The sequence below is a fragment of the Scardinius erythrophthalmus genome (assembly GCF_964197995.2).
Source record: "Scardinius erythrophthalmus genome assembly, chromosome: 17".
Classification (NCBI taxonomy): domain Eukaryota; kingdom Metazoa; phylum Chordata; class Actinopteri; order Cypriniformes; family Leuciscidae; genus Scardinius; species Scardinius erythrophthalmus.
This window is the reverse complement of record NC_138237.1, coordinates 33,177,207-33,321,385: the sequence shown is the minus strand read 5'-3', so window position 1 is coordinate 33,321,385 and position 144,179 is coordinate 33,177,207. Positions and strand designations below refer to the sequence as shown.

Here is a 144,179-nt window from a genome sequence, read left to right as displayed (position 1 = left end):
TGAGCCTGGGTTCTCCCAAGGTTTTTTTTTCTCCATTGGGTCACCTGATGGAGTTTTAGGATACCATTAGGTCACTTGATGGAGTTTTTCGGTTCCTTGCCACTGTTGCCTTTGGCTTGCTCAGTTGGGGATATTTTGGGGATATTAATTTGATTGTATCAATCAATAAATTCCACTAGAAACAAACCTTGTTGTATTATTTTAATTTAATACTGTGATTTGATACCGTCTGTATTGTTAAAAGCGCTATACAAATATACTTGACTTGACAGTCAAATATGCTTCAGTTGTCCTTGATGTCCTCATGTCACTTGTTAAAACCACACTTGCAGAGTCTATGGAGTGTTTCAGTGTTGTTTTGACTTGCTCATATAGCTTTGGAATTTCACTTGACATAGGATTTCCTACCCGGGATATTGTATCAGCGATCAACCACCTTCATGAAATGACAGAAACCTGCATTCTCAACCATTGAAACTGGTTGCAAGTCAGTAACAATCATCTTGGTTAGGCTCAATGTGATGTCTTGGGCTCTTTGGGAATAATCTTAAAAGGATAAATGTTTCCAATGACTAAAGGGAAGGTGAATATATGTAGGATTTCTGAAGGATTATGTGACTGAAGACTGGAGTATTGGCTGCTCAGTGCTGAGAATTCAGATTTGCATCACAGGAATAAATTACATTTTAAAATATATTTAAAATAAAAATAGTAATTTTAAATTGTAATAATATTTCACAATATTACTGTTTACTGTATTTATGATCAAATAGATGCAACAATTATGAACATAACTATTCTTTCAAAAAAAAAAAAAAAAAAAGTAATATTACAGACCATTAGTATGTGTATATATATATATATATATATATATATATTATTAACGTGGGTTGCCCGAAGGCTAATGTATGTATCATGAAGTGGCAGAATACAGACAGGTTAGCCTGGGTTTCCCCATGCTGCCTTGCTCGCAGCGCGATTTTATTCACGCTGCTAGGCAGTCTGGAAACCATGGACCAGATTTTCCCCTGAAAAAGGGAACCAATCACAGAACGGGAAGGGAGCAACAAGACAATGACGACACCGAAGCAGTTTGTTTATATCTATGGATCCAACATGGCATCAGACTCGATGTTACCTTCTACCCTCATGTTTATCTTGCACAAACAGTAATATTCGCTAAACGCCATCGTGTACAAATAAATCTTTGACCCATCGTCTTTTTCCTCGTCGAATTTCTGTCGCTCTACATACGTCATCTGGTAAAATCGAAGCGATTGGCTATGAGCTACGTACAGGCGCATTTGATAGACATTCGTAGCGCCCAATAAACGGCTCTGGGCATTTGTAAACCACGCCTCAAATACGAGAAAATGAACATGTAGTTCCCAGACCAAGTCTCAAATGAGACTTGGTCTGACGTTAGCCAGGCTACAGACAGGTAGTATATACACAAAGGTTTATTAAAGAGCACAGGATCGACAATGACAGGTAAATAGCTGAATTGCAGATAGGTTGATTACTGATGGTAAATGGAAGTCTGACTGAGTCTCTTATCTGAACACAGGAATGAATAATGAACCGGAGAGACAGAGTGAAGACCAGACAGGATGATCAACCAGGTGAGACGAGGAACCGGAGAGACTGGAAGGGGATCAGACAATGAACAGGTAGACAAGCTGGTTCGGTTCGGTTCACAGGTAGAGAGTCGGGTAAGTCAGTGTGGTATCGACAAAACCAGACAGCGAACTAATGGAAGTGCTGAACATAAGTAGTGCTTGAGATCATGGGTGCAGAGTGCAAACAGGTGGTGAAGGCAGGTGCAGACAATCAGAACTCAGGGGATTGTGAACGAGTGGGCGGAGTGAGGATGTCTGGTGCTGACAAGGGTGTATCCGTGACAGTTTGTGTGTGTGTGTGAGTGTGTGTGTGAGTGTGTGTGTGTGTGTATATATATATATATATATATACACAGTCATGCTCAGAATTAATCATACCCCTGGTAAATATGATCAAAAATGGCTGTAAAAAATAAATCTGCATCGTTTATTCTTTTGATCTTTCATTCAAAAAATTGGCAAAAATCTAACCTTTCATTGAAGTAAAAGAATTGAAAGTGGGGGGGGGAAATCACAGTATATATATAAAAAAAAAAAAAAAAATATATATATATATATATATATATATATATATATATATATATATATATATATATATATATATATAGTACTGGCCAAAAGTTTTAGATCGGTAAGATTTTTTATGTTTTTAAAAGAAGTCACTTCTGCTCACCAAGGCTGCATTTATTTGATAAAAAACAATAAAAAAAAACAGCATTATTGTGAGATATTATGACAATTTAAAATGACTGTTTTCTATTTTAATATATTTTAAAATGTAATTTATTCCTCAGATGAAAGCTGAATTTTCAACATCATTACTCCAGTCTTCAGTGTCACATGATTATTCAGAAATCATTCTAATATGCTGATTTTATGCTCAGAAACATTCATTATTATTTTCAATGTTGAAAACAGTTGTCATTTTTTTTTTTATTCTTTGATGAATAGAAAGTTCAAAAGAGCAGCATTTATTTAAAATAGAATATTTTCTAACATTCTAAATGTCTTTACTGTAACTTTTGATCAGTTTAACTCATCCTTGATTAATAAAAGTATTGATTTATTTTATTTCTTTCCCCCCAAAATAAAATTAAAATTCTTACTGACCCCAAACTTTTGAAGGGTAGTGTTTAATGTTACAAAAGCTTTCCATTTCAGATAAATGCTGTTCTTTTGAACTTTCTATTCATCATAGCATCATGAAATTAAAATTTAAAAAACTGTTTTCAACATTGATAATAATGTTTCTTGAGCATCAAATCATCATATTAGAATGATTTCTGAAGGATCATGTGACACTGAAGACTGGAGTAATAATGCTGAAAATTCAGCTTCGATCACAGGAATAAATTACACTTAACAATATATTCACATAGAAAACTATGGGGCACCGTTTGTAAAGCGGCTCACGCTGAAAATAACAGCAACATTTTGTCACATTTAGCTTCAAACAATGTTTAAAAAACTGGTATGAATTTTTGACGCATTTTTAGCACATTTACAACAATATTTGTCAACTTAGAGATATTTTAAATAGTTAAATCTAAATATTAAATGTTACACCTAAATGTGTCATGATTCTGCCTTCTAGTCCTTGATTTTCCCTGGTCTTGAGGCAGGATCATGACAGACCCATGTTTTATGTTCACACACATGGCCTTTAGCTAGGCCATGTGCTTGTGTTGTCTCGTTTCTAACCCTGCCTCCTTGTTTTCCTCGTTTCGTAATTATCACCGTATTAGGTTCACCTGTTGTGTTATCATTAGTTCCTCTATTTAATCCCCTCTTGTTCTCCGTCCTGTGTCGGTTCATTGTCTAACACTGTTGATCATTATGTGTCTATCTTTATGGTACACTTCTGTGAGTACTTTGTCTAGAATCCAGTTTAATGTATTGTGAGTTTTGTTTTTGTTATTAGTTCCTGTCTAGTCAAGTTCAAGTCAAGTCTTTATTTATCATCTAGTCTTAGTCTTGCTTATTGCCTCTAGTCTTGTTTTGCCCCCTCGTGGGTTTTGTTTTCTCTGTTTTGTCTTCAATAAATTGTGTGTTGAGCATTCAGTCTGCTTTTGGGTTCGTCTATCTTCATCCTCATGACAAAATGCTAAATCTAAATGTGGAATCTAAATGTTTTGGGTGGAATCTAAATGTGGAATCTAAATGTTTTGGGTGAAACTAAATATTTAACTAATATGCAAATTCTAAATGCCGGTAACCGGAAGTGCCAAAATAAAAGCTCAAGGAAGTCAGTGTGCTTATAGCATGGTTTATAGTGTCAAATAACGAATAAAACCACCTCATCCGAGGAAATGGACTCTTGGACATGGATTATCGTGATAATAACTACCTAAAATAATAAACACGTTTGGAGAAACTGTATTTGAAGAGTAGGCTAGTGTCACTTTTATGAAAAGTGCGGGATTTATGACCTGTAGTCATAATATAATATAATAACATAATAGTCACGGGGTGGCTCACTTTGACTGAATGTCATGTCATCACTCAGTCATCACTCTGTCATCACTCTCATCACGAAACTCTACAGTTTCTCCAAACGTGTTTATTATTTTATGTAGTTATCACAATAATCCATGTCCAAGAGTCCATTTCCTCAGATGAGATGGCTTTTATTTGTTATTTGACACTATAAACCATGCTATAAACACACACTGACCTCCTCGAGCTTTTATTTTGGCACTTCCAGTTACCGGCATTTTGAATTTGCATATTAGTTAAATATTTAGTTTCACCCGAAACATTTAGATTCAACATTTAGATTTAGATTTAGATTTAACATTTAGATTTAGATTTAGATTTAGATTAACATTTAGATTTAACATTTAGATTTAACATTTAGATTTAGATTTAATATTTAGATTTAACATTTAGATTTAGATTTAAAGGTCCCGTTCTATGCCCCTTTTCACAAGATGTAAAATAAGTCTCTGATGTCCCCAGAGTGTGTATGTGAAGTTTGAGCTCAAAATACCCAACAGATCATTTTTTACAGCATGTTTAAATTGACATTTTTTGGGGCTCAGAAAAACGAGCCGTTTCAGTGTGTCCCCTTTAAATGCAAATGAGGTGCTGCTGGACGACACAGGGGGCGGAGCTTCATGAGCTCGTGCTCAGTCTGTCAGGAAAAATTCATCTCACGGAATGATGATAATATCAGAAACTCTCAGTAACGGCGTTCATTTCGAGTCGGACAATAATGCCTACAGAGACAGAGTGCTGTATAGAGATGAAACAGGTATGGTTTAGTAGTTTAATTACGGTTATTATAACGTATTTGTCATCTGCTTGTAGGCTATGTATCCATTATTTATTAATAACCTACAAGTCTGCTGTCTGAATGATGATCAAACATGTACTGATGAGTTTAATAAAGTTTATTGTACATCACACAAAAGATGAAGCGTCAGATTTACTTCAGAAAATCACCGTAAGAGCTGAGTAAACACAGTAGGCTAAGTTATAAGAAGTGCGCAAGTAGCCAGTAGAGTTGAGGGAGCATTCCTGTGGGCGGAGGTTAGTCAAGAAACGGTTCTGGTGATGTCACTAATGCAGGATGTAGAGGGGTGTAGTCCAATCGAGCCGTTTTTTGTAGTCAACTTCTGTTAAATAAAATATCTCGCTTGGCATTGAACTTTGAGCTTTATAATTTTACAGATATTATTTATACTCTAACAGCAACATTACACACTAACTAAAGTTTGAAACATGGAATCGCATGCAACGGGACCTTTAACATTTAGATTTAAGATTTAGATATAGATTTAGATTTAGATTTAACATTTAGATTTAACATTTAACATTTAGGTGTAACATTTAATATTTAGATTTAACTATTTAAAATATCTTTAAGTTGACAAATATTGTTGTAAATGTGGCGCCCCATAGAAAACAGCTGTTTTAAATTGTAATAATATTTCACAATATGACTGTTTTTTTTTTTTGTATTTTTAATCAAATAAATGCAGCCTTGGTGAGCAGAAGAGACTTCTTTTAAAAACATTAAAAATCTAAAACTTTTGACCGGTAGTGTATATATATAATGTTAGAAGGATATACATAGCCTATAATTATATATATATATATGTTTTTACCCTAATGTAGCCTAACGAAAGAGAGAGAAGGAGATACAGGACAGAGGTAATAACTAATGACTGTGCACTTTGTAGTACCTGGATAGGGTCTGCCGCCCTGAAAACTCTCCTGCAACGTCTTTTGTTGGACAAAGGGTGAAGCAGGAGACTGGGCACTGTGGGCAGCTTGTTTTTGTTCAGCCTCTTTATAAGTTTCAGGGTGTGTTGTTTTTAAATGTTTAAAGAGGTTGCTTGTGTTGCTGCTGTGTGAAACTTGTCACAAATATTGCATCTTGAAAAGTAGCATCACACCACGCTACGCTTTCTTTCTGCCATAGTGCCATTCTGTTTATGCGGAAGTGTGCAACTGTGCGATGCGTGTTGTGCACATGACGTGTACGTGTGGGCAGGGCATGTCGCTCGCTTCTCTCACGGGCCAGCTAAATATGTCAGGGAGGGGTGTTTTCTATTTAACACAAACATTAAACAGAAGTACCGAAATACTTTTTAACAGAAATTATTAATATAATAATAATTTAATTTAATAATAAAATATAATACCTCTTTTTGTAGAGGTATCGATACCAGTTAAGTAGCTTGTGAGTATCGATATACCGATACTACAGCATCGATGTGCCCATCCCTAGAAAGAGTTAATAAAACATCATATTTTGCTGTTTACCATGTTTATGCTACTGTTGATAAGTAACCACTTCATCTGCAGCATGTGGCGTTTTACTTCTTAAGTGGAGGAGATAAGCAGCGCGCACGGTGAGGAAAGGGTCCTCACCTTGTAGGGTTTTTCCAGCAACTTTTCCAGCACTTTTCCAGAACAGATAGATTCAGAATTACAGATAGGGTGAAATCAAAATGAACAGAAGGTCTGATGAGAACGAACACAGAATGAAGTTAAAAAAAACACACTTATTTCTGATCCCAGTGTAAGAAACATTAGTACAGCTCTTACCCATGTAATAAAGGAATTGAAATGACAACTTAAAACCCAATTTTAAAGTTTAAATCCCACACAGGATTCAAACCCACGACCGGAATGGTTCAGGATTCATGATACGTGGTTTAGCAACTTGCACCACTCAGAGGACGCAAATTACAAAGCTGAAGAGGAGAGTCTTCAGTGTAAGAATGAGCACACAAAATCATGTTAACGAGATTACCATGCTAAGCTAGCTAAATGCTAATGTAGCTTATGGTTATCCTGATAGCTGAAGAGCCACATTAGAAAGAATGGCATCTGGTTAGCATGCTAACCAATTATTATGCTAAGTTAACTAGCATAAGGCAAAAAACACAGGTTAAGTCAACTTTGGAGACGAATATCTCGGGAACGGTAGCGAATATAAAAAATCCATTCAGTAATTTCTGTGCGGCTTGGTCCAAAGATCATCTGATCAAATTTCGGACAAAATCGAGCAAGATTTGAAGGAGGAGTAGCGAAAAAACTGTTTTTCATTTGTTTCAATATGGCGGACAGTGACATTGGTGGAAAATGACAAATGAGATGTCGTCGGAATCCGCATAAGCCAAAGAACATAATGACGTAAAGAAATCAAAATTTTAACAATGTTTTCAAGAGTTATAAGCGTTTTCACAAAAGACCTAGGTGGCGCTGTGCTCAATCTTCTCATGGACCTTCAGGACATTGTGTCGATGATCCATACTAAATTTTGTGCTGATATGTCAAGTAGTTTAAAAGATATTGCAATTTATGACAAAATTCAAAATGGCGGACACATGGTTCATCCGATCTCGGATAATTCGGTATCCACGGATTCGGCATGACACAAGGAATCCTTAGATACCACATTTATGATTTTCTGACAAACTGTTCAAAAGTTATTGGCCAAAATAGCAATCTTTCATATCTCATTAACCGTAAGTGGCGCTGTTCCCAAATTTGGCATGGAACCTCAGGTCATGCTTCCGATGAAGCGTACCAATTTTCGTTTCGATTGATCAAACTTTGGCCGAGATACAGCCACTTAGCCAATTTTGGGTGGACCTCGTTAACTTTCCGACATCATATTTTTTTCCAGTATAACAAAAAATTCTGTTCAGTCATTTCTATGCGGCTCAGTCCGAAGATCATTTGAGCACGTTTGGACAAAATTGGACCAATTTTGAAGGAGGAGTAGTGAAAAAACTGAACACTGTACTTTTCAAAATGGCCACTACTGTCATGGGCGGAGTCTTAATTGACTATATTGGTTTTGATCAGCATGATGAGAGGAATCAGGTGTACTAAGTTTCATGTCTCTAGATCAAAGGGTTCAAAAGTTATAACCATTTCAATGTTGAATTTTTGAACTGGTGGTGGCGCTATAGAGTTGGTCCTAGAGACACCAAATTTGGTCCAATTACTATTCATGGCCATCTCTACAACTGCGCCAAATTTCATCATTTTTCTATGTACGGTTCATAGGGCTGCCATAGACTTCCAGAGGAGGAATAATAATAAAAAGAAAACTAACAGATACAATAGGGGCTATCCCCTTTGGGGCTTGGCCCCTAATAAGAGGGATGTAGCATCAAAAGATCATTGCTTCATTTTGATCATGCTTCTGGCATGTACTTGTCACCGGTGCAGGCCGGGGCGGACTCGGATGACCAGCCGCCCCTGACTCCAGACACCACCGTGAGGAGCCGACACCACAGGCACGCAACAGACGGACAAAGGAGGAGGCAAGTAATTGAGTTCAAAAGTAAGAATCTTTATTGAATAGTAATCAACTTGAGGAAAGAATGAGCAACTCCTGTCTTCTCGGGCTATTGGACCGGAGTAGCCGCTGGAATGATTCTCCACTGTCTTCGGGTCACAATGGAGCGATAGTGGCTAGGGAGGCTTACTCCACGGCGTTGCTGCACATCTGCAGGACTCAAACAGTAAGTAACAGGTAATGTATGCTTCTCAGTATCAGATACGTCGTCGGGCACAATGGTAGGACAGTGACTCTAAAAGCTTACTTCACAGCGTTGCTGGACATCTGCAGGACACAGACGGTAAGTATAAGGTAATGTATTCTTCTCAGTATCAGATACGTCGTCGGGCACAATGGTGGGACAGTGACTCTAAAAGCTTACTTCACAGCGTTGCTGCACATCTGCAGGACTCAGACGGTAGGTAACAGGTAAGATTTCTTCTCTTAACAGCAGCTTCTCTTATCAGGACGTGAGAGGGGAATTGTGGCTTTAAAACTCACTTCACAGCGTTGCTGCACATCTGCAGGACTCAGACGGTAGGTGACAGGTAAGGTTTCTTCTCTTAACAGCAGCTTCTCTTATCAGGACGTGAGAGGGGAATTGTGACTTTAAAACTCACTTCACAGCGTTGCTGCACATCTGCAGGACTCAGACGGTAGGTAACAGGTAAGGTTTCTTCTCTTAACAACAGATTCTCTTATCAGGACGTGAGAGGGGAATTGTGGCTTTAAAACTCACTTCACAGCGTTGCTGCACATCTGCAGGACTCAGACGGTAGGTAACAGGTAAGATTTCTTCTCTTAACAGCAGCTTCTCTTATCAGGACGTGAGAGGGGAATTGTGGCTTTAAAACTCACTTCACAGCGTTGCTGCACATCTGCAGGACTCAGACGGTAGGTAACAGGTAAGGTTTCTTCTCTTAACCGGAGATTCTCTCATCAGAACATGAAGGGGAAATCGTGACTTTAAAACTCACTTCACAGCGTTGCTGCAGTCTTCAGGATTCTTCCCTCAGCATCAAACACTTTCATCAGACATTAGCGAGAGACTCAATAGGCAGCTTTACCAGCGATGTTGTACATCTTCAGAGCTCCATCAGTAAGTATAACGGTTTAGACTTTTCCACAGCCATACGGTTCTTCACGAGACTTGTAATTTCAGAGAGAGAGAGGGTTTAACAGGAGCCTTCAATAAGGGATTACTTCACAACAATACTCAGTGGAAGAGAGGATAATACAAAGCATTACTTCACCAGTTCAGTTGTATCGTTCTGGAATTTGGATGGGGACAAGTAGATCATTTCACAAGAATAAAAGCAGGCGTTGGGAGACTCTTCTCAGCATAGCACACAGCACTCGTGTTCACTACAAATCCACAGCATTAATTCAGCGTGCATCGGGTAAGGCAAACAACTGCAAATCACTCACACAGTAGGGCTGATCAGAGACCTCGCTTCATCCATGCATTTCAACGGGAATATTCAACTCTCAATTCCTCTCCAGCATATCTGAAACAGATATCCTCCTCAATAGTAAATCTCACATTCACAGTCTTCTCTTCAAGCTTTACATTTGGCTCAACGATGTAATTAATTCACTTATCTTTCTCTCTTCCTCTTCCAGCGCAGATCCAAGCAGCAGTTCAATCCAGTAGTATTCCACAAGCAGTTCTAAACGACAGACTCCAATGGCAGTTCTTCTTCTTACACAAATTTCCAGGATCACAGCATCAAATGTAAGCACTCAAACAGGAGATCTTCTACCCCAAAACACAACGACAGAGACCCAGCCAAACAACTGATCAACTGAACCCCGATTGACTTTTACCAGTTCCAACCTTCACCTCAACTCGACTCTGAATGGCTCTTTTATCCTCCTCTTGTGAAGTGGAAAGCCTGTGCAAACACCGCTCCTCTCTCCTTCACACCTGTCGTGCATCGGCGGTAATTAGTTTGGACAATATCTCCGCTACACCCGGAACCGGAGTGAGGCGTTACACCAAAATAATTCCCCTCGGGGAACATGGAAAGAAAACAAAGGTTCCGCTTTTCCCAGCATTTTGTCACCCGTGACATACTGCTCTGTTGTTTTGACATGCTGCTCAATTTAAATGGTAGAAACGGTAAAATGGTGCAATTATGTCCTGGAACTGGACATCAGTGCAATGTATTCTCACATTTGGGTTTATTAACATGTAAAATCGGATACATGCAAAGAATGTGGAAAAACAAAGACACCGGAACGACAATATCAAATTTTATTAGACATCACATCTACAAAGGTTAGTCACTTTAACTCACAGAGCCATGTGGTGTAGCTGCATGGCTCCTTTGGATTGCCAGCCTGTTAAAAAATGAACAAAAAAAAATTCTAACCTTTAAACCTAGCACTACATTTATCTTTTTGTAGTATATGCAGCTTTTATCTCTCTTAATGTGCGTCTATGAGAGAGATAGAAAGAGATGTTACCCCATTTAATACTTAGAGCATATATTTTAACGTTTCACAATCAGTATGCATAGTTTTCCATTTTAAAAATATATCTAAATTACAACATATGCTCTCAATGTCAGATGCAAAAAAGTTATTTTAGTGACCTCAAGGCTAGATTATTGTAATGCTCTACTGGGTGGTTACCCTGCAGGGTAACACTTTATAATAACGTTCAGTTGTAAGTCAATTATAAGTGGTTAGTTAATGATGCACTAATCATTTACAAAACATTCATAAATGATTAGCAAGTGATATACTAACATTTTATGTATGTTTTGTAAATTGTGTTTGTAACAACAATGAGAAGAAACCAACCACAGACTCATTTTTTTCCAGAAAATTAATTCAAACTCTCTACTTCCTGCCGAACAAAACAGAAGATTTGTTTAGAACGTCAAATGATCCTCATCACTCTGACTATTTAAAAGAGCCTCCCCCCGAAATAGCTGGTCAATACTAAGCTTTGTGCCAAAACGCTGACTGTTTAAGATAAAGACAGTGTCCGCACATTCCAGAGTCAAATCACCAAGGCCAGAGCCATAAGTCACCCATCCCGGTGCCAGAGAGTCTGCAAAAGACCCTTCTAATGACCAAACTAACGGAAAAGCTTGTCAATGTGAGGGGGGTGTTAAAAGACAGATTGGTTCAGAAATTGCACCACAACATTCCTGAACCCCTCCTCCTTAAGACCTCTGAACAAAACAAACAGAGTTCTGTCTCTTCTAAACCAGAAAACTGAGATTTTTCCTACAGTATACATAAAACTCATTCAAGAACAATTTTCAATGGACTCATGATCAAACAGTCATGCAACTACCTAATCCTGTGTTGTTTCCACCACTTATATGCATATTTTAATAAGATAATATGTTTTGATCCCATATAATTCATGTAAGTGTTATAACTAGGTGTGAATGAAAGTGTGTACTGTTTCATATCAATGCTGTCTTACGAACACAACTAGCAAGATGACTGGAATTAAATCTGTGTAAAATGTTTCATATTCTGATAATTAGAAATGCCTAAACTGTTACATCTGGTTTTTAAAATAGAGAACCCCCAGGGAATACATGATTTATTACTTTGAAAACAAAGCCAGTGTCTAATTGGTCCGCTCTCTTTAGGAGGGGGGGACAAACTTTGAGTTTAAAACCTTGGATTCTCTGTTCGCTCGCTCTCTAAGTTGCTCTCTAAGTTCGTTCAAAATGTTCTGATACAGAAGAGCTCTCAACGAGTGCAGAACAAAGACGGAGACGGCAGACGATGGTTTTAGTAACCATGTAACGTTAACAGACGAGCAGATCAACCCAAATTAAGATCAGATGGGTTAGATTCAATTCCAGTCATCTAGCTCCTTTCCGTATATTATTTTCTTTCTTTCTTTTGTGTTATTCTTCTTTTCCGATTGAAAGTCTTGGTTTTAAGTTAAGTTTTGCTGCAAAGTTTCGTCCCACGATTCACGGCTGCAACGCACGCTTTCAACTTCAAAGACGCATCAACCATCCGTGACCGCCAGCCACCACGTGACTGGTTCTCGCCCCATCTATCCAGGCACGAGGAGACCATAACCAACGAACGAACCCTGACGCTGACCAAAGGAATTCCCAAAAGGAACGCAAAAGCAAAGACGCAAGTAGACTACCTCCAGACTAAAATCTTAACTGGTGTTTTGATAAATGTAATAACCTGTCTAAGAAACGATAGAAGGGTTAAATTAATGATTGATGGTTCGTTGAGGTCATGTCTTACAAGTGCATATAGAAATTCGGAATTTCCTTCCTCTTACCCTGAAACTCATTCTTTCCAAACTCATTCTTCTTTTTGTATTTCTTTCTTTATTTCTGTCTGTAACTCGTATGAATGTGTGTGTGGGTGTGTGTGTGTTAGATATTAGCTTGATGTGTTAGTATTAATCAATAAAGTATTGTTTGTATTTAAACAAAGAGATTACTTGTGTTATCTGCTTACAAATTTATTGTCTTGAACTTCGATCAAAAGTTACCTATGCTATTACCCTATTTCTTAATTCACTGTTAGGGGGTTATTCTTTCTTGGCCAGGAAGATATTATATTTCCTAGAGTTAATAATTGTTTATGCCTTCTGTTCATTGGATGAACTGATAAATGATCATATTATTGATTCTGTTACAGTAAATTCTGAAAATAATTAAATTATTAATTATTGATCATAATTCGTTATGAATAATAATTAATGATATTTATACGGGCGTATAAACGCTACATGTTACAAGTCATTTACAATTGATTAGTTAATGATTAACTAATCATTTACAAAACATGACTAATCATTCATAAATGATTAATTGGTGATATGTTCATTATTTTATGTATGTTTTATAGATTCAGTTATAAGTCATTTACAATTGATTAGTTCATGATTAACTAATCATTTACAAAATATGACTATGTGTTTCATAAATGTTTAATAAATTATGTTACTTTTTTTGTATGTTTTGCTCACATCAGGTGCACAGTGGTTAGACTCCATATGTTTCAGAGAAGACAGCTGTCTATACCCTCACCAGTCAGCACTTACACTGCAGTACACACTACCGTGTTCAACACCTGTTCTAGATGTGTAAACGCATGAATAAATCATTTACAACACTTTCTGCGTCCCCTAATCTAAAGTGTAAACTATTCATCACTTGTAAATGTCTTACACTTAATTTGTAGATTACCACTTCAAGAATCAAAAAGGCATAAGATCTACAAATGTTATCTCTGAATGTATATGTAACACAATTACAAGTGATGAATAGTTTACACTTTAGATTAGGGGATGCAGAATGTGTTAGAAATAATTTACAACACTTTCTGCATCCCCTAATCTAAAGTGTAAACTATTCATCAGTTGTAAATATGTTACACTTACCTGTTACAAATGATCTATACGTGTATTCAAGGCATTTACAACACTTTATGCACCCTCTAATTGCTACATACATACATACAAAAAAAAAGACATTATTTATTAAACATTTATGAAATGCATATTCATGTTTTGTATATGATTAGCTAATCATTTACTAATCAATTGTAAATGACTTATAACTGAATCTACAAAACATACATACAATAATTAACATATCACTTATTAATCATTTATGAACGCATAGTCATGTTTCGTAAATAATTAGTTAATCATTTACTAATCACTAGTAAATGACTTGTAACTGAATTTACAAAACATACATAAAATGTTAGTATGTCACTTTCTACTCATTTATGAATGTTCTGTAAATGATTAGTTCATCATTAACTAACCACTTATAAATGACTTATAACTGAACGTTATTATAAAGTGTTACCTACACATAAAACACTATTATATTTCTATAAATTCAAATCCTTTAAAGTATTGTTAGGCTGCATAAAGTAGGTCAAACGGAACCGGGAATACTTTCCACAACATCCAATGTATTTGTAACATCGTAAGAACATCCGGTCCATATCCAGATCAGATGGTGGACCTGCACCTAGACACAACCAAAACACAGCCCTGAATGTCAGCAGAGACCATGTCAACTAGACAATCCCCTGATCGACACCACAGCTATCAGCACAGATCCTCAGCAAAGACCACAAGAACCAGACAAGTCCTCTGTTCAGACCCCATTGGCTAGCTTCATCTCCATACTGGCGTGATGAATCCGATCTTCAAGCAGAAAGAACTAGATCAAATATATTTTGAAAGACACCATTCCACAATCTGACTTCTGACTTGATGCAGCCTAGAATTTTTGCCAGAGGAGATCTGGTCCCCTGACTGAGCCTGGTTTCTCAGAAGTTTTTTTTTTTTTTTTTCTCCATTCTGTCAAGTGCCACTGTCGCTTCTGGCTTGCTTAGGCCATGTCCACACTAATACGTTTTCGTTTGAAAACGTATATTTTTCTCTCCGTTTTGGCCTTCCGTCCACACTGAGACAGCGTTTTTATTAATGAAAACAAAGCTTTTTGAAAACGCTTTTCAAAGTGGATACATTTGAAAACGCCGTTTTCACGTTGTAGTGTGGACTGTGAAACCGGTGGTGTTTAAAAACGATGACATAAATTTAGTCATGTGACGCATATTGTACCAACAGATATTCATGTTTATACCAGTATTGTGCCTGTTATGTGCTATTCACTTTCACACTGTTGCTAAACATATTCTACATTGCACACTCTTCATATCACAGTCCTGCAAAGATGACAGAATTTACTCACATTTGCTGTCCTGCGCCAATACATGAGAGCAGTTTTAGCGTTTTGGACCAAACATGGTGACTGCGTGCGACCTGGTGAATGGAGATATTTTACTAAATAAAATGATCCTGTCAGAAGAATTGCGCGATAACTTCATTATTTATTTTTTCCTTCTGAATCATATCAGTGATCTTTTGTGGGGTTTTACGCATGCACAGTAAGGTGAATTTAGCAAAAACGCTAGTGTGGACGGAGAGCGTTTATAAACAAAAACGCCGTTTTCAAATGTATCCGGATTAATGTAGACGTAACCTTAGTTGGGGACACCTATTCAACAATATTACTGATCTGACTGTACTGACGCTGCTGTGTGAGAACTGAACTGAGTTGAACTATGATGACATCATTGTTTTCTACAGTACTGCTTTATAACCGAATTTAACTAAATGTAATAATTAATGATCTTTACAATGGAACTGAATCAACACTGAACTGACTTAAGGTGAACAATGATACTTTTTTTTAGAGCTGCTTTACAGCCAAATTGAACTATGTTTGCATAATTGAATCATTAATTTCCCGTTGATCACTGTAAATCTGCTTTGAAACAATTTGTATTGAATAAAGCGCTATAAAATAAAGGTGACTTAAAGGGATATTTCACAGCTGGAAAGATGAATGTGTATTTAAATTGGGTCATGTATGTAGTAGAAATGTTAAATTATTTTAGAAGTTGGTGCCTTCTAGACTGAGAAAAGCCAGAAAATGTATTTTTGGCTCATGTGGATAAAAGACAACAACTCCCAGAATGCACTTGCTTCGCTGCCCTACGAGGCCACTCCCAAGCCACGCCTACCGGTTACAGAGGGCAGTATCGCAATAAATGATACAACTAGGCTACTAGTTGACTCGAAACTGAAAAGCCGTTTTATCGTGAGATCCCCTATGGACGGGTTGAAAACATGCGGAACGAGCTCCTCCTACTGGTTGTAGTCTCTAGCCTCTGGCCAAAAAAGCCTCTGATGACGCAAAATGACGATTTTTGCGTCATCTGAGTTTTTTTTTTCCAGACACACAATACAGAAATCTCTCGTCTCAGGGGGACATGAGGGAGGGAAGCACAGTCATTCGAAAATACTACTGGGTTTCTACTGATACAAAGCTTAATGCTAATCGCTGAAGTATCCCTTTGACAAATTTTGAATGTTGGCATTAAAATTCCTTGTTCGAAAGTTTCGGTTTTAAAAGCCTTGAAGTTTAAGGGTTTATAGGCCTTATATATAGAAGATAATACTTCTGACCCCACAACGAATATGTGCAACAGGACATGATGCCACTCTAGGCTATCTGGCTTTTCGATTTAATAGCTGGGTTTTCTTTTCAAGAAAAATCAAAAAATCTTTTCAAGCTTCGCAAAAAAGAAAAACAAACAAATCCAAATTAGGTGCGTTTCCATCAGGTTGTTCGAGCGGATGATGGGGTTATTGGTAAAATAGTAACCAAAAGTAAATAAAACACCATCACGATTAGTCACATGGGTTTAATGTTCGCTACGTCAGAATTTATTTGGCAAATGCGTTTCCATCTCCCATTATTCTCATTAACTCTTTTTCGCACAAGTCAAAACCCAACTCAAGCGAGTGTAAAAAAACTTTTGGGAATTAAGTGACAAGGTTTCTATCACTCGTTTCTGATGTGGTATTTTAAAATGTGCATAATAACAGGGTGATGGAAACATAGCTAATGATTAATAACAAATAACAATAGATTCAACAAAATACAATATACTACACTTTCCTGCAACAGAGGGGTATTTATCCATTGGGAATGTCTATGTATTTTTTAAGTCTCAAGAATAAGTTCGTGAACCCTTTGAAAATGTCGGGATTTATGCATTGTTTACTCACAAATCTGATCTGATCTTAATTTAAGACAATTATAGACAAACACAATATGACTAAACTGATAACAAACAAACTATTGTACTTTTCAATTTTTTATTTTTTTTTTATTGTATACACTGAGTAAACCTTCACAATGTGGGGTGTAGAAATTAAGTGAACCTCTGTGTTATGACATATCCAAATCTAATTGGTGTCAAGAAGATGAGATTGGAAGTGTGGGTTGCACAGGTGCACAGAAAGCCTGGTTAATGACAAATCTGTTCTTCTCAAGAAAGATTGGTTAGTGTGAACCATGATTGAACCTTTACTTATTTGCACTCCAGCCTCTAAGCATCAGTGTGTGTTAAATGTATTAATGAATCATGTGTTTAATGCAAGAGCAGTTTACAAATGCAAATGAAAAAATTCCTCTTGGGAGCCTGAGAACAGTACAGGAGACTCCCAGTTAATATTAGCTGATATATCTTGTATCACATCTCATACATTAAACTAAAGCAGTGCCAGGTAGACTTTGGTCTCCCTTGTTGAAGCTCTTGATTTGGAAGATTGAGCAGATTTTTTTTTTTTCCTTCCTTCCTTCCTTCCTTTTTTTTTTTTTTTTTTTTTTTACATAATTGACAATGAAACACACACACACAAACTTTGCTTGGTGGTCATCAGTGGTTTTCATGCTGCTGTCAGTATTAACTAAATAATTAGTGGTTCTTGATAAAGCTAGCATTATTGCTTGGTCGGCTTATTGATATACATTTTACTGAAATACTTTTGGAAAGATTGAAATATTCTCTACACAAGTGACTGATTTATTTTTTCTATGCATTTAACCTGAACGTGTTTTGTATTTATTACATAATTTATAAGTTATTTGAGTAAATAAAGACACATCTTTGGCTTTTGGAGAAAGGAATAGCAGAGATATATGATCTGGGAGTCTGATCATTATAATAATGTGTTGTTTTCTGGTGATGCCAGCCATTGCCATCTCTGCTGTGAATATTATAGGAGATAGAGCAACATGCTCACAAGTTACGAAACAAGCACAAGAATGAACTGGGTTAACGTGTCATGACATGCCCTTTGTCTACCCCCCAAAAGCACTCAGAGCACTGCAGCATGCTTTATTTAATAAATCCCTCTAAAACACCCCTTAGATATTTTTCTAAAAATGTTCTCACATCACACACAATAAATGCCTCTGCTGATGGCATCATTCCTCATGAAATCAAGTTTTGACTTGTATGGTTTAATCCATAGATATGGATATATCATAGATATAATCCAGCTTTGAGGCAGTCTCTATGCTAGTGTCAATTTTAGCCTAAAACAAATGAGCAGATCATTAATGTTTTTTTTTTTTTCTCAAATCATTGTTCAAAAGCAAAGCCATTCAAACTGCCCAAGCCAAACTTCCTGTTTAAACAGGAAATAAATCAACACAGGGAAGAATATTTGTTTTTTTTTTTTTTTTTGGGGGGGGGGGCGCATCCATTTGAGCATTCTGAGTTTTTTACAGTAGGCGGTCTTAAAACAAATGTGTTAAGAAAAATAAAAAAATGAGTTGCAGTATGACTGTTCTTGCCAATAGAGGGTGGTGTTGATTAAAAAAACACATTCAACCATCTGTAGCCAGAGCTGCAGGGAGTTGGAGCCAAGTGATGACAAAGACGTGTGTGCCTCAGTCAACAAAATGGCTCACATTTCCTGTTCTCCAGAGAAACCAGGCTAGACATTAGCTGTGATTATATTCCAGCCATATTCACTCTCCTTATGCTGTGCCATAGCGTGTCACAAACACGAGTGACATGCCAAAGCAATGTGTAAAGCAAAAATATTAAAATCAGTGTTTTATTGATGATTTGTGCCAGTGTTCCTGTTGAAACTGTGCTACACATCTAATGAATCCCTTTTCTGCTCCTTTGTCAAATAAAAGCAAAGGAGTCTGTATGCCTGCATGCAATCCACAAGGAAATGCATGTTTGTTTGAATCATACAATGAAATTACCATGGAATTACTATAAATCATTAGTCTCCTTTAGTGCAATCATGTTTCACATGAAGCGATTGGCAGACATTTTTGGAGGATCATTTGTGAATTGGAAATAAAAATGAACAAATAAGTATGTGTGGAGAGAAGTGGAGGTAGATAGAAAGAGAAAAATAGATTCACTTGTGCATCAGTGGTCATTTGAAATAGATAAAAGAGCACCAAGTCTTAATATTTTATCAGACGCATTCCTCATCTATTCATCCCTGACTACAGTGTGTGTGAGAGTGCACGGACGTGTGTGTGTGTGTGCGCGTGTGTGTGTGTGTGTGTGTGTGTGTGCGTGTGCATTTATGCATGCGTGTAATGTGTGCATTGGAGATATGTGGGACAACCTCAAAGGCACATAATTTTAGTCATACTGCCCAAAGTAAATCTTCATCCTCTCTTTTACATTTTGAGCAGACACCATTACTTGAATTCAAAATGGTAAAGGCACAACATTATGTTAACATATATTATATGTTAGCAAAAGCTGTGAACATCGAGTGAAATATCAGTACTTGTGCTAACAACACCATATGCTTTTCCATGAATTGTCTGTCATCACAACACTAGTTCTTGATGGATAGTGGATTTTCCAATGCCACAATACAGATACTGTATTTGGAGAACAGATGGCCAGTGGCTGATAAAGCATGTGTATGCAGAATGAAGTAACAATACACAAAACCAAATGAGATGCAGAAAATCTCAAAATTGTATGAAACAGAACATGTTTATTAGTCATTTACACAACCCACTGATCATCCGAAAATGTTTCTTCTTTTCCATCAAAAAATCCAAACATACTTAAAAAAATAATTAAAGGTAGGGTAAGCAATTTATGAGAGGCTGCAAGCTAGGTTTGAAAGCATAAGATCCCACCCTCCGTCTCCAAAGCCACGCCTCCTCCAAAACACATGAACGCACACAGCAGAGTCTGCAAAGCATCACGAGACAGCGTTAATTTATGTCTCAAAGCACATAACATTACAATAATAATGAACATAAAATACTCACAGAGCACTGACATGTATCACCTGACTTCAGCAGATTCATTTTGGTGTTGATAATGTTGCCACTGAAACACATAAATCTGAGTCTGAGGATATGAACAGCTCCGAGTAGAACGCCACCGGTTGACATCTCGTAATTATGGTTACAACATGGCGTGAACGCAGCATAAGCTCGTTGTTTTGTTTCAGGAGGAACTGTAAAAGGCGGTTGCTGTTTCTTTGCGGCACTCAGTGACTGTCTGTCTAAAACTCTGCATAGCCTTACAGAACGCGCATGACGTGTGATGTCTGCGTGAGCAGGGTGAGCAGGGGTATGCAAATACATATGTTAACAGGCAGGTAGGACATCGTATCGTATTCGGACCAAATGCAATGATTGGACGAACATTTTTTTTTGGTCCTGAGACTTCATCAAAATATATTTTGTTAAAACCTTCAATGAAGACCATGTTTTTAATGAATTATAGCCCCATTTATACTTATTTATAAGTAAGTATTACTATTCTATAAATATATTTACAAAGACTCATTAAGACCTAGGGCCCTATTTTAACAATCTAAGCGCATGGTCTAAAGTGCATGGTGCGAGTTCAATTAGGGCGTGTCTGAATCCACTTTTGCTAGCTTAACGACGGGAAAAATAGTCGGTGCGCCAGGCGCATGGTCTAAAGGGGTTGCCCTATTCTCTTTATGAGTAATTGGTTTGTTTTGGGATTTACATGCGGTAAACCAATCAGAGTCTCATCTCCCATTCCCTTTAAATGCCAGTTGCGCTCGAGCCATGGCAGATTCGCTATTTACATGACGGAATTTGATAGTGGAAAGACCGAAGCCGCCTCCAGAGCGCAAACGGAACTGCTCATGTGCGAGGTAAAAAGGCGCAAGTAGACCATCTACGGGACAAGCCGGATTCCACCATATCTTTATATACACAACAATAATCTTTTACATTGTAATCCTTTTTATTTGAAATATTTGGCATGTTTGTGTGCTGCTGTGCGTCCCTGTGTGTTTAATAAGCAGAATGTACGCACGTTGTGGACCCGCCTATAGGCGCACATTACTAAATAAATAAAAAAAATATTGCGCCATTGACTTTATACCAGGTTTCAGTTGGTCAATTTCTGTTGCCTCAAAATAGCAACACGCCAACAATGCACCAGAACATACCTCGTTTTCAAACCAGCGCCATGGACTATTTTTGCTATTTAAACAACGTGGCGCAGGACGTGAAAATGATAACTGCGTCGGACTGAAACTAGCAAAAAAACCTTGCGTTGCGCTTGGCGCTGCATTGCGCCGGGTGTAAGATAGGGCCCCTATACTGCATTATAAGAACAGTTATAGTTACAGTTATATCATTTTTATAATTCCTTATAAGTCATGCATTTGCTTTTTCAGTGTGCATGCTCATAATCAGTTATACACTGAATATATTTGATTTGTGATCATTTATAAATCAGAGACACTTGTTTACCGTACCAATTAGTGAAATGTTTGAAAATGTTTGCATTAGGTCATGAATAGTAATTTAGATTTGTTAAAATCTATATCTCAGCCATTTACTGTACATGGTATTGGTCATAGCAGTTTGGAATCATACAAAAAAATATTGTTGCAGTGTTTTTTTTTTTATTAATTTTTTTATTTAATTACATGAATTATTGTTCATTAGTTACATTTACAAGTAAACAACTTAAAATATATAATGAGAACATCTTCATGATTTCTTAACATTTGCTTTAGGAAAATTGCATCCTATGTTTTGACTTTACTTAAAGCCTACCTTTAAGAAACATTTTTACAGTCTTTTTTTGCAATGTTGCAGTGTTTATTATAAATGATTTATCCGTGCACATCTTTTTTTTTTTTTTAAATACATGTGCACTCAAAATCAAAATTAACAATTCAATGTTAACCTCCTTAAAACGGCATTTGTTCTCTTTATGACATATGTCTTGATGGAGGGTGGGACTAAATATCCTCAATAACTGACTGTAAACTGGCATTCAGATCTGCATTTAGGTAGCAACGCCCAACTTCCTTCGATCCAGTCAATTCCTGAGGCCGAAATCCAGTCCCGCCCTACATTCATTCCAGAAGCCATTTCACTCGGAAATACGCCACAATACGACAGAAAAGACCATCACAACCTCCGTTTCATGCCGACTTCAACATATGTATTCAGAGAATATCTTTAAATAAACCCATGCTTATTAGGAAAACATGCATGTGGCAATATTTCTGCAAAATGTTGTTTCCTGCATGTTTTGCGTCACTTTCAAAGTGAAATGAGGTTTTACATGGCCATCTGTCATGATTCTTGTGTTCCACTTGTTTTGTGTGTTCTTTTGTCATTTCCTGTCTTGTGCTAAGTCTTGTAGTCCTATTTGTACTTGTAGTCCTACATCTTGTAGTCCTATCCTATATTTTTCATGTTGATTAGTCTCCCCAGGTGTATCTTGTTTCCTCATTTCCTAGTTAAGCTTGTTTGCCCCTGTGTATTTATAGCCCTTGTGTTTCAGTTGTTACTTTGTCAGTTGTTGTACGTGTAATGGTTGCCCCCAAGAATATTTTGAGGGGGGGCAGTAGGTCCTGCGATGGGACCATGGAGGCCGCGCCGCCATGGTCTCCTGAACTGCCGGCTCCACCGTGGCCGCCCGAAGGGTGTTCTCCACCGTGGCCACTCGAAGGGTCTTCTCCGCCAGGGCCACTTGAGGGGTCTTCTCCGCCTGAAGGGTCGTCTCCGCCCTGGTCACCTGCACTGCCTGCTCCGCCCTGGTCGCCTGCACTGCCTGCTCCGCCCTGGTCGCCTGCACTGCCTGCTCCGCACTGGTCGCCTGCACTGCCTGCTCCGCCCTGGTCGCCTGCACTGCCTGCTCCGCCCTGGTCGCCTGCACTGCCTGCTCCGCCCTGGTCGCCTGCACTGCCTGCTCCGCCCTGGTCGCCTGCACTGCCTGCTCCGCCCTGGCCTCCCGTCTTGCCGCAGTCTCCAGGTCCTCTTCCATTCCATGGACCTGGCCCTCCATCCCTCCCCCGTTCCACCTCTGCTCCACCACCCACCTTGACCTTTATTTTTTTTTGTGGAGTGTCTGGAATCCACTCCTTAAAGTGGAGGCTCTGTCATGATTCTTGTGTTCCACTTGTTTTGTGTGTTCTTTTGTCATTTTCTGTCTTGTGCTAAGTCTTGTAGTCCTATGTAGTTTTTCATGTTGATTAGTCTCCCCAGGTGTATCTTGTTTCCTCATTTCCTAGTTAAGCTTGTTTGCCCCTGTGTATTTATAGCCCTTGTGTTTCAGTTGTTACTTTGTCAGTTGTTGTACGTGTAATGGTTGCCTCTGTGATTTCCCCTGGTTTTGTTCCTTTGATCTTTGAGTTCTGTGTTCCCTGTTTCTTGTTACTTTATTAAATAACCCTGCGTTTAGATCCTTGTCTTCGCCTGCCTTTCTCAGCAATGTTACACCAGCAATAACTTCTAAAGAAAAAACTGCATTCTGATTCATAATATTTATAAGTTTACCAGAGTAATGGAAGATAGGAACAGTTTGGGGAAAATGTGTTTTAAAACTATCACAATCTTTGCAATTCCGTTTCATGTTTGGAATAGTACATTCATTTTAAAGAAAACACCATTTGATAATTGTTTATTTATCAAGCATCCATCTATATTAATGCTACCAATAAAAACAAATAAATTAAAATTAAACAGTATTTCTACTTATTTTGACATACCAAACCTGACAGACCTCTACTTTTCAAGATGGAGAAAACTGTCCACAATTCACAGAAACCAGCAGTAGAGCAAATATGGCATCTTCCACCTCTTTTTACTGTTTTCATCTGATTTTTTACCCCTCACCGGAGCAGCCATCAGTTTCTGGCCCATGTTAATGCACCTTCTCAATATTTGATGTTTTTTTATGGAGTGCTGACAATAGAACAAGGAAATGGCCAGCACATTTCGCTGATCTAGAGTTCAGTGCTCTGCTTCCATCTTCCCAACAGATCTCTGTACTTCCAGCCCCATAAGTGCCTCTCCTCCGCTGGGAACATTTTCAAAGTTTACTAAGGCAAGATGGAGCACAAAAAACAACAACTCTGTATTTCCCTCAAGGTTCTATACAGTATCTTTCTTTTTCCCTGTCTTGCACCCCCTCCCTCCCTTTAATGCATCACTGGTTAACTACGTGGACATGAAAAGTAGATAGCTACATTTAAGGAACAAAGTCTTGAGAAAGAGGTAGTTATATACATCTTAGTTTCTATACAGAGAATACAGTGTTCTTTAGGGATAGCCTTGTGCTTTGCACATCGGTCATGTATACCAATACACAAGAATACACACATAAGAGTACACAAGATAGGGAGAAACCATGTTCTGCTCAGGGGCAGAATTGCAAATGTTTAATTCAATTTAATTTAATTTAATTGTTTCATTTTATTTTACCAGGAAGTCCCACTGAGATAAAAAATAAATAAATAAATAAATAAAATAGACTCTTTTACAAGAGAGACCTGGCCAAGTGTGGGATTCTCTGCATGTACAGAATTCAGTGTCTGTGAGGTGAAATCGTACTGACATGGATAACGTTTAAGAGATTCTCTAGTAATGTCTAATGGCCCTGTCCATGAATAACCTATAAAATAGTGCTTCAAACAGCCCTTGAAAGGAGGTGCTTAACCTTGATGAGCTTTTGTATTGTTTTAATTTGTTTTAAATTAAGACCCTGTTACCAAAAATTGGATTCAAAAACACTTTTAAACAACTATTTTGTTTTGTTCTAGATATACATATAATTTGTGTAAAAGAATGATGGAATGGAATGGAATGTCTCAGTTACATATGTAACCCTCGTTCCCTGAGTGGGAACGGAGACGTTACGTCAGTGACGATGAATGGGGTTTCGCTAAGAAAGCCTCTCACCTTTGAGTATACGAAACGAGCCAGTGGCAAGAAAATGCCATGGGTCTGCGGAATTTGCATAGTGTAAGTCCGCCCCACGTCGTGGGTATATAAGGAAGTACGCTGGTAACATGCAGATATGTTTCATTGCTGAGGAGCTGAGACTGAACTCTGGCGTTCCAGCGGTACAGCGGAAGTGGCAGGGAGACGTAACTACGAGTTACGTCAGTGACGACGAATGGGGTTCCCAGTCTAATCACGCCACCTCGGCTGTCTTCCAGTGCCCTGAGCTCCCTGTCGTGAGACTGGCACGGACGAAGGACTCCTACTTAACACAGGAATACAAAGGTACACTGGGAAGCATATCTCAGTGGAAATATGCAATCAGTGCCAGCCCGAAGGGGGGGACTTGGAATACACATATGACCCGGAGGGGCTGTATGGAGTATCACTGGGGTGTCCAGCCGCAGGTGGAATATTTCAACCCTAGGGGTGGCAAGGTGGCTTGCCAAGGGAAAGAAACATGCTCAGAGAGGCTTACAGTGGAAATACACATGTGGGAGTCGCCCAGAGGGGGAGAACCATGCACATGGAGGCACCTAGCCAAGTGCGAAAGCTGTCGGTGGCATAACTCTGGTGTTGACGTCAACAATGCTGGAGGAACTCAGGGCCTGCGGGAGGCTCACCTGAGGAGAATATCGCACGTATCCCGTCCGTGGAGAGGAATGGCGAGCAAGCGAAGACACCTGAGCAGAATCTAGTACCGGCTGGTTGAAGCGAGTACATGAGAAGAAACTGGCTCCACTCGAGATTGTAGAATCTCGCGAATGTGTTAGGTGTCGCCTAGCCTGCAGCTCTGCAGATGTCTGTTAGCGATGCGCCATGCGCTAGAGCCCAAGAGGAGGCCACACTCCAGGTGGAGTGGGCCGTCACACCAAGGGGGCACGGTCGACCTTGCTGCTGGTAGCCAAAGCAATGGTGTCCACTAAGCAGTGAGACAACCTTTGCTTGGAGAGAGCCTTTCCCTTCAGCTTCCCACCATAACAGACAAGAGCTGGTCTGAGGTCCTTTACACTGCGCTCTGTCTACGTAAGCACGGAGGGTGCGTACTGGACAGAGCAGTGCCAAGGCTGGGTCTGCCTCCTCCAAGGGCAGCACTTGCAGGTTCACCACCTGGTCTCGAAAGGGAGTGGTGGGAACCTTGGGCACATATCCAGGCTGGGGTCTCAGGATCACGTGAGAGTTAGCCGGCCCGAATTCCAGGCATGCTTCGTCAACCGAAAATGCCTGCAGGTAGAGTCCTGTAACGGGTCGGGTACCCGCATAAAAGTGGCTAAAACGGTTGGATTGTGACATTCCTAAAATTCACGGGCGGGAATGCTGGTGGATAATGAACTCCTTGCGGGCGGGTAGCGGATAAAAAATATGTGCAATATTTGTATGTCTAAATTACCATTACACATACGAAAATATGTGTTTTAGACAGGCCATTCTTAAAAATATTCTTGTTTGCCGTAACCCGACCCACCCTATCAATTTAGGACCGACCCAATTACATTTTTTTCCCCTTTTAGTCCGACCGACTTGCCGGTTGTAAACTTGCGTTAAGACTGACCGATTTTATTGTTTTACTCTTCAAACAACTAATACAAATGCAATAAAATGATTAATGATTAATTATATTTTAGTAAGTATTGTGTATATAAATTGCCCATATATAGGCCTACATACAAACGTAGGCTACGCTCTTTCTTTTAAATAAAAACCCGTGGCGTCAAATTATAAGGGATGCTATATGCGAAATGAAACCGAAATCGTGACACTCAGAGCCACAAACCTACAATTAAAACTTTCACAGAGATCTCAAACAGGCATTTAAAACACCAAATATTAAGAATTGGCATATCAAGCAAAATAATATTCGATGATTGATTGAAAAACTCTCTCCCCCCACATGCTCACCGGCAACGCTCCGACATTAAATTTCTCTGTACTATAGGGCAGGCTAATAGGCCTATGTGTTGTAGCCCAGCCATTAAAAAATTATTTAGTTTCATATTCATGTTTAAATAAAATAATATATATTTTTTTAAATTTCATGTTGATTATATGAAAAGTGAAAAGCATAAATAAGATAAGATGATCCCGAATATCGGGAGACAAATGGAGTGGGCAGACATGATTTTGACCACTTTATTAAAGGGGTCATATAATGCCATTTTTGTACAAGCTAATATGCTTCTTTATGGTATAAATTAAAAGTTTGTAATATACTTTAATTAAAAATTCTCATTAGTATTGTAAGAAAACACTCATTTTACCTGGTCAAAAACAGCTCTGTTTTCAGCACGCTGTTTGAGTGCATGTGTCTTTAAATGATAATGAGCTTTGCTCACCCCACCCTCTGTTCTGTGCGTACACCGTTTTTAATAATAACACAAAAACCATAATGCGTTGTTCATTATAAACGTGGGATTATGAATTATATTGAGAACGTCGTACATAGAAAACATGCCGTAATGTACCTGAGTGTAAAAATAGCTGCATTCATCGTGAAGCGTGCAAGCGATTTGCAAAGATTAATATAAAGGTTAATAAAACGTTTCACTCACTTCAGTTCTTCTGGAGGTGCAGCAACACGAATAGTTGGTACGGATCCTTTTTCCAGAAGCAGCTTTTAGCAAAACCATCTTTATACTGACCTCGTTTGTAAAGCAGTCTGGTGTGTGAAATGATTCGCGCACACACATGAGAGCATTGACGTTGATCATGGGGAATATTCCCTTCGAAAACAAAACTCAGCCACTGCGTCTTCAGCGGTTCGGATTTAGGAACATCAACATGATGCTGTGATCGTTTTTACACCCAAGAACAGAACACCACAATCGCTTAGACGCCATTCTACTCACAGACAGTCAGAGACAGTTCTCCAGCGAGACGCACGGACTATGATTGAGAGCTCGCTCACGAGCGAGGGCGAAGTCTGTGTTTGAACTGCGGCTGTCAATCAACCATCGTGGGAGGGGCGTCCGACCGTGTGACGTCACACGGTCAAACGGCTTGATTAGGGACAGGGGAAAACATAAGAAGATTAAAAAAAAACACTGGATGGATTTTTATCATTTTATGATGGTTGTGTACAGGCACTGCCAACACACATTTCAGTACAATTAACTTGTAAAAGTGCATGTACCATTATATTACCCCTTTAAGTTTGTTTTTGTAGAAAGCCTTTCTTTAAAGTGAATTTTGTTTTGTATTAATTATATCTTAATTTTAATCAATGTTTCATCAACCTATTTCCTGGATTTAATAAATAAGAGCTACTGTATATAGCAGGCAATATAATCAGGACACGGAGGCGCCGGCACGTGAACTGTAGGTAGCCTATTTAGGTGCCGATGGTAGGCTACTTGAATGGTGCAAAACAAAGCGCACTTTAGCCCATTCATGAGGCTATTGTAATGTTGAGAGAGGTGCAATATAAAAAATAAAGCACTTTAATTGGAATGATTTTAGCTTGTGCGTGATTTATCGCGGGCACGGGTCGGGTAACGGGCCAAATATTAACTCGGGTGACGGGTCAGACCTGGTGCTGAACTTTGCGGGTACGGGCGGGGGCGGGTCTCCAAAAATGTACCCGTGCAGGACTCTGCCTGCAGGTCCCCTACCCTATTAATGGAGGCCAATGCAACCAGGAGCGCTGTCTTAATTGACAGGAACTTAAGCTCCACTGATTGCAGAGGCTCAAAGGGAGCACTCTGCAGGGCAGTTAAAACCACTGAGAGGTCCCAAGAGGGAACTAGAGGAGGGCGAGGAGGATTCAGTCTCCTCGCTCCTCTCAGGAACCTGATGATCAGGTCGTGCTTTCCCAGAGACTTACCTTCAACTGCATCGTGATGTGCGGCAATGGCGGCAACATACACTTTCAGGGTGGAGGGAGACAGCCTTCACTCCAATTCTTGCTGTAGGAAGGAAAGCACGACACTGATCGGGCATTTCGAGGGTTCTTCACGTCAGGAAGAACACCAGTTGATGAAGAGGTTCCACTTCAACGCATAGGCATGTCTCGAGGACGATGCTCTAGCGGAAGTGATGGTAACCACCACCGCTGGTGGTAGGGTACTCAAACCTGCCTCGTCCCGTCCAGGAGCCACACGTGGAGGTTCCAAAGATCGGGACGAGGGTGCCAAAGGGTGCCCCGTTCCTGAGAAAGCAGGTACTTCCTCAGGGGAATTGGCCAGGGAGGTGCTGTCGCGAGGAGTACTAGTTCTAGAAACCAGGTCCGGTTGTGCCAATACGGGGCAACCAAAATGACCTCCCTGATCCTCATCCTCCCTGATTTTGCGCAAGGTCTGCGCAAGAAGGCTCACTGGGGGAAACGCATACTTGCAGAGGCCCCGCGGCCAGCTGTGTGCCAGTGCATCCGTGCCGAGCGTGTCCTCTGTCAGGGAATAAAACAGGTCGCAATGGGACGAGTCATAGAAGGCAAACAGATCTACCTGTGCGTCCCTGAACTGAACCAAAATCAGCTGAACCGTCTGGGGATGGAGTCTCCATTCTCCAGGGAGTGGCCGAGACAGCTTGTCGGCCGCACGGTTCAGGTCTCCCGGGATATAAATGTCTCGAAGTGACCTCAGATGCTTCTGACTCCATATGAGGAGGTGGCGGGCGAGTTGCGACATACGGCGGGAGCGCAGACCACCTTGTCGATTGATGTACGCTACTGTCGTGGTATTGTCTGATCGGACTAGTACGTGCTGACCCCTGAGCAACGCCCGGAAGCGGTGCAAAGTGAGATGTACAGCCAGCAACTCAAGGCAATTGACATGGCAAAGACGCTGGGGTCCTGTCCAGGAGCCCGCGGCAGCATGTCCATTGCACATAGCGCCCTAGCCCGTGGTTGAGGCATCTGTTAATACAGCAACATGCCTGGAGACTCGTTCTAAGGGCACTCCGGCCTATAGAAAGCTGAGGTTCGTCCACGGGGTGAAGGACTGACGGCAGGTCGGAGTCACTGGGACTCGGAGCGTGCCGTGTTGCCATGCCCACCTCGGGACTCGATCGCAAAGCCAAAGCTGAAGCGGTCTCATATGAAGCAATCCAAGCGGCGTTACTGCGGCTGCGAATGCCATATGCCCCAGGAGCCTCTGAAACAGTTTCAGTGGAACCGCAGTCTTGCCCTCAAATTGACAAAGGCAAGTCAGCAGTGACTGCGTGCGCTCGCTCGTAAGCTGTGCGCACATGGCGACCGAGTCGATTTCCATACCGAGAAAAGAGATCCTCTGCACGGGGCAGAGTTTGCTCGTCTCTCAGTTGACCCGAAGGCCCAGACGAGCTAGGTGCCGGAGCACTAGGTCCCTGTTTTTGCAAACCTGGTCTCGAGAGTGAGCTAGGATCAGCCAGTCGTCGAGATAGTTCAGGATGCGAACCCCGTGTTCCCATAGAGGAACAAGGGCTGCCTCGACAACTTTCATGAAGACGGGAGGAGACAGGGCTAGACCGAAAGGGAGTACCGCGTGCTGGTATGCCTGCCCCTCGAAAGCAAACCATAGGAACGGTCTGTGTCGAGGAAGAATGGAGACATGGAAGTAGGCATCCTTCAGGTCGATCGCTGCAAACCAATCCTGCGGCCACATGCATTCGAAAATGCGTTTGGCCGTAAGCATCTTGAACGGCATCCTGTGAAGGGAGCGGTTCAAGACACGCAGGTCCAGGATTGGTCGTAACCCACCGGATTTCTTCGGTACAATGAAGTAAGGGCTGTAGAAGCCGGACTTCATTTCGGCTGGAGGGACAGTCTCGATTGCACCCTTCGCCAGTAGGGTGGCGACCTCCGGTCTCATGACAGGGGCATTGCCACCGACCATAGTGAAGCGGACTCCCCTGATCCTCCCGCAATGAAAACATGACTCATCCACGAGCGGTGCCGAGCGTGATTAAGCCCAAAACGCGAAACAGCGCTCGTGACCGTTAGGCAGATTAATCACGCGCCCACATCCAGTAAATACACGCTGGAAAAATCTCGCTGGAACACGCCGTCACACCAACACACTGAAGAGCCGCTCGTCTCGTAGAGTGAAGATGATTCAGAATGGCTTGCAGGAGTGAAAAGAACTCTTGGCTCCGAAGCGAAAACATATCTGCATGTTGCCAGCGTACTTCCTTATATACCCATGACGTGGGGCGGACTTACGCTATGCAAATTCCGCAGACCCATGGCATTTTCTTGCCATTGGCTTGTTTTGTATACTCGAAGGTGAGAGGCTTTCTAAGCGAAACCCCATCCGTCGTCACTGACGTAACTTGTAGTGACCACGAAAGGGAACATCAGTTTTAAGGAATTATTTTTTTTTCGTAACACTTTATAATAAGTATACAGAAATAAAGTATTTACAAATAATTAACAAATTATTAGTTTATAGTTTATTCATAGTTAATATATTGTAGTCTCTACATTGTTATTGATAGGCCACATTGATGAAATTGATATACAAATAGCGAGTTCTTCATTCATTGTCACTGTAATTAACTAAATTTTTATTGTTTAATTAGTTTATATTTAATTAGCTGTTAACAACTAATTTACCATATAAATAATGTACAGTATTGTGGCAAGCAGTATGAGACAGAGTGCCGTGAGAGAACTGCACAGATTTCTGATGAGCGCCCCTGTGCGACGCACTGGTCTTGTATCTCTCAGGGAGGAGCGGAAGCATAAAAGGAGGAGCGATGACAGTGAAGAGCGAGAGAGGCCAGTGCGTTGCGCCGGTGTCGCTCATTATCAATCACGCCACCAGCCTCGCGCCGTTCTCTCACGGCCCTCGGCCTCGTCCTGTTCGCCACAAGTATTTTAAACCAGTAGTAAAGAAATTGTTAATTGGTTATCAGGAGTAAATAGTTCTAGGTTTAGATTAGGTCACAGAAAATGGGAAAATGTCATTAATTATGTACTTTAAACCAACCTTTTTTGGAAATGAATTGCATTCATATTCAGTGTTCCTTAAAATGTTTACAAATACATTAAACACACACACACACACACACACACACACACACACACGCACGCACGCACGCACACACACACACACACACACACACAAACAGGTTTCCATGTTTAATGGGGACTTACCATAGAAATATTTTTTTTTTTACTCTGTACAAACTATATTCTAACTGATGTATTTTCATCTCATGAGTATTTGCATGTAATTATTCTACCACACGTGCATTTACTTACATTTGCATATACACAAAAACATACAGTATTGGCATATTAATTGGTTTAAGAAACATTTAATACTAATGCAATTATGTATATTAAAGGTTGGTTTAAAGCACTAACAGTTTTTAAATTTTTTTTTATTGCTTAAGCACAATTTTGAAAACAGGGCCCAGTTTTTCAAACCCCTTCACACAATTACCACAACACCAAAGTAGCACAACACCTCAGACCATTTGCTTTTGTCAAAACTATACAATGTCTTATATTGTATTCTGATTTTGTTTGAATCAGTTAAACACTCCTGTCCTCAACCTAAAACACTTTTAGCATTTACACAGAGAAAGTGTAAAAATAAATTCACCAACACCACGACACCATTTGTGCAGACTAATGAAAATATTTATTTATTTTACAGTTTTTCTCAATTGCTAAAACACTAAGGGCCCTATCTTGCACCCAGCGCAATTGACTTTGTACATCGACGCATGTATCATTCCTATTTTGCACCCGCGCAAAGCGGACTTTTCCCTCCACAGATGCACGTCGGTAAGTTAGGAAATACACTTGCGCTCCCCAGGGCGGTTCAGCGCAAAGAGGAGGCGTGTTCCGGCGCAAATGTTCCTTCATGCTATTTTGCAGGTTTAGAAAACAATTGCGCCACTAACCAGGAAAAAATAGTTTAAAGTCAGTGGGCGTTGCGCATGTTATTCATATGCTATTTTAAGGGCGCATGCTTGGCCATAATCAATGTAGCGTGTGCACAACGCACATACACTTTGATACTCTCATCAACACAGAAGCAGCAGTTTTCATTTTTGCAAATCATATATTATTACGATAGATAGATAGATAGATAGATAGATAGATAGATAGATAGACAATTTATTATAAAAGCATACATCTAGCTTACACATTTACCCAAATTATCATACGCCTGTTTAACCGAAGTTAATTTGGGTGGGTTTCTCCATTTCAATGTAACTTCTCTCTCTTTTACGGCCGTGAAGAGAGCGTTGCTCTCCTTGGCTGTGAACCGCTCCTGGCGCGCGCCTGGCAAATCCGCCGTTACAATAGCAATCCACTATGGAAAAAGCGCGTCTGCTCTTAAAGGGAATGTGAGATGGCGCTCTGATTGGTTTATTTCACGTTACGCCCAAACCACACCTATGAATAATGAAGCTACTTCAGACCAACCCCTTTTAGATTTGCGCCGGGCGCAAGAGTCATTTATCCCGCCGGGAAAATAGCAACAGCGCCCAAGACCCGCCCACAAAGTTACTTGCGCTTTGCGCTTGACACTTGCGTTTCAGATCCTTAAAATAGGGCCCTAAAACTCATTGGCTGAACAAAGTTCTCAGTTGCCTGAACTCATTTAGCTAATTGTGCAGTCTGTTGTCAATACCTTAAACCATTTCACATGGTAAAACACAATTTGCAGATCTCACTTAGACTTTTCAGCAAAACTCTAAACACATTCTCATTCTCAAAACACATTCTGCACTCTAATGCATATGTCATCCATACTGGTAAACACAAGTGGCAACAATACAAATAGAGAACACATGCCATTGATTGAACACAACCACTCAAAACTGATTGAACCTGTTTCAAATGATGTGACACAACCAATATAAGCCAGTTCAGAGAGCAAACAGGTTGTTGAATGTGGGAAGGAGAAAGTCTGAAAATGGATAGAAGAAACAATGTGAGAGGACAAGGACAAGTGCATATGCGAGGTGGGCGAGGAGGAGGAGGAGGGGGGCAAGAAAGAGGAAGAAGAATAGGAGGAGGAGGAGGAGGGCAAGAAAGAGGAAGAGGGGGAGGAGGGCAAGAAAGGAGGATGGACAATATTGCTTGTGATGTCGACGAAGTGCTCTGGCCTAGCCTGACCCAGCCCAAAGACAAGAAGAAGCACATTGGTCACATGTTTACTCCTTTGATTTTTGTCCCTGTTAGTATTGTATACATTGCATTGTAGGCTGTATACTGTACAATGAACAAATTTTATGGCCCTGAACATTGTGCTTTCCATTTGTTAACAGTACTGACTGCTCAATTGATTTTGACTGGTTGCAGGTTCATATCAAGAAAGAACAAGAATTACAGTATCACAGAGACAAAGGACAAGTTTGTGAGATTCAGGGTACAGGGTAAAAATTGCAAAGAGCAAAGCAGAGTAGTAATTTCTGATCAATTTTGAGCTACTATGATAGAACATGTTTTCGTTCATCAAAAGACAATGACGGAGATTAAAAATTTACTTCTCCCTGGAACTATATGTTTTGAACAACGTGTTTTCTATTTTTTGGTGTATTGTTTACTGACTGCTTGATAGTGTATATCATTTTGGTCACTTTGTTTATGATTTGAGAGCAGTGTTTGATTTTGAACATAGGTAAAACTGTTTTGAGGCAAAAGTTTCATTTTGCAAGAGGTTTTGTAAATAGTGCTTGAAGATGAGGTTTTGTGTTTAATGTTTTCAGAAAATGGAGCAAGGTTTCAGAAAATGTGTTTTAGCAATTGAGAAAACTGTAATGTACTCAAGTCAGTCAACACTGAACATTTCAACAAAGCATTCATAACAAAAATGTTCCAGTTTTCATACAGTATTACTGAATGTACCATTGTACTGTAAGCTTACAGTAATACTGTAACACAAATTACATATCCAGTTCAGTACAGAATAAAAAAAAAACTAAACATATCTCTGCCTAGCTGGATCTGGCCACAGGGCCTCATCAACATCACAGGCTATATTTTCATTTGCAAGGCAACGTGGGAAGAATCTTTTGGAGTGATGAATCCACCCTTGTATGGATGCTGCTTCAATTTGATCACATGCTTCCTCCATAGCTTGAATGAGGGGCATCTGGACATAGGGATGAACGATGGAAAGCTACATTGTCCCAGACGACAATGTATTGCATCTGGTCCCTTTGGTTTGCTGCTGTGATAATATTGTGTAATCTGTCTAAAAATGTAAGAATGAGGTCAGTTTTGTAAAGGACCCAAGTTGGCATGGCGGTGGAGGACCCTATTCTGTTACCCCCATGTTGCCCTGGTACATTGACAATAGACTTGTGGCCAATGATGTTTCTTCCCCTTCTTCTCACTGTTGTCAGGTTAAATCCAGCCTCATCAATGTATATAAACTTATGCGGGACTTCCTTCGCATCCATTTGCAAAACTCACATCGTGTAGATCACTATACTGTAGGTCTGCTACACAGTAAAATTACATGTACAGTAAAAAGGTTATGTGTGCAGTACACAATACTACAGTCAGTGAACAAAATGTACCACCACATATTCATCTGGATTTCTTTCAAATGGCACTTTATACAGTTGTTTCATCAGAACTTAATGTTTTTTAAGGGTACGGGCTATTGTTGACAGAGAGACCTGTTGGACATTGGGTGATCATTGACAATTTGGGCTTGAATTTCTCTAAGTCTGATTGCATTATTGGCCAAAACGAGGTTTATGATCCCTCTCTCTTACTCCTGTGTCAATATGGGGCCCCTCCCTCCTTGGTGTTCTCGACGTTCAATCCTATGTTGGCCAAACAAAACACATGTAGCTTACTGTAAAATGATACAGGAATAGATACCACAACTGTTGATATAGTACATGCAGTAAGCTATGGATTTTCTGTTGACAGAATATACGTTTCTCACCTGTGCTCTTGACGAAATGTCCAAACTATTGCTGTCACCGTGAACCTGCTTAGGTTAGGCTGTACTCTAAGTCCAGCCTCCCTCAGTGTTAGTCCATGGTTTATTACACGGTCCACAATTGTAGCACGAATTTTGTTACACACAGATTTGGTTGTCTTCTTCTTTGTGCATGTCCTACCCCTCCTCGAGGTCTTCCTTTTCCTCTTCCTCTCCCTTGGCCTCTTCCTCCAACTTGTTCTCTCCGGATTCCCCCTCTCATCCGCACTCTCTCTCTTCCTCTGACACCGTCCATTTTTGTTGAAGACAGGTGAACTTACCTGTTGCCTTTTTATAGTGCTTACACCTGATTCGTGTGTCTACAATTAAGCACCAGTGTGTGTGGACACCTGGTGGCTGTGTTTAACCAGTTGGTTCCTGCCAAAGCCTTTGCTTTGAAGTTGCAAGGAAATTACATCATGATAAATTTCTGTGTCAAATGCATACAAGTGTGTTTAGTGTTTTGCAAATCACTGTGTGTAATGTTTTGCAAAAAAGTGTGAAGCTGACAATGTGCTTTCAGTTGTGCAAATCTAGGCCGGTGTTTTGCTCCTTGAGTGTAAGGTTTTGCTAATTGTGGAAAAGTTTTAATTTTAGTGTGTAAGCAATTGAAAAAAAACTGTAATTAATGTAAATTTTACGATTCTCCATGACCTAATCTAAAGTGAGAACTATTTAAGTTAAAGCATAAAAAACATGTTCTAACTCTTTACATTTGAGCTAATTAAACAATAACAATTTAGTTAATTACAGGGATAATGAATTAAGAACTCACTATATAGACTATTACAGTTTTTCTCAATTGTTTACACACAAAATACTTGAGACACAATGACCACAACATGTAACTCATTCACCAACCCCCTGAACCAATTCTGCTGAACTACAAGCACAATTCCTGCTTTACACTCAAATTGCAGATCTAAAACACACCTTTTTCGAAACACTACACACAATTCTCTGCTTTTGGCACAATTTTCATGCAGAAAATCTCTTGTTTTCACAAGGAACACACTGCCATTCAAATATGCACACTGACTCATCACATGGGCAAACAACCGTCACACAGTTTTACAGTTAGCAATCAGAGCTTTAGCATAAAAGGGCAACAGGTGAGCTCTTCAATGGAGCAATGGATGCCAACATTGGATTATTATTTTTTTTTACTGTAACTGTATACAGTCAATTCTTCTGTTGTTTTGTATGTAGACCACTGTATGTACAACTTTGTGTTGGTTGGGATGTACACTGTGTACATTGTTTTTGTGTAATAATAAAAATAAAATATATTTGTTACCGTGTATTTGTGTGTTCTGAGTATAAAAACAATATTCTCAACACATTCTCAACATTTACAACACACTTATGTATGTACTGTCTGTAGTAAGTGTAACACTGAACAAAAAAAGGCCTAAGTCATTATGATGAATGGAGAAGAAGTGTTTTCCATTCATCATAGTGTTTTACATTGAGCATATCAGTGTTCAACTGGTTCTTATAAATGTCTATTCATGTGATGGTTTGTGTGTGTCATTTGAAAACAAAATACCATTTTGAGAAGAAATAACATTGTTTTGAATGTAAAGTTTCATTTTGCAGGAGAATTGAGGGGTTTTGCCCATTGTGTGTGTGTTTTTGGATTTGTGTGTAGAGTTCTGAGAATATGAGGCGTGCTTTCAGAAAATGTGTGTAAACAATCGAGAAAAACTGTAATATATTAACAATGTAGAGTGCTAAAATAGTAAAGAGGAACTCCAAAAATCAATGTTAAACTGCAGATTTCACAAAGAATGGAGGAGTGAAATAAAAGGACAGTCAACAAAGACTGCATTGCAGATGGCTACTTCCTGAATTTATGCTGTCTTTCATTGTGTTTTGTCTCCCAGTTTCAACAAAGTGATGCAACTGTTTTAGTTTCTCGTCAATGCAAGTTAGACGGCTCTTTATGGCAGATGGGAGCCCTAATGTATTTCTTTTCTTTTGATTATCTAACAGAATTTTGGTAAATATGAGAATCCTGACTAATGTTGTTATGGGGCAAAGATTACACTCTTCCAGCTGGGGTTCTGATGGTACTTTATTCAAGACCAAGGGTTTTGGCGCGAGGTGTTTCTTTAGTAATGTAATCATGATTATAGTCAAATTTAAAGTGATTATATAAGACATTACTATGGTCTTCACTATATATGTGTGTGTATATATATATATATATATATTCTCCTCTGCAGCCCTTAAAAAAAAAAAAAAAAAAAAACGGAAAGGAAAGAAAATGACAATGTGAAGACCTGCAGTACGTTTGTTATAATACTATGAATGTCTCTATCATGTTCTAAAAACATACATGATTTACCATTTGGGGACTAATTAGTTTAGACCAACAGCCAAAAGAAAACAAATGCAACCGTTAGTCCACAAATGGTAAATGAAAAAGACTTCTGCGTTGTCGTTCTTTACTGTATAAGCCTTTATTTGTAAAAAGTCAGTTGGTTACTTATAACCCTTTTTTGTACCACATACTGTAACATCTTGTATTAGTAAAAAACACATTTTGCTCAAACACCTAGAAAAGCTGACCGACACCATTACATTAATTGGCACTGACAAAAAGAAAATAAAGAAAAGGGGAAAAAAGTAAAGAAGAAAATACAACCTTTTACTTTACAAATGTTGATTTCATGAAGACAAATCATACTCCCAAATGGATCGTCATAAATCATCACACCTCAATAGTTCAACAGAATCAAACCTTAAATGAGAAAACCAGTACAACACAAAAACAGAATGCATTTTACTTTCAGGGCAGGATGTAAAGTAGAAATATATTTCCTTTCTATGAGAAAACATCAACAATAAGAGTTAACCATTCATTTAAAGAATACAACAAATACAGGCAACTAGAAATGAAACAAAACAGTATAAATAGCGACTGAACTCTCAAATTAGGTATGAAGTGGTTGCCCTAGATATTTGCCAATTTGTATTTATTTTTATTTGAGGATTGAGGATTTTCACTTTAGGTTAGTAGTTAACTTGTGTGTGCTGTGTTTGTGTTATAATTCGCTTTATCGGTAACGCTATCCTGGTGCAAAGAAAATCAGCACAGCAAAGTTACTGGCCTATACATTTTAACAAACTCTGAGAATTTGCTTTGCCAGTCGTGCAATCTCATGGCATGAGACTTTAACTTGCTGTTTTGTTCAACAAGATGTAAGCAGGTCTAGTCTACTTTGAACTAATGGCTTAATAGGTGTGTCTATCTACTCTCAATTCTATGTGATATATATATAAAAAAAAGCAAGAGAGGATGAAAATGTGCATATTCTTCGCATATTTTTTATGATGAATTCCATGAATCATTTTCTCCGTAATTCTTCTTTTCTAATATAGATAGTATTTGTCTTTTTTATTTTCTATATTTAATTTAAGATTTACAGTGTTTGGTTCGATCTCTGTGTACAAGAAGAAGCAAAAAGCTTCCTTCCCTTGTATGTGAGGGTGATATGAATCGCCAATTTTAGAATAGAAAACAAATTATGAAAATAAACCTTTCTGAAAACGTAAGACATGCAAAACAAAACCGGTATCTTTTTGTGAGTTTTTCTCCTCTTCTTTTTTTTTTTTTTTTTTTTTTCTTCAGAGATAGGTTTTGTTTGCAGAAGTTATGCCGGTGCTGCAAAAGCTGTCCATGCCAGTAGCATTGAGGCTAGCTGTTATTACCAACTGCCCTGTTTTGTTCATGCATTAAGAAATATAAGTGAAAGATATCATATTTACAATACAATTCACATGTAATTACACATATACACAAGAGGCAAGAAAAATTCACATTAAAATCAGTTCAACAGTTTTTGTACTTCCTTTTCTCCTGCTTCATGGATGGATGTAGCAAAAGACAAAAACAATGTACTCGAGTAAAAGCTATTCGATGATTTGTTGAGTTATGTTAATGGAATGAAAATGTGGAAGTGAGCATATGGGGTGATTTGTGTGAAGTGCGTAGATAATTATGTCCTCCATTGTCATCAGAACACATTAGCACCCCCCCCCCCCCTTTAAAAAAAGAACAATAAACAATAACAGACAATATGTTTGTCTAAAACTGAAGCAAAGTGCAAGGCAAAAGGAAAATGCATCCCCTGTCCCCTAACCAGATATCAAATTACACTCAAGAAATCATTAGTATTACGATGAGTCACATTCTCCAAAAAAGGCCAACAATCCCATCCCTGCTCAAGAGTATGCTACCTTTACACAATTCTGATCTAAAATCTCTTGGTTGTCCTAAATTTCCATTATATAACGTCCATCTTAATAGATGGAGTCTTGTCGTTTTTGTGTGTCATAACAGTGTATCTATGTCTGAGCCACTATTCTTCAGAGAGTGTGTTACAAATATAGACATGAAGGGCCCATTTCTTTTCAAACACAGTTTTAAGGTGGCAAATAATGGACAAATGCTATAAATTATGCATGCATCTTAAAATGGTCCCAACTGAACCCTGTTTTGCTCTTCACTCGCTAAAAGAGGTAATTAGCAGCAATTTCTGTCACAAATTGAAACCCATTCGACACATTCTTCGATAGACCAATTCATATCATACAAAACAAATACACAACAAAAAACACAACAAAAGTTGTATGAATAAAAAATAACTACCCATGCAGATTCAGTCTGCATGTGATTTTGAAATTAAGTTTACAAAAACTAAATTATTTTAATAAAAAAAAAAAAAGCAAATTCAACATGGACGGCCATGGATACTATCACCCTCTCTAACCTCGTGCTGCTACATTTATCTGAGTATTTTCACCAAATGACCCTTGTAAACTGGCAAATTGGTTTTCAACAACAATTAATCTATCCTAGCACTATGATGAAACAGTAAACTTTCAAATAAAATCTAAAATGCTAGAATGATTTGTTGCATGCACCAACTACCTCAGATAGTGAAACATAAGTGAGGGTTGTAGTTACCCAGCTAAGAATGTATTTTCAGAACAGCAACTTATAAATATAAAACATTTTTTCCGATACAGCTGTACAGTGTGTTTATACAGCAGTAGGGTTGCAGACTTAGCAAACTGGTCAAGCAGGCTAACTATAAATAAATTAGCAGTTAGGCTGTGTCCAGTTTCTAGGAAAATTGTGTTCTGCTACTTGCCATTCTGATGTGAACTACTACACTAGCCATGTTTCCACTCACAAAACACAGAACCACATTTCTTGGATAAAACGCTAAAATAACTTGTGTGTATGGGAGAGACAATGAGATGCAATTACAAGAAATAAAGTTGCAATTATGGAAATTAGTCTTTGATAGGCTACAAGAAGTAATATCAATTATGATAAATAAAGACACAATTACAGAAAATAAAGTTGAAATGGTAAGATAAAAGTTGCAATTACGCTAAATTATAAATGATGTTAGATATAAATGTGCAATTAAGAGAATAAAAAGATTTATATCTAGGCGTACATTTAAAAGTGAGAAATAAAGATGCTATTATGAGAAATAAAGCCACAATTACCTATTTTATTTTATTACACTGAGGTCTGATAAATGAAAAGACAATGCAATCCTAAACCAGGAAATATTTGGTTCTACACTTTGTGGTTCTGAGGTTAAGCAGTGGAAACATAGCCAAAGTACCTGGGTGAGACATTTGAGGGAACTCATTTGTCACTATATTATCCTTTAAGGTTCTAAAACTGATAACTGAATTGTACCCCAAATGTCCAATGATCAACTTATAATGATATTTAACCATGTTTAAGGCTTGAATTGGGTTGAAAGAGAATCACTCTCTCATGAACTTTGTTGTAGTTGCATTGTATTGCTCATTAATATTTCATGAAAATGCTTAGTGATCTTGTTAAGGCAAATCTTGCAGGGACAAATGCCCACAAACCAGAATCTTTCCAAAAAGCTGTTTTAGCCGTAAGCTCACTGTGCTGGTGCTACAAGAACATGTTGATGATCAACACAATATCCACTTGAACAAAATTCAACATCCAGCATGTCTCAGTGGCACAGTATGGCTGCATTAGCATGTTGCTAATCCCCTCTCTATTGAAATATTCAACCCTTGCCTATCGTGATTGGTCAGGACGCATGGACCAATAGTGATTCAGGTTACCCATGTGGAACAATAAACTGATCATTAGTAAGAAAGACTGCATAGTGCCAGCAAGTCTACTAGAAATGTATGAAGCTATGTAGTAAATGGGCGCTAACTTATGTGCATTGTACTAACTACTAAGAATTTCTAATTATTCTCATGAATAAAATACCTAACCACAGGTTATGATTATGATATACTGTATGCATTTTTTTGCTCTATTATTGGTCGCTCAAAGGGAAAAATTAGAGCGCCTATTAACACCGATTGATAACTTAGAGCAGTAATATCTAATACAAAAATATATCAACATCATTCAAATTGTACAGTTCTACCAGTTAATAGTGGTTGGCACTCAAATGAAACAATGTACTGTATATCCCACCCTTTCCAATGTGTCAAAGGCAGCGCAAAAATCTTCCTTCTAACTGATCTGGTTCCCTTAAATACAATAAGAGAAATGTTGGCATTTTCAACTTCAAATCACTAAACTTGTCTACAACACTGCACTAGTAATGGTGGATTTATATTGTAGCTTAAATGGTCTGGTCTACATTGTAAATTCATATCTAAACAGTATAGATTAAATGAGTATACTAACGATACCAAATCAGTAACTAAATACTCTGCCTTTGAACCTTCATTTGGCAAAGCATTGCAGCATCTTGAATGCCAACTGAGAGCTGTAATTGGCCAAGGCACCCCCATAACACTCATGGTAACTAGAGTTACTCACGAAAAGCACTCTGACCTCCATCCTCTTTTAGTGCAGATTTGCGCTTAACTTAATTGCTACACTGTGCATGCATCTGTGCATGTCTCGCTTTGCACTTGAGAGTACTGGCTCCCTTGCACAGGTGTTATGGTCGTGCTCACAATAACAAATAATAACACAATAAGTGGAAATCCCTCAAACATGCTTCTATGTAACATAGGACTTTGCAAGTACATTGAGGTACAGCCTCCTATTTCCTCTTATTCCATTTTTTCTCCATGGAATGAGTGATCCTTTGGTGATCTGGTGGTTGGTTCACACCTATAAGACTGTTGAGAGGTCTGGTGTGGGGATCGAGAGCCAAGGGACTTTGTTAAGCCCTGAGGTCTGAGGCCTGCTCAGAATATCCTCATCAAGAAACTCAAGCAAGTCTAGGGCTCTCACATTCCCAAGGCACCACCAGACCCTCCTCGCTTTTAAATGTCCCCTTGCCCAGTTATTCAGCAGTTCAGTTCTCATCCACATCTTCAAGAACTGATCCAACATTGCTTTGAGAAGCATTTGTTGGGATGCTTCTACTCATCGATCTACTCTGAGACTAGAGACTACCAGAAATAAGATTTGAATGAATATGGATGGTAGATGAATTGACATATGAATCTGAGTTTGTGGTCACCTGGAGATAGAGAAAGATCAATGAAGCTGATGTGAATCATAATGAGGCAAAGCCCAAAATAACTGGTGGTGGGTGAATCAGAGGTAAATGGTAAAAAGAGAAATGGATTATAGGCCTTTTTGGTTGTCACTTCAGTTCATGGCTTTTATCGTACATGTCATTTTGCCCCGAAAAGACTCAGAAGCATTTTTTTTCCTGATTATGCTGATGTCATTCATCTTTGAGATTCAATCCCAAGATGCAAAACGTCAGAGCTGTGGGTGGGTCTGCAGTGCTTAAAGTGAAAGGTCAAAGATCAAGGGTCATCTGGCCCTCTTACACTGATTGATGAACTGAGGACACATCCTTCAGGTTTCAGACAGGCACATTTTAGAGAAACTAAAAACATCAGAGTATATCATTCTTGGGATGGTTCACTACAATGACTGAATATATACAATATCAGGTCACACTATGGTCAGAGTGGTTGACTTAAACATGAAACAGATAAAAACATGGTCACATCCCCTGTTGAATACACAATAATCTTTTCTTCTCTTTCCTTATTTTTTACATTTTTCACATAGTCGATGGACTAACTTCAAATCCAAGTTCTAAAGAAACGTAACAGCTCACTAAGGGTTTCCCTCCATTCCAAACAACACAAAGCTCTACAAGATGTTCATGAATACTGTATCAATAGAACAGATGAAATGCACTAGGAACAAGAGTAAAGAAAGAACACCAATACTACCTGACCATGGCAATAAGGCTACTGAATGAATGAGTGTACTCTCTCTTTTTTTTCATTTTCTTAAATTCTTGATGAATGAAGCATACTAGTGGCTTATTATCTATTAATGAACTACCTCTAGAACATGTTTAGGTGTCGCCCTCCAAAAATATGATTATAGCCCAAAAATGAAAGAAAAGATGATCTGCAAAAAAGAGTAGAGAGAAAATGAAATGTACTGACACTGGGCAGGATGCACTGGTTAAAACTCAAAATGGCCGTCCAGTGTAAACCATTGACCAGAGCTGAGGTCCGATAAAGAGAATGCTTGTCACTTGCAAAATCAAGGAATGACACATAATTGCAAAAGAGGTTGCTGTACAGTGTAGAAACGGACAATTCCGTGAGGATGGGGAAAGAAGTGGATCGGGTCTGGGGTCCTGCTCAGCTGACTCTCCCCGAAATGCTCAAGCCACTTCTGATTTCATGAGCTGCGGTTACGAGAGGCTGATTACAGTATCAATAAAAAGCCGATGAGACGTTCAGATGTGTCCTTTTTCTCTTGCGATCTTTTCTTTTAGGGAAAATATCATGCAGTCTTTAGTTCCGTACCCTCGAACAAGGGACTGATGGTTGTTATTTGTTTGTTTCAGAAGGAAAAGAAATTCAAATACTTGAAATGTTTCTTTTGTATTATTCTTAAACATTCAAGTCATTCTATATAATACGTTTTTTTTTTTTTTTTTACACCAGAAAAGTCCTTAAGATTTTACACACGCATGTGTATATAGAAATATAATATATAGAAATATGCATATACATATGTATCAACTTTATATGTGTACACATATTTTCCAATTGTATCAAAGCCAATTCAATGTGCTCTCAAAATATGGCCCATGTTTCCTAGGGGAACGCATATCAATTCACATAATACAACCAATAGATAAGGTTGAAGAATCCAAAAGTGATAGGAAAAATGACCCGGGACCACTTGTCAATGGTGCTAACATCCGTCAAGTTGGGGATTTTGAGCTTCAGCTTGGACGAGCGCCTCCTTAGCCGGCAGTTGGCACGACTGCGCATGGCGCTGCGGTCCAACGAGTGGTGGCTGAACCCGTCCCGCGAAGCCATGGGCTTGCGGAACTGCACTCCGGAGCTGTCAAAGGACATGACGGAGTTCCGTGAGTCACTGACGCTGCTGCCTACGTCGGATGGCATCACTTCATTGTTCATCTCCAAAGTGGTGAGAAGAATGTTTCCGTAAGCATCCACCTTGAGGCAATAAAAGAGAGGGGTGGTCATGAGCAGCCACAGGAAGCGGATAGCCCTAAACTGTTTCAAATAGCATTTACTTCCATTCAACCTTTCATGCAGATGCAACGATGATGTGATGTGACAGTTATAACAAACTTCAATTGGGAAGATTACAAGACGTCATTCAAAAGGCGATGGCTGACACACACACACACAGACACGCACAGTAGTTAATGACAATATTTCATCAACTCCTCATTCTAAATTTCCACTGTTTCAGCTGATATGATTTCTAAATGCATGTACCCCGACTTTTCTTTGTTCCTCAAGATACAGATTTCTTCGCTGTGTATATGACCTGAGGGTGTTGCTTTGAAACCGCGCTGAAATGGAGTCCTTGCAATGTGAAAGAAAAGAAATGAAGAGAACGTTAAAACGCCCATATAAACTCTGACAATCAAGCAACAATTTTTCGAAGAATACAAAAGTGCATAAATATAAGGGTGAAAAAGAAAGAGCCTGCATAAAAGACAGACACAAATGCCTAAATTCAGTCAAACTATTTTAGTAACTGAGCTTAGAACACAGTTGTTAAGTATGAAAATGGCTGACACATTTTGAGGAGGGAAAAATGTATCTAAGTCTATCTCTTGATACATCATGGTACTTCTATTGAAAGTGAAGCCTGTGGGCAATAAAGCAGACTAGAATCTGATAACATAATGACAATGTAATTTGTAACTTTCCAAGAAAGAGGAACCTCTCTTAATAATGAAATGCAACTTCAATCAAATTAAATACGTCACTGATTAAGTAAAGTGATGGTTAATGGGCTATTGAATGTTTGTTTTAGCAGTGATGTGATTCATTCAGGCAATAGTTATTTTGATGAGTAAAGTTGTTCTGCTTACAAACTAAGTAAATCCGTATTGATTTAGACATGCATGAACATTGTCAATGCTTATTAAATTCAATTAAATTAGGTTTTAATTAGAACAAAAATGAACTGTGTAACCGTTAGAAATGGTTTACAAGAGATCCTGCATACCTGTTCCCTTAGACGCTTCTCCTCATAGCGGGGACGCTCGTTGTTGGCTTTGTTCAGCTTTTCGTTGATCTTTTTCTGCTGCTGGGGTCCCCGTCCAAAGAACACATAGTTTACAAAGGCATATTCGAGCAGGGCCAGGAAAACAAAGACGAAGCAGCCCATGAGGTAGACATCGATGGCTTTCACATAGGGGATCTTTGGGAGGGTCTCCCTCAAGTGGGTGTTGATGGTTGTCATAGTGAGCACCGTAGTTACACCTGCAAGGAAGATTGTTAGTCATTTGAATAAACAGTGTCACGTTCACACTTGCGTCAGGGCTTCAATGTACCATGGACATCATGCCCCTACTTTTTTTGGTCACACTTTAGATTAGGGTCAAATTCTCCCTATTAACTACGACTATTCCTAATAACTGCTTACTAATAGTTAATAAGGTAATTGTTAAGTTAAGGTAGGATTAAGGAATGTAGAATATGGTCATGTAGAATAAGGCATTAATATATGCTTTACAAGTACTAATAAATAGCCATCCTAGTACTATGCATGCTAATAAGCAACTAGTTAATAGTGAGAATTGGACCCTAAATTGTTAACCTTTTTTTCTTTTTGGAAAAAAAGCCATGCTCGAATAATTACTATTTTTATTTACATAGTTACATAATTATGAGACATGGCAGTATATTGTTATGGTTTCTTTTAGAACGCAAGGTTACTACATTTTAATCGTGACATAACAAAACATTTTTTGTTTGTTTTTTAATAAGCCAACTGAAGACTTAACCTTTTTAGCCTTAGAAAAAAGAAATGGACGTAGTTTCACAAAACTTTATGTCCTAAATAGAATAGTATATTGATATATATATATATATATATATATATATATATATATATATATATATATATATATATATATATATATATATATATATATATATATATATATATATATATATATCAAAAGGGTTCTTTGCCAGCTACGCAAATGTCAGTGAGGTGAATAAGAATGCAAACTGACAGTTCTCCCAGTTTAGAAATACTTGATCTGCATACATACAAGATCAGTCTATCCATCTTGTTTTAATTTCAGTACCTGCATCACCCATATAATGATACTTAATGCATTTTTTGGGGAAATTAAGTCAAAGTTGAACTTTGAACAACGTGAACTTTGAGCATCACACAAGCTTAAAGCTTTGCTCAAGTTTATTGCATTGGGGAACCCATATGAAAGGGTATCTCCTTTAATCGTCGTCGACAGGAAGTTGTATATAAGTATATTTGGAGTATACGAAATTCAAAATAATTGATATGGTTTTATACAGAAAAGAAAAATTCTATGGGATTCAAACAGGGTGCTTTTTTAACAAAATCTGAAGATTACCCAGGGCCACACGAGCAGCAGAGGCATCATAGTTAATCCAGAAGGAGACCCAGGACAAGATTGTGATCAGGATGGAGGGCATGTAAGTCTGCAGGATAAAATAGCCAATGTTTCTTTTGATGCGGAAACTCAACGACAGCCGAGGGTATGAACCTGGGGAGACACAAGTACATAGCAGAAACCAAAAAAAGAGATGTCAACATGTAAGCGGGAACACAAAAGAGCAAGCACAGGAAAAATAGATCTACAATTTGCAATTGTCAAAGTCTGCACTTTGACAACAGATAGTCATTTTCCCATTTGTTCAGATGGAGCATTTAATTTCCCCAAAGCAATAGATTCCTTCCCAGGGACTAGTTCCATTCCAATTTAACATGGCAGAAAGTCGCAAACATGGCAGATTTTTCTGAAACCCCCTTCTCAGCAGCCAACGTCTACATCCCTTTGAGAATTGTCACAAAACCTGCAGTGTCTTTTTTTTTCCATTTAGCCCTGTAATACAAGGAATTTTAGAAAAAAAAAGGGGGGGGGGGCAATACATAACTGAAGAGCTTGTCCAGTAAATGTGTAAAATCTGGTGAGCGGTTTAGGAAAACTGTTAGCAGCATGTTTCAAGACGCCTTTCCAAGATTAGCCTGTATGTGCCCGTTTAAAAACTATGCAGCTAAATGTAATTTGTGGTATGATTTATTGACTTATTCAATGTACTGATTATTCAAATTGTCGCAATGGCTATTTTTTGATGTGAAATAAATATACGTGTTATTTCCCTGGGGTTCCAATCTCCCTGCATTTAGGCCTAAATGAAACATTTTCAGATAAAGATGCAATGGAACAAGTTCCTTTGGAAGCCTTTCAGGTGCAATTGTATCAAAGAGAAAGGGAAATAACTTCAGACTGTAACTTAAATAACATTTGAATATGAGTGGCACCCAACGCCAATCACAGCTTGCAAAAAAACTGATGAATCAACAACAGCACTTATTTTTCACACTTGTTTGGACACCTCACCATGGATTTCTCCATGAAATAAACAAGAGCACACAAGGGCAAATGCACTTAAAATGATAGACGCATTTTTTAAATTAATTTAAGTAGTGGAATGCATTGCGATATCCTTAAATCTTTAGTATAACTTTTTCACAGCATTTTTGCCCAGGCAATAAATGTAGTGCTGGTATTAACCCAATGTGGGGTGCAACGTTAAAGTAGCAAAACTCAACTACATTAGCTGTGTAACAGCAGCTCAATTGTTTTCAAAACTACTGTATTTTACAAAAATTAGTTTTGTAAAGGTGCGGTCACAAAATGTCACAGGCAAAAAAGATCCAATGTTTATTGTTACAGTTTTTACCAATTGCATACACACGTTTTCAAAACTAAGTCTCCTTTTTTCAAAACTCTACACACAATCCTCAAAACTGCACACACAAAATGCAAAACGCCTCACATCTCCTTCAAACTGCAACACTGCATTCAAAATGCCATAAACACATATCAGAATGAAGCATTTGCATCAAATGGCAAACACTTCTTTCATAATAATACATTTTTGTATATACCATGTAAACACTGCTGTTCTAAATCTAAAGCTCTTTGGTCTTTCATAGGCTTATATCTACATTTCAATACAATGTTCTACAGTGAAAGTAATCTGATGTAACAAGTACACTGTAAACACCAAATGCAATGTAGAAACAGAAAATATTTATTAGGTCTAACATTATTGTTGTTTACAGTAGCATAAAGTATATTCTTTAGAATACAGTAAATAACACAATTGTGTGTGTGTGTGTGTGTGTGTGTGTGTGTGTGTGGGGGGGGGGGTCTCGGGGGGTCCCAGGAATCCATTGTTCAAAACAGATCATCTGACCTTTGACCTATTTAAGCCTATACTACAGTAAAGCAGTGATTGGTTAGTGATCAGTTAAGCAATTAGTGTTTGCACATGTGAGGAGTGTGTCTGTGTGACCTGGTGAATAAGTGTAGCATTTTGATTGGTTGTGTTTGGAAAAGGAAAGCAAGTCACTTCCTGATAGATCTTTGTGTTTTAGGTAGAGAATTGTGTGTAGTGTTTTGCAAAAAGTGTTTTATACAATTGAAAACTGAGTCAAAGGTTGAGAAATAGCTTATGGTTTTGAAGATTTGGCATGTAGTTTTGCACTTTGAGCGAGAGGTTTCAAAAATCGTGTGACATGAAAAGATTTTGTGTGTAAGCAGTTGGTAAAAACTGTAATAGCAGAGAGATGTATAAATAACAGCTCACACATATGTTGAATTTGAGCAAAATCCTTCTCGGAACTCCTCATCACACAGATTCATTTTGGAATGACTGACTTTATTCATTAAATTTTGCCATGCAACGGTAAATGTGACCATTCCTTAACCCAATAAAATGATACGTCACTTTGTGTGAACTGCTTGATTTCCATGAACTGTCAGAATGCAACGATTCATTAAAATTAATCACACATTAAAAGCCAAAAATGTAATTAAACATTGTTCATCACTGGTTTTGACTTACATAGAGCTATAGAACTATAGTGTCACAAAATTGTTGCGTACACGCACAAAGACAAAGGAGATTACTTAAAGAATTCTTAATGTCTTTAATGACAAAACTCTGGAGATAAAACAGAAAACTAACACAAAAACAACTTAATATTGACGAGAATGAAAAGAGAATGAGGGAGAACACAGGGTTTAAATACATAGAGCAAACAAAGGGAACTAATGAGATAATTGATGAAGCGACAGGTGAAAATAATGACTAATTAACCAGACAGCTAAACTAGGTCACAGGGAACACAGCATAAATGTTACAAATAGTTTGATCAGTTTTTTTAAAAAATATATATATATTTATTGTAAATGTAATGATCTCCCTGCAATTGAGATCCACATTGTTGAATTGTTGAAAATACATCGTATCATCTAATATGGTCTTTTCATACAGATATTCTTAAAAAGTTCCAGTAATTGTTCTGGAATTGCATGATTTTGTTCAAACAGCCAGATCTTCCCTTGTTCTCTGCTTTCACACACATTCCAAACAGTCCCATAAAGACAAATAACATTTAATGTAATTGCCAAGCAAATTGCCTGCTTATTAATTTGTTTTCTGTCCTTTTGTAAATAATTCCATCACCTACAGTACAGCAGTTTTTTCTGTTCTGAACTCATGTTCTTTTTTGCATCTTTGTCTGTATACAGTCTTTATCCTCCTCCTTCCCCCAGGCAAACAGTCACATAATAAATAATGTGACATCACATTTTTTGTTCACAGATAACGCTTTCTGAGATCAATGAACCCCCAGTGAATCATTCATCCATTCATTTTCTAAACCGCTGGTCCAATGTGGCTAAAGCATATCATACAGGTATACATTTATTTTTAATTGATTAAATTGTTTAATTAAGGTTTATATGCTAGTTTCCATGACAAAGTTCAAGATAAATCTTTCCATTACTACTGGAGCTGCCAGTTTTTCTAAGTTTCAAATGATTATTAAACAGCAATAAGCTGCAGCCCTTTTGGCACACCCAGTGTCCGAATTCACTCACTCGTTTTCATTCACTTCAAGTGGACTACATTAGTCGACTATATTAGTGGCCTTATATTACTACAAATTTTTCCAGCATTTAAGCTCCAAGCTGTGTTCACATAGGAGAAAAAAGAAATCTCAGTGTGAACATCAGCTGAGCTAGAGAAACCCCAACTGCTAACACAGATCATTAACCTTATTGTTCATTATTTGAAATATAGCATGACGGTCACCATTCCTTTTGCCAAGACAGACATGTTCCTGGATCAACATATTTTGTTGATCCTGGAACAACATTCCTGTTAGAAAATTTTATCTTAGCCCTATCCCTATCCCTAAACCAAACCCTACCCATAAGTTATCTCTAAAATCAAAGGGAAATGATTGGTGAATAACACTGATTGATTGATTGATTGATTGATTGATTGATTGATTGATTGATTGATTGATTGATTGATTGATTGATTGATTGATTGATTGATTGGAATGTTGTTCCAGGATCAACAAAGATGTTGTACATGGTGAAATCACGTTTACCATAGCATGACACTAGCAATGGGATAAATTCCTAGGTATTAGATAGACTGATAAAATGTATACCTTGATTGCAATGTAAGTTGCTTTGAAAGTGTCATGACGTATTTGGGCCGTTTTGCACATAAGGGAATCATCCATACCTGTGGTAAACCTCACTTCCCTGGACACAAGACGCAGCTCCACAATGGAGAACTGAGGCAATTCCAGTTTGTCCACACCAGTTACAGCATTGTCCCCTCCTTGCCAGAAGAACACGATGTCATCTGTGGTGTACCCATCTGTAGAGATGGTAGACAGTGTAATGAATGTTTACATAGTATATCATTTATAGATACAACCATCGCACTGGACAACAGCAATTTTACATCTAGCAAGCATGCCGATTTGTGAAGTGATACTGCACAACCTACCAGAAGGTGCTGAACAAATTAGTTAATTTGCTTGATCAATGGAGACAAAAATGTGATTTGTGGTTTAGTGATGTGTAAATTGGTCTGCGTTATGTGTCGTTATCAGCACTTTTAATTGCAAAAGTAAATGGTTCTGCTGTTCGTTATCTAGTGGGTCACTGCGCTCAGTTTCATCACACATTTGTGTTTGATGAGTGTTTAGTGTGCTTCCTTTTTCCTCTTTGACAAGCTGTCACATTATTATGTTTCCATCTACCTATTTTTATGCACATTTTGGGATACCATTATTGTGTTTAATTTGCATGCTCTGAGGTGCAAGTAATTTCTGATATACTGCAGCAAATTACATTTAGTAATATTCAGCACTAGTTCATCAGGAAGTGATGTTGTTCATTTCTTATGCGTGTATGGAAACAGTGCTTTATTCGTGAATGTTTTATGCAATTTTCAGTTTTGCGAATAACTTAAACTTTGCGCATAAATCGCAACTTTGGATAGAAAACAAAGCTAATGAGAAGAGATTACTGCAAGAAGTAGTTTGTTGTAAAATAGTGAACTTCAGCATTTCACTTGCTGCCACCCGTTGTTTCTGTTCGTAACTGTCCTGTTCTGTGCTTGTCAGCACCTACTGCTACATCTTTAATTACATATGATCTCCAGTTTCTTCTTGACATTCATACTTTGGCTGTGGATTACTGCCGTAAGGGTTATGATGAACGAGAATGCGGATCTTCTAATCCTCCGTTCCTAGCCCGACTTCCATTGGACATTTGTCGAGTCCCAGGCTGTTCTTTGCACAGAAGAAAACGGGCGAGAAGACACGGGAAGCGTGGCGGTACTATTGTGCGGTTAAGGAGAGTTTGTCGCAATCGTGTTGAACCATTGGAATCTCTCTCTGCTACCTCTCTCGCCTACATCTCTAACGATGGATTACTTTTTTTATTTTAATTCATCTGAGTTAAGACCTTCATGCCTCGTACCTCTCTGGCCACAGCATTTGGATATGGTGTACAGATTGTTACCGGATCTAGCTTTTTTAAGATCAAGCCCCCAGGCTGGGGTACACTTCAGCAACCTCAGAACTCTTGATCACGCTCCTTCACAGATGTTGAGCATTGATCATTGCATATAGCATTGAGCACAGATGTTCAGCATCACTGACTCAATCTATGGAACCAAGATCGATTTCGAATAAAACATTTTTAATTAATGACTTCTTTTCAACACGTGATATAGATTTTATGTTTATAACTAAAACTTGGCTAAATTGTGATGAACTTGGCCCTCTTTGCTGAAGCGGCACCTGATTACTGTAATTTAGTCAGTTCTTCTTGGACATCGGGTCGTGGTGGTGGGGGGGTTGCTACAATTTATAAGAACAGTTTTAAGTGTTGTTTATTATCAGTGGACAATTTAGCAGTTTTGAAGTTCAAGTACTCCAGAAAATACCCTTCTCTGTGCCTTGATTTATCAACCTCCCTATTATAATAAGATGATTCTGCTCTGGTACCTTATTATGACAAACTATTAATTCTAGGTAATTTTAATATCCATGCGTGTTGTCCCTCTCATCTTTTTGTTAATGAATTTCTTAAAATTATTGACTCGTTTAATCTCACTTTGTCTGTCACATAGTCTACGCATAAACAAGCCCATACTCTTGATTTGGTCATTTCAGTAGGTCTTACTGTCAGTAATATAGAGATTGATGAAATCTGTCTATCAGATCATAAGCCAGTATTGTTTAACTCTGTACTCAATACTTCAAAGGTTAATGTCAAGTCCCGTGGTCGTCCAATCCGGTCTGTTAATTCTGTTACATCTAAACAGTTTGAAGATGCTTTTGTTAGGGATGTTTGCCCTACTGTGTCTTCCTTCTCAGAGATGTCTGTTGATGATCAACTTTATTATTTTAACACTCTGTGTGGCAATGTTTTGGACTCAGTTGCTCTATTTAAAGACTGTGACCATTTAAAATTAAGAAACCTAAATTAAGGACGCAACCTTGGCTTAACAAAGATACTCGTGCCTCCAGGCAGGAGTGGAGGAAAGCTGAAAGAAAGTGGAAGAAAGATAAGCTCCAAGTATCTTATGAAATCATGAAAGATTGCATGGTGAGCTACCAGCACTCTATTAAGGCTGCTAGAGAAAAATATTTGTCTAACTTGATAGCAAAGCATGCTCACAGCCCAAAGACTCTGTTTAGTACAATAAATAATCCCAATTTGCTCTCATTTCCTGATGCTACACCTGCAATCTGTGATAATTTTTTTAAGTTTCTTGTTGATAAAATTCATACTATTATTTCTTGTATCCCCAAGTTTGATTTGAACTCATCTGTTAATGACTTATGTTCAGCCTGCTAAACTGATGAAACTGTTCAACCGCTAATATGTACTATAATGTGGCAGCTCAGTATCATATAATGAAAAGTAAAAAAAAAAAAAAAGATTCAGTGTAAATTTTTTGTACAAACATTCTTAAATTATTTAAGAATAATTTTACTGAAAATGTACACCGGCATTTCTTCTGTTAAGTACAACATTTAGGTAGCCTGGGTGCCAGCCCGAACCCCGCCCACAACATTTTTTGGTCGGGAAGTTCGGTCTGGACTCGATCCATTGAGGAGTAATTATGCTCGGCTCCCAGAAGGCCGAGCCAATCAAATTGCCAGGGCGGGCTTTAATCGATGATGGACAGATGATCTGCGGTTACGTAGTCACCCACGTCATCAAAGAGCAGTTGGGTTGAATTAGTTTACAACAAAGATGACTGCCGCTGGAGAATTGAGATTTCACGAGTTCACACTTACAAATAAGTCAGATAGAATAAATGCATATATGAGATTTAACGAGTTCACACAAATAAGTCATATAGAGTAAATGCGTATATGACGTGCTGTCCGAGGAGAGGGCTGTGGGCTCGGTAGCCATACTCCCCCCGTATTCCTGGTTGTGAGAGAACAAGCCAAGACAAGAGTGATGATTCGGGGTGGTGGAGGGATGCTGAAAAACTGTCAAGGACTGTTAGGTAAGTTGACAGAGTGAATATGCTTCCTCATGCTGATAGATAGGGTAACGTTAGACATGGTATTGTTTGATGACAAGTTGATATTGGATTGATTATTTGTACATGCTCCTCCCGAACTTTGTTTATGAAACATCATATGTAGATTCCGCCATCGCGTCTGTTATAGAAGATATCCACAGCGCCTTCATTTTAAAAGAGGAACAGAGAGCCGCAACATTTTGTTGGTTGAAAATATGAATGAAGAACATGCGTCATTTACTCCGTTGCTCTGATTGGTTGTAGGTCTATCCAATTGAGTGCAGAGGTTTTTTTTTTTTTCTGGTTCGGTTGAGACACGCCCCATAATAAAAGCCCTATGAAGCAGTATCAGACTAGCCTGGCTCCGCCCTCCTACGTACTTCCGCTCAATTTCATTTTACTTCAGTACTACGTCTGGGACTGCTGTATATTCTTAGGTTTCCAGAAACCAATTTTTTGTAGGACCAATCAGCGAACAGAGGGAGTGGCTGAGAACGATGACGTTGATGAGGTGCGTCAGTTTGAGTTGGAGTAATGGATGTGAGAAAAGCTATTCGGTCCGTTGTTGCAAAACTGCCGAATATACAGAAGTTAAAGCCGGAGCAAGAACAATGTTTGCTAAGTTTTGTTGGTGGCCATGATGTTGTGGCCCTCCTCCCCACGGGGTGCGGGAAAAGTTTGATTTTCCAGCTCACTCCGTTAGCACTAGAAGTACCAGAATTCCATAACTACTAAAACTGCCGCAAGCGGTCATTTTGATCGCTATTCAAAACTGTACATTTAAACAAGTTTAATTATAATTTATAAATAAATAATATTCGTAGATGCCCTGAACAAAATAGTAGCCTATGTTTTCATGTTTCCACTGTTTGATCGCGCCCGCCGACACACACACACACACACACACACACACACACACACACACACACACACACACACACACACACACACACACACACACACACACACACACACACACACACACACACACACACACACACACACACACACACACACACACACACACCATTTTCCAGCATTGCAGCCTGTTCATTATAGCCATAATAAAATATAATAATAAAATAGTCAACCTAACATATAAAAATTCCACTGCTCTGTTTCTCAGTACTAGTAGGCTACAATTCGTACCATTTGCGTGTGAAGAGGATGATTTTTTCCGTCGATAATGGAACGTGATTGACGTTCAAAGCCTATGATAAAGAATAGTTTAGCATCCAAATACATCGCAAATGTTGAAACATTTTGATTCTAATTAGAGAGTTACGTGAGCCTAACGCCGCTTACTTTCACTTTCGCTTATAAAGCATTTAATTTAGGCTTGTTTATAGTTGTTTTTTCATTCTTGTTCTGAATATCATTACATTTAAATGATCTGTTGTTGAATATGTTTAGTGTATTTTTTACCACATTTTATTGTTGCGTATATTGGTATAATAATACCGCGAAATTCAGTGCGGTCAATATGACCGTTTATGGCCGAAATAGGTAAATATGTTCTTTTTTTTTTTTTTTTGCCTTATGTGTAATTTATATGAAAAACATTTTAAATGAAAATACAGACACTTTTAGGAAAAGTCAGGTACCAGCAGGATTGTATTTATTTTTTCAACAAAGTTATTGCAGATATAAAATTCAAAACGGTCAAAATGACTGCCATGGCAGTTCTAATGGTGAATGAGTTAGCTAAGGCGAACGATAGGGATGCAAAGCCGATAGTTGTTGTCGTCTCCCCTCTTGTTGCACTAATGAAGAACCAAGTGAAGGAGGCAGAAAAGTTGTTTCCGTATCGCGCAGTAGCCTGGTGATCACTGTACAGCATTTGCGGCAGATCCGAAACAACCGCAGCGGCGTATTGTTAATGATTAGACCCAGCTTCGACAGTTGACTGAATACATCACTGTCCTTAGTGTCAAATATACATTTAGAATTTGTAAATGTTTCCGGCCGGTTTCGGCGCATGACATACGTCACACTCACACGTTAGCGATTGGCTATGGCAGATCCTGAGTGACTCTGGGCAGATCCAATAGTTTTGAACTTTAACAGAGAACCCGCCTACAAGGAAGTAAACGTTTCTCAATGGAGAGAGGCCAGACTCTCTGTACAAATGAAATGTACGAGAGTCTGGTAGAACCAGGCTAGTATCAGACTCACATTCTGAGTAGAATATGAGTATGACAAATTCAGGCTAACATTTAGGCACTAGATGGGGGCAAAAAGGTTTTCTGAACAGTATTTTTGTATTAAACGAGACAATTTACATAAGAAAAGTTTTATGTTTAAACAATTAAAGCAACAATTTACATAAGAATGGTTTTACAAACAATTTATGCATTGACAAACACTTTCTATATTGATTGTGTAAATTTATATAGGAATGGTAATTACAAAAATGTTTCATGAATGAGGCCCACAGTGAGGTTAGTGACACCAAAGGAATTCAGTTATTGGAAGAGCAAACGTTAATGTTCCAAAAGTACAGAAGTGTTTATACAAGCAGATCTAAAAAAAATGCTCACGCCTCAGCAGGTAGCAACTGATGCATTGATCTGCTCAAGTGATAAACAGAAAGCATGAAACAATGTACATGGCGTAATCACTGTAGCTCCACTGATGTACCCGTGATGGACAGGGCACAACATCCTGGTACGACTGACTGATCGATAGTGCAGGGCACCTCATTGATAAACCAGCAAACACTTTCAATCTTACCTACTTCTGTCAATTGTGCCATGAGCCCTCAGTGTCAAACCCCTCCAAGAGCATTTATCACTACTGACACTTAAAGACAAAGTGGGCAGGACGGCACATATGGATGATTGCTCTAAATGGCCTTAATGATTATGTTTGCTTACATTAGGTATCTGTGGAGTGTGACAGAGATAAGAAGCAAAAGTGAAATTGATGAGCTGGACGAGTTCACGATTTTTCTTCAAGGTGATGTGGTCAGAATGTGAGTAAGAGTTGGCATTTGTGCAGTGTAGGGGAACTTGTTACTTTTGAAGATTGGATTATTATACTAGTATTATTCATTGCTGAAAAATTGTTATTTTAACCTGTTAACCCTCTGGAGTCTGAGGTGTTTTCTGGGCCCTGGAGGTGTTCTGACATGCTCTGACATTTGTGCTTTTTTCAGTTATTTATAAACATGTTAATGGCAAAGGTGTAAATTCACTCTATATAGCACAAACAGGGCTACCAAAATATGTGATCACCATGCATGTATATTTTTTTATTTTTAAGAGAATAATGCTTATGCGTGGTTATTGAAAAAATAAAAAATGAAAGTTGCTGAAAGAAGACCTCAAAACTCATAATAAATATGCATGAATAAGACTTTTGAGAAATGGATGTTCTTCCTTCGAGTTCTGGCTTCAAAATAATGTGAAAATAGTCTTGCTTTATCGTTCAGATAAAACCATACATTGATTTAAATTGATGTAAAACAGGTTTTGCTTGGAAAGCCATTATGCGAGTGGGCGTGAACGAGGAGTGGTTTACACCTTGGAATACAAAATGTCCCACCCATTATGCATAATGACTCTGCAAAATTAGCCATTCATTCAGGTGTGACTCTGACTGACTGAGCCACAATGCAAGGACAAAAAATTAGAAGAAGACTTATATTGACCATTTAAGATTTTGCTTACATCTATCTTGTAAATATGTTTTGCTATTTTATTAAAAAGGTTACAATTACAACAATAATTAAAATTTCAACAATATTTCAAGTGTACTCTTTCTTTGTAAAAAAAAAAAAAGATTATAGGCCTACATTTTATGCCTATCTATGTATTCATTAGTTTGAATATAGCCAAAATTGGAACAGCTAACATCTTAGTTGATGACTTTATTTTATATATATATAAAAATTGCTAAACAAAAGCTTATTTGATATATATATTCAGTATATTCTACAGTAAAAACTGTACTCAAATCTAGTCAACAAAATGTTGTCTTTCATATTTCGCCTGACTGTAACGTTGTTTTTATGAAATATTAGGGCATATAAATGTTAATTTGCAGTTTAATACGTATTGCTTATACAAATAGCCTACATTTTATTTCAACATATTTCAGTCGATTTTTACTCATCTCAGTATAGTAATACAGTTTGCTAAAACATCCTCATTCATTCACACACACGATTTAAATTTAAACTGTCTTTTTGCGAGCTGTGGTAAACAGCGCGCATCTCTGCCGTTCATTCATCAAAAACAGAAACCCGATTCACGTGAGAAGAAAAAAAAAACTTACAGTATTCCTCAGCTCGCTCCTCGATATACCCGCACTTCTGAGGTACTTTTTTCATTATTGTTATTGCTCACAGCAGTGCCGGCCCGAGCCTTTTGGGGGCCCTAAGCAGAATTTGATTTGGGGGCCCCCTCCCAACACGCGGAGTCACCTGTGCTGTGCTTGACGATTATTGACACAATGTCACTCTATAATGTTACATTATAAATTAATACAATGAGGTTATGTATCAATACAAAATAAATACTTAATAAAAAATAGATATACTTAAATAAAAATGTTTTAACTTTTTCTTTACTCTTTTACTAACTCTTTGAAACTTCTGAAAACAAAACATATAAAAAATTATAATTTGCAAAATATCCTCCAACGCTTTGCAACACTTTGCAGTTTAAATGATGACTTGTATGAACATGATGGAATATGTTTTTGTGTTTCCACTGTTCGATCGCGTCCGCGCCTCACACACACACACACACACACACACACACACACACACACACACAGACACACAACATAGCATTGCAATGATATCGCATCCTGTTCGTTATAGCCGTAATAAAATATAATAAAAAAAATAGTCAACCTAACATATAAAAATTACACTGCTCTGTTTAAATAGTCAGTAGTAGCCTAATTCGTACCATTCAACGCTGCGCAGCCTAAGCACCGCTCCACTGTGATGTTTCCAAGCACATTTTTGCGCATGTGAAGAGAATGATTTTTTCCCTCGATTGGATTTCAAGCACATTTTTGCGCATGTGAAGAGAATAATTTTTTTCTTCGATATTGGAACGTGGGTGAAGTACAAAGAAGCCTATAATAAAGAATAGTTTGCCATCCAAATCCATCGCGAATGTTTAAACATTTTGATTCTAATGAGAGAGATACGTGAGCCCAACGCCGCTTTCACTTTCGCTTTAAATTAATTCGTTTTGGCTTGTTTATAGTTATTTTTTATCCTTGTTCTGTTCTGAATATCATTAAACTTAAAGGATAAATCATTGATCAAATCAAATTTTTGTGACATGGCTTAACATTACCGTGACTTTTCGCACGAATTGTCTGTGCACGCAAGGTTATGCGCATGACTCAAACACTGGCAGTCACTGCACCAGTTGTAGGCAGTACTGATCATGAAATCAGAATTTTCTTGTCTTGAATTATTAATCCATTCATTCATTTATGTCTTTTGTTTAAGTTAATTAATATGTAAAAAAAAAAAAAAAAAAAAAAAAAAACTCGCTTGGGGGGCCCCCTGGTGGCGAGGGGGCCCCAAGCAGCCGCTTAGTTCGCTTATGCCTCGGGCCGGCCCTGGCTCACAGTGCTGCGAGACGGTGTTAAAGTAATGATCTGAATAAACTGATATGTGGGCGTTCACAGGTTTGCTTGGATTGCCTCATTCATTTGCGTTTGAATAGTGCGCGCTCTCCGTAGGCGGAGTCACATTACATTTGAATTAGCTCTAATTAGGTCGACTGGAATCGCTCTCTTTTAATACAGATTTCACAAAATGAGAATATTTGTTTTTTATATAAATTACTTCATTTAAGAGAAGAGAATTCAAGCTTCATGCCTGTGTGTCTGAATGCCTGTTTGACTGAGTATTCGCTGAGTTATTGTTCATTTTCGGACGCGTTTCAGAATGGACGACACTGGCAGAGAGAAGGCAGAACTCGCATCACGTATATTTTTCTTTATTTGGCAAAAAGCACAACACTTTGTTTTTATTGTGAGTATACACAAAAATAATACACATTTAACAGAATCGATTGATGTACAAAACAAGCCTAAAAGATAAAAATTAATATTTTTATTTTATTATTTTTTTGCACTCATACGGAAAAAAACGAGCCTATCGCGCCGGCGCGATAGCCGACCTCAGGGGGTTAAATAGCTACAATAGGTATAGCTACAAATATAAGATAATGTGCTTGCAAATGTTTGCTAATGAACTTATTGACTTACTTTATATCTACAAATGATACACTAATTAACAGCTTGTTTATTAATGTGGATTTGAATGATTACAAAGTAAGCAATAATTGATGGGAGGACTGTTGAATTATTATGACCGCCGCTAGCGTAGCTAGCGAAAGCGGTCATATAGGGATTGTCAAAGTTTTTTTTTTTTTTTTTTTTCGTCACCTTACTGAATTTTTCGTCAACGATACCAGGGACACCGAAACACCGGGGAACATGAAATTTGGTGGGCCTGTAGCCCCACTAGACTTCTAAGGAAAAATTTCGTTTGGTCCCCGGGGGCCACTCCCCCCCCGCGCTGGGCCCCCCCAAACCCCCAAAAATGCAGTTTTTCCTAAATAACTACCTGAACCGTGGCACCGAGGATGAAGACATTTTTATGGTATGTTGGTCTACTAGACTTTTACGGAAAAATTTTGTTTGGTCCCCGGGGGCCACTTCCCCCCCCGCGCTGGGGCCCCCGTAAATTTTTCGTCAATGATACCAGGGACACCGAAGCACCGGGGAACATGAAATTTGGTGGGCATGTAGCCCCACTAGACTTCTAAGGAAAAATTTCGTTTGGTCCCCGGGGGCCACTCCCCCCCCGCGCTGGGCCCCCCCAAACCCCAAAAAATGCAGTTTTTCCTAAATAACTACCTGAACCGTGGCACCGAGGATGAAGAAATTTTTATGGTATGTTGGTCTACTAGACTTTTACGGAAAAATTTCGTTTGGTCCCCGGGGGCCACTTCCCCCCCCGCGCTGGGGCCCCCGTAAATTTTTCGTCAACGATACCAGGGACACCGAAGCACCGGGGAACATGAAATTTGGTGGGCATGTAGCCCCACTAGACTTCTAAGGAAAAATTTCGTTTGGTCCCCGGGGGCCACTCCCCCCCCGCGCTGGGCCCCCCCAAACCCCAAAAAATGCAGTTTTTCCTAAATAACTACCTGAACCGTGGCACCGAGGATGAAGAAATTTTTATGGTATGTTGGTCTACTAGACTTTTACGGAAAAATTTCGTTTGGTCCCCGGGGGCCACTTCCCCCCCCCCGCGCTGGGGCCGCCGTAAATGTTTCGTCAACGATACCAGGGACACCGAAGCACCGGGGAACATGAAATTTGGTGGGCATGTAGCCCCACTAGACTTCTAAGGAAAAATTTCGTTTGGTCCCCGGGGGCCACTCCCCCCCGCGCTGGGCCCCCCCAAACCCAAAAAATGCAGTTTTTCCTAAATAACTACCTGAACCGTGGCACCGAGGATGAAGACATTTTTATGGTATGTTGGTCTACTAGACTTTTACGGAAAAATTTCGTTTGGTCCCCGGGGGCCACTCCCCCCCCCCGCACTGGGGCCCCCGTAAATTTTTCGTCAACGATACCAGGGACACCGAAGCACCGGGGAACATGAAATTTGGTGGGCATGTAGCCCCACTACACTTCTACGGAAAAATTTCGTTTGGTCCCCGGGGGCCACTCCCCCCCCCGCGCTGGGCCCCCCCAAACCCAAAAAAATGCAGTTTTTCCTAAATAACTACCTGAACCGTGGCACCGAGGATGAAGACATTTTTATGGTATGTTGGTCTACTAGTCTTTTACGGAAAAATTTCGTTTGGTCCCCGGGGGCCACTTCCCCCCCGCGCTGGGGCCCCCGTAAATTTTTCGTCAACGATACCAGGGACACCGAAGCACCGGGGAACATGAAATTTGGTGGGCATGTAGCCCCACTAGACTTCTACGGAAAAATTTCGTTTGGTCCCCGGGGGCCACTCCCCCCCTGCGCTGGGGCCCCCGTAAATTTTTCGTCAACGATACCAGGGACACCGAAAAACCGGGGAACATGAAATTTGGTGGGCATGTAGCCCCACTAGACTTCTACGGAAAAATTTCGTTTGGTCCCCGGGGGCCACCCCCCCCCCCCCGCGCTGGGCCCCCCCAAACCCAAAAAAATGCAGTTTTTCCTAAATAACTACCTGAACCGTGGCACCGAGGATGAAGAAATTTTTATGGTATGTTGCTCATTTTCCTTTTCTGAAGTTGGCAACCCCAACTGTCACACACACACATGCAGGAATACAAACAAACGCAAGCATGCACACACACTGACATCCACACGCACAGACACACACCCATACACACACATACAAATCCACATGCACAGACACACACACACAAACACACACGCGCACACACATGTACGCACGCATACTTACACACACACACACACACAGACAGACACACACATAAACAAACACACATACACACACACAGACAGACATGCACATACTACTACTTTTTTTAGGTATATACATAAACACGCAATACAGCCAAATTGCTCCACGTCATTTATTTTTGTGGAAAGCCAGTGCAGGCCTGAGCGGCGGTCATATTTTGTACCGCCATGCGGTACATCTAGTTAGAAAAATAATGCACAACTGATGTGGTAATGTGGCCACAACACGAAGCGGAGCATTATGTGAAGCATTATTTTTGTAATTATTCAATGAAGCATTATTTTTGTAATAATTCAACTGCCAGGAGTCAATTATTCCTCTTATACTAAGGTTACCACACCTCAAAACATTGTTCAGATGATGCATTTCAAGAAATTTGTCAGTTTTTGTCCCTAAAAGACTCTTTTGTGTAGAACTAATTTCTTACACATCTAATCCCAAGCCTCCGTTGCTAATTCCAAAACGTCGTTTTAGAGCTAGTAACAGAGGCTTGAGCCACTGATAGCAGACTGACACAGTTATTAATGCAGTTATTAGAGAGAGAGAGAGAGAGAGAGAGAGAGAGAGAGAGAGAGAGAGAGAGAGAGAGAGAGAGAGAGAGAGAGAGAGAGAGAGAGAGAGAGAGAGAGAGAGTTAGTTAGTTATCAAGCGTGAATGAATTATCTGAGTCTGTGTGTCTCTCAACAGTGTTCGGCTCCAGCGTTTCTTTTAATAATAGTATAAACTATAAACTGTAGTGAAACTGTACGTGTATCTGCTCCAAGAACAGTGCCGTTATTACATTGCTAGTGAGAAATCTCATTTAGCTTTTAAGTTGTTAAACTATTTTACTGCTAAAATCGTCAGAGCAGAGATACTGTATGTATGTGCATTTGAGTGGGAGAGAGAGCGGGAGAAAGAGAGTACTGTAGGTGCCTTTCTATAATAAATAATAAATACATAATAAAACAAAATGTAGTGGCAAAAAAACATGGAAATAATTTTTTTTTTGTATTTGCTTGGTCAGTGTCGTTGTGGGTTTTCATTCTTTTGCTAAAATTATAAAAAAATTATTTGGCGAAGTGATATGGAACTGTAATGCAGTCAAGACCTGCATGGAACTAATTTACCTGTGCATTTCCCTGAAAATAATTGGACACCTTAGAACAATAGATCAGATTCAAGCATTTAACTGCCCTGTAGTATAAATGTCATTACATGAATGATCATATTTGAATTGAGGTTAAGTATGTAAGTATCATTACTGTTGTTATGATTATTCATGAGATGACACAACACATTATAAGGTTGTTTATAAGGCATTATTTATGCATTATAATGCACTAAGAATACACTTATGATGCATTATAAATGCAGGCTTCATCTGGGGTTATAATGCATTGTCCTCTAAAAAAAAAAAGATCATTTTTTTAAGTAAACATGCTTTCAAATGTTTATAAACAACCTTATAATATGTTGTACCATCTGATAAATAATCATAACAGCAGTTACAATACATTATAATACTACCTGTTTGTGGTTATAACTTTTAAAATCAAGATAATCAGTTAACATTTAAAAGCACATTATCCCATATTGTAGCTATTTGAATATATATTAACTAATGATCTGTTAAACATTATATAATGTTTGTTAATGCTTTATTAATGAAAGCTAAGTGCTAACAACAAAGTGTTACCAGTCTTGGCACTACACGCATAATTGTAGTCTCATTTGAAAGAAGGTACTTGGAAGTTTGTTTTCCTCCAGTCAGAATCATATACTGTCATAACAAAATAGATGTATAAATGTAAATGTAGCTTAAAATGTTTTGTAAAGTTATTTGAAATTTATTTCCATTAAATATTTTATGACATAAAAAGGAAATTGACCTTGGTTCTGTTTAGAAATGCAATGGAGCTAAAGACACATCTTACCATGTTGTATTTATATCTTAGGATATCTCTAAAACTCTGAGTTTTATTTAATATTTTTGTGATTTTATTTAGAGAAGACTCTAAAACATTAGTTCAGCAAAAAAATTATAATAAAAAAAATCTGTTATTTGTCATAATATTCTGGTACCTGATATGCTTGTTTGGCATATTATATCCTCTAAAACATGCCAGTGTTTTTAACATATGCAAAGACAAGTGTGTAGAACACAACAAATTATCTTCTCTACAGGTGCAGTATGCTAGTATTGCATTTCGAACAAAGCATATGTGTGTGTGTGTGTGTGTGTGTGTGTGTGTGTGTGTGTGTGTGTGTGTGTGTGTGTGTGTGTGTGTGTGTGTGTGTGTGTGTGTGTGTGTTCACATTTCCTTTCACTTACAGCTCTCAATCTCCAGGGTGCAGTTCTGTTCGTCGAGGGGGTACCGTCTCAGGTCCATCATGCAGGCTGCTGTAGTGGTTATTCTGGAAAAAGAACAGCAAGAAAACAGGGAAAGGAGAATAGAAAAAGAGAGTGGAGAAAGAATGAGCGACACCGTTATCTTGGTAACCTTTAGGAAATCATAGCTTAGCCTTGACTGTGCCATGTGAATATCTGAGTCATGAGTAATGTTTGCCATCTATTCTCTTATTCTAAGAGAAAAGAAAAAAGTGGGGAAATGCAATCATTATAGGCAAATGGTGTTTGAAGTCTCTTGTTTTTGTTATTTCCCCCACTTGGACTCAGATATATTGCTTGTTTTTAATATTCTTGTAATGTCCTGTAAAAATATGATAAAAGAAAATATAAAAAAGTATATCTTATGAATATCTTATTTTGAAATGTTAAAGTACCCTTTAGTCAATCATTTTATCTCTTAAAACTTTTTGATTTTCACCACGGGGGACTTTAACTATTTCAGAGCTAAAGAACCTCTTAGTTCTTAAAGGGATACTTCACCTCTGGAAAGATGAATGTGTATTTAAAATAGGTAATTTATGTAGAAGAAATGTGAATTTTGAAATTCATCAATCAATGTGAAAAGTTGAATTTGGAGCTTTCTAGACTAAGAAAAGCCAGAAAATGTATTTTGGCTTATGTGGATGAAAGACAACAACTCCCAGAATGCACTTGCTTCGCTGCCCTAAGAGGCCACTTCCAAGCCACGCCTACCGGTAAGAGAGGGCAGTTGAAAATAACAAAGCTAAGCTACTAGCGAGTCTCCGTGATGAGTTTGCCCTGGATTTCGAGATCGCCCAAAATGTCCGGGATTCGGCTTTTGTGTTCTACAGTCGCCATTCATCATGTTTACTGTGGTGAGCAGGACGAGGCTGAGGGGAGCGGGAGTCTCGTATCTCTCACGGAGGAGCGGGAATTTTCTTAGCAATGTTAAAACGCACATCAACCGATCACTTGTTTAGCGTTCATGTAAACACTACATTCAGATTCACCAATCGGAATGAATTCAGCTAGATTGAAACAAAAGGTGTGCATGTAAACAATGAATGGCAACCGCAGAAAGCAACTCACTGGCACTCACTGGCACTGATCTGTGATAGGTCTGTTAGCGCATTAGGGCCAACCCCCTATGGGCGGGTTTGAAAGGGTGGGAACTAGTGCTTGTAGTCTCAACAGAAATCCGCCCCTCTTACACTTCCTCCGACAATGATGCAAAATGACGATTTTTGCGTCATTGTGGGAGGAAGTGTAAGAGGTAAATACGGATTTCTCCCGTCTCAGGGGAAAATGAGAGAGTGTTGCACGACCATTCAATAGTATGACTGGGTTTCTAACAATGCAAAGCTTAATGCAAATGGGTGGAGTGTTCCTTTAAGAAATTATTAATGATTATGATTGTGTTGAATAATACACATTATAAAACAGATGGTTCAAGTCCTGGATCCTAATTGGCTATTACAGTGTTCAGAGGCATCATGCACTTAGTATATTTGAGGGGGCACCACTTGGTTGCCTACTTTTGATTTATCGAAGCAAGAACATACTGTACATTAACGCATTTACTGTCGCTATTCCTGAATATTAAGAATATTACGCCTATAAGTCCCCCATCATTCAGTCTTCCACATATTTTGTTACTCATAGAAACAAAAAAAATGTAAAGCATATAAGCACTGACACAGCAAGGAAAACTGCACCTTATCTCATCGTTGTACAGCAAACCTAACGCTCAGTCGATCAGTAAAAGTAATTTCAACAGAAGGGTAAATATTTATATTTTGTAAAATTTTGGACGGTCTCCCCCAACCACTCGCACACAAAAAGTCGATGGTTCTGCACAAATCGCCAAATCGTCATTTCTGCAAAATGATATTACGTTGGTTCTTGCACCTTTTGTGACAGTTTCAAAGTGAAATGTCTAGTGAGTGGAACTAAAAGTATGCTCAGTTGTAGTTGTAGCTATTAGATTTGTTGAACTTATCGTGTAAGTTTGGAAATTAAATGTCCAGTTCAGTGGTGCTAAAAGGTTAACCAACTGAAATCAAAATTGACCCTATTTACTTTGTTAGCACATATTACTAATCTTGTGGTGAAAAATTAATCCGTGCAAGTTAATACACAGAAAAAAATTGTTTGCCGTCGTAATCTTTAATCAAAGTCTGAAAAGTTACTTCCGGTCTGGAATGGCTGATGATGTAGGTTTGACGGCTTGGTTTGGGAAACGCTTAACCACTCCTCTCAAACCGTTAGTCTGCTATGAGCGAGAGATGGAGAGGAGGAGCGCTAGAGTAAAACCCTGCCCCCTGTTCAATATTCCGTTTCACTGGGAAATACGTCACAACACTGGAGAAAAGTCGTTTGCAACTTCCGGTTCACGCGGACTTTAATGCTCTATCACATTTGAAAATAACCACCTACACTAAACCACTAGGTTTAGCTACAGAGCAATAAGTGTTTATTTAACAATAATCTCCTGTAATCATAACTTGTGTAAAAAGATGTTGTAGTTTTAATGCCTCCAGTGTTTACTTTATCTGGAAACTGCTGTGAATTGTATGTATATTGTATGAATAATTGTATGTATCTACTTTTTTTATTTTTGGTAGGGTCGCTATGTATTTCCAATGAGCCTGGGTTGGTATTTTTGTTGTATTCAACTTTTGAGAATGTAGAAGTTTGAAAAGCTAACAGTTATGACTCACATTTGTTTCACTGTAAAAAAAGACAACTTACTAAAAGTTCTCCAAATAAACATAAAACAGTCAAATGAACTGAGATATTTTTATTGGAAGTGTTCATGCATCATACTAAGTTGATTCAACAAATTCGTTACTTAAATGATGAGAACATACAATGTTTTGTTGTTCAAACTAAATTGTTTTAGTTTTCATTGAAGTTCACGTTTTTAGTTAGCGCGTGCGCAGTTTGAACCCTGAACGCATGCGCAGTTTGAGACTTCAGCTACTCGGCGGTGAGGTCTCTATCTGCAGCTGGTGAGAAGTCGGTAGCGGAGTGCTGCCTACAATTCAGCTTTTCTGCAGAATCACTGGTATGTATTAATCATTTTTATAATCGACTGTATGTTATTTGTCATATATGATGTAGTGTGCTCTTCCCAAACTGATGGCCTGATGTAATTCACCAGTGCTGCCAATTTCGCACACTTTTGGGTGCTTTTTGCCATTGCTGATGTTAACTAACGTTAGCTGTGTCCTGCCTATTCAATCCAGCGTTTCTAAAGAGTCACTGGTATGTATTAACGACACACTGACGGGAATATTGTTCTTTGTGTTGTTTACTGTATTGCTTGTTTATACAAGGGGTTTGTTACCGCCGGCGCTGTCTGGAAGACTACATTACCAATCACTGCCAGGAACTACAGTAAACTACGGCAAATCAAATAGCTCAAAATACACAGTACGTTTAGTTTTTTTTTTAGTTTTTTTTTTTTTTATATCTCGTGGTGAATCTCCCTGCATTCCAAATGGCATAATGTTATGTATTTTAATTTTAAATTAATTCATGAATGATTTAAGTAATAATTGATGTGCTATATTAGACATTTTTGAAGTAGAAATCCGTTTTGAAAGTTTAAAACACTGTTAATTACAATAACTAGGTTAGAAATATTGTTTTAAAAAAGGTACAAACTAAGACTCGACTTGGCCTTTAGGGACTTGAACATGTCTGGTATTTATAATTTTTATAATCAATTGTTTGTCATATCAAATGAGATGTTTGCTCATTATGTATTTACACTAGTTGAGGAGTTCAGAGAGAGATGGCCTGCCACCTGCACTTTTTCTAAAGGATGAGGTAAACCATTATATAGCAACTGTCAATATTAATTATTATTTTAATTATTATTTCTAAAGATTTAGAACATTCTAGGAATAAGTATAGTAGTAAAACTTTGTGGTGATTCCAATTGACTCGTTTTTTACAGATCTCTGAAAAAGAGTTTTCGTGTATCTGTAACGTCGACCATGAGAATCTACTTTGGATGAACACATATAGAGAGGAAAATAGTCAGTAAATAACTTTATAATATCAGTTATCGATATCATAAACTTAATTATGACATCAGTCTGTTTTTCATTCAGTTGTCAATTGGGAAACAGTGCATGTTTTGTTGACAAATTTTATGATTTTAAATATGATTTACTTTTTTGATGCCACTGTATGTAAAAGAGCAATCTGTACATTCTTTAAAAAAACTTTGTTATGGACCAAGTCATATGGATTTGGAATTACATGAGGAAGAGTAAAAGATGACATAATTATCATTTTTGGGTGTGCTGTACCTTTAACTCCCAAAGCAGTAGAGATCCCTATATTGAAGGGATCTATTGAGTGCATCTGCAGATTTAAAAAAAATATATATTTTTTTTTTCCTTTCTTTTTAGGTGAGTGACATTACCACACGTCAGAAAACAACAGATCTTAAGGGATTGCTACTTTTCCAGCATGAAACTAGTTTACTCAGGATGTGTCTTGGTAAATTACCATTTTCATTTTTTGGTCAATTTTTAAATTATGTATGTTTTTCATGTATTCAGGTTATTTACACAACAACATCAATAATAATAATGTTGTTGCTGTTGTTGTTGTTGTTGTTGTTGTTATTTTTAAATTTACACTTCAATTAATACCCCATCTCATGAATTATTCTCCCAGGATACTGATCCTTTAGACCACGGCACCAAAGATGTAGAGATCGGAATCCTTACTGTGGCCGAAGATGCTGCTGTTACATCACTACCAACTCTGACCAAATAATACTGGAAGAGGCCATTGTTCTTGAGGACATTACAGATCTACCAGCAGCATACGCTTGTTCGGACTCATGAATGCACTGAATATGGATTATCCAAAAGAACTGAAGTACTGTATACTTTCAAAGTACTTTCTCTGCCAGAGTGCAGTCACTGAAGTTTAAATTTAGCTTAATAGACAAAGCCATTTTGCAAATGTCATGGGAAAATTTGAGTGACATTCCTCCACTGGACACTGTTTCTTTTATAGTTAATGACAAAAAAAATAAATAAAAAATACTGCTCTCTCAATGTATTGATTAATGTTAAGTATTAATTGGTTTCAACCTTAGCTTTAAAGGGATGGTCAGTGGAACCAGAAGGAGGGGATGGCAAAGAACTCACTGGCTTAACACGATCAAAACAGACACCAATATGAAAATTAAACCATTGAAAGAAGCACTGCTCGACACGACAGCTTGGAGAATATTTGACCATAAGGTCGCCAAAAGTCGGACATGACTGAATGGACAGATCAGCAGCAGCAATAAGTGCACCACAGCCATGTCACCCTGTAGCCCGAGACTGGTTGCCCACTGCAGCTAGGCAGGGTTGAGCCTGGTCATTAGGGGTGCGTTTCCCAAAAGCATCGTTAGCCAAAAATGTTTGCAATTTCCGGCGTTATCAGCATAGTTCAACGAGTCTGTGTTTCCTGAAAACTTAGTTCTAATGAACATTCGCAAACAGCATCGCAAAGTTCTGTGGTTGGAATGACAGCTCTCGACCTGTGGTTAGAAGCATAGTTTCTTGTTTGCATGACATATGGACTCAATAAATCCTTATCTTGAGCAAAAAAAAGGGGTTTCCCAACAATGTGAATGTCTCAGCAGTGCATTATTTGTTTGTATTCGGTGTATTTCACTGTGGATTATTTGGTAAATTTCGGCGCAGGCTTTGCAAACAGACTTTTACAATATGGATCTGCCAGCACCGCCACAAACATGTAAGTATTCTAATGCCTGATCTGTGATCAGTGATTTCTGATTTATTATCTGAATTATTCAAGTTCAGCAGGTTATCTCTCAAAATATCATTCAATACTGTTTAAGAATCAGTAAATCAAGCCAGTAACTAAACAATCAACTTCACGTCGTTTCTCTTAGTAGGATGAAAATAATCTTATTTAAACTGTGATTAAATTACATAAAGAAAGCGATCAAAGAACGGTCCCTTTCCAATTGCCCAAACTGTCAATCAAACAGTGCGAGTTTATCTGGACACTTGCCAAAACTAGTTGAAATCAATCATCACAAAATCATGACGCTGTTACAATGTACAGTACAACAAAGCTCTTACTGTATTTATATCGTGTTTGCATTGTTATTTGGTGAAAGCCAGAGGTGTAAAGTCCAGGTTCAGAAAGTTAGGCTGCTTTCACACTGGGCTCGTTTGCTGCAGTCCGAGCCCGAGTGCGTTTGCGTTTGAGTGCGAATACACTGCAGGCTCACTCTCGCTTGTATCCAAGGTAAATAATCAACACTATTATCCCTTACATGTGTTTTATTTAACTAAATACATCATAATCAGCTAAAACGCATGCTCAGGCCACTTTACTTCCTGAACAAGTGCGCACCCGAGTCCGTGTTGCTTTCATATTCACGCGAACCGCGGCACGGTTCGGGAGCAACCGAACTCAGACCACCTCCTCCAGGTAGTCTCGGGTTCGGTACCCCAGTGCGCACCTGGGTCCGCATGACAGCGTTCACATTAGCGATTTTTCATTCGAACCGTGCCCCGTTCCGAACTAAACTGCCAGTGTAAAAGCACCCTAAAAGTCCTCCTCAATAGCTATTGTTCCAGTCACCTGGATTTGCTAATTAACACCGTTTTTCAGCCAAGATATAGAACTAATTAGTGAAATCAGCTGGCTGAGTTCATGGGTGGAATAAATATATGGCAGGACTTTTATTTTCTGATCCCTGGACTTTACACCTCTGGTGAAAGCATTTGTGAGAGTGCCGAAATTGCGTTGCAATGATAAGATCTTTTCATACGCGATCAACAGACTGTCTGTCATCTGCTCAATGCTCATCACTGCAACCTTTCATGTGATGGGAATAGATTATTATGATCAATACTTTTCACGATTCCTTAATCTTGATAGCTGTAATAGTAAAAACGTAGTAAAAGTTTTAGAGAGAGTTTCACATGTAATACTAGCTATTTCATATGCAAACATGTCAGCCAATCACAGCAGTGGGCGTTTACACTGAAGTCTCACGACAGACACGCCCCTTAAAACAGTGCGTTCAAATCAGAGGCTAAAATCAGGCTTGTAAAAATGCCTTTTATTTATAAATTATGACCATTTTTGATGTTAAAATCATACTAACATTATAAGGGCACCCCAGGAAACATAAAATAATAAAATAATCCAGTCCATGACCCCTTTAAAACACCGTTTTTGAAGAGTGCGCATATGTGAATGTGCTCTAGTGCGTAAGATGTCATGTCTGTTATTACTCCAAGTGCGTGAAGTCATAAACCAACGTGGTTGAACGACCACTTTGCGACAATATGGTTTCGGTAAACAGTCATGACTAGCAAGTTGATTTCTTCAACGATGCATCGTACTATTGTAGTTAAGCAGCAAGAAACGTAGTTGTACAGGAAACGAACCCCTGGATTGGAGACCTACTGGGAAAACTAGGTTGCTGCTGGAAGAGGTGTAAGTGAGGCCAGTAGGGGGTGCTCACCCTGTGGTCTGTGTGGGTCCTAATGCCCCAGTATAGTAATGGGGACACAATACTGAAAAAAGCACCGCCCATCGGATGAGACGTTAAACTGAGGATCTGACTCTCTTTGGTTATTAAAAATCCCATGGCACTTCTCATAAAGAGTAGGGGTGTAACCCCAGTGGCCTGGCCAAGATTACCTCCATTGGCCTATATCAATCATGTCTTCCTAATAATACTCATTCTTTTGAATTGCTCTATCACTCTCTCTCCTCCCAAACCTATAGCTGGTGTATGGAGAGCGCACTGGCGCCAATGTTATGAGGCTGCCGTTGCATCATCCAGGTGGATGCTGTACATCGGTTGTGGTTGAGGAGAGACCCTCTGATATGATTGTAAAGCGCTTTGTGTGTTCAGTAGTACATAGTAAAGTGCTATATAAAAAAGGCTTCACTTCACTCACATTCTGTGTCCAATCTATATGTAATTTGTGTGTGTTTATCAAGGGCCTTCTGTCAGGGTATGCACAACATTCAATTTCCATCAATCCAACTCGATGCAGTAAAATGTCTTGCGTTACAAATGAGTTGAGTGTGTTGCAGCACATTTTCGCAATTACATTTACGATGTTAAATCTTAGCGACCTTGTGTAGATGAAATAAAGGCTGCAATGTGTGTAAGGGTAGGCCAAAAAGAAACAAGGGTGAAAATGATTGAGTGTTCACATGTTGTAAGTATAATGAATGATAGAGCAGTCAACTCTATAGAGCAGTTCCCATAATGAGGCAACAAAGAGCATAGTTTTCACTCTATGAAATAGATTTATAAGATGATGACTGATTGGAAGATGCCTTAACCACTTATTGACAAGCATAAAAAAAAAAACATCCTTCCATCAATTCTCCAAATTGTCCATCTTGTCCTAAGTGTGATCGCTGGGATGCTCGGGCTGTGGGAAGGGAAACAAGCTGGATGGATGGCCAGTCCATTGCATGGCTAGCAAGACTACAGCTAGACTTATGAAATCAGATGATGATTATTAGAGATAACTGAGCATTACAAAAAATGTACACTGAAATGTATATGCAAGTGATTTTATGAAACCAGGATCAACTGTTTAATTTTTTTTCAAATGGACAAATATCTATACTGTATCTGTCTTTAACAGTATTTTCTGAGGAATTAGTTTATCAGTAATGTTAAATAATTCTGCATATGGTAAATAAAAATAATATTAGTCAAAGCTCTAATAAATATAAGATTCGGCAGTTCTTACAATCATAGGCTACACAATGTTGTGGCGTTTTCAATGATTCACTATGCTTAAGGTTGAAATGTGAATATTTATTTTTGAATGAGTTGAGGAACAGAGAGAAAATGTGAGCTTTAGGACACGTCTCTGCTCAACTCTACTTATAGGAATCATGTCACATTTGCTTCAAAAGAAGTACTGAACAAGCCAGTGACAAGGGATGGGGAAAGTCAAGTTTTCGTCTGCTGAGAACATTTATTTCACTCTTTTCCACTCATCGTCAAATTTCTTCCTCTGGTTTCTGAATGCAAAACATTCAGTCACCATATGGCAAATATAAACCTGCCACAACCATTATATTATGATTGATGTAAACACAGAACAACTTATGACACCATACATTTCTAAACTTAAATGATTAAAAGATGTTCTGAGTTCAAAACTCGCTCTATGTAGATTTTCACAAAATTATTTAGACTCATCCTTGAGTTTGTAAACACAAACAAATTTTAAAAAGTTTATATCCTTTCTAACCTGTATCATATGCTAATGCATATAAAATAATAATAAGAAAAAAATAAAAATAAGAATAAAATTAATATATAACAGCTTGCCTCGGTTATGACTGTAACCTCGGTTCCCTGAAGAGGGAACGAGACGCTGCGTCGATTGACGCTAAGGGAACGCTTCGCGTGTTGACGTCTTGAAGCACATGTAAAATCAGTCCAATGGACTGCACGTCATGAACCAGGAAACTATAAAGCCTGCCCAAAGCGACTGGGTAATAGTAAAGCACTTTTTTGTTGTTGGGACTACACCACTGCTGTATATGGTAATAAAATATGGCCGAAGGTGCAGAGGCTGCTGAATTTATTTATTTATTTCTGTATTTATTTCTGTATAAGTATACTGTATTGTGTTGCATACCGTTCATATTCAATTAGTTGGTATTTGAACTTTTCTTTTCACTTTTCATCTACTGTAAGATCACTTTACAGTTATGTAACTAAAATTAATTTTCCCTAAAGCACATTGTTGTATTTTACGGTAGCCTATCTGCATTCATTCATTAATGTTGTATAATGTAAGCTGCAAAATGATTCCTGAATAAGAGGTTTTTGTAATGAATTTATCTCACTAGTGTTCACTGGGCAGGAAAGTAGTCTGTTTATTTGTTTTTGTGTGTCATCTGAAGCCAAAGTTTAATTCGGACAAAAGACAATATATGTTTGACTAAAATATTTGATTTTGATGTGACAATTTGAGGTTTGTGCAAGTTTATGTGTAGTTATGAGATTGTGTTTATAGTTGTGAGAAAATGGTGAATTGTTTCATGAATTATGTATTAGCAGTCGAGCAAAACTGTATATCTATATCATATATTTTGTAATAACAGCTGCTTGTTTGTGTTCTTCATTTCATGTCATTCTTTTTTCCTCATTATTTCACCATGCTTTCTTTGAAATGTAGAGTAAACAGTCAGCTATACCTGCCATATAGTCTCCATGTCTTGTCAGGACTTTTGTTGTATTTCCTGTCCTAGTGCCATGTTTTGTAGTCCTTTGTAGTTTTTCTTGTTGATTAGTTCCTGATTGTTCCCCCTGTTCGCCCCTTGTATACACCCCAGTGTTTCTCATGTTCTTTGTCTGGTGTTGTCCTACATGGATGTTAAGTGTGCTATTTTGTTGTTTTGTTTGAATAAAATAGTCACTGCATTTAGATCCTCCTCTCTGTCCTTTCTAAACTGCCTCATAACAATACCTTAGATGCTCAGTACTGACGTGTTAACATTCTATAAAATTCTTTCCTTTCAACACACTTCTTAAAACCCTTCAATATGAGCATTAGCATTCTCCTTCAAATCCCCATAAAGCACAAACCTCTGCATATTTGCAAATCTATGCGTTTGTGGGTCATATGGAGGATGTTTTGCATACATACTGTAGCTCTACTAAAGCTGACTAAGGCACATTAATTCGAAATCCCTTTTTAGACACGGCAGGGCATGATATGATAATTAAACTTTAACAACAGCCCCGACTCATTAATAATTTACAGCCAGCAAAGGTCCATCTTAAGACATTATAAAAAAGTGGACATATCGATACTGCAAACATCCAAGCTGGAGTTCACCTTATTTAAATTCTCCACAGCGGTGCATGTTTGAGAGACCCTCTCAGACCCATGTTTGAGAGACCAACCTGTGGCCTCACTGCTTATTCCTCGATTCCACCTGTGCCAGAGCCTCTTGGAAGAGGAAACAGTTTGTCATCTTTCATTATTGATAGTTTGATTGAGAGGAGCACGAAGAGTGTACTCTCTGCCTTGCCGGATCAGCTCTGGGTTAATGCATAGCAGAGTCAGGAGGGAGAGTGTTTATTTTTATACTCGTGCCTTTGTTTGTCCAAAACAGGACACCATCTGAGACAACAGTTTGTAGATGTTCCATCTTATGTATAACCGTTTAGAGGAGTTTTGGGGGTGAGTTATGATAGTTGACTATTTCACTAGACGTACAGCAACCAAGATAGATTTTTTTTTTTTTTTTTTTTTTACTTTTAGTCTCTGTAGTGTTGATATTTTATCTGTCACCGCTACAGCTTTTGGCCATTCAGTCCCTCCAGGATTTCGCGGTCCTTTTTTGTGATTGTTGCGGCCTAAAATGCCTGATGTTGTGGCCACTTTTCTAAAAAGTTGCGATGAAAGTTGCGATGTTCTTTGGCATTTGTTTTTATAGGTTAAAACGGCAAAGGTAGATAGATTTTTACTTAAAGGGATACTTCACCTCTGTAAAGATGAATGTATATTTAAAATGGGTCATTTATGTAGAAGAAATGTGAAATTATTTTTGAATTCGGAGCCTTCTAGACTGAGAAAAGCCAGAAAATGTATTTGTGGCTTATGTGGATGAAAGACAACAACTCCCAGAATGCACTTGCTTTGCTGCCCTACGAGGCCACTCCCAAGCCACGCCCTACTACCAGTAAGAGAGCGCAGTTAAACAACAAGGCTATCTACTAGTGAGTCTCTGTGACGAGTCTGCACGGGATTTCGAGATCCCCAAAAATGTCCGGGATTAGGCTTTTGCATTCTACAGTCACCATTCATTATGTTTACTGTGGCAAGCAGGACGGGACTGAGGGCCGTGGGAGAATGATGAGCGGGAATTTTCTTAGCAATGTTAAAATGCACATTGACCGATCACTTGTTTAGCGTTCATGTAAACGCTACATTCAGATTCACCAATCGGAATGAATTCAGTTAAATTGAAACAAAAGGTGTGCATGTAAACAATGAATGGCGACTGCAGAAAACAAAAGCCAAATTCCGGACATTTTGGACGATCTCAATGGCCGGACATGTCTGGGAAAAAGAGGATGGTAACCCCTACCTAAGCTTTCTCCACAGAATAAAAACCTGTTAGTTTAGCTTCCAAAAAAAGATGGCTGACACTATTTGTACATTCTGTGAGTGAGATCCCACCCTCTATGGGCGGGTTGAAAACATGCGGATCTAGCACCTTCTACTGGCTGTAGTTTTTAGCCTCTGGCCAAAAATCCTCCGATGACACAAAATGACAATTTTTGCATCATTGAAGGATTTTTTACAGACAAAAAAAATACATAAATCTCTCGTCTCAGGGGGATATGAGGGAGGGAAGCACGGTAATTTGAAAATACTACAGGTTTTCTACTGCTACAAAGCTTAATCCTTAATCCTGAAGTATCCCTTTAAAGTGCTCATATTATACTTTTTGGCTTTTCCCCTTTCCTTTATTGTGTTATCTTTTTTTGTGCATGTTATAGGTTTACAAAGTGAAAAAGCCCAAAGTCCAGTCCACCCCAAAGGGACTTACCATGTCCCATAGAAAACACTGTTCAGCACCGGCTCTATTGTAGTCCATCCTTTACTTCAGAGACAAATGTGCTCACTTTGTAACACACATTATAATGCTCGCCTAGCTGCAAAACATAATGTTGTATGTAACTTTGAAATGTGTTTTACCTATTTTGATACCAATGTTAATCAGCAAAAATGGAAATGTCACTTTTTTAGAATATTCTATTTTAAAGCTAATTTATAAAATCCACAAAAGTTTACGGGTGTTTATTTTAAAGTGGCCAAACAATGTGTTTTATTCTTGTTTTGCATATTCACATTTTTATAAATGCCACCTCTGATGCAGATTCTGTTTTCTCTGCAGTGGGAAAAAAATATTTTTTGTTGATACTAGTCAATTTGATTGGTCAAAGCCATGTAGTGACTTAAAATGTATAGAATTTTACATGAAAGATGACAGTTAGGGGGAAATTACATTTAGAAATGTTAAAAAAATGCAATGAGACTCAATTTAAGATTATTGGCTCAGAATAAATTTTACAACACAAAAATTGAACACTTTACTGAAGTAGTTAGTTATTGCACCACCGCAGGATTTTATAAAGGTAGAGATTTTATTATAATAGTAGGTCAATGTAGCTTACATGAGTGAGTCGCCAGCTGAGGAAAGTGAGTCGCTCGCTGTGTGAGGAAAGTGAGTCGCCCGTTAAGTGAGTCGCCTGTTGTGTGAGGAGAGTGAGCCGCTGCGTGAGGAAAGTGGACAACGCTTTGCTGGAGACTGCGATGATTGGTCAAAGTTGCAGAAAAGTTGCGGTGATTGGTCAAAATTGCAAGTCGCACTGAATTCACGGGGATTTGTTGAAGTTGCGTTAATAGTTACGATCGCAACATCGCAAAATCCTGGAGGGACTGGCCATTGCGTCACGTTTTGCATTTAAAGGGAATGGGAGATGAGACTCTGATTGGTTTACTGCACATTACGCCCAAAACACACCCATTACTCATTAAGAGAATAAGAACAAACCAAAAACTAGCAAAAGTAGCTAGCTTGCGCCGTGCGCTTTAGACCATGCGCTTAGATCATTAAAATAGGGCCCTCTGTGTTGAGCTGACAATAGTCAAACCTTCAAAACTTGTCTCAGTTTGTTCCATTGTGCTCCATCTAGCTGAAAAGTTCAGAGTTTTTTTTTGTTGTTGTTGTTAATTTAATACATTTACTAAAAGGTGCCAGCCACCGCCAGCATTTTTGATAATTTGCACAAAAATGTATATGGTCACCAGAATTTTTTTGTTGTATGAATGTTACATGTTACAGTTTCAGGAAACAGTCGTGACTAATTTGCTATATGCAGTTTTATGTTTTCTGAAAGTAAGGGACCACCTTACTTTGGCCAAATCAATAACGAAGTTTGAAGCAGGGCTGTAAATCAAAAGCTTCCTCACACTTTCCACCCAATATCATTAGCGCCTTCATTTTCAACACAGTCTGTCAGTTTTGTGAACCATTAACACATATCTTTCACACACCCCAAATAGAAGCTTTCCCATAGCTAACCTTGTCCTCACTGTGATAGCAAGTGTGACATAAAGTTTAACTTTTAATTAAAGTTAAACTAATAACTTTGATACTGATATCAACAATAAATACAAGAATGATGTAAGACAAAATGGCTGCAAAGTTCAGGCTAAATGACAGTGAATCAGGCAATTATTAAGCTTGGACTGAGTGAATGAAACCTATTCATTACTTTCAGCTGATTACAAACATCTTAAAGTCTGTGTGAACAGAGTTGTGACCGACTTAACATCAGTATTGTGACAAATGTAATTGTCATGGATTAATTGTTCACCACATGACTAGTAATGTGTGCTAAGGGTCATTTCTGATTTCATGTGGACTTTAAGACTATGATTTGCAGTGTTATTGGAAAATCTGACATTATACAGCACAATACACATAGGTAGCAGTGATGTTACAGAGGCAGTGGCATTTACCTTAGTCCATAAAGAACAGTGCCATCTGGGTGGAGCCGAATCATTCGGTTCTTCACCGTCACACCGTGCAGGAAAGACTTCTTGTCATTCAGGAAGTAGGTATCTGGGAGCCATAACTGATCAGCCACACGGTTGTCCAAAGTGAGATTCAAAGCCATCTCAGCGTAGGCCAACCGTTTGTCCCTCCAGCTTTGTTGGAAATACATGGTGATGGTGTAGTCCTGCAAAGAGCACAGAAAGAGTCTGAGATTGAGAATTAAGGTGTATTCAAAGTACTTATTAATATTATTATTTTCAGTCAGATTTTTCCTTTCAAAGAAAATATACTTTAAATTTAGTCAACATTTCGTCATGTCATTGATTTTGATCCAATTTACTCTGACTGTATTTACTCTTACACAATAATTATATTTTTTTATTTCATAACACCACTCCTAATTGAGTATTATGTTTCAAATAAATTTTAGGATAATAAATAAGAAACTTATTTATTTGTTTGATCTGGTTTGACAGCATTGTAACATCTAGGACGGCAAACTCATTATAAAACATTTTTATTGAATGAGAAGGTAATGCAAACATTATAAAATGGATTAAGATGTGTACCAATTTTGATATTAATTAAGCAGCAAAAATACTGCTTTGATAGGATTAGGTCCATTTGCGCAGTGACTTTTGGATGTAGGGCAAATACGATTGGCTAAGGAGGCCACTCTAAAGATCCACTGATATGACTCATCGCTGCTTCAACGCTAAATGAAAACTGGAACGGCATCTCTAATAATACAGCATTCTGCACAGAAACTAGTATAATGTAATAAGCCTACATTTAGTTGTGCTGGACGATTTAAGGAAATGGTTAGCAAAGAGTTTGACTTCATATTCATCCACATGGCAAGGCCCCTGTTTACAAACTGTAATAGAAGCAATAAAATATTTCAAAGGGCAATTTCATATATTTTGTACAGTTGATGACTGATAAATAAATAATCATAAACAAATTATGAAACACATAACAGTTTCAATAAATAAGATAAACAACCCTAAAAAGTAAAAGTATTGTATTTACTTGGAAAAGTGATACCCAACTTAATAATGTACAGCTGTGTACAACTATTTTACTTAGAACCAGAGGTGGACAAAGTACACAACTTCCTTACTTGAGTGAAAGTACAGATACTACTGGTCAAATATTACTCCGTTACAAGTAAAAGTTGTAAAGACTGATATTTACTTAAGTAAAAGTACAGAAGTACTTGTTTTTAAAAGTACTTCAGTATCAAAAGTAAAAAGTAAATGTCAATGCATTGTTTTATTATTGTTGCATTGTTGTATGTAATACTTACAGTACCTTATGCCTCTGAATATATGCCTGCCTACCTACCCTCATATCAATATCAAATTTATTTCTAGAACACAGTTCCAGTAGTGGGATTGAATGTGAGATTGAATAAGTGCACTCAATAACGTCCACAATGGTTTCGGACACCCAAATGGCTGTTCCCTCAAATAATGCCCTGTTAAATAGTTTTTTGGCTTTTAGTATGAATATTTTAGCCTTCCTGTTATAATCTAGTGTGCTCCAAAACAATGACACAATTTGCATTTAGAAGACCAAACCCAACATTGAAAATGAAAATCAGATTGATGTCAGAATCCAACGTCAGATTGACGTTAATCTCCAGCGTTGGGCAGACGTTGTATTGTGATTAAAAATGAAAATCGTGTTGACGTCAGAAACCAACATCAGTCGGGTTCTGACGTCAACTCGACTTTGATTTCTAACCAAAATGCAAGCCCTGCAACCAAAATCATCCCCTAACTGACATTACTACTTTCTACTCAAGGACCTTGACAGAAATGTAGTGGAGTACGATATTTGTCTTTCAAATGTAATGAAGTTAAAGTAAAATGTTTCCAGAAAAAAATAATACTCAAGTTAAAGGGCACCTATTATGCCCCTTTTTAGAAGATGTAATATTGGTCTTGGGTGTCCCCAGAATGCATTTGTGAAGTTTCAGCACAAAATACCCCACAGTTAATTTATTATAACCATTTGAAAATGTCATTTTTGGGGCCTGTTTTAAAAAGAGCTGTTTTGTGTGTACCACTTTAAATGTAAATGAGCTGCATATCCCCGCCCTGCTGCTGGACCTAGATGATGAAGAGACTCCGGCACAGAATAAACACGAATGAGAATGGACTAAACGTCTCGGAATGGTTATTTGATACATTTATGTACTTACAAAGTTTTAATCGCGTCCCTTTTGCCATTATGGATGTGCAACACACACACACGAACTGTGATAACGTTCGCGCAATTTTTTGAAACTACACACACACACACTACTGTGATAATGTTTGCTAAGTACAAACAAATTTTCTTATTTTTTTCTTAAGGGGAGGGAGATAGACGTTTATATAGCCTACTGTCTATGGAGATAGAGCAGACCTTGATTTATTTACATTTGTAAATGCTGCAAAAAAAATGCCTACGTGACATAAAACTGTCTGACATTGTTTGTTGAGACATCCTATGACGACGACAATAAATAGCTTTAGACGCATTTGTTGTTGAACTGGCTGACATCGATTGAAATTACTATTTGCTCAAAAATCATAAAATACACTTACTTTTTCTGGAGGTGACGTTGGATCGCGAACTGTAGGCAACGATCCACACTTGAGGATTAACTTTGACCCTCGTTCACTAAATAGTCAGTCAGAAAATGAATCTCGTATTTAGGAAGTTTAAGTGGCTCCTTTTCTTCATAAATAAAATCCATCCGCTGCGTTTTCAGTGGCTCTGATGTCAGACTGACTATGTCTGTCTCTGATGTCTCTGATGTCTGAAGACTAATATGTCCATTCTTACATCCCACAACAGAACACCTACACTTCTTAGGAGACATTACCGGCTGTCGTTGAAACAATGGAGGATGCAGATCACAGAGAGCGGGGTCTATGCCAAAACCAGATGTCAATCAAATCACGTCGGTGGGGCTTAGCTCATTTCTACGTCACAGTGAGGGAAATCTAGAACAGGGCGTTCTGAGACAGTGCTTATGATTTATTGAGATAGTAAAAAAACTACTGGGTGGATTTTTATCATTCTAGGGTGGTTTTGCTCACACACTGCCAACACACATTTATGTTCAAACACCATGTAAAAGTGAATTTTGCATAATAGGTGCCCTTTAAGTACAGATACTCAAAAAGTATACTTAAGTACAGTACTCAAGTAAATGTACTTTGTTACTGTCCACCTCTGCTTGGAACAAATATATGAATTATACAAGCTCATAGCTATTGGCAACAATTATTTAATTTATAATTATTATATTATTACAGGCTTAAATTAAAATATTCTGACAGTGAGACTGACTTGGTAACCACAGGTAAAACCATGCTGGCTACTTACTATCACTGTCAAATGATATGATATTGTGAATCTATATGTAAAAAAAAAAAAAAACAACAACAACTAAAAAACAAAAACAGTAACCTAAACACAGGTAAAAACGTCTTGGTTACATATGGTAACCCATGTTCCTTGAAAGAGGGAATGGAGACGTTCGTCGAAGGGATCCGACTTGAATGGGATCTTCGCAGAGAGACCAATCTACTTCGAGAGAAAGTAAACGAGCCAATGCACATTGGCATGTAATAATTGTGCCAGCTGCTTCTATCACGCAGCGCGGGTATATAATGAGCAGCAGGTGCAACGCATCTTTGGTTTTCGCTGAGGAGCCGAGCCAGGGACCCGGCTGTCTGCAGCGATGGTACAAAAACATGGTGACGGGACGAACGTCTCCATTCCCTCTTTCAGGGAATGTGGGTTACCATTTGTAACCGAGACATTCCCTTTCATGACGGTCACTCCTACGTTCGTCAGAGGGATCCGACTTGAATGGTATCCCTACCAACACGCCATGTTGTTAGCCCTTCCAGTGCCCTGCATAAGCCTCACTTCTCTCCCATAGTTTGGTGCAGAAGCTTATGCGGGGAGTCCTGGCCACTGATGTTACGCAAGACCCACGCAGTGAGAACATTGGATAACACTGGGAAAGCGTGCCCTTCCCAGGGGAAGGAGAATGCTGCCGAAGCCATGACCTGCCCAAAGGGAGGTAACCTGTGGAGAATACACATATGGCCTAGACAAGGAGGGTAGTAAGACATATGGAAGTCTCTGGGGTGGTTCCAGCCTGATCCTAGAGGGGAAGCATACCGGCAGAGAAAAACACTGGCTAGCCGATAGGGTAGCCGTACCATGGAAAATACACATATGGGGTCGCCGCAGGGACCACTACATATAGACTCCCAGTCTAGCACAGGTTCCTCAGTGCATATGAGTGTTAGGCCTGGCGTCAGATGCTTCGCAACGTCTGACTGCCGTAGGAGTGACGAAGGAACTCAACAGGGTTAGCCGTCTCTGGGGAACACACTGGAGCAAATAGACACACGTATCTAGCCGACCAGGCGAGAATGGCGTAGCAAGCCGACACTTGAGCGTGTTCCCTGCGCTACTGGCCACTAGGGGCGAGTATACGGGAAGATACCAGCTCTACACAAAGGCTATAGAATCTAGCGAACGTGTTGGGTGTCGCCGCAGCTCTATATATATCTGTCAGCAAGGCGCCTTGAGCCAACACCCAGGAGGAAGCAACACTTCTAGTTGAGTGAGCTCGCAATCCGAATGGGCAAGGCACGTCTTGGGATTGAAAAAACCAAGACAATTGCATCCACTATCCAGTGGGCTAACCTCTGCTTGGAGCCAGCCTTTCCATTCTGCTAACAGACAGACAAAGAGCTGGTCTGAGGTCCTAAAGCTTTGCGTTCTGTCCACGTATAACCGCAAGGAGCGGACGGGACAGAGAAAAGCCAGGGCTGGGTCTGCCTCCTTCAAGGGCAGAGCTTGCAGGTTCACTACCTGGTCTCTGAAAGGAGTGGTAGGAACCTTGGGCACATAGCCAGGCCAGGGGTCTCAGTACAACATGGTTGTCACCTGGCCCGAACTCTAGGCACGATTCGTCGACCGAAAATGCTTGCAGGTCCCCTACACACTTGATAGAAGCCAGCGCCATCAGGAGCGCTGTCTTTAGTGACAGGATCTTTAGCTCTGCTGACGGCAGCGGTTCGAAGGGAGGTCTCTGCAGTGCTCTGAGCACCAGAGACAGGTCCTAAGAGGGTATAGAGTGGGGACGAGGCAATTAAGTCTCCTTGCCCCCCTCAGGAACCTGACGATCAGGTCATGCTTTCCCAATGGCTTACCTTCAACTGCATTGTGATGCGAGGCAATAGCGGCGACATACACTTTGAGGGTGGAGAGAGACAGTTTTTGCTCCAACCCATCTTGCAGGAAAGAAAGCACAACTCTGATCGGGCATCGTCGGGGGTCTTCCCATCGGTAAGAACACCACTCAACAAATAGGTTCCACTTCAATGCATAGAGGCGCCTCGTAGAGGGTGCTCTAGCGGAAGTGATGGTGTCTACCACTGCCTGGGCTTGTCACCTAGAACCTCAGTGTCTCATCCAGGGACCAGACATGGAGTTTCCAGAGGCCTGGACGCGGGTGCCATAAGGTGCCCGTCTCTGAGAGAGTAGGTCCTTCCTCAGAGGAATGGGCCAGGGAGGGACTGTATCGAGGAGTACTAGTTCTGGGAACCAGGTCCGGTTGGGCCAATAGGGGCCACTAACAGGACCTGCTCCACATCCTTCCTGACTCTGCACAAGGTCTGTGCAATAAGGCTCACTGGGGGAAACACATACTTGCGTAGGCTCCGGGGCCAGCTGCGTGCCAATGCATATGTGCCGAGGGTTCCGTCAGTCAGGGAGAAGAACAACTGGCAATGTGACGTGTCCGGTGAGGCAAACAGATCTACCTGTGCGGTTCTGAAGCCAAGTCAAGTCAAGTCAACTTTATTTATATAGCGCTTTTCACAATACAGATTGTATCAAAGCAGCTTCACAGTATTAAATAAAATAGTACATCAGTGTTTGTTTCTGGTGTAAAACATCCACGTTTGGTAATGCAGATCAATAGCACTGTTGAATCGATTAATCAATTTAAGTATCCCCAACTGAGCAAGCCAAAGGCAACAGTGGCAAGGAACCGAAAAACTCCATCAGGTGACCTAATGGAGAAAAAAAAAAACCTTGGGAGAACCCAGGCTCAGTCGGGGGCCAGTTCTCCTCTGGCGTTTATGAAGTAGAGACCGGATTTAACTGTAAGATTAAAATATTATATGAATGCCTGGCTGAAGAGATGCATCTTTAATCTAGTTTTAAACTGGGAGAGCGAATCTGAGCAAAGAACAGTATCAGGAAGACTATTCCAGAGTTTTGGAGCTAAATGTGAAAATGCTCTCCCTCCTTTGGTGGATCTGGATATCCTAGGTATGACCAAAAGCCTCGAATTTAGTGATCTTAAAGAGCGCGATGGATTATAGGGTGATAGAAGATCCGTTAAATAAACTGGAGCTAAGCCGTTTAGGGCTTTATAAGTCAGTAGCAATACCTTGTAATTAATACGGAACTTTATAGGTAACCAATGTAGTGATGATAAAATTGGTGTTATATGGTCAAACTTTCTTGATCTAGTAAGAACTCTAGCGGCGGCATTTTGGACTAACTGTAGCTTGTTTATTGAGGATGCAGGACAACCAGCTAATAACGCATTACAGTAATCTAGTCTCGAGGTCATGAATGCATGAACTAACTTTTCTGCATCAGAAACTGATAGCATGTTACGTAACTTAGCAATATTTCTAAGATGAAAAAAGGCTGTTTTTGTAACATATGAAATATGATTTTCAAAAGACAAGTTACAATCTAATATAACACCCAGGTCTTTTACTGTAGAGGATAAAGTAACAGGACACCCTACTATGTTAAAGTTGTATTGTAAGAGGTTTTGTGGGCGGTTTTTTGAACCGATAAGTATTACCTCTGTCTTATCTGGATTTAATAAAAGAAAATTGTGCGTCATCCAATCTTTTATATCTTTAACACACTCTGTCAATTTGGATAATTTAGCGTTTTCATCCGGCCGTGATGAAATATATAGTTGAGTGTCATCAGCATAACAATGGAAACTAATTCCTTGTTTCCTTATAATATTTCAACGTGGCAGCATATATATTGAGAATAATAGAGGGCCTAACACAGATCCTTGCGGCACTCCATAGTTTACTGGAGTTATGATCGATTTTTCTCCGTTTAAATAGACAAAATGGTAGCGGTCAGATAGGTATGATCTGAACCAGCTTAATGCTTGTCCCTGAACACCGGTATAGTTTTGTAGCCGATCTAAGAGTATTGTGTGATCTATAGTATCGAACGCAGCACTAAGATCAAGTAAAACTAGTATTGAGATACAGCCTTGGTCAGAAGCTAAGAGTAAATCATTTGTGATTTTAACAAGCGCAGTTTCAGTGCTATGATGCGGCCTGAACCCAGACTGAAACTTTTCATAGGTGTCATTTTCTTGCAAGAAAGAGCCCAGTTGGTCAGACACAACTTTTTCTAATATTTTGGACATAAAAGGAAGATTTGAAATGGGTCTATAATTTGCTAGGTTATTTGGGTCTAATTGTGGTTTCTTAATTAGAGGTTTTATAACTGCCAGTTTAAATGTTCTTGGAACATGACCTAAAGATAAAGACGAGTTAATAATATTGAGGAGAGGCTCTTCCACTATAGGTAACACTTCTTTCAATAGTTTAGTTGGTATGGGATCTAATAAACATGTTGTTGTTTTAGAGGAAATGATAAGTTTATTTAACTCTTTTTGTTCTATAGTTGTAAAGCACTGTAATTGTTCTTGCGGGGTGATAATCGAGGCTGAATTATAAGGCGCGATTGAAGATTGAACGTTTACAATTGTGGATCTGATGTTTTCTATTTTCTCAGTGAAAAAATTCATGAAATCATTACTACTAAACTGTAACGGAATATTTTGTTCAGGTGACGCTTGTTTATTTGTTAGTCTAGCCACGGTGTTAAATAAGAACCTAGGATTGTTTTGGTTATTTTCTATTAGTTTGCGGAGGTGCTCAGCCCTGGCCGCTTTTAGGGCCTTTTTATAGCGTGACGTACTGTCTTTCCAAGCGTTTCTAAAAACCTCTAAATTAGTTTGTTTCCATTTACGCTCTAAATTACGGGTTTCTCTCTTTAGAACACGAGTAGTATTGTTGTACCATGGTGCTTTAATTTTCTCTCTGACCTTTTTTAGTCTCATAGGTGCAACAATATCCAATTTTCCAGAGAGAATGGTGCTCATAGTGCTGGTTAGTTCGTCTAGTTCATCTGTTTGTTTAGGTTCAGGCAGCAGCTGAGACAGATCCGATAAGCAATTTGAAAAAATATCTATGGTGGATGGAAGGATTGTTCTGCCTAATCGATAACGCGGCGCAGCATGATATATTACCGGGGTACGTAATATGCAAGTTACCATGTAATGGTCAGTTACATCATCACTTTGCGGAATGATATCTATATCGGTTGGATCGGTTCCATGTGATATAATTAAATCGAGTGTATGATTAAAACGATGAGTTGGTCTGGTAACGTTTTGCTTAACCCCAAAGGAGTTTAATAAGTCTATAAACGCAGCCCCTAAAGTATCATTTTGATTATCTACGTGTATGTTAAAATCTCCAACAATTAATATTTTATCGACATTGACCAATAGATCTGAGAGAAAATTTGCAAATTCTTTTAGGAAATCAGCGTAAGGCCCTGGTGGTCTATATAGGGTAGCCAAGGCTAAAGATAATAGGGATGTTTTTCTATCATCTAAGAGCGTAACATTTAGTACAAGTACTTCAAATGAAATAAACTTATAACCCGTTTTCTGAGTAACATTGAGAATATCTCTATAGATAGTTGCAATACCGCCGCCACGACCAATCAGACGGGGCTCGTGCTTATAGGAGTATCCTGATGGAGTAGACTCATTTAGACCGAAATAATCATTTGGTTTAAGCCAGGTTTCAGTAAGGCAAAGTACATCGATGCTATTATCTGTGACTATTTCATTTACAATAACTGCCTTAGGTGTGAGTGATCTAATGTTTAAAAGACCTAGCTTTAGAAATTGTTTTTGTTTACTCATAGCAACATTTTCTGTTTTAATAACAATTAGATTTTTCCTAGATCCTGCAGTAGATTTATTATTTGATCGCACTAAACGAGGAATAGACACAGTTTCTATGCACTGTTCTACACTAGTATTTATATCAGTTAATTTGGTGCAGCAGAGACTATGATTTGGACTTTTGGTTACTAGTCAAAAGGTATTTAACATTTTGGAGATGTTATCTGACAGAAGATCCGATCCGAATCTGTTTGGGTGTAAGCCTTCAGCACGGTAAAGCCTAGGACGCTCCCAAAACAGATTCCAATTATTTACAAAGAGCAGTTTCTGCTCATTGCACCATGACGTTAACCATTCATTTAGCGCGAATAATCTACTAAACTTGTCATGTCCTAGACGGTACGTGGGAAGCGGTCCTGACACAATGATCGTTATATCAGGCGATGTGCTGCGTACCGTATCGATCAGATTCCTGAAGTCTTTCTTCAGAACTTCCGTCTGGCGCAGCCTGATGTCGTTCACTCCCGCGTGCAATACCAAAGTTCCGACGCGCTCGTTATCGTTCAGAATCTCGGGAACGCGAGCAGCGATTTCAGAAACACGAGCACCAGGAAAGCAGTGACTGTGCACCTTATTTTTACCTGATGTAGCATGGACGTGCCGAACAATGGAATCACCGATGATCACAGCATCGCGTTCTGTTTCGCGAAGAGCGGAGAAGCGGTTTTGTGTGGATAACTCGAAAACCGGGAGGGTCGGAGAGGGTCTTGGTCTAGACCTGACTCGCGTCTTCCGCTGCGGAAATATCCAGGCTTCGTGGTGGCGTGTTGGAGCCGGAGTGAACGAGACCATGGCTGATCGCGACCTTGGCGCTCGGGACCGATGCCGAGTAACGCACGGAGTAGACAAGGTCGGAGTCAGCGGGTTAGTAACATTAATCTCTGATTTGTGAGCATCAGCGCGTGATGTTTCAAGAGCCAAACGCCGGTCTCTCAGCTCGGCCTGTCTCACTAAAAGGTCGTGGATCTGTTTCTCAACAGCTTCCAGCTCAGACTGTACCGCGTGCAGCTCAAATGTGTCCTCACCTGCACCTCTGAAGCGCCTCCAAATCAGCTGGACCACCTGGGGATGGAGTCGCCACTATCCCGGAAGTGTAAGCTGTCATGAGAGCTCGTCGGCTGTACGACTGAGCTCGCCAGGGATGTGAATGGCATGAAGCGACCTCAGATGCAGCACCTTGAAGCGGCTGAAAACAAGACGTATTGCTAGCAACTCGAGGCAATTGATATGCCAATGCAGCTGAGGCCCCGTCCACAGACCCAAAGCTGCATGCCCGTTGTACGTGGCCCACCAACTGGTGGCAGAGGTACTGTTGAGTTTTGAAGTAGGGATGTATGCTCCCCTTTGGATGGGTGTTTTGATGGGTGCTCGACTATAGCCCCTGGTTTAACCCTTTCGCACGTACGATCACACCGGTGTGATCAGTCTAGGCTGGTCCCTGGAGCGTACGATCACACGGTGTGATTAGAACGTTCAGTGCATCACGTGATCAGCTGCTAAATTCAAATGTGCTTTTGCGCGTTGGCTGGCACTGAGCCAGAGACAGGCACTCAGAGCTGTCATATATCACAACTTGTCAGTGTTTTCAACCACATAATGTGTATTTTAGGTTTCAGACATATAAATTAAGTACTAAAAAAACAATACATTTAGAGTTTGTAAAATACACACTGATGTCTATGGAAGAGGCAATAATAATACTTTCCATTATAATTAAACACGTTTTATTCATATCAGATACACATTGTGTAAGTAACTTTAAAGTTTACTCTATTCTTCTCCCAGTTCACCAGCCATTTACTTTTATGTATTTCTTGAAAAGTGGATGAATTCACGTGTTGTAAATCCAACAGATCCGATTCTCTGAACTGCATCTGTGGCACAAACTAACATGACAAAACTAACATTCAGCTCAACTAATGCAACCGTTATAAAGGTGTTTAAACAACAAAACACTTCCACTTGCATATATTTGACAATTGGAATATCAGATATTTCATGCCATAGCTAACAAATTTGTGAATATTTTGAATAAAAAAGGAAAACTGACATAAAAGCAGATCATCATTCATTCAGCGCTGTTGTTGCTGCAGTGTGTCACGTGACAAGCAATGACGCATCACCATGGAAACCATAAAGTGACACGTTCTAAATAACGGTCACCTTGAAAAACTCACGCTGGGGGGTCAGCCAGAATATTTTAAACTTACGTGTGAAAGGGTTAACAATGCTAATAATTAGAGGAAGTTCGCCTGTGGGGCGTCCCTCCTTTTATCTGTTGCATACTATGGTCTATTGCCAAAATAAAAAAGATGAAGTGCTAGCTTTAACAGGTCTTAGGTAGAGTGCCTTGACTCAAGGCAGGGTATGAGCTGCTCACCCCCAGTTAAATTGGGCTCTTTAAGTAGGGCCTAGGCTCCCATGTGCCTTCCTTGGTGTATAGAGCCTGGGTAATGAGAGATATTGGGCAAACTGCATTATGTCCTACTTCCGTTTGCCTCCCTTTTCTGAGTAAAGGGTACAAATGTATTATCCCCCTTGGATGAGTGGAAATACCAAAGGGAGGTGCTAATTACTGATGTTTTTAGTACCTTGCATGCTCCCTTTGGCAGGCTGCTCAAGTACCCCTTAAGGTAGAGCAGGGTGAACAAGAGTACCTCTGCTTTGTTTATCTCCCTTCCCAACTGTTGTTGAGTCTTGAGGAAGGGATATATGCTCCCCTTTGGTGGGGTGCTTCCATAGGGATGATCAGTGGTTAAAACTGATAAGTAGAGGTGTTAAAATGGAGTAGAAGCTCCCCCGCAGTAGGCTGCTCCCTAAGAGCCTTGTCAAATTCTGGTCATATAGGACTGAGGCCTATCCTATAAGGAAGGGGGCCAGGTGTAACCGCCAGGACTTCCCTTGCTGTAGAGCACAGAAGCTTGGGGATCTTTCCAAGTATCAGGGAGTATTGGTTTATAGTGCCACTAGATGAGTCACATGGGATGCGCTCATGGGGTTGACTTGCTTCTGACTCCGACTGGGTAATCCATAGTCGATTTATGTTATGCTCACTATGTTTGTGAATATTCAATCCCAATAGCATCAATACCAAGACACAGCATCAGAGTTCCACTTCTAAAGGAAACATCTCAGGTTTAAACAGTAACCCTGGTTGCCTGAGACGGGGGATGACATGCTATGTCTCAGTGCCATACCTCAGGCCTGCCTGCGCATCTCCCTCAGACAAAAGTGTTGATGATATGTAACTCAGACACCCTTTTATACTCACGGGCATTATACGCATGTGACGCAAGGACTGCCGTCTCCCAATGATTATTGCTGTTTGTTTACATGTGCCTCAAACACTGGTAACCAAGATGCAGTGCCTTGTTCCCCTTCTAAGGGAACCAGGTTTACATTAACCCTAGACGAGGGGAAATTCATCCTTTTTATGCAGGACATTATGCTGAAAACTTCTCTCTGTTTACATACACAGTGGCGGAGCCAGGATTTTTTCATAGGGGTGGCCAGGCAAGGGCCAGCAACCAGTCTGGGGTGGCACAGAAATCTTAATTATTTTATCATAAAAAATAATTTGACTAATGTATTGGACTGTTTTAGTGCCTACACAACTGAATAAAGTTATTTTGTACTTAATTGTAATTGAGATAGTAGTGAATTAGGAATCATGGAATACATGAGTGATTTATTTTTTTTTTTTTTATTACCCACCACCTCATATTAAAATTAATTAAATAGTAATAAAAGTAATAAAAAGTAATACAATAATCTAGCCTTGATGTCATGAACGGATTAACTAATTGTTCCGCATTTGTCAATGAGAGCATATGACGTAATTTAGATATATTTTTAAGATGGAAAATTGCAGTTTAACAGATACTAGACACGTGACTTTCAAATTAAAGATTGGTATCAAAGAGCACCCCCAGGTTCCTAACCGACGACGAAGGCTTGACAGAGCAGCCATCAAGTGTTAGACAGTATTCTAGGTTATTACGTGAGGAAGTTTTTTTTGTCCAATAATTAGAATCTCTGTTTTTTCAGAATTAAGTAGTAGGAAATTACTAATCATCCATTTTTTTATATCAGCTATGCATTCCGTTAATTTTGTGAATTGGTAAGTTTCATCAGGGCGTGAAGAAATATAGAGCTGAGTATCATCAGCATAACAGTGAAAACTAATTCCATGCTTCCTAATGATATCTCCCAAGGGTACAGAGTGAAAAGCAACAGTCCTAGTATTGAGCCTTGTGGTACGCCATACTGAACTTTTGATCGATAAGACATTTCTTCATTTACTGCTTCAAACTGATAACAGTCAGATAAGTATGATTTAAACCATGATAATGCAATTCCAGTAATGGCAACATAATTTTTGAGTCTATTTAAAAGAATGTTGTGGTCAATAGTATCAAATGCAGCACTAAGATCGAGTAACACTAATAGCAAGATACAACCACGATCGGATGAAAAATCATTTGTAACTCTAATGAGAGCAGTCTCAGTACTATGGTACCGTTTAAATCCTGACTGAAAATCCTCGCAGATATCATTTCTTTCTAAAAAGAAACATAGTTGTGATGATACCGCCTTTTCTAGTATCTTTGACAGAAAAGGTAGATTCGAGATTGGCCTGTAATTGACTAATTCTGTAGGATCAACTTTAATCATAGCCAGCTTAGAAGTTTTTGGTACGTATCCTAATGACAAAGATGAATTAATGATATTAAGAAGAGGTTATATGACCTCTGGAAGCATCTCTTTCAGTAGCTTAGTCGGTATAGGGTCTAACATACATGTTGTCGATTTAGATGATTTAACGAGTTTAGCGAATTCTTCCTCTTCTATAGCAATGAATGAATCAGATTTTTCCTTAAGGAGACTACAATGCACTGCCTGATGCGATACTGTAGTAGACGGTTGCATGGTTATAATTTTCTCCCTGATATTATCAATCTTGTAAGTGAAGAAGTTCATAAAGTCATTACTGCTGTGCTGCTTGGAAACTTCTGGGCTTGAAGCTTTGTTTTTCGTTAGTTTAGCCACTGTTTCAAATAAATACCTAGGGTTTTGTTTATTTTCTACTAATAGGGTTGAAAAATAAGCAGATCTAGCTTCTTTTAAGGCCTCTCTGTATGCAATCGTGCTCTCTTTCCATGAAATGCGAAATAACTCTAGTTTTGTTTTCTTCCAGTTGCGCTTCATTTTTCTGGCTGCTCTCTTACGGGCCTGAGTGTGCTCGTTGTACCACGGCATTGGACTATTTTCTTTAATCTTCTTTAAGTGCAACGGAGCAACTGTGTCTAAAGTGCTGGAAAAGAGAGAGTTAAAAGTTTCTGTCGCAATATCAAGATCTTCTAAGCTATCTGGGATGCTGAGATGATGAAACTGTTTAGGAAGATTATTAATAAAGCAATCTTTAGTGGCAGAAGTGATAGGTCTAACATATTTGTAACACGGAGTCGGCTTTGCAGCCTTGGCTAAATAAAGTTTACACGAGACTAGATAATGATCTGCTGCAGAATTTCAATGGCATCAACATTGATTCCGTGTGATAATATTAGATCTAGAGTATGATTACGACAATGAGTATGTCCTGACACGTGTTGTCTAACTCCAATAGAGTTAAAAATGTCTTTAAATGCCAATCCCAATGCATCTTTTTCGTCATCTACATGTATATTAAAATCACCAACAATTAGGCCTTTATCTGCAGCCAGTACTAACTCTGATAGAAAGTCAGCAAATTCTTTGATAAAGTCTGTATGGTGCCCTGGTGGCCTGTAGACAGTAGCCAGCACAAATCTAAAACGTGATTTATCATTTACACTATATATTGCTACATTAAGCACCAACACTTCAAAAGAATTATATTTTAAACTAGACTTCTTAGTAATTCTGAAAATATTACTATAAATTACAGCAACACCTCCCCCTTTGCCTTTCATACGAGGTTCAACAGTAATCTTGCGGGGTGGACTAATTTAAGCTTGTGTGTGAGGTAAAAGTGCGTAAGGGCTTTGCGCTGCATTGCGCCGGGTGTAAGATAAGGCCCTTACTGTCTTAAGGACTTTTCCACAAGTGCATGTGCAACAATTGTTTATGGTTCATTAAAAATCAATCCCGTGGACCCACCACCTGCAGGAGGGACCGTAAGGGGCTGGTGCTAAGTGGATCGGGCGGCAGTTGAAGGCGGGGGCCTAGACCAGTGGTTCTCAATCCTGGTCCTGGGGACCCACAGCTCTGCACATTTTATATGTCTCCTTTATCTGACACTCCCAGTTCAGTTAATAGAGCTCTTTCCTAACGAGATGATGATCTGAATCAGGTGTGTTAAATGAGGGAGACATACAAACTGTGCAGAGCTGTGGGTCCCCAGGACCAGGATTGAGAACCACTGGCCTAGACAACCCGATCCCTGGACGCGGAATCTAGCTCTAGGGACATGGAACGTCACCTCTCTGGCGGGGAAGGAGCCTGAGATTGTGCGTGAGGTTCAGAGATTCAGACTAGAGATAGTTGGGATCACCTCTACGCACGGCTTGGGCTCTGGAACCACACTCCTCGAGAGAGGATGGACTCTTCACCACTCTGGAGTTGCCCATGGTGAGAGGCGGCGGGCTGGTGTGGGTTGGCTTATAGCCCCCCAGCTCAGCCGCCATGTGTTAGAGTTCACCCCGGTGAACGAGAGGGTCGCTTCCCTGCGCCTTCGGGTCGGGGGTAGGTCTCTCATTGTCGTTTGTGCCTATGGGCCAAACAGCAGTGCAGAGTACCCGGCCTTCTTGGGAGTCTCTGGGAGGGGTGCTGAAAGTGCTCCGACTGGGGACTCTGTCGTTCTACTGGGGGACTTCAACGCCCACGTGGGCAGCGACAGTGACACCTGGAGGGGCGTGATTGGGAGGAACGGCCCCCCTGATCTGAACCCGAGTGGTGTTCTGTTATTGGACTTCTGTGCTAGTTACAGCTTGTCCATAACGAACACCATATTCAAGCATAAGGGTGTCCATCAGTGCACATGGCACCAGGACACCCTAGGCCGGAGGTCGATGATCGACTTTGTGGTCGTTTCATCTGACCTCCGGCCGTATGTCTTGGACACTCGGGTGAAGAGAGGGGCGGAGCTGTCAACTGATCACCACCTGGTGGTGAGTTGGATCCGATGGCGGGAGAGGAAGCTGGACAGACTCGGCATACCCAAACGTACTGTGAGGGTCTGCCGAATCCCCTGTCAAAGAGATCTTCAACTCCCACCTCCAACAGAGCTTCGACCAGATCCAGAGGGAGTCTGGAGATATTGAGTCCGAGTGGAATGTTCTCCACCTCCATTGTCAACGCGGCCACTCGGAGCTGTGGCCGTAAGGTCTCCGGTGTCTGTTGAGGCGGCAATCCCCGAACCCGGTGGTGGACACCGGAAGTAAGGGATGCCGTCAAGCTGAAGAAGGCATCCTACCGGGCCTGGTTAGCTTGTGGGACTCCTGAGGCAGCTGACGGGTACCGACGGGCCAAGCGGACTGCAGCCCGGGTGGTTGTGGAGACAAAAACTCGGGCCTGGGAGGAGTTCGGTGAGGCCATGGAGAAGGACTATCGGTCGGCCTCGAAGAGATTCTGGCAAACCGTCCGGCGCCTCAGGAGGGGGAAGCAGTGCCCTACCAACGCTGTTTACAGTGGAGGTGGGCAGCTGTTGACCTCGACTGGGGATATCACCGGACGGTGGAAGGAATACTTCGAGGATCTCCTCAATCCCGCCGTCACATCTTCCATTGAGGAAGCAGAGGCTGAGGGCTCGGAGGCGGACTCGTCCATCACCCGAGCTGAAGTCACCGAGGTAGTCAAGAAACTCCTCGGTGGCAAGGCACCGGGGGTGGATGAGATCCGCCCTGAGTACCTCAAGTCTCTGGATGTTGTGGGGCAGTCTTGGCTGACACGACTCTGCAGCATCGCGTGGCGGTCGGGGACAGTGCCTTTGGACTGGCAGACCAGGGTGGTGGTCCCTCTTTTTAAGAAGGGGGACCGGAGGGTGTGCTCCAACTATAGCGGGATCACACTTCTCAGCCTCCCCGGGAAAATCTATGCCAGGGTACTGGAGAGGAGAATCCGGCCGATAGTAGAACCTCGGATTCAGAATGAACAGTGTGGTTTTCGTCCTGGTCGTGGAACACTGGACCAGCTCTATACCCTCTACAGGGTGCTGGAGGGTTCATGGGAGTTTGCCCAACCAATCCACATGTGCTTTGTGGATTTGGAGAAGGCATTCGACTGTGTCCCTCGCGGAATCTTGTGGAGGGTGCTCTGGGAGTATGGGGTTCGGGGCCCTTTGCTAGGGGCTATCCGGTCCCTGTACGACCGGAGCAGGAGCTTGGTTCGCATTGCTGGCAGTAAGTCAGACTTGTTCCCGGTGCATGTTGGACTCCGGCAGGGCTGCCCTTTGTCGCCGGTTCTGTTCATAATTTTTATGGACAGAATTTCTAGGCGCAGCCAGGGGCGCAGGTCGGGTTTGGGGACCACGCGATTTCATCTCTGCTCTTTGCGGATGATGTTGTCGTGCTGGCCTCATCAAACCAGGACCTCCAGCATGCACTGGGACGGTTTGCAGCCGAGTGTGAAGCGGCTGGGATGAGAATCAGCACCTCCAAATCCGAGGCCATGGTTCTCAGTCGGAAAAGGGTGGTTTGCCCGCTTCAGGTTGGTGGAGAGTTCCTGCCTCAAGTGGAGGAGTTCAAGTATCTTGGGGTCTTGTTCACGAGTGAGGGAAGGATGGAACGGGAGATTGACAGATGGATCGGTGCAGCTTCTGCAGTAATGCGGTCGCTGTACCGGTCTGTCGTGGTGAAGAAGAAGCTGAGCCGCAAGGCGAAGCTCTCGATTTACTGGTCAATCTACGTTCCTACCCTCACCTATGGTCATGAGCTGTGGGTCATGACCGAAAGGACAAGATCCCGGATGCAAGCGGCCGAAATGAGCTTTCTCCGCAGGGTGGCTGGGCGATCCCTTAGAGATAGGGTGAGAAGCTCGGTCACTCGGGAGGAGCTCAGAGTAGAGTCGCTGCTCCTCCACATAGAGAGGGGTCAGCTGAGGTGGCTCGGGCATCTTTTCCAGATGCCTCCTGGACGCCTTCCCGGGAAGGTGTTCCGGGCATGTCCCACCGGGAGTAGACCCTGGGGAAGACCTAGGACACGCTGGAGGGACTATGTCTCCCGGCTGGCCTGGGAACGCCTCAGTGTCCCCCCGGAAGAGCTGGAGGAAGTGTCTAGGGAGAGGGAAGTCTGGGCATGCCTGCTTAGACTGCTGCCCCCGCGACCCGGTCCCGGATAAGCGGAAGAAGATGGATGGATGGATGGATAAAAATCCATAAAAAATCATTATTTAAACCCTTTCCAATAAAGATCCGTAAAAATTATTTGGATTTTTAAAAAGTTATCTTTAAAATACAGTATCCCGAAAAGGGGACATTTCTTTCTTTTTTTTTTCTTTTTTTTTTTTGTTGAGTTAAGCATTTGAGTTTTTTTTGTACAAATGTAGACACAATGTAAGTAAGAGATTCATTAAGCAATGTAGACATCTTCATTGATTATTTTGTACTTTGTGAAATCCCAATGAATTGAGATGAGTGACAGCTTTTTAGTAACAACCCGAGTACAAAGGAATGGTAATCACCTAATTAGATCCAGGTGCGCTATAGGTGCGTGAGTGTGTGTGTATAAGGAAGCTATTGCGTTGTTGGAGTGCGTTGACTGCTGCAAACTTGGACGCCGTCTTTTCGAGTTGTTCCCTTATGGGGATCTTCGAGCTGAGCCACGCAGCATTTGGGTATGTTACCATGAAGAAATAAATATTTAATGTGGGGCGAGCTGTTGGCTATATGCATTCTGTTGTTTTACTATGCATCCTGGGCTGTTTATCTATCGTGGTCTGACGTTGGAAGGGCTGATTTGTTAATAATCAGGTGGGTAAACTGTTTGATTTAATGGGTGGATATCCGCGAAAGGACTTGTTTATATCGTGTTCCCCTCTGTTGTAGCTGAAGAGGCCAAAAGCTGGTAATATGTCCGTGTGATGACAGCTGATTGGGACCGTGACCGGGCTTCCCCTTCCTTTTTGGTCTTTGTCTTCGTTGTCTTGAGTAGCCTGCCTTCTTTGTTGCGTGTTGCCGCGACATTCCGTCTTGCCTCGCCTCATCTGCGCCTGCTTGACCAGCCCACATCAAATGACCTTGACGTTGGGAGATTGTGAGACCTGAGTATTAATCTGTGAGGCCGTTTGGCCACCTCCGCACTGTTTCAACTGGAAGACTGTGTTTGTGGGGTTGTATGGTATAATTAGATTGTTGTGTGAACGAATTCATAAGTTGATGTGAGTTGTTTGAGTGTTTGTTTATTGTTGGAAGTGTGTGCGCATGTGTGTATGTGCGAGTGTGTTCGCGTGAGATAAGTATTAATGGTTGTGAGTTTGTGTGATCTTATGGAGTGAATCTTTTGTGTGTGTATATTGTTCATGGATAAGGTGTAAGGTGATTGAATTGGTTATTTTGTTGCTTTTGTATTTTGTTGATCAACTTTGTATTTTTTTATTTTTTTATTGTTTATTGATTTGATTTGTGACAATTTGATGTTAATTTTGTTGGACTGGCTAGGAAGGAGTGCTGACCACTCCAGGTCCAAGTTAATGGGTACCCTTGTTCACTGAGTGATCTGATTCGTCTAAATTTTCCGTCACCTGAATGCACGTGTGCTTGTGGTGCAGTGAGTACATTAGTGTACGTTTGAAGTGCGTAGTGAAGTGGAATTGGGTAGGTTTGTTATTTCTCCTTGCCATCTGACATGTTACCATTGATTTTGTTTATTTTTCTTTAGTTTTGATTTGAAGCCATATTAACCCTTTGTGTATTGAAGTGTGTGTGTGTGTGTGTGTGTGTGTGTGTGTGTGTGTGTGTGTGTGTGTGTGTGTGTGTGTGTGTGTGGAGCTTTTATTTTAGTCGTAATAAAGTATTATTGTTATTTTCTATATTCACGTCTCTGCTCTATCTTTATGGGAACGAACCTGTGTGTCCTTATTGGACCATTATTTCCCTGGGTGAAATTCCCAGGGTGGCGTAGTCGGTGTTGTAATTATAATTGAGTCCAGAACAACGGAAACCACCCCTTCGGTGCTACACTTACAAGGCTATATAATCTATTGAATACAAATTTTTATGCTGCTTAGAGGACCAACAGCCAGTTACACGCTGCGTAACATTTCGGAAGTGAAATCCACATATGAACACGGGATTCGCTCTCGAAATTACAATGACTGACATAGTAGCCATAGCACAGGACAATAATATGACATGTCAAAATAGATACACATTAATCAATGTAAATGCAGACTAACAGATTTATAGCAAAAATATTTGGTAACACTTTAGATTAGGGAACACTATTCACTTTTAACTAGTTGCCTATTAGCATGCATATTACTAGCATATTGGCTGTTTATTAGTACTTATAAAGCACATATTAATGCCTTGTTCTGCATGACCATTTTCTTGATCCCTTAACCCTACCCCATACCTAAACATAACCATTACAACAACTACCTCACTAACTATCAAGCGGATTGTCCCTATGACACTGACATGTTCTTGTAGTGTCATCCGTTAATCAGCATTTTTATGACATCATCAGAGAGGGCATCTTTTTCTCTTCATTTTGATGTACTAACGCTAAAAAAGAATGGCCTGAAGTGAAAAATAAAATTATGTATATATATATATATATATATGCCCAAAATCACTCATACACACATCACAGCATAATAACGAGTTCTAGGGACTTCCTAGCAACACTTGAATAAAGCATATATTTAACCAGTAGACAATTTTCAAATCCCTTTTGAACGTCTCATCAACCGTTTTTTTTTCTCAGAGGCAAAACTGGACAGTGAGAAATGTCAGAGCTGTAAAATGATCTCGATTAATACTCTTCAAAGTACCCATTTGAAAGAACCGTTTAGTAACGACTTTTTCTGGGGGAAAAAATGTGAAATTGTTTCTGAAAAAACAAGGAGCTAATGTATTCTGAGCACAGTGTCTTCTGTTCACACATCTGCTAGAATGGGTTTATTTTAGTCAGGTGAAGACTGCTGCCTGTGATGACTGTATGCCTCAGGGGCCTCAGGGAACTTAAGTCCCCAGAAGTGCCATAAGTTCAGCCATCTAGTTTACACAGAAGGTCTTAAGGTTGCAAACCACACACAAGTCCACCCATAGAGTTGATGTGGCCTTGGGTTTCCCTCCTAATAATTGCTACATTATGACAGAAAAATGCTATGTATGATGTATAATTTACTTCCCCATTAGTCACACTTACTATATAGTGAATTTCTCATTGCTGCTGGTCTCTTAAAGGGGACAACGGATGAACTTTTCACTTTTTTAAAACTTTTTTTGCATTTAGTTTGGTTTCTGGTGTGTCAGCCAGCTCAGAAAAGCTGAGAATAAAATATGCTGCCAGTTTGTTATGGGCTGTCTGAGTCTGAAACTGTGTCATCCAGCAAGCTGTTACAATTTGCATCTGGTTTTTACGTAGATAGTAGAGCAACTCTGATGGACTCTGCCGCATAGACACCACCCTGAGCGAGTTGTACATTGTCCGCCATTTTCTCCAGGCCAGAGCAGCTGTAGCGACAAGAATGTCTTGTAAGCAACTCAGGTGTTTTGTTATTAGATGTAAGAGTAACAGTCTTTGTGTACTCCCGACATCAGAGCCATTGAAGACGCAGTGGATTAGTTTTATTCTTCTACTGTGTTTTATTCAGCTCGTACGGTGATTTCTGGAGTGAAAACATTTGCTTCATCTTTTTTGTGATGTACAATAAAGTTCATAAAACTCATCAGTAAAGTTTTGGCCATCATTCGGACGGGGTCCACTACTCCAGGCTTGTACTAATAGTGGATAAAAGCAAGATGACAACACAAGTTATAACCGTAATTAAACTAAACTATACCTTTTCTATCTCCATGCAGCTTATATTCTTTGGCTCTGTTGGCATCATTGTCCGACTCCGGTTCGAACATATAAGGCTGAACAATACTACTGACAGTTTCAGTGTGTGAGATTGTCCTGTTTTGTTGTTGCATGAGCTTTTGCTTCTTGACAGGGGCTGGGAGCAGCAGCTCATTTGCATTTAAAGGCATGCACACAAAAAAGTTGTGTTTTGTCTTACCCCCAAAAATAGGCAATTTCAACATGTTATAAAAATTATCTGTGGGTAGGGCTGGGTACCGCGTTTCAATACTTTTTAGGTACCGATCGAATTGCCTCGATACTATCGAGTATCGAAAAATGACATGTTGTTCGATACCAGATTTCGATACCTAAGGGGTTAACTCGTCAACGTCAGTGCTCAAACAAATACATATGAAATGCACAACGACACAGATAAAGTCGCTCACGCACATACATGTGTAGAGTTTGCGTAACTACACACACGAGAAGCGCGGAACTCGCGCACGCACGCACAAACTCTCCACGCGCATACGAGACCCGAGCACACACACAAAACTCGCGCACATACTCAATGAGACGCGAGCACACACACACAAACTCTCCGCGCACATATTCATGAGATGCGAGCACACACACATAATGCCTTAAAGATGTGGAAAAGTCAATCAAAAGTGTGGCTACATTTCTCCAGGCTCGATGCCAACAGTGCGCGATGCAGTATTTGCGGTAAAATAATTGCTGCAAAGACCGGTACCACGACAAATATGACGAAGACCTTGACAGTGCACGGCCACGGAGTAAACATAATAGCAGAAAGTTGCTTCGCCTTTGACTGGTAAATGAAGAGGTACCTTGTTGATCACTCTGACAGTGTTTATATTGCAATAATAACCTACTGAGTGTACACAGCCGTTCAAAAATGTGTTGGTTAGTCAGAATTTTTTTTTCAGTAAGGATGCATTAAAGTTATCAAAAGTGACATTAAAATGTGTAATGTTACAAAATATTTAGTTTTTAAATAAATGCTGTTCTTTTGACATTTGTATTCATCAAAGAATCATGAAAAAAAAGTATCATAGTTTCCAAAACATTAAGCAGCAAACTGTTTTCATATTTCTGAAGGATCATGTGACACTGAAGTAATGATTTTGAAAATTCAGCTTTGACATCACAGGAATAAATTACATTTTGAAATATATTCAAATAAGATTTTAAATTGTAATACTATTTCACAATATTGCAAGTTTTACTGTATTTTTTATATAAAAAAAAAAATTCAGCTTTGGTGAGCATGAGCTCTTTATAAAACATTTTTTGTTCCTTTGTGCACTGGCTAAGGAGCATGAGTCAAACTGAAAAAATAAAACCAAAATTTTCTGAGGTAATGTGTTATGTAATCTTGTTAAAATGGATTTCATAAAATTGGTATAGAAAAAGTATCGTTAGGAACCGGTGTCGAAACTGAGGTATCGAAAATGGAACCGGATCGAAAGATTTTGAACGATACCCAGCCCTATCTGTGGGGTATTTTGAGCTAAAACTTCTGGGGACATCAGAAACTTATTTTACATCTTGTAAAAAGTGACATAATAGGGCTCCTTTAAAAAACATTCGGAAAGCAGCTGGCATTTTTTGCATCAGTGGCAGACTGTATAAAGTTCTGGTGGTAAATCCAAAGGGACAAATACTTCAACAGCACTTTGCTGAGCTGAGCTACAGTGGTAAACAGCTGTTGCTACACTGGAAAACATTTAAATCAGTGGTGTTTATGTACACATGGGCATCAAACAATCCAAACATAGACATGATTGCTTGTTCTGACAGAGGAACTGTTCACTGATGACATCGACCCTCCTTCAGATTGCTGAGTTTCCACACAATTATGGATGTTTTTATTTTTCATTGGTATTTTGGTGTGTTTAGTAATTCTGAATGGATCTAAACGGAGTGTTCTCTGTGGTCTTGTTTGGTATGGCAGGTAGACTTGTGCATATTTGTTTAGCTGTAGTAAGTGCAGAGCAGAGTGAGTACATTTCAGTTGTAAAGAATGTCTGCAGTGACATTTTTACGAAGTATGTTTGCAAAAAAGAAGGTTCTGTCTTAAATTAATTTAGGACTCGAACTCTGCTTAGGACCAAAAAGCAGTTGTTAAGACCAAGCAAGCAGTTTTTTTTTTTCTAGGTGTATTCTCAAGTTTCTCAATACGAAATCTAATCTAGGATCATATTTCCTGCTGTCAAACCATTATTATCCAACAGTAACCCGAGGGAAACGGTTCCAGGTCCAGCACTTCTTCTCTGGGGTACTTTATGGATTCAGGCCGCAGTCATTGAAGCCGAGGCACTAATAAAACCAAAGTCCCTGACTCTGCATGAAGAAATGATGAATGCAGTAAGTCTGCATGGGGACTCCACAGTAAGTATGTATAGGGAGTTGTCAGCAGAAATTTAGATGACTGCTCTTTAAGTAAACTGCTTTTTAAGGGCTCCAGGTTGGTGTTTAACTTGAGGTGATGGTCCAAAGCCAAAAGGTCTACTGGTGCTACATAATTGGTCATGACCGCAGTTATACATAATCATGCATACTGATCATTTCCTTACTGAACACCATGAAGACTCAATAGAACGGCTTTTAAACACAGTGTGTTTCTCAGGAACCAAAGCTAAACTGTTCATAATAGGCAAACTTAGGATGTTAAACGTGTTAATTAGTTATTCAAAAAATACTATATATACACTAGAAATATACTTTATAAAAGCAGGAAAATGCAAGAAACAAAGCAACATGTTTTTGTTTTTTCCAAACAATATCCTGACTTAATTAGAGCACTAAATATTCTGTCTATTTAGTGCTTCACTTGTCAGCCCCAATAATTCTTTAAATTATCTTAATTTGGATGTTTTTCCTAATATACATGTCTTAAGAATTTAAGATAATTGATTGATTAGCCATACTAATTAAAATATTACTGATCAATTCATGATGTTCAGCTTTTTGAGAGTCTAACAACAATCAGCAACATTAACATTAATAATAAAAGTAATGCCAAGTCAGTGTTACTAACCATGTTGACTTCTGAAATGGAGTCAATACTGGCAATATTTATACTCATTCCCACGATGACCGGAGGACCTACAGAAAAGACAAAGAGAGAGAAAAAAGTTCAGTTAATTACAACATCATTGTACCACAACATCATCAGAGGTTTATCTATGATGCCTATTTGAGGAACAAAAACAAAAATTGAAATGTAAAAACTGGAGACTTTTTCACAGACATACACTTCTATATCTAACAAATCTTCCAGCAAATCTCTGGGTACATTTGAACCTGACGAACTTTATCAAATCCACTGATTATTTAATGATATATTCATTGTATAAAACCGGACACTTGTAAACAGAAATAATCTTTGTTTCCAGACAGACCTAATCATGTGCCTTTACTACGGGAAGTTCTGTAAAGCTCACCAATCAGAGTAAAGCTTGGTAGATCAAAAAAAATAAAATAAAAATAAAAATAAAATAAAATAAAAAGCCCCCAAAAAACTTTGCAATATGCATCAGACGGTCAGTGAACAGACGGTGGGTGTGCTGTCTGAGACTGAGACATTTATGAGAAAAACAACCTTGTAAACATTGGCGAATTTGCAAGTGAGAACGCCTTGTGTTACATAAGCACCAAAAACTGGATAAAGCCTAAACCAAATAGCTACAAAGAGGAAATAGCTCATGAAATTCATTATGTAGCCAAAGCATTTCCCCCCAAATAAAATCACTATTTTAAGTGCCTTCCTTTACTAAGTTCATATAGAAGTTGTGAATTGTTTATTATTAATTATGCTCAGTTATCTGAGGTTTTACGTTTTAAACTTCTACTAAAAGTAGTATGGCATTTGCCTTGATGGTGAGGAGTTAGTCAGATTACTTCACTTGTTTGCTGCTTTGGAAATCATTTACAATCAGTACAAAATTTAGATTAAAATGAACTTTAGGTTTCATTTCTAGTCAACAAAAACACTTGTCAGGTACTAAAACTAAGAGCAAAAAGAAGCTATAAGATGATGGAAACCATAAATCATTTAAAAAAAAATCAATTAAATCACTTTTATGATATAATATCTTTATGCAGACTCAAGTGTGCATAATAATACTTCTCTTTTAATCAATCAACTCAAAATGTTAATGTTTAACCATTTGCAAGTAAATATGGAAAAGCAAACCAACTTAAATTTAATAATATAGTATTTTAAAATATATATTTTCTATAGCAGAGCGAGTTTGTTTCAGCCACTGTACTTTGCTAGGCTAGCTAAGATTTTCAGAGACAAACATTTACACCATGACACTCTAAATTGGCTGCTGTTGCAGTGCATGTCAATATTTCTTTAGTTCCATAAAACATACAGAAATGTGGTTATGAGCAGAACATACCAGGTGTGACATTTAGTATTCTTAGCCATGAGGGCCAAGAAAACTCCTGAATGAGAGCTGGTTAACGTTATCCAAAAGTCAACAACAACAAAAAAAAAGTGTCAAAATCAGCGGAAAAGAAGAATCATTTCAGAGAAAGAGCAAGTTATACAAAGTCAAACAAGTACATATTTGGACCAATAAATCATGCACAATAAAACCAAGATCCCAACACAATACAAAAAAATTTGACATCCACTTTAGTTCTCTTAGACACAGTTCTAGAGAGAAACGGAATGTCTGATTCATAAGGGAATCAGTTAATTCAGTTCACAAAAATGGTCTATTTACCTCAATTCATTATGACTTCAATTTTGTTCTGCTATCGAACATTTTTCTGTCCCTTTACGATTATTTTACACGGTACCTTCTGACATTTCCTTTGTTTGGCATCCATCTTCTGTGCTGTCTTAAAATACCTCTAAGATGCCATCCAGACCCACTAAAAAAAACCATCATTCTTTTGACTGCAGTTTTGAAATATTTACTAACTGAGCACTTGACTGAGAGTGCAGTCTTCCATCTCTCTGTGTATCATCGCCATCTTCTTTGTGCAGTGGTACTTTTTTCACCCCCATCTTTTCACTGCTGACATGTTTGCATGTCATTCCGCCTCACTCCTTAAATGCCTGCAGTTCCGTTAATCTCTCACCCCACCTCATAAAAGCCAAAGAGCGAGAGAAACGCCGCTCGTGGAGAAAAGGGAAAAATGGAGCCATTTTCCTGTGCGCTTTGTGAAGGCAACAAGCAAGAATTTTCCCCGGAGATGTCAAAGTACATTCATTGGCTAGTTGTAAAACAGCGAAGCCTGAAATCACCCGCACGCTCCTGCCGTTACATATTTTTAACCCGGGATTCCATGAAACTAAGGAACATTGGAGAAAGGTGCCCTGGATACACTCTCCCTCAGCTTCAATGCCACAGCTCAAAATAAAACCACTTCTACCAGAAAGACTCGGGAGATAGAATGATGTAACAAAGTATTAATTTATTGACAGCCCAGCAAGCAATTATTTATAAAGTTCTTTGGCGTAGTGTCCATAGTGCATAATCCGAGCAGTAGCAGATCTGCATTTCCTGCCTGAAGACGAAGGCAGGGGCGCAGCCAAGCCCCCGGGAGTTATGGACAGGACCATCCTCGTGGTGGGGGGGAGGGTGGAGGTAATTGTGTCAGCGTCTGCGAACTCAAACAGATGTAAGTACCGATCTTTTATAAAGCAAGTATTAGGACATGATTGGATAGATGTGAAGGTAATAAGTGACGTAGTAATTGAGTCTTCCTGGCAGAACTTATCCTAAAGCTTTCATTTACCTGTGTCCGAGACTCTTAGAGTGAAAGTGTGTTTCGGCCTGCTCTCCTACTTGATCATTAGGAAGTGCTGTGAATGTTAGCCATCTTCCTTATGAACACTTGTGCTCCCACAGCTTAAAAGAAAGTTACGGTTTGGTATCTAATTCCGACTCCCCGTGAGATTCCGACTTCCCTGCATTTTCCTATGAGAGTAGGATTAGGTTTAGGTGTGGGTGGTGGGCTTTAGAGATAGATACCACTCAGGGGGCAGCCTCCCCACCGAATGAACCAATCAGAAGCAGGGAAGTCAAAATTTGGGGAGGAAGTGCTCGAAGGAGGCCGGTAGCACTTCTAAACTTTAATCTGTAGCGTACTGCAAGCCCTCACTTTTCCTTACTTCTCACATGTCGCCAGTACTCTGACTGTCCTGCTCCTGGAATGCGATTTCAATCGAGGTGGATCCTGGTAATACTGGTTTTGCATGCTCATGAGAGGAGTTACTGGTCATTTATAAGGTGTAGAGAGTTAAATAAAGTAAATGTAGGATATAACTTTGCATATCTGAATTGAACACGTTTCATAATTGATGAACTGCAACACTGACAGCTATTGAACTAAACTGAATCAACACTGAACTGACTTGTGCTGAAAAATGACAGTATTGCCTGTACAGTATTCTGTAGAGCTGTTTTATAGCTAAAAGTGAATGTTTCATGATGAATTTTGCACCATCAACAATTGTTTTCCTGTTTATTACTGTGTAGCTGCTTTATTGTATAAAGTGCTATATAAATAAATGTGACTTGACATGACATTTAGAAGGTTAGTAGGCAATATTTATATGGAAGCCTGTTCCTGCTTCAGAGTAAAAAATAAAATAAATAAAAAGTAATAGTAAATGTAATATCTAAAAACTGGGACTTTATTTTTCATATTTGCGTCTTTGTATCTCATAATTGCAATTTCATATCTCACGATGTGACTATTTTTATTTTATCTCTGTTAACTTTTTACTATAAGGTGGAAGCAGGCATTGATTTTATTACATTAGTCTTAACACATACTACCCCTGGTTTCACACAGAAGGCTTAAGCCTAGACTAATGCATGTTTGAGCTGTATTAACTGAAAGCAACTTGCACTGACCTTTCTTAAAATATGTCAGTGCCACTGATTTTTCTTAAGATGCACACCAGTAATGTTTTTTTCCTAGGCATATTTATAAAAGCTACTTAAATGCCCTAATTGAACTAAGGCTTAATCTTGCCTTAATTTAAGCACTGTCTGTGAAACCAGGTCCTAATGTTTAAGTTTTGTGGTTACACTTTTGTAACATTGTGTATTATGGTTTATCCCGGTACAGTGTCTTGTCCCTGACAAGTGTATTAGTGTAAGCTCAATTTTTGCTTGTTTTTACAAACTGACAGACGAGTTAAAATTATTGTCAGTTGTAATCCACAGCATGTCACAATATGTGCTCATAGAGCTTAAATTGTATTGAACCTTGCACAATCCTGTAAGATTTGAGTGACACCTGGGTTGAACTTTAAAATTATCTCATTGAAAGACACATGCACATTGTGAGACTTTTGTAGAAAGTCAGCAAGCAACCAGACAGTGTTCTGATGCAGTTTTAGAAACTTATAATAAATAATTTTGTTTTCATGTTTACATTGTTGGTAAGTCCCACGGCACTACAAAAAAGGTAGACTAAGTAAAGTCAGAAATATTACAAACAGTTCATGCAATGCAAAAATGTGTTTTAAAGCTGAAGTATGCCATTTTTCTTCACGTTAAAATAGTTTTTGTCCTGTTTGAATCTGTTTGTCCTATCAATAGAAGACAAGAAAAGTTCATGAGATGATTTGAATCCAATCCTTGATTTTGAAAGTGATGCAGAAATTACACTTCAGCTTTAAAGATAGACTCTGCATTGGTAGCATACTGTTTGATAAAACATTTACATTGGAAGTGAGAATGTGGAGCAGAAATGTGAATCTTGTTTTATAATTTTATTAAAAAAAACACAATAATTCTTCCCTCAAAACTTGTGTATTATTTGAGCTGTAAAGTGGTTTAAACCATAATTACCATAATTTAGTTATGTTTAGAACCTCGGATTCAGGAGGAACAGTGCGGGTTTCGTCCCGGTCGTGGAACACTGGACCAGCTCTATACCCTTTTCAGGGTGCTGGAGGGTTCACGGGAGTTTGCCCAACCAATCCACATGTGCTTTGTGGATTTGGAGAAGGCATTTGACTGTGTCCCCCGCGGCGTCCTGTGGAGGGTCCTCTGGGAGTATGGGGTCCGGGGACCTCTGTTAAGGGCTGTCCGGTGCCTGTTCGACCAGAGCAGTAGCTTGGTTCGCATTGCCAGCAGTAAGTCAGACTTGTTCCCGGTGCATGTTGGACTCCGGCAGGAATGCCCTTTGTCACCGGTTCCGTTCATCATTTTTATGTACAGAATTTCTAGGCGCAGCCAGGGGCCGGAGAGTCTCCAGTTTGGGGACCACACAATTTCGTCTCTGCTTTTTGTGGATAATGTTGTCGTGTTGTCCTCATCAGACCAGGACCTCCAGCGTGCACTGGGGTGGTTTGCGGCTGAGGGTGAAGTGGCTGGGATGAGAATCAGCACCTCCAAGTCCGAGGTCATGGTTCTCAGTCGGCAAAGGGTGGTTTGCCCACTTCAAGTTGGTGGAGAGTTCCTGCCTCAAGTGGAGGAGTTCAAGTATCTTGGGGTCTTGTTCATGAGTGAGGGAAGGATGGAACAGGAAATTGACAGGCGGATCGGTGCAGCTTCTGCAGTAATGCGGTCCCTGTACCGGTCTGTCGTGGTGAAGAAGGAGCTGCGCTGCAACGTGAAGCTCTTGATTTACTGGTCGATCTACGTTCCTACTCTCACCTATGGTCATGAGCTGTGGGTCATGACCGACAGGACAAGATCCCGGATACAGGCGGCTGAATTGAGCTTTCTCCGCAGGGTGGCTGGGCGATCACTTAGAGATAGGGTGAGGAGCTCGGTCATTCGGGAGGAGCTCAGAGTAGAGCCGCTGCTCCTCCACATCGAGAGGGGCCAGTTGAGGTGGCTCGGGCGTCTGTTCTGGATGCTTCCTGGACGCCTTCCCGGGGAGGTGTTCCGGCCATGTCCCACTGGGAAGAGAACCCGAGGAAAACCTAGGACACGCTGGAGGGATCATGTCTCCCGACTGGCCTGGGAACGCCTCAGTATTCCCCCGGAAGAGCTGGAGGAAGTGTCTAGGGAGAGGGAAGTCTGGGCGTCTCTGCTTAGACTGCTGCCCCCGTGACCCGGCCCCGGATAAGCAGAAGAAGATGGATGGATGGATGGATGGATGGATGGATGGATAGTTGTGTTTAAGTTGTGTTAAATTCTGTTTTAGTTGTGAAAAAGTAAAAAAAATGTGATGGTAGTTTTGACAGGAAATATTATTAAGCCTTTTTTCACACTAAAATCATGTTTATATGCATACTGTTTAAGTCAGGTTGTTATAATACTAAAACAGTGAGTATTTTAATAGCCCCTTTCACTTTTGCTGTAAGTGCCCAGATTTTACTTTTTTTACTCTTTCCCCGCCAATGACGGACAGGGAACCTTTTGAAAACCGAGAATTGATTTCATCTTAATCTGTTTTTGAAATTGCTGTTATTATTATACTATGTAAAAGATCAATAAAAAGGAAGAAGAAACAAGCGATAACATATGTAAGCAGATGCATATGTAATTCAACATTAAACAGCATATAAATCAAAACTGCCTAATGTTACTGAATGAAATGTTGCCCAGGATGAGGTATAGGACTGTGAATCTTTGAGGGTGTTGATGGACTCGATCTACTCCATCTATGTTTTGATCATCGTTTTGAATAAGATCCAGATGTAGTCTTTGACAAAAACACGTTTTTCTCAGCTTTTTGATCAAAATAGTACTTTTTATTAATGAAACTTACTCACATTCAAGTGTTGATAAAAAAAGAATTTATTAAGCTAGAATATATGTATATATGTTTAAAAGCAGAGGCTCTGTTTTTTTCTTTTGATATATTGTATGTTCAGATATTCATACAGCAAAGTATCCTGGGGGCCATCGAAATTTTGTTAAAATGATCAAAAATGCTGGCGGTGGCTGGCAACTTTTTTTAAATTATGCCACACATTCTTTCGGTTTTGTACAAACTCGTTCTCATCCGATTTGACAATAAAAAGAAACAAGGCCACTCATAAGGATTTTTTTATACTGCATATTCTGACACTTGCGTCTTGCACAAGGCAAAGGATGCTGCTTTTCTAAAGAAACACACAAAGCAAAAAATGGCAGATCATTTCAATTAGTAGCTGTCAATTGTTCAATATGGCTCTTTGTGCCATTGCTCCTTTAGAATACCCTGTCATTTAGAATTCATTTGTGCTTTTCATTGAATTCATCCCCCTTCCTAAAACCCACCACCAACCACTTCAAGAATTTAGTGTGTTTCCACCCATTTTTTCCTCTCTGACTGCACTAGCAGATGGCACAATCATCTGTGTACATATTTAAATGACAAATGTAAGACAGGTGGCATCTCTCGAGACGCTTACTCCATTCAGAGGACCACTTTACTCCTCCAATGCCTTTGTTTTGCAAAACTGTGGGCAGATCACAAGGAGCCTGGGCCCGACACAGCAAAAAAAAAAAAAAAAAAAAAACGGCAGAAACAGCAAAAATAGCAGTTCTGACGGAACACAAGTGCCAAGGATACTGCGTCCCGGGATGAATTCTCGTGGGCCACCGCTTTTTCCCTAAGCAGGTTTTCACTGACACAGCAATGTATCTCTCCTGCAGGTAATGATGACGGTAATGCCTTGTGTTTGTGTAGAACCTCTTTCCTTAGGAGAGAGCTGAAAGTGCTTACTAGTGGGGGGTGAAGGAAACTCATAGCAGTCGATCCGGATGATGTATAGCTGCAAGTCTTCGGCATAACAGTGGATTGCCAAGGATTTATTGCCCCAATTAGCTTAGAAGTTGATGAGCTTTCACTGCATAACAGAGCATAATATAACTACATCTCAGTTTGAGCTAAACAAATACATACACACAGGTCAGGAGTCCTGTACCGAAGGTGTGATTATGTGAGGTGCCCTAGAGCTCCCTCTACTGACACTACAGGTTCCTGCAGGGCTATTTCATCTTCTGCATTTGCTGTGAAGCATTCTGTTTTATTCTAAAGACAAGACATCAGTGCATTGTAGTAGAATATATGTTATCTATCTATTGATCATTTCCTGTATAATTTTTAGGTGTTCTGGGCAAATATCAATTAAATGCCATATTGATAAAGCTAAAAGCATTTGTAAAAGTACATGATTGCTTAATCCATGGTGGAAAAAAGCAAATGCATATAAATTAGAGTAAGGACAGGCCCACATGCCTTTCATCAACACAGTCACGCACAGCACCATACATGGAGAAACAGAGAGGCGAAGAAAATACCACTCTTCCTCCTGATTCAAAATTCTAATCATCAACTCATTGCTTAGCAACAGAGGGGTTCCATAGCAACAAGGCAGCATTGTCACTCAAACATCGCAACGAGAGACACGGTGCTTTTCATACATTGTATTCAATATGCTTCATTTTTCCCTCTCATGAATGGCCAAACGTTGGCATCGTGTCCCTTTCTCAGATGAGGAATATATACGGCGACTCTGTTAAATCATTTGAGATGGATGGAACACTGAGGAGTGGATAAACATATTAATAGATGTTTAAGCCACATGTTTAAAACATGAAGCGTTCGCATGTGCCAGAATGAAAGGAGAATATTTATATGTTGCTCTAACATTTGTAGTTATTAACACAGCGTTGACATTTAAAAAAGTCTCTGGATGTGGTGAGTCAGAACTAACAAAAGCTGAAATAGTCATTTGGAAACACCTACACTAAAAAAAGAACACTAACACTAAATAGAGGACACCCGGTATGAGATTTATATTAATTAGATTAATAATCAAAAGATAATCACAATTGAATAATATGATCGATTTAGATGATAAGACCAATTTCCATATTTATATGTAAATAATAGGCCTACCATTTTTGATCAGTTTAGAAAAATAAATAGATTAATTTATCTACTGTAGTTATCCAATACCTGACACTTTCCATGGATTTTTGGAACTTTCCGTAATCTTACCAACACAAGAACTGTGTGCATTTTTTGTTAGAATTATGAGAATTTTGTTAGAAGTAACATCAAATTAACCTAACATTAAAAGCAGCTAGTTTTAAACACATCAGATATCAAGCAATACCATAACTTGTTTAAAGTATGAAAAAAAATAAAAATAATTATGTCATATTTTTGTTCCACATTTTCTGCTGAACCCTGACAGCTTAATTATTTTTCTTATTTGAATTTAATTTAATGAATATTGGTAGAACCAAGTCACACAAATCAGAGTTTTAAACTATGGACCAATATTTTAGTAACCTTGTTAAAAATGGATGGACAATAAAACAGCTCAAATCATTTCAGGCCCTATTTTGTACAGTACCTTATTCATAGAAAGTGTCACCTGCATCGATAGAAGGGTTTAAAATTGCAGTTATTAATATATGCATCATGCAAAGATTCTTACTGTTATTTAATCATTGCTGTGACACTGTTTGTCAAGCTGTATATGAGAATAATCAAAATAGTTACAATTATTTTCTTTAATTAATAGTACTTCAACATTAACACACATTTGGTGTGGGTGATTTGTGTGTCCATGGCTAACAAAAGAGCCATGTGACACTGACAGTCTTTGATGAATTAAAGTGCTCTTCAAACTCAGAGGCCAGAACAAAGAGATGAATTTGTATAGTTCTGCAAGTTTTAGGAAACTCAGCAAGCAGCCATATGGCACATTTGCAGAAATACACATCAGCAAGAAGAAACACCTAGCTGAACTGCGTCAGCCTACAGTATATCTTCAGGGTTTTTTTCTGGGTTATATATATATATATATATATATATATATATATATATATATATATATATATATATATATATATATATATATATATATATATAACCCAGAAAAAAACCCTTCACCAACTAAAGCACAATGCTGTTCATGATAACTGCTTACATTTATTATTCTATGACTTTGAGCCAATGTTGCTGTGTAGGGACACATACGGTTAATATACAGTCGCAGTGCCACAGTGTTACACTTTTTGTGAAAATATGAATATCTGCATATCAAGCTGGGATCAGAGATAGTGTCAGTATTCAGTAACGTGGCCATTTCCAACACCGATTAGGAGAAGACTTCATAGGATTCAGTGAAGCCGGGATAAAAACTGAAAAATAATTCCAAACCTATAAGCATTAAGGAGCAACATTTGCCCCCTTAAATTGATTTCCAAGGGCATTTTTAAGGCTAGCTTTCAAACCTTGCATCCCCTTTCTTAAAAATTCTTAAATCCTTATTCGTTTTCAATTAGAATCATAATACACTATATGGCTGTTACAATCAAATCAGTCTCAATAAAATCCATTTTTGCACTGCAGAGGTAACACTGAAGCTGCAAGTGCAGTGGCATTTAGATGTATTTACACAGGCTGTTTTATGCAGCTCAGAGATGCCATGAATGCATTTACAGTGCAGTGCAAATACTTTATATATGAAACTAAAACCAACAGTAGGTGGCGGCAAGTCACTATCTTAATGAGTGAGTTATTGGTTGATTCATTCCACCAAATGTTTAAAATGGCTAATTGATTAAGGAATGAAGAAAGTGGCTGTATTTATAAATAGCTCAGAATCATCAGATTCGTTCAAAACAACTGAATCATTGAGGAACGAAACACCATGATGGCAGCAATTTCCTACTCTCTGAATAGGCACTTCTTTTAAAGAAATCACTTCACCACAGTCTAAAAGTACATCCATAGTAAGTATGTATATAGTATTAATGTGTGTAGTATAAATATAAAATGCGGACATACTACAGCCATCATGTGTCATAGTCATGTGACGTGTCCAGTGTTAATTTGAGCCGAATCCTTCCGGATCCTGCTCCGGAAAATTTCAGATTTTGGATTTTTGCATTCCGGCATTTGTTTTTAAACTATTCGGCATTAGCAAATGCCATTTACAAATCTGTAATGCAAGAATTTACAAACGTACATAGCCACCACGTTATGGAGGATGTTCAGATATTTATTTTAAATTTGTTATTAACTTGTGTTTACTTCGCTCAAACGGCACGCTTGGCCAGCTACAACGAAACTGATAGCTAGGCAATAGACAATTTACCAATCCTGAGTGGCGACATCACTACATGCAATAGAATAGAATTCCGGCGCGAGAATGGTTTGTAATCGTGCCGTGCTGAACCAAGCTCAAATGGAAATATAAATGGAACCGTTTCTTATCGTTCTAAGTGGCTATTGATTCATCTGAATTTATTTTAATGTTCCCCCAACAGACACTCTACTGACTATAAGTAACGTCTCGGTTACGTATGTAACCCTCGTTCCCTGAGGAGGGAACGGAGATGTTACGTCAGTGAATGACGAAATGGGGGTTTCGCTTAGAAGCCTATCACCTTAGAAAACGAGCCAATGGCATTAAAATGCCTTGGGTCTGCGGAATTTGCATGCCACGACTCCGCTCCACCGCGTGGGTATAAAAGGAGGAGCGGTGGCAATCTCGCATTATGTTTCCTCTCTGAGGAGCCGAGACTGAACTCGCAATTCCAGCGGTACAGCGGTTGTGGCAGAGGGACGTAATGCCTCCATTACCTCCTCAGGGAACGAGGGTTACATATGTAACCGAGACATTCCCTTTCGTTCAGTCACTACAAGTTAATTCAGTGAATGACAAAAAGGGGGTCCCAAATCAGTCACGCCACATCAGCTGTCTTCCAGTGCCCTGCGCAAGACTGAGCTCCTTGCCGTGAGACTAGCACGGACGAAGGGCTAGGCTTAACACAAGAATACCAAGGTATACTGGGTAACATATCCCAGAAGGAACATGTAAAACAATGATGCCATTGGCTGGGTCTGCCTCCTCTGAGGCACGAATCCAGGCCTGGGTCTCAGGATCACGTGAGAGTTGGCGATAGCGGCAACATACACTTTGAGGGCGGAGGGAGACAGCCTTCGCTCCAACCGATCTTGCAGGAAGGAAAGCACGACACTGATCGGGCATTTTCTGGGGTCTTCTCGGCGAGAAGAGCACCAGGTGATGAAGAGGTTCCACATCAACGCATAGGCGTGTCGAGTGGACAAGGTTCAAGCAGAAGTGATGGTAGCCACCACCGGAGGTGGTAGGGTACTCAAACCTGCCTCGTCCTGTTCAGAAGCCACACATGTAGGTTCCATAGATCGGGACGAGGGTTGCAGAGGGTTCCCTGTCTCTGGGAAAGGAGGTCCTTCCTCAGAGAAATTGGCCCGGGAGGTGCTGTCGTAAGGAGTACTAGTTCGCAGAACCAGGTCCGGGTGGGCCAATGAGGCGCAACCAGAATGACCTGCTCCTCGTCCTCCCTGATCTTGCACAGAGTCCGTGCAAGAAGGCTCACTGGGGGAAACACATACTTGCGGAGGCCCCATGGCCAGATGTGCGCCAGAGCATCAGTACCGAGTGTGCCCTCGGTCAGGGAGTAAAACAGGCTACAATGGGAAGAGTCGTGGGAGGCAAACATATCTACCTGTGCGTCGCCGAACTGTTCCCAAATCAGCTGAACCATCTGGGGATGGAGTATCCATTCTCCAGGAAGTGGCTGAAACTGTTACCCCTTTTCCACCAAGGCAGTGCTGTGCCGGTTTGGAGCCGGTGCCTACTCGTGAATCAGTTCTTTGTGTTTCGACAGCCAAAGAACTGGTTCTCGGCCAGGAAAATTGGTTCCAGAGCAGCACCAACTCTTTGATGGACTAGAACCGTTCTTTTACCACATCATGCTTACGTCGGGGGCTGGGGGCGGGGTTATTGTCGAACTTCTTCTCGAACGTAACCTCCGTCTATAGTAATCCAGACGAGCAGCACAAATGTGTTCTAAACGTCTTCTTCTGACCCCAATATAGGATTGCAAAGCCAGGAACATTTGCAGAAAGACAATGTAGTGTCAACGAGTTGCGACATACGGCAAGAGCGCAGACCACCTTGTCGGTTGATGTACGCTACTGTCACGGTATTGTCTGAACGGACTAGTACGTGTTGATCCTTGAGCAATGCACGGAAGCGGTGCAGAGCCAAACGTACCGCCAGCAACTCAAGGCAATTGACATGCCAAAGGCGCTGAGGTCCTATCCAGGAGCCCACGGCAGCATGTCCATTGCACATGGCACCACAGCCCATGGTGGAGGCATCTGTTGACACAACAACATGACTGGAAACTCGTTCTAAGGGCACACCGGCCCATAGAAAGCTGATGTTCGTCTACGGGGTGAAGGTCTGACAGCAGGCTGGAGTAACTGGTACTCGGAGCGTGCCCTGTTGCCATGCCCACCTCGGGACTCAATCACAAGGCCAGTGCTGAAGCAGTCTCATATGAAGCAGCCCATCTCAGGAGCGCCGTCTGGGCCGCCTTCCTGCAGCCAACTCCATGGTGTAAAGGCTGCTGCTGGGGCCGGGCGAGAGGGCGCCCTCGGCGCCGAGTATTGACTGAACGAAAGGGAACTTTGCAACTACATGTCAACTTATTCTACTTACCTGAACCCTAACCTATAGTCTACAAACAATACTACTTTAATTACTGGTCTTTGACATGTAGTTGCAAAGTTACTTATAGTTAAAGTGTATAAAGGGGACCATCGAAATAAAGTGTAACCTATTATTTATTTATTAATCATATACTATTGGATAATGTATAAAATGATGATGATATTAAAAGGAGGACAAATGAGTATACAGCTCAAGGCTGAGCTGGTAGGCACACGTTATTTCAAAACTGGACCGTCCGACTTAAAACCGGATGGATGGCAACACTAGTGTACATTTAGTGTCATCTGTGTGTCAGTTGTTCTAAATGCACCCGGAAGGTCAATGGTTCCCAAAGGCTCTGTAGAGGTATAATAATGAAATGGGTTTTTAAACATGCTTCCTGGCCACTGAGCCAGACGCATCCATCTCAGGCCCTGCGGTAAATGACATGTCTTTCACTGTGTATTTATCTGAAACGATCACAGGGCCGTATCCTGTCCTTGACTGATCCCTTCTGATTCCCAAGGACTAGTCTTCCCCATCCATCACCGGGGGTGCGAACAGGGTCCCGTGGGGATGAGTGTTATTGTGATGCGCCTTCACCTGCAGTGAGTCTCGTCAAACATGCAGTTTGTTGGTGAACAATGAAGTGTGCTTTCTGTGGTTACGTGCCAGCTAATAGGTCTCCTTATTCTCCTTTCAAGCATAACTGCCTAACACACACACACATAGCATGTTCATCTAGTAAAAAGAGGACTGCAGCATGAGATAAAGCAAAAGGAACAGCCTCCTCAAGCATTTTCTCTTCGACCGGCTCTTTCCCCCATAAATCAGAAGACATTCTCTGCTCATCGGGATAGAGATCATCCGTGCTCTGCTCATCCATTTATCGCCCAGCTCTGACAATGCCGCACTTTTGTGCTGAATGCGCGCTACTTTCGCATCCAGCGTTGATGCTCTTTCAGCCCACACACGCCTAAAAAGCTCCTTTTCTTTAAAGCGTCGGGACATGGGAGAGAAACCGTGTGGCTGCTTGCAGGAGTCAAGTTAATTAATAGGGAAACTAGCTGAAGCATTGTAGGTGTATTAATTATTAATTAAGAGACTTTATGCCAGCTGGGAAAGATGTCAGCAATTAGGGGAGATTTTGCGGTGAGCAGTTGTCCTTGGATATGGGAGTGTGTCCCCTATGAGGCACAGTGTGGTCGCAGAACATTTTGAGTCATGCGGGTTTATCAAACTCATAGCTTAACTGTTGGGGGGTCGTTGCATTTTATTAATTGTATCTCTTTTCCCAGGATGAGCTGACTTTCTCATGTAATATACCCGGACCACATGGGCATAATGTGGACTCAAATACTACTACTACTAATACTACTAGTACTACTAATACTACTACTACTACTACTAATAATAATAATAATAATATGTGTGGGAAAGGTTTTTTGTAAGAATAACCCTATAAAAAACATTTCCCACACATATTTCTCCCCCAAATTAAAAATAAATACATAAAATAAATATATAAATTAAAATGAAATATGTCTGTCATTCACTCTATAAATTGTTTATCATTTACTTTCTACAAGACAACAGATTACAATAGGTGTCTCCTGTATGAACACTGTGAATGAGAGCACATGCCAACCAATCTTTCAAAAAATTTAACATTATTTATTTAATAACTGGTGACTGTGTTTATCAGGTGATTGGCCACTGCAGTTACTGATCCTACCAGAGGCAGTTGTTCAGAACAATACAGAATGACATTTAGCACAGAATTTTAAAATAATTAATCGCAGACATTAATGGCCGGTTACCAACCACCAATTTTCACACAAAAATGTTCTAACTAAAGGCCCCCAGAGTGTGCTTTTTTAAGGTAAACCTAATTTTAAAATGTATCACCTCATTATTTCCATGGCAACACAAAAAAAGCTGGTCATGTGCCAAACCACAGGCACAATAGCACTGAATGTTCTAATCACACCAGTTAAGACTTCCACCCAGTCTTCTTTCGAAGACTTTCCATCTAAAACTGCAGCCTCTCTTGCCATCTGACTCTAGTCTGACCTCATGAAGGCAAGTGTCTGCAAGATGGCAGTGTGTTAGCAGTTAGTGCAAACTATTTAGAGAATGCACTGGTGTCCATGACAACCTAAACCATAGGTGGGAGCGAACCCACTGCAGCAACATGATGTAATGTTCAACATATCAGAGTGTTTCAACTTTTCTCTCTGCACTGTGTTGTTTTTATGCTACTGCTACAGTAGGTGATTGCTTAGTGGCTTAAATCAAAAAAGCCCATCCCAAATATCTATGACATGCTGGTCTCTTGTGTCTCTCCTTCAGATTAGGTCTATGGAATTGTTTTGCTAGATTTAGGGTACATTAACACGACAACGATGTACTAAAAACGGAAACGTTTTTCCTTTGCATGTTTCGCGTAAAGATGAGAACATTGTAAAAACGATCCCCGTTCACAGGGATTAAAGCGCTGTATTATACTTTACATGCCTGGCCAATAGTTGACGATGTCACTTTGTAAAGAAACACTCTGCACCTATAGACTGAACACGTAATGCCCATGCACATGATGTCACCGTTTCACAAATTTGCGTTTTTGTAGATTACACAGAGAAAATGGCCCCTTATTGTCCACCAGTAGGGTTGGGTACCGAAACCGGTACCGATATGGAACCGGTACCCAAGTAACGAGTATGTAACCGGACCGAATCAAAATGCAGATTTCGGTGCATCATTTCGGTGCCACTTAAATGCCTCAGCTGTCGGTTGAAATATTTGCCCTCTGGTTCTCCAAAATGGACGTAAGAAGCATCATTACTGAATGTGATTGCTAGTTTACCCTTTAACGCGTACGATTGATCACACCGGTGTGATTAGAATGTTCAGTGCATTGCATGATCATCAACTGCTAAATTCAAATCTACGATCGCGCGTTGGCTGGCGCTGAGCCAGAGACAGACGCGCTCAGCGCTGTCATATATCACAACTATTCAGTGTTTTCACATAAGGTTTATTTTAGGTGTCAGACATTTAAATACTCATAAGTAGCAAAACAATACATTTATAGTTTGTAAAATACACACTGATGTCTATGGAATCGGCAATAACAATCATTTCAATTATAAATTGATGACGTGTTTAGACACACATTGTAGGTACTAGGTAACTATAAAATTTACTCTGTTCTTCTCACATTTCACCGGTCACTTACTTTTATGTATTTCGGGAGAAGTGGATGAATTGCCGTGTTGTAGGCTAAATCTGACAGATACAATACTCTGAACTGCGGTGCGTACTAACATGGCAAACAATGTGCGTTAGATCAACTAACATATATGATGATGATCATTATAAATGTTTCTTAAATGACAAAATACATTCACTTACATGTAAGAATAAAAAATATCAGCCAAGGACTGACTGACATGTAACGCAACCAATCACAGTTCGTTTTGTTCCGAGTCATGTTTAGTGTGAAAATGTGAAGTCGATGTCCCTACAATAACAGACCTGCGTACATCTAATAAATGATTCATTCAAGAACGTTGTGCGAGTTTACTGCAACAATAGAGCCGCAAACTTCACATCCAGCATTCAGTTGATCCTGATGAGTGCTCATTGTCGCGGTTGTAAACATGACGGCGTTCTTCTTCCACAAGGGGTTTTGCGTCACAGCATTTAAGGTGATACGTTCTAAAATAATGCTCACCTTGTGCAGGACATGCAATAAGAGGTGTCGTATTTTGCCAGAGAAGGCAAAAATGTCGTCATATTTCTACAAAAGAATTGCTGAAAATTTAAAGCTGGTTTGTAGCATACCAAGAATACAGACTACTTTGCTGTTATTAGTACTGTAACTTATTTAGTGTTAAATTATTGTAATTGGGTTAGGTGGCTAAGGTTTTATTGTGAATTTATGTAAATTTGTTGTGTTTTACTTATATTTATATATTTAACCATACTTTAAAATTGTAATATATTGTTCAACTTTAAGATTAGTATTATTTTTTTTCAATAAAAAAAGCCGTTCGTTCGTGTCTTTCACCATCGTTTTGACCCAACCATATCCACTAGGCAGAAATAAGTCAGATATCCAACGAGCCGCATGGTTTGAGGTAACATTCATGTGCACTCAGTCATTTTTCCCTCATTAAATCATTACTAAAAATAATATTTTTAAGAATATATTTACACTCAGGAGAGACTCTCAGTCAAATCAGTAGCCTATTAAAGACATTTTTATTCTACATGGAGCATCTGGTTGCTTATTAAAGGGATTCATGGAGTCTTCATGTCATTTCAAACCTGTATGACTTTCTTTCATCTCTGGAACACAAAGGAGATATTTTGAAGAATGTGTCTCAAAATATCTTCTTTTGTGTTCCATGTCAGAGAGAACTGCAACCAAGTCTCAATTGGAAAAACATGTCCATGCTTCATGACACCTTCAAAGTTAAAGTGAGTGGCACTAAAAGTGTGTTCAGTTCAGTCAGAAACAGATGATCATGAATCTGGCAATGTTTTTTGTTGTTGTATAATATGTTCATTTTATATAGCACCTTTCTGCCAACTCAAGGACATTTCACAATACAACAATGGAAAAAATACAGCAATAAAGTAGAAGAGAACAAGCGAATAATCAATCCAGCAATACGCCATTACACATAAAATCATCCACAAAATCAAGAATAGCATTTAAGGAAGAGATGGGTTTTCAGTTCCCTCTTAAAGTCTGAGATATTGCAGATGAAATGTCCGGTGAGTGGTGCCAAGTTAATTCTATATCATGTTTAAAAATAATGTACCAAATACACTAAATCTTACCCAAGGCCTAACCGAGTGTTTCAAAAATGCATAAATTAGATAATAATGCATTTGTTGAAGCAGCCATGCCATTTTCAATCCGATCTTACAGGTGTTACTATTTTACGAGGTGGCATTTTCGTATGGACTCGTACAATTTGAATTTATACAAAAATGTACCTAAACGATTATTAGGGGGAAAAATGATCCCCGAAACAAACAGTCACTTGGGTACAAGCAGATTGTACAAAAACATATGAAAGAGATCCTACAAATTCCTATGTTTTAGCCACCAATTCACCAAAAATAGTTGATAATTGACATTACATTGTGTTGCCATTATAGCTTGCTTCTACAATTCTTTGAGCTCTTTTATTGTGAGACCGTGCAGTGCTGTACTACACTACTGATAAATACTACATCAGAAAAGCCATACTTATGGAGCTGGTTATGCAAAGCAATAATCTGGAGCTGGTTATGCAAACCAATAATCAATGCATCTTTAAGGTTTGAGGTTTATTCAGATTACTAACCCTAAGAATGAGCAATAACAGTAGTGATGCTTGTCTTAGAAAACACCACTAAAAATGTAGTTTGCCACGATTTACTATAGTTTACCATAATTTACTATAGTATACCATGATTTACCATGTTCAAGTATGATTTACTGACTCTAGCATGATTTACCATAGTTTACCATGATTTACCATAGTTTACCATGATTTACCACGATTTACTATAGTTTACCATGATTTACTATAGTATACCATGATTTACCATGTTCAAGTATGATTTACTGATTCTAGCATGATTTACCATAGTTTACCATGATTTACCACGATTTACTATAGTATACCATGATTTACCATGTTCAAGTATGATTTACTGATTCTAGCATGATTTACCATAGTTTACCATGATTTACCATAGTTTACCATGATTTACCACGATTTACCATAGTTTACCATGATTTACTATAGTATACCATGACATACCATCTTCAAGTATGATTTACTGATTCTAGCATGATTTATCATAGTTTACCATGATTTACCATAGTTTACCACGATTTACCACGATTTACTATAGTTTACCATGATTTACTATAGTATACAATGATTTACCATGTTCAAGTATGATTTACTGATTCTAGCATGATTTACCATAGTTTACCATGATTTACCATAGTTTACCATGATTTACTATAGTATACCATGATTTACTATGTTCAAGTATGATTTACTATGATTCTAGCATGATTTACCATAGTTTACCATGATTTACCACGATTTACCATAGTTTACTATGATTTACTATAGTATACCATGATTTACCATGTTTTAGTATGATTTACTATGATTCTAGGATGACATAGTTTACCATGATTTAGTCAAAAGAGCCAAGTCCCATCTCTATACTATGTTTTGATGCAGAGATATACGTTTTGCTAAACGGTTGCTAGGGTACTCTTTTTGGTTGTTATGGAGTTGCTTGACAGCTGCCAATGATGAAACTGCAAAGGCTTCTTGACACTTTGAATGATATAAACCTGGTTTAATATCAAGACACGAGGAAAAATGTCTCGGTTACGAATGTACCCCTGGTTCCCTGAGAAGGGGAACGAGACACTGTGTCTGACAAGAAGCTATGCAGTGTTCCCCATAGCATATTTTTCAGGTGCAGTGCGAAATCCCATTCAAAAGGGAACCAAAGGCCTAGAGTAGACTCACTCTTAAGGGAAAAGAGTACATGTTCGCAGCTTTACGGATGTGTCGCCACCATTTCAAGCTTTGTTAACGGTGGGATCTGAGACCATAAAACCCATTTCAGAGGTGATGACAGCCAGATTTACTGTAAAGGGCTGTCTCCAGGGTGAGGGGCTCAAACTTGATGGATGGGAGAGAGTTGGTGGCCAGGTTTTCTCATTTGCACATCTAGTACAAAATCCCTTCAGAGCGGTTCCCCTTCATAAGGTTGGGGGAGCTCTGCTACTGGCCAGTGACTCTTTGAACCTGCCTTCCATGCCCAAATCAAACACAGCAGGCACATTTGTCCATTTTCCTGGCATTTTAATGGAGCCCCTTGAATATGCTGTGATACATTCCTGATGCCCCACCCCCAGAATAACCTCTGTTTGACTAGCACTACATACTCCATTTTTTTAAGCTTGTACACATGTGAGAGATAGTAAATGGAAAAAGTAGAGAAATCATTGTATTGCTCAGTAACCACAACTTGGTGAAATTGCATCTGACATCATATCGCAGACCAGCTTTACATGGTTTTCTGAGAAAAGTCCCTGAGAGCCTCAGAAAATGGTACATCACAGTAACATACTGTCCAGCGTTAAGACAGCGTACAGACATATACATCCTCCCAAGTTAAGATTTATCTAAAGCACCTCGTCCATGACAGTTGCATGTAATGCACAGCAATACATTAAGCTTGAAGGAGAAGTGTCAGCTTGTACGTTCCATCAGAGTGAATACATATCATCAAACACACACACATACACAGTGGTCTAAGGCCAGGGACAGTAAATCACACTGCTAACGAGATGGTCTGCCCTCTGGCTACTCTGCACTGCTATTTGTCTAAGACTTGGCAACCATTTGGATTATATATCGGCCCTACGATGTAAATGTACTTATGAGATGTGGTGGCATATAGCACTTGAGTTAGGAACCCTATATGTTTGCTTCTAAAGCTTGACACATTATTGAGCACTTTAACAGAATATGCCCTGTTAATCTAATCTAAATATTATTATTTATTTATTATTATAATTTTTTTTCTAAATGGTTGTGATTCAGTTTTGGTTAAGGAGAAAGCTGGAGTTGCATAAAATGGCTATTTACTCAGCATTATGATACCGAGCAGCTATAAATGCTTTAGAAATGTTTTCTATCACATGTTTATTACATAGTTACAGCACATCTGATATATTTTCATGACATTTCTTTAAATTCCAATGTAATTTACAAAGTGTTGATATGAAAGCTTTTAAAACATTGCCCACAGTAGTAAAGTTGAAGGTGATGCCGATAACCCAGCACAGGAAAAACACTTACTGCTACAATTTACAGGCCACTGCTTTTTATTAGTTTTCCTGCAGTCCATGGGGGCCACTTACATCTTGGGAAAAATGGTGAGGTCTTCAAAGATAATGTAATTAGTGGCCTTTTGTTCATAGTTTCGTTTCAATGGTCTCTCTCTTAGACTATAGGCCTTATTCTTCAGGGAGCAGGACACCCCTCTTGTTCATACAGAGAGAGGTAATCCAGCATAGTGTGAAAAGCAGTAATCTGATGTGGGTTTTATATTGTATATATACACATATTAACACTGGTGCATTGTGATCAGTCACGAGAAAAAACATATTTGAATATACATATGTAAATGAAATTTGAGAGCTGCGGTAGAAGGCAAGATTTTCATGACATAATTTCAGTTTTTGTCTCTTCATCAGACAAAGATATTGTATGGCTTTTGAAGACTTGGGACATAGTGTAGCACAAATCATGTGGACTGCTTTTACGATACATTTATGGTGCTTGAGCATCCTTTTGAATCTTGAAAGTCTCAAAGCAACCAGTTTACAATTCTTTAAAATGATTTTATAGCGTTTCACAAAAAAAAAAAAAGTCATATGGTTAGAAATAAAAATGAGAGTCAAGTCACCTTTATTTATATAGCGCTCTTTACAATACAGATATGTTCAAAGCAGCTTTACAGTGATAACAGGAAAATAATGCAACAAAGTTTGTTTCTGCTGTGCAGCAGATCTAGAAGAAAATAGTGTCATAGTCCAGCTTAAGTATAGTTCAGTGATGGTTCATTTCTGTTGTAAGTTATTTATTAATAAGTAATATTATTTATTATATGTACGTTAAAGGTGCATTGCGCAAGTCTCTGAGTTTTTGCAGAACTATGCCCCCTCTGGCGACAAGTGAAACTGCAACTGAACGCACATGACGTCACGCCCAGTCTCAAATTCCGACCCGAATCCCTCTTATTTATTTTACTGTACAGGATTATAGAGGCTCATTCAGCCCATCAGGCAATTGTTTAAACATATGGGTTAGAAAAACGGGTATTTTTAACATGAAATGTTGCGCAATGCACCTTTAAGTTATTAATTGAGTTAATTTATATATATATATATATATATATATATATATATATATATATATATATATATATATAGCCGCTCTGGTGAACAGTGATGTCATCGTCCAACTTAGTTCAGTTCTCATTTAATGGTGTCAATGCAGGCAGATCGATAATATTGTTGAATATTAAGTGTCCCCAACTAAGCAAGCCAAAGGTCAAAGGCCAAAGGCCAAAGGCGACAGTGGCAAGGAGTAAGTAAATGATCATAGAATTTACATTTTTGGGTGAACTATTTTGACAAATTATATTAAATGTGCACTTTTAGTGTACTTCAAATCTTAAAAGTATAAATAAAAAACCTATACTCACATATATTATAATATTAATGAAATAAAAGGCCATTTAAGTGTACTTAAAGGAGAGTGTACTGTTTCTTAACAAACTCAAGTACACTTTTAAAGTACCATTTGTAATAATATCAAATGAAAAGTTTTACGTTAAAGTACATTTTAAATAATTATAATCTAAAAGTATTTTGCCATGCTTTAATGAAGTACACTTATTTTGATGTGTTGATCAACATACAAAAGCAGATGTGAAGTACTTGATATTAATTTTATCTGTAGTGTGTTATTTGATATTACATTGTTATTTGTAGGGCTGACTTCTAATAGTCGAGGATTCGACGATTCGATTCGGAGAGGTCTGATTCGACTATGAACCTCATAGTCGAATACATGGGCGTCAGTTTGGTTTGAAATGTGCTGGGGACAGAGACGCATTCACATTTTCAGAAGGGCTGGGTACCATTTTTATTTTATTTTTTCAGGTCATGTTTTGAAAGACGATGTCCTGTAGCTTACTAATGTAAATAGATAAAAATGTATTCAAAAATCTACTTCACATTTTCAGCAGGGCTGCGGAGCGGCTGTGAGTTGACTCCACACGGTTCTCATGTGCGTTAAAAGCTTTACATGGTTTAATGTACCTAAACAATGATTACCAAATTCCCCTCTCATGTTGCTCCACATAACCACTTAAAATGATAAAAAAAATCGAACCCAGAGTCCAATTATTATGGACATTATCTGATATTAAGCGTTTCGGCTTCACATTTTCAGCAGGGCTGCGGAGCGGCTGTGAGTTGACTTCACACGGTTCTCATGTGCGTTAAAAAGCTGACTCCACACGGTTCTCATGTGCGTTAAAAAGCTTTACGTTGTTTAATGTACCTTAACAACGATTACCAAATTTCCCTCTCATATTGCTCCTCATAACCACTGAAAATGGTCAAAAAATTGAACCCAGAGTCCAGTTATTATGGACGTTATCTGATATTAAGCGTTTCTGCTTCACATTTTCAGCAGGGCAGCGGAGCGGCTGTGAGTTGACTCCACGCGGTTCTCATGGGCGTGAAAAAGCTTTACGTGGTTTAATGTACCTAAACAACCATCACCAAATTTCTCTCTCATATTGCTCCTCATGTTTATGAAATGTTATGATATATGTGTGATATATATGTGTTTTTTAGCTCTTTTGTTTGAAATGGAAAAAATCGAGCTGCTATCTAAAAAAAAAAAGAAAAAAAAAAGGTTTGACTATCAGTCGACTACGGCAAAATCTAACGAATCAGATTCGACTATGAAAATCCTTAGTCGAAAACAGCCCTAGTTATTTGATATACATGGCAACCTCATCATTACAAATGTACCAATATATTTGAATACATGCAAGTTTCAATAGAAATGACAATGAAATTATAGGCTATATTTCAATTTTTTTATAAATGCTTATCAGTAGCCTACATTCAACAGCACACTTTGCCCATTTTTCATGGACATTAGATGTGAATATGAAATTACATACTGAGATGAGGGCTACTTAAGTGCTACATAAATGTGTCAAAAAGCAAACATGTAAGTTCAAATAATTGCATTTAATTTCAATTAACATGCAATTGAGTGTCTTGGGAACATTACATTTAGTTTGCACGCTAAACATATTCTTTTCAAGTATATTATTTCCGTAATAAGTACTCTTTTTAAAAGTATAATTTTCAACAAGGGATACCTCCAGTGTTTGTTTGCAGCACAGCATTGCTGTTGTTGGCATTAGTAGTGTCCACGTCACCAAATCAGTACAGAGAGAGAAATACGGTTAATTGATACTTTCACACACTTTCAATTGGAAGCTTTCCATACAGGCAGATTGTGATAGGAATTTTAGTCAAACCATCCTCTGATACAGACCGATAGAACTGTTCTGTCAGAATGCCCTGTGTGTGTGTGTGTGTGTGTGTGTGTGTGTGTGTGTGTGTGTGTGTGTGTGTGTGTGTGTGTGTGTGGGTGGGTGGATGTATGTCTGGAGGGGTGCCGGAAAACATGAACTGCTTATGTAATGTAAACACACACAGGTAAATATTTTGTTTGTGCTCACACATATTTAGGGATGAGAGAAGTGTGACCCTGGTATGTGAATGTAATTGTGTTTCATTTTCACACATAAATATGTGTTACAGAGCTACACAGCCAAGTGGGTTCACCTTAATAGTTCACCCAAAAATGAAAATGTTGTCCTCACTTACGCACCCTCAAGTTGTTCTAAACATGTATGGGTTTATTTCTTCTGTTCAACACAAACAAAGATATTTTAAAGATTTTAATATATATATATGTCCCTTTAAATTCTCTTATAGAGTGAATCACATTTTATTGAATTGGTTTGTTTGGATAGTTCTTACTGATTCAAGTTCTTTTGGTGCGTTTTTGGTCTTCTTTTACAGTGAAATATTTAGTTAAATGCTGCTGTTCTGGACACAGTTAATACATTATGATGTTTTATGATGTAATATATCTGTATAAGTTTAATGGTTGTCAACCTATTGGAGATTGTTCATTCATTCAAAAAATAGAGATATTGTAGCTTTTAAATTATGAATGAGTAGCTTGTATCTTGGCAAGCTACAGTTTCAAAGTATCTTTTTTTATGTTAATAATTATCTTAACATTATAATGAGGATCCCTAGGAAGATCAGTTTTTGAGTAATTTTATTTGCATACTGTGAATATTAATAATAATAATTATTAATATTTAAAAAAGAAGACTTTATGTTGCAATAAAAAAAAAAAAACATGTAGTTGATTTATGGCCTCGGGTGTGACATGTTGCGTATCTAGGCAACTGTATTCATGTTCCATTCTGTTGATTAAACTTTCAGCATGTTTTTTATGGGCAGCACATAAACAGGCCCCAGCAACATATCCAGACTCAACCAGACCTGGGAACATGAAGGTATCCTTTGTTAGAGAGGATGACTTGAAATGAGAAACAGCAATCTCGTAAATTCAAGGTCTTCAGAGACCTTCAGAGGCTGCCCTGATTATTGAGGTTGTAAATAAGGCCAGCACAGGCTGTAATTAATCCTGTGTCTTCCTCTTCTAGACAATGTGGAATTCGGTTTCATTTGAATGGAGCAAAATGATCATTTTCCATTGTCATTTTTCCACTGGGATATTTACACTCTTAGCTGGTTTATACATAATAGATCATGTACAGCCGGCTGGTCAAGATCGCGAAATAAACCCAGACAGGGTGATCAGAATTTGCAACAGGTTCGTTATAACCCTGAAGTTTCATTTGAGTTACATTCAATGACCAACTGGTTGTGCGTTATCTCACTTATTATACAGCTGCTTATCTAATAAATAAATACATGGAAATACATTAAATATTGTTCTGAATTGAAAATATTTTAAGTTTCACTAAGAAAAATAGTCCATTACTATGCAGAAAGCAAGTGTCATGGAAACAAGATGGTTGTGCAACAATGTTACAATATTAATTTATATCCTGTATTATATGTCCAACTTTCTATGGACCAGTTATTCAACATATTTGCAATGTTTCTGTCTTCCACTATTTTAAGTTTTCATTTATCCAAGTCTTTGTATCTCTCACTGGTTTATGTTAAATAAATACATAAATAGCCCATCTTGTTGGCATCTTATGCTTATGCATCTTATTACACTAACTCCGCCCACTACTGTCTATTTAAGCCAGACAAATGACAAAAGACAAACTTTTTATGCAACTACTCGAGTTTGAATCCACCATTTTCCGATTCCCATTCTTTTCCCTTTTCATGGCCCCCAGAATATTTTGTTGTATGAATTCCTGGACATGCAACATATCAAAAGGAGGAACATACCCTCAGCTTAAAAAAAAAAGAAAAAGAAAAAGAAATCTGCTCATCTGCTTTTCTGTCGTATGCATTATAAGCATTGAGTTTACTGAGTTTGATAAAATCGTTTATTTCTTTTAATATCAGTCTAATGCATTAAGCCATGTTAACGTTTCAGTGCACACGGGTTTCGTGACATCATCGAAGTCCCATTTCATTGGCTAGCTGCCAAACCAATAAAACGGCTCCTTTAAACCCCCCGCTCCCGCCCCCCTTTCTCTCTCACCGCCTCTGAGTTTCAAGTGCACAAGTTAGTTTTGCACCTGATATATCGCGAAAAGAGTAGCAAAAGTCAAGGCGCGAAATTTGAAATTGCAGTGACAGATTTGAGAAGTTGCAAGTGCCTATTTGAGGTAGTACTGCGAATGTGAACGTAAGATTAAACGCAAAATATATATTACAAGTTTGTGTCTGTCGTTGTATTTCTGTGAATGGCATTTTACACATTTGTGTCTACTTGTCTGCAGCTTCAGATTCAGAATACAGGTTTGTGACTATTGTATGCGAGTGCAAATTTCAACATTCAACTTCAGATTTTTATTTTACAGGTTTTCACATGGGAGCTGTGAGTGTAAATGTTCATGTACAAGTACGAATATTTATTGTACAAGTTCTCAAATTTACATTTACGTGCTCTCGAGTTTTGCTACTGATTTACCTTCATACCTGTCAATCATCTTGTCACAGTTAAAATCCTCTATTAAATCTAATTTAATTTCCTACCGTTTCGGAGAGAAATGTAGTAACACGTTCATCTGCCAGTGGGTCTTTCATGGAGACTGTCCTCATGTGTTTGCAATTTGAATATAATAATGCATTTAAAAGTTGGTGTGCTTCACCAACGGACGTCGGAGTGGATGTCGCTCAAATGCCTCTGGATAGGCTAGACCTAAAACCAATCAGAGCGATCGTCATGTGTAAAGCCCGCCTCAACGTTTCTGATTGGTGCCTTGATTTCTCGGCATGGGGAAATGGACTTGAATGAGCTCTTTGCCAGACTTACTTGCAGAGCAAATCTAAATTTGCCGGAAGTTGTCTGGGTTTTCCCAGGCTACTTCGCATCTGTTTTGATCAGGAGATTCAGTACTCTTTCAGAAGATTTGTGATAGCGCCCCCTAGCGTATAACAGTGAAAAGTCAATTCTGTCAATGCGTTTTCTCACAAATGACGGACATTTTCGTCAATGGCGGAGAACGAGTTAAGCAAAAATTAAGGAAACATTTGAAAAGTGGATATAAAGTTCATTACAGATTTTAATAGACCTATAATTGAAACTGGATGTGGTGTCCTGATGTTGACTGGACGGGCTAACACATTGACCGCAATGTGTGCAACTCATATGTTACTACAAACCTGGACCTACGAGGACACCTTTACCGATCAAAATTTTCAATATGGTTAGGGGTATATGAAGGGATAGCGATGTAAGATCCTAATAAGTCAGCATCAATTTATGATTTTAATACATATAATAATATACAGTGAATGTTATTGCATACAATTTTATAATGTACTATAACAAATGAAGAGCAAATAGTATCTGCCACTATTTGCAATAAATATGAATAACATCTAACTATACTATTGACACTTGCAAAGAAAATACTGTGAAAGGAGTTGATATAAATTCAGATTATAAACAGATAAATTTAAATAGTTAAATAGTTTTTTCATTAACAAATGTACAGATTTTTTTTTTTGTGGTTGAAAGTGGACTGTGTCACACAAGATTTGTCTGCACCATGTATTATGTTTACAGTGTAAAATAATCATGTAAACATAAACATTGCTTTGGCAATATGCTAATTTTATACTGACTTCAATTGTGAGTCACAAGTCTTTTACGCTTCACTGCGTTGCTGCCTACAACGAGTTTCAAATCAAGTATTAGTACAATTTCAGTCAGGACTCAGGCTATTGCCTAAGAAACAAGGCAGTAGACAGCAAAGCAGCAGGGTTTTGTATTCCACTCAAGCTGAGTCTGATTTGAGTTCTGCTCAGACAGGTTGCTTTCTCAGACCGTACAGCACACCCATGGGCTACTTGTTGAGAGCTGGAGCCAAAGCCAATAACTATAACGCTAACATGAAGGGCAACAAAGTCGAGTGTAAAGCAAGGCTGAATAAAATGACTCATCATCTACTGCTGCTGAGACAATGAACCCTAACAGGGTGAGAATGGCTACAATAGGAAGACTGGAACTAACAAATACATGGATGGATGTGGGTGGGTCTGCTAGAATACATTCACATGATTTAAAGGGATAGTTCACCCAAAAATGAAAATGTTGTTATCATTTACTCGCCCTCATGTCGTTCCAAACCCGTATGAGTTTCTTTCCTCTGTTGAATAAAAAAAATGTATATATATTTTAAAGAATGTTGGTAATGTTGGCAAACATGACGGTAGCCATTAACTCCCATAGTAGGAAAAAATACTATGAAAGTCAATGGCTACAGTCAACTGTTTGGTCACCAACATTCTTTAAAATATCTTCTTTTTTGTTAAACAGAAAGAAACTCAATCAGGTTTGGACTGAGTAAAAAAAAAAAAAAAACTATTTTGAACTATACACATACAGACTATACAATGTATAGTATGAGAAAATACAGTTTTTCTCAGTCGCTTTGGTTAATTTCCTCGTATCATCCTTAACTATGCAAACCTGTCACCACACAATGGATTACCTAAAAAAGCCTGTAACAAATCAATAGTTCATCAATTTATGTCAGTGAACATTATCAGTGCCATCAGAATAAGTCCTTGCGTCATTGTTCACAAACAACATAGTCCAAATGCTTAGCCATGTTGTTAATAACACTGAATACTCTGTCAGTATTTCCTGATGATGGTTTTGATGACTAACTGAAAATGCACAAGGCGGCACTTTTTGTGTATGGCAAAGATTAATTTCAACTGTACAAATTTAGCGTATATAAGATATTGATAGCAAGAGACAGGTCTGTTTCGCTTTTACTGTTTCTCTGACAACAAATTACAGTAAAATGTCAAAGAAAGAGACATGTATGTATCTCTATAATATATGTGTGTATCTGCATAAGTATATTTACTGTATACTGTAAAATGTGAGTGGACTACTGTAACATAAAGCATTACAGCATTATAGTAAGTACAAAGTATTACAGAAGAGTGCACATTGTTGGATTAAATACCTGTTCTGATCTGTCTAAGGAACGTTTGAATGATTGAGGACATGGTTGTTCTCTCAACATTTGGCTGCCCCGCTCGACCAGCCTCTGCCATTGAAACGCCATGATTGAGAACATAGTACACAATAGTGGCCTTTATTTTATCGGAAATGTGCCTACAGTACAGTACGTCATTGGCCTTTTCTAACTCTTCAACTGTTTTGCCTCTCTACCCTTCCTCCAAGCATCCTTATACTCATCTTCTTCTTCCCAGCTGTTGACCCTGTTCATTTCTCTGATGTTCTTCTATTATCAGAATTTGTACCCGTGTTGTTCTCTGTCTACCAGATATGCACCTCTGAGCTGGTTGATCTAATGCGTTACATTCCCCTTTATTAGTTCAATTCAAGATTCATCTGTGCAGTTCATCAATTCAGGACACATTAAAACAAAAAAATCTAATAGAAATGTATAGAAAATATGCTTGACAGATTATGACAACTAGTTCAACCATTTTGCATTTAATGACTTGCGCAATTAACTAATGCCTAGATGTTTTGAGGGATAATACTATTCAACAGAGAACCAGTATATGATCAACATGACATAAGGAATTGATAATGTAGGAAACAGCAGACAATTGTACATAATCAATTGCATGAATGTACCAAAGCACTGGAAGTTTGTTCAAAAGAATGATAAATTGTTTTTATGATGTGCACAAGTGACTATATGATGTGGAGTTTGATCAAGTAGTTTTGAGAATTTCAACTGTGATCTGAGCAATGAAACCATAGAGACTGAGAAAAATGGCAATGCATTTTTGGACTTTAAATCATGTAAATATATTCAATATATCCCCCCCCAAAAAAAATACAAAATAAATAACATAAAATAATTCATTTAAATGAGCAAAATATATGCACTTTAATAATAGTCAGTTTTGTTTGAGGCACATGGAAGTCAACTAGATATCCAAACTGTATAACCATTTAATAATCAGTACCTTTATGATATTTAAACAAATGAAAATTTTGAGCACCAAATCTATATATCAAGCCCTCTAAATGGAATTGAAATTTGCCATTTTCAGTGTTAATTTTGTCAGCAAATTGGAAGGTGCAATCTATAATAAGACATTTGCACAAAAAAGAATGACAATGCCTTTAAAAAACGCAATGTGCAACGCAATTTCAGTACATTTATAGGTTCATTAAACTTGCTTGTGGATATTTTGTTAATGGCATTATTATTTGTTTGTTTTTTGCACAGCAATACTGTTGCGCAACAGTTTTTGCGTGAATTCATGTGTGTGTGAGCAGGCTTTGCCTTCATGTGTGTTGTGATGTGACTTGGGTTGCACACACACACACACACAAATACACCACGGCCAAACCCCGCGGCTATCCCTCTAGCCGGCCAGAGAGATGAAGCTCTTTTAGGGCAGCCTGGTTTCCCGACAACCTAACTGGCCTCTTTCTTTCTCTCCATCTCTCTCTTCTCTGCCCTCTTCACCAAACAGCCCCCCCCCCCCTCTCTCTCTCTCTCTCTCTCTCTCTCTGGCTAGCGTAGCTGCGGTCTGGGTCCAATTAAAATGCACGGTGCTCCAAAGCTGAAGTTGGTCAGCAGTTGTGTCAGGAGACTTGGGCTCTGACTGATGATAGAATTATCAGTATGTGATAGACTACAGTTCCCTGGCCTGCATCAGAGCGGATGCTGCTCCCAATGCAAACGTGCAGCGCTGTATCAGTGCTCTGTGGAGGGGCCATCACTCCTGTTGAAACGATTCAAAAATCCTTTGTGTGGTGTAAAAATGGTGTTGAAGAAAATAGAGAACATGTAAATGATCTCCAATTGACCCTTCGCAGGGAGTTTGATTGACAGGCGAACTGACCAATCATAATCCGGCATCCGCCGAATCTGCCATTTTTGTCGGACAAAGCAGTCAGGAGAGTTAGTAGATAAACGTTGGAGGATTTGAACTTGAAAAACGGTGTGTACTGACATCTTTCCGCAGTTAAAACAACATTCCTTCCTATGTTCATTCATGTTTATTTGATGTTATAAATTAACTAGAAGGAAGAGATGATCAGTTCATGAGCAGCTTTAACTTAGGCTCTACAGCGATCTGTCAGACACGTTGAAGAGCCACAAAGCGGTATTTATTGTTTAAATTTCTTTTAAAAAAATGACCAAATTTGAAAGGTGAGACTTTGTTTTATATCAAAAGTAACCTGGTCTGTCCTGCCTGTCAGTGCGTTGTCAGTGCGTTGTTAGTGTCCTCTCTGCTCCGCGATGTATTTTTCACTGTGTGAGAACATGGTGTGGCGTGAGAGCAGCGTGGCTTGTCGGACATAGCAACAGTAACTAAAGGGGGCGGGTCTTTGCGAACGGTCAATTGGTCAATGGGTCCTGAAATACAGCAAATCAGAGGAATTCTATATCGGACTTGTCATCTCTACCAGCAAATTCTATGGTAAAAACATGAATACAGTTTGAGGGAATCTATCAAATATTGACAAAAAACATAAATAATACACATATGATATTTAAATAGTGGCAAACATTGACATACAAGTAGATAGATGAAGGAGAGCTGCAAAGCTGAATTGAAAAGTACATTCTGTAGCAAATTTATAGTCTCTTTGCATTATCAGGGTCAAACAGAATGCTTGTGATGAATAGCCAGACAAACCAACTTCTAGTTGTGGTGAAACAAAATTTCCCCCCGACTTTGCGGTTTGAAAAGCATCTCGTTGTCCTTCAACAATGTGAACGTGTGCAGAAATATGGACCATGAGCTGCAACCTAAAACTGTGTGCTCAGCCTTTGTGAAAACTGTACCCACACAACTTTTTATAGGAAAGGAGGGGTCCGGGGGAAAATAAATAAATAAATACGGGATACACAAGAGTACAAAGTGCCTTTCCATCCCAAACAGCTCCTTGTTTTCTTTGCCTAACCTTGAAATTGATGCTATTGAACCATGAGATGTTTCAGCAATTTCTTGAAAATGTCTGCCTTCATACAGTCACTTTATATTCCATCTTTACATGAGATCATGAGCAACAAACCAGCAAGTTTTGAAAACCTTCCTGCACAGGATATTTATGATCAGATGTGCAATGCGGAAAACATAGCACTATATGTTCTACACACATACAGTACTGCATTTGCCAATGATAATGTTTATCACTAGACTCCAGATAAGTGATTTCTCTGATAGCGACTGACTGGTGAGAGTATAGGAATACGTTTTTAAGAAAGGATCATGTGTACCTCCGAAGTCTGGCCGGAGACGGATGTCATACCCCTTCAGCAATTTGTCCACTGTCGTCTTGGCCACAGATATTCCGGTATTTCCGGTGGAGGTGCTGCAAGAGAGAGAATTGAGATCGCTTTTTGTCAAAATTCAGCTCAACCAAATATACAGCTTATAGCAAATTTGTTCATTCATATGATGTAATTGAATCATATATCCTTGATTGTTTATTAGCAATGCATTTTGTTTTCATTTAGACAGACTGAGAATGTTTGCCGTAATTGCCAATCCGAAGAGGCTTATCTTTAGATCAATATAGCCACCACATAATCATTAACATAAATCTATGTGATTGAATAATTTATTGTTTTACAGAACATACAGTAAAGTGTTACTGAAAGCGCAATTGGATCTTAAACAGAAACATCTAATAATGACTGTGCACGACTGTGTCCTGTTGCTGAGACACTCAAACATCATACTGTCATATGGGGGTGGTCAGGTCAACATGTAACTTTGACAACTGGCATGACTGGGTTTATCTGGTTCAAACATGCAGTCCAGAGCCAGGGTTTTTTAACTCGGGGTCCAGGGGCCCCTGAGGCTCTGTCAACAGATGGGTAGTTGACGCATAACATATTCCTTTTTTTAAGCAACATCAAGATTTTAGGATCAAATTTATATGAATGTTTAAAAGACATTTTAAAATTTAGGTTCACATTTTTTACAATTTGGCCTTCACTAGTTCATTGTAGGTAATATTGTGGCATGACAGACACATTTTGAAAAGAGCAAATATTCTACACAGCCTCAACTAATATGTGGTCATTAAGGCTGTATATGCATAATAATTTATAAATAAAATAGTTTTCGATGTAGTATTACGTTACACGTTATGGACATGTCTGCTTACGAAAAATATGTAGTGTTACCTTTAAAAATGAAGAAAAAATGTATCTACATATTATGAATTGTTGTCTCAATGTGTGTAATTATGTTTGATATTGTTAATATTATTCATGATGTCCCTTGTTGAACCTGTTAATATCAGTCCCTTGTTGAGCCTGTAAGTCTATAAAGGTTCAAAACCCTTGTTTAGAGGCATGTTAGTGTTTGACAACTAATAATTTGCACATGAAAAAGCTTATGTGGCTTCAAACTAATGCATTTGAAAATTCCATACCTCAGCCATGCACACTGCACTTGAAATGAAAATAGTATAACGTCAAAATGGAAGGCATTGGGTTTTAAGCCACCACTGTTGATTTCAATTAGATTTAAAGAAAATCATAATTATCACGACATGCGATGAATAAAGACAGCAGTGTTTAACATATAACGAGTCTTGTCATTTGTCTTACAGGTGTTTACGCATACACAGTATGAGATGGAGAAAAGATATATGTGTCTTCGGCCTCAGAGGCTTCAAATCCACGTCGCATCTCAATGATCACCAGCGAACACATGTCATTAACCATTATTGACTAATAGGCGTCGTCGTTTTTATTCTTATTGGCTGAGTGATGATGGATCTCTTCTAACGCCAGTGACATGGTGGTATGGGTGGGGGTGGATCAGAAGAAAAGCACAGTGATCATTTGTAAATGTAGGCTATATTTCACTCAGTGGATCATTGCATAAAGATACAGTATATATTGTTACAGATGAAACCGAAGGTTGCTACAACATTTTGCTTAAATGCGATTCAAAACATAGCTCTGTCATGCCCTGATTTTAATTGATGCCAGAATACCGAGATGTCACTGTTAAATCACTGGGCCAAGAGGATGGAGAATGCAGTATGAGTATATATATATATATATATATATATATATATATATATATATATATATATATATATATATATATATATATATATATATATTCAATTAGTTAATAATTAAATCATTTACTGTTTAACTGGACAGGGAAATTATTATTATTATTTTTATTATTATTTTCAAAAGTGAATAATATAATTGACAAACAAAAGACATGACAGATTCTAAAGAAAAATTGTTGGTTTTCAATAACAGGCCTATATGCGCTGCAGAATTGAAATAACCATGTTTCTCACACATATAGCCTATGATTCTCTCTCTCTCTCTCTCTCTCTCTCTCTCTCTCTCTCTCTCTCTCTCTCTCTCTCTCTCTCTATTAGACACCGCACACACACAATTCCACAGTTTATTCAGGTAAAAAAAAAAAAAAAAAAAAAGGCATAGGAAATTAAACATTTTGCACGCTATATCCCTATCAGTGAATCATGTGAGTGTCTGCTGGGATTTGCCCAAAAAGTGGGCTCATTCATCCAATCCAATAGTCATCATTTCCAATAGCATTTTCTTACCTTTGTACAAAGCAGACAAAGGACAAAGCCGCCAGAGCAGAAACAATTCCACATAATTTGTCTTCTTGAGGACCCAACATTTCCACAAATCCGTTTATTCAGTTTCAGTAATCCAACCGCCTGTGCTCCAAACCGATGTAAAACAAACAAACAAACAAACAAATAAAAAAGCAAAGCAAAACAAAAACAAACAAACAAACAAACAAACCCCCCAAAAAATAAATAATCCAAAAGAATCCAACAGAAGGGGATGGGAGGGAAAAAAGGCCAAATGAACGACAGAGATCAAAGCACAAATGCACACATGTGTGATGGCCCCGCAAAAAATAAAAAAAAAAAATAAAAAAATAAATAAATAAAAAATACAGAAAATATTTAATGGGTCCCAGTTGTTTTTTTTTTTTCTTCAGCTATGGAAATCCGTGCAGGTCAGAGACCCCCTCGATCAAAACCAGAAGATCAGACATCTCTCTCAGCTTCGACTGGACTTCTGGGAAAGTGCTGGAAAGTCTTCTTCAACCAAAACATGGAGAAAAATAAATAAAGATAAGATGATGAAAAAAAAAAAAAAAAATGGAAGAGAATCAATCTTCTTCTACACCTGTCGTCGCAATTTCCAGGTCCAAAGCTGTGGGCAAGCCATGGCTCCAGAGATGCTCCTTCAAAGAGGGGGGTGCTCCACAGTAAGTGATATTTTTATTTATTTCCCCCCTCAGCTATAAAGGTTGGAGGCGAAGAAAAAAAAAATTAAATCTGCATCCCCTACTGCTGATGGTCGAGATATTCCTCTCAAAGTCACTGGGGAGAAAAGATGCACATTTAAAGAAATGCAGCAGAGAATATCTGATGCAGACGTCAGAGCTTGTAGTCCATAGTACAACCTTGTATGAAGCAGAAGCGGGGTGAAAAAAACGTATGTATCTCAATAAAACGCTTGCAAATGTCCAAGCTTTGTCTAGCCTACTGGAAAACCCCCCTTATCTGTCGATTGAATCCCCGAGCATGTTCCTGCTCTTGTTCAGAGCAAATGGTGACACACTTCAATTGCAATAACACCTCCAGGAATCGTAAAAAATAATCAAGACTGGAACAGAAATCTCCGTCGTACACGCTTGGATTTCAAAAGAAGAGTAAAAGACATGGTCCCTCTTTGAATGTGCTGAATGAAATGCCGGTGTTTGTTGAAAAAATAAAAGCGAAAGCGAACTAAAGAGGAAAGGCAGTCTGTCCACGCGCTTGTCTCGCGGAGGAATGATGTCTGTACTTGTCGGCTCGCGCGCTGCAACCTATTAAAATGCTGCGAGAGTATCCCGGCGCATTTTCATGCATTTCTTCCACATTCTTCAGCTCAACACACCCTCAAAAAAACAAACACAAACTCAGAAACGAAAAAAAAAAAAAAAAAAGTAAATAATGACGGACAAATAAGATTTTGAAATCAGTTCCACTTTTTCGCACACGCCAACATGCAGGTTGCGATGTTATATCAAGATTAAGGTACAAATGAAATTATAAAAATCATTTTACACATTGCACAAATATATAAGTGCTGTGATTTTTCCCATGTATTTTTACTCGTAGTAGATGAGGGATGCAGGCATCTGCTGCTGTCTAGTTGCTAGGCAACCATGCTAGCAGTGATGCAGAGCAGTGGTGTTTCGGTGGCACATTTAAAGGAGCTTCTCTGTTGCATCTCCTGGACAGGAGGGCCCCAATGGTGATGTGGACATCTTCAATCCCCATTTAGCGCTTTTACGGTCCCCGCTGAAACGTGAGGAACATTGATGTAAAGGGCAGAGACCGACGGCTGTCAGCACTATCTGCAGCAGTTCAGCTGTGCTTTACAAGATTAGCTTAATGAGGCATTACAAGCCATATCAGTAACACCCTCTGACTTTACATCATATGTTTACTGGGTGTAATGTGGAGTGGATTCAGATGTGTGCTTGGTTGTGGTCAAGGCAGTGACTTGGGTATATGGTATCCTAATGAACTGTCTTTTCTGAGAATATTAAAACCTTAGTGCTCTTTCATGTATCACAATAAATATAAATCCAACTAAGTTTAATCTGCTTGACAGCTCATTATTGTCTTCTTTGAAAGAAAGCTGCACATTTGCTGAAGTGTAGGACCATGGACATGACCATGTTTGCTCAGCTGAGGAAGTGTGGCTTCAGGACCATAGACAAGGTCCTATGTAGCAATTTTACAGTACATGCAGCACTAAAAGACAAAACGGGCTAGCAATTGTTGTTTAAATAACATTTGTATGATACTTTTTTTTTCATCATTACGGCAGAACATCATAATACTGTACCTAAAAACTGAAAGTTAAATCTGGTCTGTTTTCATTTTGGAACAGTCCCCAGTGATCATGTAGAAAAAAAAGTAAAAGACCAATATATATGCGACCTGTTCTGGACACCTTTTACTGTACAAGCATCTTTTGTCTTTTAAAACTAATTTTCTGCTTATGTTTCATGTCATTCACTTGGGCTGTCCATTGTTGTTGTGCTTAATGTTCTGGACATCCTTCTGTTTTAGGTTTTAGCAATTCACTTGGACAACTTGGCATTATTAAAAAATAGATTGCTTGCCTAAATTGTCACGTTAAGGTAAGGATGAGCAGTAGAATGGATTTTTGGCAGTCTTTTAATCAAATGAAACACAATAATCCAGAACTCACACGAATAACCAAGGGCAGCATAAGAACCAAGAACAGAACCAAACTCTGGACTTAAATACACAGGGGAAGCTAATCAAGAGAAACTGAAACAGGTGTGTAACATGAAACCAAGAAAACTAACTAGTGAATACAGATGGGCAGACAGATAGGGCAAACCAAACTAAAACACAAACA

The 144,179-nt window shown here is 39.1% G+C and overlaps 1 protein-coding gene across 1 annotated transcript; it reads right to left on the bottom strand.

Annotated features, from left to right (window-relative positions):
• Positions 1 to 45,055: 45,055 nt before the first annotated feature.
• Positions 45,056 to 141,452, bottom strand: gabrb4 (gamma-aminobutyric acid type A receptor subunit beta4; the record flags this gene model as incomplete). Its single annotated transcript, XM_081390451.1, has 10 exons — positions 141,320 to 141,452; positions 138,987 to 139,081; positions 105,990 to 106,057; positions 80,782 to 81,002; positions 66,149 to 66,231; positions 52,043 to 52,180; positions 47,821 to 47,973; positions 46,440 to 46,696; positions 45,698 to 45,787; positions 45,056 to 45,409 (listed from the first exon to the last, which is right to left on the bottom strand). Exons 1-10 carry the CDS (start codon positions 141,397 to 141,399, stop codon positions 45,056 to 45,058), a joined length of 1,539 nt encoding a protein of 512 aa, XP_081246577.1. The 5' UTR covers positions 141,400 to 141,452.
• Between the last annotated feature and the right edge of the window lie 2,727 nt (positions 141,453 to 144,179).